The sequence below is a fragment of the Carya illinoinensis genome, chromosome 9, assembly GCF_018687715.1.
Source record: "Carya illinoinensis cultivar Pawnee chromosome 9, C.illinoinensisPawnee_v1, whole genome shotgun sequence".
Classification (NCBI taxonomy): Eukaryota; Viridiplantae; Streptophyta; class Magnoliopsida; order Fagales; family Juglandaceae; genus Carya; species Carya illinoinensis.
Window position 1 is genome coordinate 35907433 of NC_056760.1, and position 134489 is coordinate 36041921.

At 35.3% G+C, this 134489-nt stretch overlaps 3 protein-coding genes and 1 long non-coding RNA gene across 5 annotated transcripts; 2 read left to right on the forward strand and 2 right to left on the reverse strand.

The window, feature by feature from the left end:
• Positions 1 to 30209: 30209 nt before the first annotated feature.
• Positions 30210 to 34098, reverse strand: LOC122275515. Its single transcript, XR_006228574.1, has 5 exons — positions 33685 to 34098; positions 31150 to 31231; positions 30902 to 30947; positions 30720 to 30808; positions 30210 to 30598 (listed from the first exon to the last, which is right to left on the reverse strand). It is a non-coding gene; the product is annotated as an uncharacterized LOC122275515 (long non-coding RNA).
• A 24398-nt stretch (positions 34099 to 58496) lies between these two features.
• Positions 58497 to 73588, forward strand: LOC122277395 (pentatricopeptide repeat-containing protein At5g02830, chloroplastic). The gene is made up of 12 exons (XM_043087367.1): positions 58497 to 59218; positions 59721 to 59808; positions 60061 to 60265; positions 68852 to 68959; positions 69371 to 69535; positions 69702 to 70298; positions 70559 to 70624; positions 70784 to 70864; positions 71116 to 71213; positions 72416 to 72626; positions 72856 to 72919; positions 73056 to 73588. Exons 1-12 carry the CDS (start codon positions 58669 to 58671, stop codon positions 73400 to 73402), a joined length of 2580 nt encoding a protein of 859 aa, XP_042943301.1. The 5' UTR covers positions 58497 to 58668; the 3' UTR covers positions 73403 to 73588.
• LOC122277396 (DNA topoisomerase 6 subunit A) lies at positions 73387 to 75524 on the reverse strand. Of its 2 annotated transcripts, none has more exons than XM_043087369.1 (2): positions 74048 to 75524; positions 73387 to 73679 (listed from the first exon to the last, which is right to left on the reverse strand). In XM_043087369.1, the coding sequence occupies exon 1, from the start codon at positions 75351 to 75353 to the stop codon at positions 74085 to 74087; it is 1269 nt and encodes a 422-aa protein (XP_042943303.1). In that variant the 5' UTR covers positions 75354 to 75524; the 3' UTR covers positions 73387 to 73679; positions 74048 to 74084. The 2 variants fall into 2 exon arrangements, with proteins under 2 accessions (XP_042943303.1, XP_042943302.1); XM_043087368.1 differs by having other exon boundaries at positions 73387 to 73768.
• A 37051-nt stretch (positions 75525 to 112575) lies between these two features.
• LOC122277048 (MDIS1-interacting receptor like kinase 2-like) lies at positions 112576 to 118270 on the forward strand. Its single transcript, XM_043086930.1, has 3 exons — positions 112576 to 112635; positions 113164 to 113872; positions 114818 to 118270. The coding sequence occupies exons 1-3, from the start codon at positions 112576 to 112578 to the stop codon at positions 115204 to 115206; spliced, it is 1158 nt and encodes a 385-aa protein (XP_042942864.1). The 3' UTR covers positions 115207 to 118270.
• The last annotated feature ends 16219 nt before the right edge of the window (positions 118271 to 134489 follow it).

Consider the following 134489-nt stretch of genomic DNA (forward strand, 5'->3'; position numbering starts at 1 on the left):
CTATCTAGAAAAATCCAAAGGGTATAGGTTTTCTAGCTATCCTACTCATAGTACGGAAATAGTTAAAACAGACAATGTTAGATTCATGGAGAATGGTGAAATCAATAGAAGTGATCAATCATTAAATAAAACTGTTCAAGAAGTTAGGATGCAAGTCCCACCACCGTTAACTTCCAAAGAAGGTTGTTCCTACAGTTGTAAAATCATCTGACAACATTGAATAGAAGAGTAATGATCAATCAATCAATGACGCAGATATCACCAATGAACCAATTATGGAAGAACCATAAGAAATAGCTTTAAGGAGGTTTAAAAAAAAGTGTAAATTTTCTATTTCTAATGATTATGTGGTTTATTTACAAGAATTTGATTATGAAATAGGGATGAGTAAGGACTCGATTTCATTTTCACAAGCATTGGTAGTAGTAATTCTAATAAATGGATTGATGCTACGAATGGTGAGTTCAAAATCAATGGACTAAAACAGAGTTTGAGAATTAGTTGAGTTGCCTAAAGGACATAAAATAGTTGGCTGTAAGTGGATCTTTAAGACTCTAAAGGAAACATTGAACTACATAAAGCCAGACTCACTGCCAAAAGTTTCACTCAGATATGAGGCATTTATTATAAATAGACCTTTTGTCCTATATCTCAGAAGGACTCATTCAGAATCAATATGGCTTTGGTAGCCCATTTTGATTTGGAATTACTCCAAATGGATGTAAAAATCGATTTTTTGAATGGAAGTTTAGAAGAAAAAATCTATATGGATAAACTTGAAGGCTTCTCCATAAAAGAAAAAGAATACATGGTTTGCAAATTACAGAAGTCAATATACTTAAACAAGTTTCTAGACAATAGTATTTTAAGTTCAATGATACTATTACTTCGTTCAAGTTTATGAAAAACACTATTAATCGGTGTATCTACTTGAAGGTTAGTGGAAGCAAGTTTATAATTTTGATTTTATACATTGACAACATATTGCTTGCCAGTAATGATCTTGGTTTATTGCATGAAACCAAGAAATTTCTCTTTATGAAGTTCGAAATGAAAAATATAGGCGAGACAACTTACGTGATTGGAATATAAAGATTCCAAGATTGATCATGCGGTTTGTTAGGGTTGTCTCAAAAGTGATACATTGAAACAATTTTAGAGAGATTTAGTATGGAAAATTGCTTGGCTGGTGTTCCCAAGTTCATAAAGGGAATAAATTTTGTCTCATGTAATGTCCGCATAATGAATTGGAATGTAAATAGATAGAAATAATTCTTTATGCTTCTGCTATAGAAAGTTTGATGTATACATAAACTTACACTCGGCCAAACATCAGTTTTGCAGTTAGTACGTTAGTCAGATACCAAAGTAATCCTGAATGGATCATTGGAAAGTTCCAAAAAAAGTGATACGATATTTGCAGGGAATAGAGGATTTTATGCTCACTTTTAATATGTCTAATCACTTATAGCTTATTGGTTACTTTGACTCAAACTTCCCTGGATGTGTTGATAGCAGAAAACCAACTTTTAATTACATTTTTATGTTAGCTAGATGAACAATCTCTTGGAAAAGTGCAAAACCGACCATTAGTGTTGTATCCCAAATAGAAGCAGAGTTTGTGACATGCTTTGAGGTCACATTTCATGGTTTATGGTTGCGGAACTTTATCTCTAGACTTGGAGTTATTGATACTATTGCCAAACTGCTGAGAATTTATTGTGATAATTCTGCAGATATATATATATTTTTAATATGACAAATATTTTAATGGTGCTAAACATATGGAGAGAAAAATATTTTTCCGTTAAGGAGAAAGTTAAGAAACAATAAATGTCTATAGAGCATATTAATACAGAGCTCATGGTCACAGATCCATTAACAAAAAGGTCACCACAAAAAACGTTATAGTCTGATATGGAACAACACGCAAAAAACAATTCAATCTTTTCAAAATTTTAAAATAAAAATCATATTAAAAAGTTATAGTCTAAAAATATTTTAATTTTATAATATTTTTATTCAACTTTTTCTCTCTCATTTCTTAAAATCTAATAAAATATTTTAACTCAAATTATTTTATTATTCACTTATTTTTTTTTATCTCATCTCATTTTTCAAACAAAACTTAAAGGTTTACCATGTTCACTAGTTAAGGGTATGGTTTTTATAACCATGCAGGTACAACAGAGCAAAAATGATAAGAAGTCTGATATGGAAGGTAGGGCATGTGCTTCCTCAAGAAATTCAAATGTGCATTCTTATTAGATTATATAAATATAAATATAAAATTTACATAATATGACATGATTTTAGATTTAACTATTCTATCCAAAACTTATTTTTACATTAGATTATTTATCTATTAATTAAAATAATAATAAAATATTATAAATTTAATAATATTTTTTAAAACTTTTTTTTATTAATTTTTTTTTCTAAATTAAGATCTTAAATGAAAATATATTATTATTTTTTATTAAATAATATGGAGAAATAATGTAGAGGAAGAATGAGAATGGGGAGGGAGAATAGAGTGAGAGAGTGTGTATAAAAATATTATTTTTCATTCATTTGGATGTAAAATAATAACAATTAAATTTGATTATAAATCTTAATTTTATTGTAGTTAAAAATTAAAAAATTTTAACATTAGATAATTTAATATAGGGTATTTTTAAATTTTATCAACTAAATTTTTCATTAAATTTATATTTATATAATCCAATGAAGTGCTCACACACAGAGAAAGAGCATTTTAAGAAACAGTACTGCAGCGTTGCAATCATAAATGTCAAGGCTTGACCTTGATTTGACTGTGGTAACATCTCTCTCCTTCTCTAACACGCACACGGGCAAGTACATGTGTCTACTTTTTATATTTTAAGAGCATTTCCATTCGATTTTCTATCCCTCTTCTGTTTCTTTATTATTTGTTAAAATTTTTAGGATTATCTTTAAAATTAGCCCTCCATCCGGTTTCTTAAAATGAAGTTTTAATTTTTGAGGTGTACAGAAAATTTCCATCTTTGGGGACTTACTATATATTCCCAAATCTCATTTCCTTATCCTGTCTCATGTTGTGCGAAGCCTCGACAGTTTGGTTGCCCAGAAAATTACCCCTGATTTTCTGCTTGTATTTTCTTTCACGTGCTGTTTGCCTACCCCGAAAATGCATGCCATATTTTTCCCATGATCCCCGTTTGGTTACTGTGAATTTAGACTACGGTTTGGATTTATTTTTTCTAAAGCAACCCGTTTGGTTATTGTGAAAATGTGGGTTTGTTTGGTTGGTAGGAAAATACTCCATTGATTACCCCCTTGCGTTTTGATGATTATTGCCCCTGTTTGGTTGGTGCGAAATTCAGAAAAACTTTCCTTCTGTGATTTGAAAATCAGTGACTATTTGGGAACCCCAAAAATCATCCATGATAGAAACTGTTAATTTTTCATTCTTCTATTGTTTGGTTGCTGAGAAAAGGTTGATTATTTGGTTGGTTGCCCCTGTTTGTTTGGTTCCTTTCTCTACTGTTTGAGAACCCCGAAAATCATCCATGATATAAGCTGTCAATTTTTTCTTCCTCTATTATTTGGTTGTTGAGAAAAGGTTGATTATTTGGTTGGTTGCCCCTGTTTGTTTGGTTCCTTCCTCTACTGTTTGGGAACCCCGAAAATCATTCATGATAGCTCACATGTATTGGATAGTCAAAATCTCCAAAAAATATTTAGTAGAATTTGATATTTGAAAAAAAAGATAATAAGACAAAATAATTAATAGTTAAGATTGTAAATTGAAGAGAGAGAAAAAAGTAATAAACATTTTTTTAGAGATAAGGATGGAGAATGAGATGTATGAGGTTTTTAGAAGATAAACAAATTTTAGGAAATAATTTGAGAAAATAAGTATTTGAGTTAAATTATAGGAATTGAGATGAGGAACCGAATGGAAATGCTCTAAGGGATATAGATGAATGCTACAGTGATGGAAGTACCTATTTCACCATGTTTCCATTTCTATCTAGTGTACGGCAGGATATGGTGCCACCCAAAGATCCGTACGTCCAGGTGAGAGTCCTCGAAGATGTCGGTGTGGCACTCAGTGATGATAAGACGACCAATTTTGCTCGCCACTCTATGCACTTTCTTAGAACGAACTGATGCTGAGCAATTCATCTCGCGGGTGGGTTCTCCATTAACTTAATTTAGCTAAAATTCTCATAGCAGAATGAATGGCCTTTTGGAATTCTTCTAACCATCTCTTTCAACAGGGTTTAATGGAGGAACTCACAGGCTGATTTAGAGGAAGATTAGACAGTGAATTGAAATAAGATAAGTTAAGATAAAAATTAAAAATTAAATAAAATATTATTTTTTAATATTATTATTATTTTAAAATTTGAAAAAATTAAATTATTTATTATATTTTATGTGAAAATTTAGAAAAATTAAAATTATTAAATTAGATAAATTGAAATGAGTTGAAATACATTTTATTTTCAAATGGTTAGAGTGACAATTTCTACTCGTGTCATGTCAAGTCATAAATATTAATAGGTAATGTGACAATTCGAATTACTTGTTTAATAATTGACTTATATTGGGTTAATTTAGGCACGATTTGTTTAACCTGTTTTGTATAAATAAGTGGAGCTGATCCATATATTTATTTTTTAATCTATTGTATATATAATACAAGGATAACTATATAAACCATTCATAATTATAATTAGATTTATGATAAAATATTTTATCAACAATATTCAAATCAATAAGATATAAGAGAATTAATATTCTCATAAACTAAAATTACATTAAAAAAATTTAATAATTTAAGATCTTAAGTAGTTAAATAATAATATTAATATTACATCCTAACAATAATAAAGACATATAAAACAAAACATTTATATAATTAAAAATTAAATTTATTCATTTTATACATCGGCGGAACCATGTTTTCCTCTAATTTTTTTAAGTTTTCTAAAATCTGTTTATACATAGAAATGTCTCTCTCCAATTTTTTTTATATGTTCCTTTAATTTCTATATATCATCTATTTACTATAATGTGGTTCCTTCAAAATTAATTTCTTTGCACCTAATAATTAATTATTTCAATTTAATAGGTAAATTCTAAAAAGCTTAAAAGTAAAATTAAATGTATGAGATTAAAAAACTATTAATATGGATTCCAAACTTCTTGAGTAAACTATTCTAAGCTTCTTATTATGAAATTCAAAGTGAAATAAACATTTTTTCTCCTTTAGGATTTTATTAAGTAAGAAAAAATTTATTTGAGACCTCAGTTGTAGCATTATGTACTAAATATGGCACCAAAATATCCAAATTTTACATAAATTTGTATAAATTAGCTTCCATATTAGAATGAAAAATGAGTTTATGAAAGATCACCTATTAGTTTTTATTGAGAATAAAATTTTTAAAAATATCTTTACAAAAATGATAATGAATGAATTTTTTGATTTGGAAATGAGAAATTCTACTTATCAAATTTCAAAAATAACTTCGTTGAAAAACTTCGTCAATCCAGTTTTAGTGAGTTCGCTACTTTCACAAAATTCCAAAAAATTAACCTAATATTTTTTTTTCTTGAAGATTTAAGAAAATCTCACGAAAATTGGAAGGTATAACCTATGTGCATACATAATCACAATTGGTAACTTTAAAACTTATTTCATATGTCTATTTCTTTAGTACACTGTACATCAAAAGATTCAAATCCCATTAATGCATTTCCACTCGAATTGATTCAAGATATGAACTACTTTAGAGAATTTTATGTAATTAGTTTCTGAATTTACTTTTATGAAATCTCTTTGTGAGTATCACTTCTTATTATAAATGTCCCCTAAAGCGAAAAACTTACCCTTTAAGACTAATTATATATACTGCCTAAACACAGATGGAGATATATATACTCTACTTTTTCAACCCAAAAACTTTATATATATATATATATGGGGCATTATAACCTTTTTACAGTAACTCGTGCATACCCAACATTTGTACACTTGTAATCCTTCCAGGCTTAGGCTACAACTATTCAGTATTGACCCCACACGTGCAACATCTTTGTTAACATGGGACACAAACCATTTTATGTTCACACGTGAGATTTGGCCCTCAGCTGTGCAAAAGCCATGTTAGCCAAAGTGGGCAACACTCGCATCATCTTCTCGATGATAATGTCTGAGGGCTCTGCTCAAGGGAGTGACAAGAGGAGCCCATCATTCCTTCATAAGTTTGTCAATATATAGGTTTTTTGGTCTATGCGAAGCAAAGGATCATCATCGTTCTTTCCATTCGTTTTATGCTCCTCCCACACGTACGTACAGTACGGTACACCTTAGACTTAGACCCCAATATATATACATATTTATATGGTTGTTATGACCATCCTATTCAGTTTCCACTTCTTATGCTCCCTTTACCAGAGGAAGACACCTGTAAGGCTTGTCTGCTCTTCCCCAATTACAGGGGTTCTTCGGGTCCATTTCATGGGAGACAATCTCAGAAATCCTTTCTTAAGGTGTCGAGTTCATCTGTGTTATAATTATGTGTAGGGGATCGGGATGCATCCAGTTGAGTTCGAGCGATTAGTGAATCTTGATCCAGTTTAAATTTTATTAGAAAACGGTTCGAGTTGGGATATGTTATCGAGTTATATATATATTTTGATACAAAGGGTGGGGGTTTATATTGAGTTATATTTTATGTCTACAAGCAACTAGTTTAATATTCAAAGGAGTTCGAGCTTATTTACAAGTTGTTTTTATTTAAATATAAATAAATTATTTTATAAATTTTGACAAACTAACATTTACTTTGCTAGTATCTTTCTAAAGTTCATATATACATTTATTAATTGTTATATTAATAATGATTTAAGTAACATGTTTAGTATTATGATCACAATTTTCCCTAATCTCTAAAAATATTTTTTTATTATAAATATATAATTATTGTAGAAAGTAATTTATATGAAATTATTCGAGTTTATACGTGTTTATACAAGTAAAGTCTTATCGAGTTTTATATAAGTTGTATCGTTTAACAATCGAACGTAATTTTGTATTCATACATGACTCCTTTAATAAATGAGTTCTAGCCGAATTCGAATTTGATTCAGCTGATCTCGAATAATATTATTCGAGTAATATTATTTATTCACAGCCTTAGTTATGGGAGAAGCTCATTTGTGCTATTATCAAAAAGCTACTTTGAGCAAAATTGTAAGGATGATATACTAAACACTCTAAATAAGTGGGTTCAACTGATGAAATTTTGACTTGTTTGGTTACACAGTTTAGATAAGATGAGATGAGATATTTTGTTAAAAGTTGAATAAAATATTATTATAATATAATTTTTTAATATTAATTTTATTTTGAGATTTGAAAATATTGAATTGTTTATTATATTTTGTGTGAAAATTTAAAAAAATTGTAATAATTAGATGAGATAAGATAATTAATGAGGGTGAAATATATGGGTTTGAACAGACCTCTACTTTGATACTATCACACAATTTTGTTAGATTCGAGATTCCGGGATATAGAACATAAAAAATGGGTTGAAATTCAGAGTCTCTTCAAATTAAAATAGCTAATAGACAGTAAAAACAGAGAATGAGGAGATTGGAGAATGGACTTGGGAATGGCTAAGAAATTCCAAGCTTGGGTAGTCTTTGTAAATCAGCTTTGAGTCACTTAGTTCAGTAGGTCATCACAATAGATTTACCTTGCTGAGAAGCCTGTAAATCAGATTTTATCAGGTTAGAAATGCGAGACGTGTCACCCATGTCAAGGAAAAAGAGAGGCTGTTTCTGTACAAGAAAAATGTTGTCATATGCAGATATGGCGACTGTTTCCTAAAATATCAACCTTGTTCTTGAAATATATCCTTATTTTCATCAGTTTTGTCAGCAACTAAACAGTTACATGACAATTCTGCCTTTTTGCATGTGATCCAAGTAACAAGTATTGATGGATACGCCCCCTCAGCAGTATATAAATATGGGGCAGTGGCACATCATTCTCCCTCCCTCTACGCTCACTTTCTTCTTCACCAAACCAAACTTGTTTTTCTTTCGTCCTATTTTGCTTTCAAATACAGGCTCTTTTGGCTCTTGTTTAGTCATTTCAGAGTTCGGAACTCCTCAACTCAGCAAAAATGGATACAAAAACTGCAACAGCCCGGAACGCTAGGCTTCCTCCAAAGAGAGGTCAGATCAAAGTGAGAATAATTTCCAAGTTCGTGAAGATGGTAGTCGGAGCAGCTTCAAAAGCAGTAAGAGGACTGGGAAGAAAGAAAAGGGTAATAGGGAAACCCAAACTCCACAACGATAAGGCTCCAAGCACATGACTTACAAAAGGGCATTGTGATATCTAAAGCTAAGCTGAGATCATCAAAATAGCATCATTTCTCAAACATTGTTGTCCAGCTCTCTAAATTTGCAGTACTGATCCTATTATTTAGCTGCATTATTATATCAAGAATGTATTACTCGTGTAGGCTTGTGACAATGGCCATAGATTAATCATTATCATACACCTCTCTCTCTCTCTCTCTCTTTCTCTCTCTCTCTCTCTCTCTCCCCATTTGATACTTATGGTTTTTCTTGCATATGTTGAAACATTCCATTCTCTGGTTGTTCAGAAGCAAAGCTTTATGCACGACATAAATATCTAGGTCTGGGTGTTATGACTTCATTATTTTGTTGTGAAGACCAAAAGATATCAATTATATATGAATTCTGTTTGTGGGAAAATGGCCTGATATTTGCATATAGCAGCAGAGCCTGCAGATGAGTAGACTGCTTTCCTTTTTTTTTTTTTTTTTTTTTTATTATTTTTATATGTCCTCCTCATATCCTCTGTTTTTCTACTAATATTTTGTGCACCATATGATTGCTACAATTTGGACAAAAACCCATCGCTCTGACCAAAGCAAAGAACATGTGGACCAATCCCTTATGTTTGGTGTTGGCCATGATAGTCAATAGACCAATTGATGGTGAAGGTGAAACCCAACAATTAATGGCATTTAATCAGGGAATAAATTACCCTGTATTGAAAAGGAAATATAGTTTACTTATTATAGGCTTTCAACAACAACAAAGAATTTTGTGCAGAAATTCTAGCTTTTGATTTGTATTTCATATAGATATATGGTTTTCAGAGTCAACCAACTAGTAATTGGGGCCATTGGGCATTAAGATAAACTTGGATTATGAAATCATACTACCCAAAACAAACAAAAAAGGAAGATGAAGATGAAATTTAAAATTTGATTATGTTTTCCATGATATTGACACTTCTTCCCCCAAGCAAATGAAAAACACGACCTTCTGATAAACACATAAATGCCCACTTCTCTAATCCTAATTACAAGCTATAAGTTAAATCAAAATATAGATGTTTGAGGCTCTCATAATTGAAGAATGTCCATCCAATAACCCATTATACACAAGAGTAGAGCTAGTGTGCTGCTTGTAGCTGACCGCTGCAAATGATAGCTAGTGTAAAACTAGTGTTTTTTTATCTAATTTTTTTTATTATTTTTAAATATTTTTAAAAAATATAAAAAATACATCAATACATTAAAAATCACTTTCTTAATTATTAAATAAAAATAAATAAATAAATTTCACCTGGCAGTCAAATGAAACGATTGGGCGGCCAACTAATTTTTTCCTATACACAATTCTAAGCCATTACTTTTTGCCTCTTGGGAGAGAGAAAAAGTGCTTAATCAACCATGTGATCATCGCAAAACAATTTTTTTTTTTTAACTTAAAAGAAACATTTGGGACCACAAAGCATGAATATGTTTTTCTTCTGCCCTACATTTGTGTCAGTCTTACCTTATCTGATATGGGTCTCACTATTAGCAAGCAAGCATGAAGAAGCACTAATTAAGGAGCCAAAAACAACAATATTATTGTCATTACCCTGTGAAAGTGTTGGTACCGTACCATACTTCTTGTAACCCTTATTAAGGATCGTGCACTGTTGGTAAATTTGTTTCAGGCCATTGGCTTGAGGTGGGGTTTCTGCTCTCCCTCTCTCTCTCTCCGAACATAAGAATGAAACCCCAATTGTACAAAACTAGGAATGATACTAAATAAACAAACAACAAAGGATTCCCTCTCCATTTCACTTTAAATTGACAGTTAGTATCTATTTAGTTTAAAATATGATATATTTTAATTATTGCACTTGTTGATTGATCATCAAAATATTCTCATATTTTATACTAAATAAATACTATTAATAATAAGGGGGATTCTCTAGTGTCATACTAGAACTCATTCAGATGGGGTTGCTCGCTTTGACCTTGTCCTGTATGTAAAATAATCACTTGTCATAAAAGTTTAAACTGATAATATATATATATATATATATAGATTTTTTCATATATTTTATATCCTAATACTCTCTTTTATGTGTGGGTCAGATTTTTCTACAATAAGTGAACCTAACACATAAAATATTTAATTAAATGAGATTGAGTATAGAATCAAGGTTTGAACTCAGGACCTATGCTTTAATACTATTTAAAATTATCACTTGTCTAAAAATTTTAATCTAATAAATAAAGATATATTTTATTATATATTTTATATTTGCATACACATAAGCTTTTGGCTTTTAGCCAACCGACCATAATATCTCATATTTTACATTAAATGAATACTATCAAACAGGGTTCTCTTGTTCTACTAGAAAATATTGAAATAATGAGGTTGAAAAAGGGGCTTTATCCCTGTCCTATAGGCCCATAAGCTTTTCTTAATCCATGTATTAATGACCTAATGTTACTAATGGAGCACTGATGTTTTCCATTGACATCTACAACTCAATCCCATGAGGAAAATACTGCTCTTATTGCAGGGAGCTCTCGTTAGGAGCTCTGGTCATTTTATTTTTATTTTTTGTATTTAGTGATTAAAAAATATTTTTTTAATTATATTATAATTTTTTTTTTTTTTTACTTTTATAAAAGAATATTAAAAATATTAAAAAAATACGTGTGAAAAGAAAAATATTCAAAATACACTAACGGGAGCCTATAGCCGTAGCTGTAGAGCCACCCATCCCATATATCCCATGTATCAAACACGTGAGGTGATTAAGATACTACCATTACACACTTTTACACAACAATCTAATTAAATATTAAATTTTCTTAAAAAGGTCCTTGGATTTTGTTTTGGTTTTGATGGGTTTGAATTAAAATATATTATCTTATTATGAAATTACGAAATAATTATAAATGAGTTGTAACTCTATCGCCTGTAATTAATCAGATCGATAATGCATACATTCAACATCGGGCCTTTTTTGTGCCCTTTCACGTAAGGGTGATGTCCGATGCCCACGTTTGCCTAAGGAATATATATATTATATATATCAACAGGGTTGCTTCTGCTTTCTATTTGCAATCTCAGGTAGTTGGCTTATGCAAAAGAATTTTATTGCATGTTGGGTTAGAAGCAGACATGGCTGTCTCTTCTGGTCCCTGTAATGGTGTGTTTGTCCCCATCACAAGTCATCTTTCATTCTTTGGACTCATATGCATACTTTTATGTTCGTTTTGGGAACCAGGCCACACTCGATGCTCTTTCGAGTTTTTTCAAAGTCTTTTGTCGAAACATTTAACAGCCCTCAAATACATCAGTTTCTGAAACCCATGTGAGTGCGGCTTTCCTTTTCTAGTGGAAGGGTGATTTCCCCTTCAATAATTGTGCGATATAAGTGAGGTTAGGAGTGGGGTCTGTGTGGGTAGGGCGGTTTCAGCTGAGTTTGAGTGATTGTCAGCAGTTCAATTTTAATATTGGTTTTACTTTTATTTGAAGATGAGTTGAGTTCGAGGGTTTTTTTTTTTTTTAACTAATATTACGTACGGTTCTAAGATACGTAAGTTTCAAGTACTTCTTTTAAAAAGAAGTATAATTTATTATTAAAAAAATTATTTTTTTTATGTGAGTATTATATTTACCTACTTTTATCAAAAGGAATACGAAAGATTTGCACACTCTAGAACTGCAAATATCATTTATCTTTTTATTAAGTTTAATTTTGTATTCATGAACAACTCATTTAATAATAAAAATAAATTCTAATTTATTCACGAGCTACTTTTTATTAAGCTAATATTATATTTTCACTAATAAATTTTGATTCTCTGCTAATGTTTATGATGTTCATATATACGTATCAATAATTATATTTGTAAGGATTCAGGTGACACATTTAGTATTAGGAACTTAACTTCTCGGAATCTTTTTAAATATTAAAAGCATTCTCATTATAATTTTATAAATATAGAAATAATACTATAAAATGTAACAATTACAAAATTATTCAAGCAAAGATGGAGGAGAGTAAGACATGTCTGAAATGGCAGTTCATCATCTAGTGATAATGGGCCACAACAAAGGCCATACGCTTCACACAGGCATTTTAGTGTCGGGGGTTAACTTTTAAGTTCTGACAATTCTTGCTCACCTTTACTTTTAACGAGATAATGCACCTGGGGAAGTAGAGACTTTTAGCCCTTTTTCACCTTTTTTGGGCCAAAAGATGCTCTCCCGGATGCAACTCTCTTCCAAGAACACTTTCCTACTTACCAACGACGTGGAGACTTGACAAAACATGCATAGGAATATAGGTAGATGAACAGAAAGCATGAAGATATAAACGAGCCTAGATAGTCTATTAGAAGAAGCATAAACCACAATAATAATAATAGGCTTCTACCCTTTTTATTTTTTATTTTTTGTTTACTTAATAGTTAAGAAAGTAATTATTAGTGATGTATATTTTTTTCATTTTTTCTTAATAATTAAGGATATTAAAAAAATACTTAAAAGAAAATAATAAAAATAAATAAAAATTTCAAATACACTAAAGTAGTAAAAAGGTGATAAAAGGGTAATAAGTGTATCATCATCCTAAACTCAAAGGATAAGTAGTTGTATGCTTCAAGCCTTCGATCAATTCCCTAGAAAACTACTGAGTGATAAATCACTCTCCCAAGTACCTAACCTCTCTTCCTACTCTAGGTAAAGGAAATGGTCCAGGAAACGAAATACAACCTGCAAGAGAGCCCTATCTTTGAGCAAAAACAGTGCAATAGTCCCAAAGCAAACCTGATTTACTCAAAGCTAGCCTATAATCATCATTGTTTTGGTATGTATAAATTTTATAAATAAAAAGGTTGGTATAGTCCAAGTATACAGGATCATGCATACAAGAGGAAGGGTGTATAATCATTTTGATTCTTATTGACTTGATAATAAGGATACTGACAACTTTAACTAACTTCGGTAGCATGGAAACCTCGCCTTTTAACTTACCAGGCCCGTTGAAATTACCATTATGAGGTTGTCAGGACCGGGGGCTTTATTTTGTGGTAGCTGCACAACCTCAAAGATGCACGTCCAGACTAAGTTTGGACTCTCGGGATCAAGTATGATTGCCTGGCTCTTGAATTTGGTGTGATGTCTTTAATAAGCTTGCTTCTAACTTGAAATTCCCAACGTACCCCTGTAAAATTACGAAATTGTCTATCAATTTTTTTGAACAAATAAGTTAGATCTCAATTATCAAGATTATGATACGAATCAAATACTTTAAAATAAATGATCAAACTTGCAAGACACAACGATTGGTTACGAAGGGAAACCTTTTAAAGAACTCTTTAAAGGTAAAACCCTACGGGGCAGCCAAACCCAGGAAAGTCAATCTTATTATTTGAAGAACAATTACAAGCAATAATCAATTACAAAACCTTTGCAATTCGACTCTCTTACTTGCCTAGACAAACGACCCATTTGTCTTCTACCACAGTAGCAGCCAGAACCTCTGGCGATCTTCAAATGTTGACTTCCCTTTTGTAACTCCAGAGGCTGAAATCCAATCGATATTGCTTCACCCTCAAAGCACGATCACACACAAGAAGATATGAAAAATCCCATGAAAATTCTCAAGTGAATTTTCTCTCATAAACGCTCAGAATCTCCTCTCTAAAATTCGTGGCTTAAAGTCCTTGAGAAGATACAAAACCGAATCCCTTTAAATAGAAAGTCTGGAAAGAGTTCTAGTCGCAGTAGGACTCTGCTGACGGTTAGCAACAGACGCGAAAACGCGTCCCGACGGACTGCTAACATTTCGTGATAACTTCTTCTGTTATAGACTAAACTCTGTTCAGATTTCTTCTGGATAAGTGCAAAACTATCAGAACTCGATTTTGACTTCAGGGACTTATCTAAACAACTCCTAAAACTTCTAGATAGACTCAGCATTGTTTAGATATAAATCAATAATTATTTTTACATTCATCCAACAATAATACATAATATGATAAGATAAGCCTTATCATTTACTCATCTAATCCTAGCCAATTTCTGCCTTTACAATCTCCCCCTTTGGCGGATTGATGACGAAACCAGTTTGATGAATGTAAATTCCCTGAAAATATGTTAATTATCAAATCACAAAAAATATAGAAGATTATAAAGAGTTGTGATTTAACAAAACAGAATTGACAGTTATCCTAATCAAAACACATGTCAAATTGTATCTGCATTACAACCACATAAAAAAACTAAACTGGAAAACAGAAAAGTAACACGATAAAGTTTTTTTTTTTTTTTTTTTTTTTTCAGTTGTGTCATTGTCCTCCCCCTTTGATGATGCTGCTCCCCCTTAAACTTTTCTCCCCTTTTTTGTCAACAATCAGCCATGGAGATTTATATTTCACCGTCAGAATCAGCTACACTTGCCATAATATGTTGCACATCCAAAGAAAGTTGAACTAGGCGATCATTTGCTTGCACACAATCAGAGCGAACCGTAGCCAATTGTTGCTCCAACTTGGACTGACTGGCTTCCCACTTAGCTGTGAAGCCATCAATCTTCTGAGATAACAAGGAAATTTGTTCAAGAACTTGAGAGATGGGGATGGAAGGTTCAGGTGGAGAGGATGCTGACTCAGTAGTGAGGGGGCGCTTCTTAGTGATGACAGCCTCTGATTTAACCAATGTTAAGGCTGAAATAGGCCCTGGCAGCTTCATGGTAGGTTCATTTGCTCGAACTGGAACGTTTGCAATCATGGCCAATTTAGTAATTAGACTTCCAAATGGGAGATTTAACTCTTTTTCCACATGTGAATGATAAACAATATCAATGACATGCCGTGAAAAAGCAATAGACACACCAGTAGCAAGAGCATACATAAAATAAGCTCTCTCTAGAGAAACTTCTGTGTGACGACTAATAGGCCAGAGATTGGTCAAGACAATTTTGGCCAGGAGCCGATACTGAGGGAGCATATTGTGAAGAGACAGTCTGTGCGTTTTGGCAGTCCATTTGGGGCCAGTGGGACCAACAAACAGATTTCGCATCGCAGTCTTGGTTGGGGCTCCCATGCCCTTATATGGGTATAGAGGGGATTCCACCTCAGGAATAGTAAATAGATTTCGGAGAATAGCAGGAGATACCTCAATTTGAATCCCTCGAACAGTAGAGATGATGCTATGATCATCTAAATTGAAGTGAGCGATATTGGAATAAAATTCCCGGACAACCTCGACGCAAGGTGTAGGAAGGGCATGAGTGAGCTTCTCCCATCCTCTTTCAATGAATATACGGTGGATAATTTGGAAGTCATATTTATGTTTACCTCCCGTTCACCCAAGACGGGTCTCTTGGAGAAGGTATTCCTATAGGCATTCTCGGCTTCAATGGATGTGAAGCAATCAGGAGGTGCTTCTGTGGGCATAGGCATAGATGGAGATGGAGATGGAGATGGAGGAGGGGCTGAAGTGTCTCCTAACTGCATTGGTTCAAGTGAAGGGACATCCTCACTTGAGGAGTGCTTGGATGGTACAGGAGGGGTAATCTTTTTGCGCTTTGCCCGTTCTTTGAATCTCATCTGAATCAGTACAATAATCAAGTTTAGAAAAAAAAAAATTCAAACTTTTTAGAAGATAAGGATAGATTGAGATGAAACAACCCATATGAAAATTTTTTTAATAACCAATTTTCAAACTTTTTTTTTTTTAATAGAATGGTGAGAACAAACCAAAAACTATATATGCATAAAACCTTACTATGGATAGATAAGAAAAACCGTCCAAACAATTGCCCAAACCAAAACGGAGATGAGTCAGGAAATAACATAAGCACTTGGTGTGCACCCGTGGAGAACAAAAACAGAGAGTCCGTATGCAATGGGGCTTTGTCCTCAATACATGTATATAGTGGATAGAATCAATACAACCAACCCATTTACGAGTAGTGCAGCTCAACCAAACAACCAAGATTTCAAAAAAAATAAAACCCTCCACAAAAACTCTAGATATTAAAAAAAGCGAAACTTGAGAGAAGAAAAGAAGAGAAAAAAAAAAAAAAACAGAGGATTTGAGAATACTTACCTTGAAAATGGATTGAGGAGGAATGAGAGTGAAATGAGCACCGTGTATGGAGGCTTGTGTGGAGGAAACAAGCTGCTGTGAAAATGGGTAAAGGGGAGGCTATGAGGGTCGGGCTGAGTGTAGGAGACAAAAGGCAAGAGGTATGCTAAAAGGTTTTAAAAGAAAACACCCCCCCCCCCCCCCCCGGCCCCCCGTGCACGTGCTGGACTAAAGAGTCCCATTAGGACTTCTACACTTAGACATAAAAGGACCCAATACATGTATTCAACACACTGGGAAACCTTTTTTTTATTTAAATTAAAAAAGGAACAACAGAAGAAAAAAAAAACCGAAAAAAAACTCTATATTTTTTAGTAAATGTTTTTTATCTATAAAAGAAAAATAAGATAACATGCCTATAAACACCTTAGTTTAATCAAGTCAGAATATACAAAAAAAATTCAATAATCCTTAGCACACTCATGTTTGCAACAGTCCCTTTTTGGATGTTCACTCCTCATAGAATCGGTAATGTCAAAGTTCATGTGAGTGTGTGAGTGAGTATACTTATACCATAGCATGTTATGAACTTCCTTTTTTTTTTTTTTTGTTTCTTTCTTTTGTTTTATATTTTTGATACCTTTGTTCAAAGAAAGATATTTGTTTTTTTATAGATGCTCTCAAAAGTTTGTTTCTTGACCTTAAAAGTCAAACTTTATGCTAGGGCCTAGATACATGAGCATCTCCTCCAAACACTAGTTTGTACACCCCCTTTGTTCATGTTGGTTGCTCATCTTTTTCCATAATGATTAGAGCAACGATTGTTTCTGTAAAAACTCAAGGTGGTAGATCCATGTAGGGTATTTGTCTTTTTCCGCAATGAATAGACACTGACTTTTTCTATATGAATCACTCTTTGTGTTTGGCAAGAAGAGAGCTTTTTAAAGATGTACTAGGTTCAACTAGTATTAGTCAATTCAAGGCATGAACTCCCTCTTTGATGAGCATCTAAAAAAAACATATTAATTATAGGATGCTTACATATAGGTTCCTCACAGTGCATTATAAATGAACTTTGCCAAAATGACCTATAGGGTTAGTATACTTAAAGAGAACTGCACAAAGAAGAGCAGTACATAAGATCAGAAAATTTTAAGGCAATTCCATACATGCTCAAACTGTGATGTATCAAACATGTATCTTAAAGAAAACACACAACCCAATTTTTTTTAAAAAAAAAAAACTGAAACATTTATGCTTTAAAGGAAGAAAAACTAGAAGAAAATATCCTAAAACTAGTATGATAGAAAACCTCTCACTTGAGATCACATATACCAATGGTTTTCGTAAAAACTTAAATCTAAGTCCATCCAAAGGTTTAGTAAACAAGTCAGCCAGTTGATGTTCAGTAGACACATGTTCCAAGGATATTATTTTAGACTCAACCAAGTCTCTTATAAAATGATGTCTAATATCAATGTGCTTGGTTCGAGAATGCTGGACAGGATTTTTGGAAATACTTATAGCACTTGAATTATCACAATATATTGTCATAGTATCTTGAGAAAAACCATAATCATCAAACATTTTTTTCATCCATAATAGCTGAGTACAACAACTCCCTGCAGCTATGTATTCAGCTTCAGCAATAGATAAAGAAATAGAATTTTGCTTTTTACTCATCCAAGCTACGAGATTTCTACCTATATAAAAACACCCACCCGTAGTACTCTTCCTATCATCAGCATTCCCAACCCAATCAGCATCCGAATAGCCAACAAGTGTAAGATTAGTGTCGTTTGAGTACATATCTCATAATCAACAGTTGCATTAAGGTATTTTATGATTCTTTTTACTGCAATAAGATGGGATTCTTTAGGATTAGCTTGAAATCTAGCACATACACCAACACTGAAAGCTATATCAGGTTTACCTGCTGTAATATATAATAGACTTCCTATCATGCTTCTATAAAGAGTGGGATCAATATTTTTACCTGTGGAGTCATTGCTGATTTTCACTGAAGTGCTCATGGGAGTGTGAGCATTGCTTTTTCCTTCCATTCCAAATTTTTTTCACAAGATCTCTTGCATATTTAGATTGTGAAATAAATATTCCTTCTTTACATTGTTTTACTTGAATACCCAAGAAGAAATTTAACTCACAAATCATACTCATCTCAAATTCAGATTTCATTTCATTTGCAAAGTTATAAGCAAGAGATTCAAGTGTTGCTCCAAAAACAATATCATCAACATATATTTGAGCAATTAAGAGTTGTTTACCTGATCTTCTTATGAATAAAGTCCTATCAGCTTGTCCTCTAACAAAGTCATGATCAAGTAAGTAGGCAGTTAACCTTTCATACCAAGCTCGAGGTGCTTGTTTCAGTCCATACAGCGCCTTCTTCAACCTGTAGACATATTCAGGGTAGAGATGATTAACAAATCCTTTTGGTTGTTCGACATATACCTCTTCTTGTAACACTCCATTTAGGAAGGCACTCTTGACATCCATTTGATATAATTTGAAGTCTAGATGATAGGCAAGTCCCAGTAGAATGCGAACAGATTCTGGCCGGGCCACAGGAGCAAATGTTTCATCAAAATCAATCCCTTCTACTTATGTGTAACCTTGTGCAACCAGCCTTGCTTTATTTCTCACAATAGTACCATGCTCATCAGATTTGTTCTTAAAGATCCACTTAGTCCCAATGATGTTATAATTTTCTGGTCTAGGAACCAACTCTCATACATCATTTCTAGTGAATTGATGGAGTTCTTCATGCATGGCGTTGACCCAACTTTCATCATTTAGTGCTTCCTCGACTTTCTTGGGTTCAACCTGTGACAAATAACACACAAAAGAAACTTGATTTAGTACTCTCATCTAGCTCACCGAGAATGTTTTCATTAGGATGATTTTGAGTGATTCTTGAAGAAGGTTCTTTGATTTGAGGATTTTGTGATGTCTCTTCTATATGATCTTCCTAATTTTGCACTTGTGAGTCTTCTCCACTGGTCTGCCCCAGTTCCTTCATATTTTCAAGCTCCTTCATGGTAGTTTCAACTGAAATGTCATCCACAACTACGTTAATTGATTCCATAACAGATTGTGTACGTAAGTTGTAAACTCTATAAGCCTTACTATTGGAGGAATAGCCAAGAAACAATCCCTCATCACTTTTGCTTTCAAATTTATGATTGTTTTCTCTGTCTCTCAGAATATAACATTTGCTACCAAAAATTCTGAAATATTTTACCGTAGGCCTTTTATTTTTCCACAAACCGTAAGGTGTTTGATTGGTGCCGGGTCTTAGAACCACTCGATTTAAGATATGATTTGCTGTATTTACAGCTTCTCCTCAGAAATATAAAGCCATCTTCTTGTTGCTTAACATTGTTCGTGCCATTTCTTGAATTGCTCTATTTTTCCTATCCACCACTCCATTTTGTTGTGGAGTGATAGGTGCAGAAAATTCTTGATGTATTCCCTGTTCATCACAAAAAGAAGTAAAATTAGTATTCTCAAATTCTCGACCATGATCACTGCGTATTCTAGAGATAGAAACTTCCTTCTCTATTTGTAGTTTCTTGAATAGCTTTTTGGCAAGATCAAAAGCTTCAGATTTTTCTCTTAAGAGCATTATCCATGTGAACCTTGAAAAGTCATCTACAATCACCATGATATACTTCTTTCCTCCAAGACTCTTAGTTTGTGTTGGACCCATCAAATCCATATGCAATAGCTCAAGAGGCTGAGAGGTAAGAATATGAGAAATCTTCTTGTGTTGAGCTCTAGTTTGCTTTCCTTCTTGCCATGCTCCACACACTATTTTCTTCACCTTTATTACCTTGGGCAGTCCATCAATAATTTTTCTTTTTGAGATTTTTGATAAATTTTTAAAATTAATATGCCCAAGGCGTTGATGCCATAATTCAGCTTCATCAAGTGTGACTCTATGACATTTCTTCAATGATTTTGGAGAAATTCCATAACAATTGTCTGAGGTTCTAATACCTTTTAAGACCCATTCTCCACCTTTATCATATAGGTTGCATGCATCTTTTGAAAACTGCACAGAAAAATTATTGTCACAAAACTGACTAATGCTGAGTAAATTAGCTTTCAAATCATTAACAAATAAAACATCATGCAACACAGGTAGTCCTAGTATTTCAATACTCAATTTCCCTTCTATGACAGCCTTGCTTCCATCTCCAAAGGTCACAGTGCCTCCATGAGATGTTTCAATTTTCTTGAATAAGTTTTTGTCTCCAGACATGTGCCTCGAACAGCCGCTGTCTAGGTACCATAGACAATCTTCCTTTGATCTAAGTGCTGTGTGAGCAACAAGACATACTGCATCTTTCTTTCTCACCCATTTTGTCTTGAGTGTTGACTTGTGTTTTTCTTTGCTTTGAAGGAAAATATCTGCTAGTTCCCCAAGCTTAAGTTTTATTAAATTGATTTGTTGACTCATGTCATCAACTTGAGTCTGTAGGCTCTTCCCTTTTCTTTTTCCTTCAAATTTCTGCACTTGATTCTTGTTAAAACAATGTGGTCTTATATGACCTACTACTCCACACTTATGACATGTAGGGACAAATTTATCATGCAGATTTTTTGAATAAACTGGCTTAAGTTCAACATGATTTTGAAAACTCTTACATTGACTTCCTTTAACAAAAATAATACCTTTGGAGGTTGTAGCAGCGGATGATAAGACCAATTTTTCTTTCCCTTTAGAAGTCGTGTACCCTAGACCAGTTCTGTCACTACTTATTTTTTGAAAACTCAACATTTCTTCTAATTTTTGTGTTGCTGTTTTTTCTTCAACCTTTTCCAATTCCTTTTCTAGTGCAATATTTTGACTTTTTAATCTGGCTATTTCACTCTCAGAAACTTTTAAGGCTTCAGATATGTTGTTTTTCTCACTCTTCATATCAGTGAACTTCTTATACAACTTCTTGTTGAGTTTCTTTAAGTTGATCACTTCTTCACACACATCATTGTAAGCCTCCTGTAAACTCAGTTCTTGATTAGCATCAACAATTGATACATTTGAATCACTGCAATCACAACTACTTTCAGATTTTGTTAGTTAATTTCAGGAAAATCATTCACAATAGTAGAGAAAGCCATAAAAGATTTTTCATCATCAGAAGAAGAGTTTGAACTTTCAGAATCTGAAATATCACTAAGTGTGACATTCAACACTTTCCCTTTGTTTTTCTTGAAGTTTGGACATTCAACTCTTATATGACCATACCCAGAACATTCATGATACTGAACTTTTTCCTTTTTCTCAGTTTTTTCTTTTTTCCAATTTTCAGATTCATTTTTTTTAGCAAAAACATTTTTTCCTCGTTTTTGTTTACCATTCTCTTTATTAAACATGAACTTTCTGAATTTTCTAGCAAGTAAAGCAATCTCTTCATCATTCAAACTTTCTTCATCAGAAATATTTTTATAATTTTCTTCTATAGTCTTTAAAGCAATGGACTTACCTTTTCTTGTTTGAGGAAGTGAAGATTCATATGTTTGCAAAGAACCTATCAGTTCTTCTACCTTAATTGCATCCAGATCTTTACTTTCTTCAATTGCAGTAACTTTGGGTCGAAATCTTTCAGGTAAAGATCTTAGAATCTTCCTTACAACTCTTGAATCTTCCACCTTTTCTCCAAGATTAAACCTGGAATTCACAATATCATTCAGTTTAGAATAAAAGTCATCAAAACTTTCTTCTTCCAGCATTTTAATCTCTTCAAATTTAGAAGTTAACAATTGTAATTTTGAGTTCTTCACAATTTTTGTTCCTTCATGTGTAACCTCCAGGATATCCCATGCCTCTTTAACAATCTCACACATGGAGATTCTCTTAAATTCTTCTGGAGATACAGCCATGAATATAGCATTCAGCCCCTTGCTATTCCAATTACAGTTAGTGATTTCTTCTTTCGTCCAATCATCAATATTTCTTTCTGGTCTGATCCATCCTCGTACAATCGAGTTCCACACTCGCTCATCCAATGATTTGAGAAAGGCTCGCATGCGTACTTTCCAATATGCATAATTTTCACCATTGAAGTGCGGTGGGGCAGTCAATGATGACATATTGTAGGGGCACGGATCACACTCGAAAGAGTGAACCACGCTCTGATGCCAATTGAAATTCCCAACGTACCCCTGTAAAACCACGAAATTGTCTACCAATTTCTTTGAAAAAATAAGTTAGATCTCAATTATCAAGATTATGAAATGAATCAAATACTTTAAAATAAATGATCAAACTTGCAAGACACAACGATTGGTTACGAAGGGAAATCCTTTAAAGAACTCTTTAAAGGTAAAACCCTACGGGGCAGCCAAATTCAGGAAAGTCAATCTTATTATTTGAAGAACAATTACAAGCAATAATCAATTACAAAACCTTTGCAATTCGACTCTCTTACTTGCCTAGACAAACGACCCGTTTGTCTTCTACCACAGTAGCAGCCAGAACCTCTGGCGATCTTCAAATGTTGACTTCCCTTCTGGAACTCCAGAGGCTGAAATCCAATCGATGTTGCTTCACTCTCAAAGCATGATCACACATAAGAAGATATGAAAAATCCCATAAAAATTCTCAAGTGAATTTTCTCTCATAAACGCTCAGAATCTCCTCTCTAAAATTCGTGGCTTAAAGTCCTTGAGAAGATACAAAACCGAATCCCTTTAAATAGAAAGTATGGAAAGAGTTCTAGTCCCAGTAGGACTCTGCTGACGGTTAGCAACAGACGCGAAAATGCGTCCCGACGGACTGCTAACATTTCGTGGTAACTTCTTCTGTTATAGACTAAACTCTGTTCAGATTTTTTCTGGATAAATGCAAAACTATCAGAACTCGATTTTGACTTCAGGGACTTATCTAAACAACTCCTAAAACTTCTAGATAGACTCAGCATTGTTTAGATACAAATCAATAATTATTTTTACATTCATCCAACACTAATACATAATATGATAAGATAAGCCTTATCATTTACTCATTTAATTCTAGCCAATTTTTGCCTTTACACAACTCATTTAATTCATTCATGTCCAGTCCATCATCTTCGTCTTCTGTAGCATTATCACTGGCTTTCGTGGAGCTGCTTGTTCCCTCTCCAGCAAGATGATCATTAACCTGATGTTGAATGCAATTAAAACATGGGCATGAGATTGCAAAGATCATGTACGCGTAGTCCACTTAATTTATATATATACCAGTCCCATATTTTACATCCCAAACAAAGCAAAATTACTGGGAAAATATCAATCAATGCCCCAATTCACTGGCTGAAACAAGATCAAATCATATACTTTATACTTCGGCAGGAACGTGAACAAAACAATTGGGCAACTAGTTTTTCCCAAGGCCAAAAAGGGAAACAGTCATCCCACCTGAACTACATCAGATGATGCACTTTAGAAGATTGTGACCTCAATAAATACCAACGTTTATCGTTGCTTGATTTAAATTTAGGGAAAAGGCCATGGAGAAATAATACATTATTTAATGAAGATATTTTGAACAGTCAACCATTATTTCAAGTGCCAAGATCATTTTAAAGAATCATTAACAGCATTTCCAAAACCAAAATGTGACATGGAAGTTGATGCAATGAGGACATTCTTCTGATATCAGTACATATTAGTCACTATATTCCAAACTTATATTTGGGCCCATTTGCATGTATCGGCAGTTCTTTGCAGAGTGACAATAAGCAAAAACTAATATGCATAGCATCAAAGGATAACATTTTATCCATCAGGGTAGCTAGTGAAGGATGGAATCTAGGGGAAGACGAAGGGCAACAATTCATTGAAAGATTCACCTTTTGCTTAGAAACAACAGATTCTGGCCCTCTTTGGTACTCCTCATACGCCTCAGCATCATCCACAAACAAGCTAGAATCCAACAGTGTTGGGGACCTTGGTTTAGTCCCCAAACATTAAGGTCCATAGGCTCACCTTGTTGTGATGATGACCGATTGTGCCTATCCAACTTGCTTGGCCTTGGGCTTACGTGGCAATGGAGTGTCCCTAGGTTGATGAAGGTTTAGTATTTGAGTGATGGAAGTGATGGTGATGATGATGTAGTAGGGTAATTTAAGTGATGATTTGGTGTGTTTGATACAATGTAGAACGGCTTGAAGGTTGCCCTTGATGTTGGCAACACTTGGATGATGCTTAGGGTTGGTATGGTGAACTAGGGTTTTGGGTGGTGGCTATAGGGGATTACGAAATTGGGAAGTGATGTATTAGGGTTGGAGTCTAGGATGGGTTGCTAGGATTTGGAAGGTGTTTGGAAGAGTCTAGGGTTGCTCCTTGACTTTAGGGATTGGCTAAGATAAGACGAGGAAGGTAGGATTTGGATATGGTAAGAGGATGAAGTTGGATGGTGTTTGAATGAGTCTAATGTTGTTCCTAGAGTGTAGGGATTTGGAGATGGAAGATAGGGTTTGTATGATGGGTAAGGTGGCTAGGGTTTGATCCTAAATGATAAGATCGATGAAAGTTGTTTAGGACTTGGGGTTTGACTAAGGCAATGGATGCATTTCGAATTTGGATGAATTGAAAGATAGAAGATGAGTTCCTAAAAGGTAGGAGATGATTTAGGGATTAGGTTATTTCAGCTAAGGCAAGAATGGAGGGAGTGGTTTAAACTTTAAGTGATTCTAGGGTAGTTCATAGAATGAAGGGATTTGATATGGCAAGTAAGACTAGGATTCCTAAAATGACGGAATGTGGATATGGAAGGAAGGATTTAGGATTTCCTAAAATGTAGGAATTGATTATGGAGAATGGATAGGGTTTCCAAAAGTGTAGGAATTGATTATGAAGGCTTAGGAATTTTGACTAGGGCTTAATGGAGGAAGGAGGCTAGGTCTAATGATTCCTAAGGCAAGATATGTATATGGAATGATGGAGGCAATGGCTTAATTGGTGGAATTGATAAGACAATGATGAATTTCAGCCAAGGCAATTGGTGAAGTGGAAGAAGGCTTGATTATGGTAATCACAAATATGGAGAAGTGTTGGTGACTATGTGGTAGGCGTGTGAGATGTTTGGGAGATGGGAATATGTGAGAAAATATATGAACACAATGAAGAGTTGATGAACACGCAAGAAAGTATATGAACACAAAGGATAACAACTCAACAAGGGAAGACGAAGACTTTCTTTTTGGTATTTGTAGATATTTTGAGAAATCAAGAATAAGAATAATAAGGTTTAGGATATGTTTGATATGCAAGGAAACGTAAGAACAAATAGGAAAATACATGAATAAAGGTATATGGAAGAACAAAGATAGATAAAGAGATTCAACACCTATTCATGAATTGTAATGTGTGAATCCTCTCATTGGGATTCACGAATTGCACTCAAAAGAGCCCAAGTACAAAAGCACCGAAAGTGTTCATAAGAACACTCCAAACCGTTCAACAAAGGAAAATGTCAAATGATCAAAAAGCCAAAAGATGAAAATGAAATGACTAAGGGTCCTATTTATAGAGCTTACAAATTGAAAACCCCCAAAAGGTCCCTAGCAAAATAAATTAAATAAATAAAGTAAATAATATAAGGGATAAATGGCCCTATGGCCCTGGCACGCAAGGCCCATGGTGGGCTAGGATGGTTAATCCTGGTCTGGTCCAATGGCTGGCTGCATGGCTTGGCATGGTGCTGTGCGTGGCCTACTGATGGTGGTCATGCATGGTGCCATGCCTAGGCCTGATGGTGGACACAGGATGGTGCCATGTTGCTGCTGTGGTACCCAGTTAAGTGGCTTGGGCAGTGGTCCTGCATAGCCCAGGCTGGTGGCCTGGGGGATGGGCATGCATGGCCCAAACTGACGGTCTGCACTGGGGCTGCAAGGCATGAACTGGAGCCGTGTGCTAGATGGCATGCCTGGTGGACATGCCACTGGCTTACCTGCAAGGAAGGGGCTAACATAGGCGTGCCATGGCAAGGGCCATGGCATGCTAGCTGGGATGTCCTGGGCATGGCATGCCTACGACATGTTTGTGCTGCTGACATGAGTGTGCCATGGCATGCTAGCAATGTTGTCAAGTGTGTGTCATGGCAGGGGCCATGGCATGTCCATGGAGCTGTCAGGGGCATATTGATGGTGCTGGACATGCTGGTGGTGCATGGGGTTGCTAGGGCATGTCGAGGCATGACCTGTGGGGCTGTCATGGTATGTCAACAGCAGTCTCAATGGGTCGTAAGGGCTTGCCAACAGTAGTATCAATGCGCTGTCAGGGCTGAGCCATGGCCTAGTCAAATGGAAAGATGTGAGCCATCTTCCAATTGACCCATGCCACTCCTACAATCTTTCTAGGGTCTGCACTAGACTTCTAGAGAAGTCTTCCAAGGCTAGGCTCAACCCTATACGTGGCCAAATCGCAGATGTCCATGCATGTCTAGGACCTTATCCTAAGGTGATTTTTATTGGGTCTCGACAGACAGGAACAGCTCACGGTCACTGAAATGTAGGCAAGAAAGTAGATGTTCAGAAAATAACATCAAACATACTGGACACTTGCCTTTTTTCCAAGCAGTATCTATTCTCCTTTAAAAAGGGGAGGTACATGAGAGAGGGAGTGGATATACCTCATAAGGTCATTCTTTGCTCTCTCTACCTCTTATGCAGCCAAGCTTGAATTCGTTCAGCCAGTTTTTTCTTCTTCCATTGCATAAACAACTCTTGTGTCATAGGAGTTGTGGTAGTTAATTTTTCATGCTAGAGTGAAAACCAAATATTTAATTAATTAGGTGACATAATAAAAAATGACTTACATGATAATACCATAAAGACAACAGATGATCTGTAATGTAATCAATCTTTTCCCCCTTTTTAGTAATTTAATAAGACTAGAAATCCCACCACTGTGGGGATTACAAGGTTTGGTCCTGAAAGTTATATAATCACCTGAGTTTGATCTCCTCTTCAATCGTTATCTTCTCAGTCTCTTCCTCTAACTGCGCTTTCATTTGAGATTTCAAAACATATCCTAGAGGAAGAGCATGCCTGTAATGGCAGTCTTTACCCTCGTTTGGGTAGAACCAAAACCAACCATATTGTTTCTTCTCCACTGCTTCCAAAAAGTATTTACAAACCTGTAGGGGTGACCAGAAATAAAAGACTATTCATTTTGACCTCTACAAAAAAATTGTGAGGTGTAAAGAATGTGCCTTCTATAGACAGATCTCATATTAACAATTAGTTATTTCCAAAACAGCAGAATTTATATTGTCAGTCTGCCCCAAATTGTAGCCTTGATTCCAATTAATCATATAGAACACAAGGTTTTGCTTGATACTTGAAGAAAATTAATTTTCTTGCACTTAATTTTTTTCCCCAGTTAATCATAGATCACAAGGTTTGTCGGCAGATTTGGTGTAAAAAAAGCTTAGATCTAGGGGAAAAAGCTTAGACCTACAGGGTTGCTTCACTGGTTTGCTGCTCCAGTGGAATGAGAAAAGATGGCTATTTTCGGTGATGACTGGAGGAAATAGTTATCTGTTTCTTTTAGCAATCACATCATTATGGGCCAACTTTTGCTCTTTTTGGTAGAATCCAAGACTTTCGAATTTTCCTCAGAGAAATGGAGGTCCTCAATAAAAATTGTGGTAAACAATAGAAGGGTTTGGAGGTCTCTAGATAGGGGATGTAGCGGTATTAGGTGGCTGGTGGATATGGTGGAAGCTGTGTTTCAGGCAGAAAGAAAATTGGAATTCATCAAACATATGCGTGAAAGAAATAAAGACGTCATGGCTCAACGATGCTCCAACGTACATGGTAGATTCTTATCTATAACTAAATATGGAGGATGTCATTGGGGGGTTCTAGTCATTCTGGAAGGATATGAAGGCATGGATTGTGAGAAATTTGTTGTCAAGTTGCGCAAATTTCCTGATCTTTTTCCTCGCAATCGTGGAGTGGGGCATCGGAGAAAAGCCAACAGAATTTATCTGCTCATGAGAACAACATTATGGGTTTGAAACAAAAAGACCTGAGCCCAACCACAGTGATGAGGCGATCATATGCAGAAGCTCTGAATACGAGTCCTGTTTCGGAAAATCAGTTTGCTACTAGGGGCAAAAAGGGAAACAGAGAAAGGGGTCTGCACCCTCTACAGATTGTACATGGAAATATTCCAAGTCAGAAGGGGTTCGACTTGGATGGTTTAGGTCTTCCTAATGGCATGCACTGTTTATATTAAGTGAGATGCAAAACCAGCAGTTGCTATGTTATCAGAAAAAATTGAAGGACTAGATGTGATTAGAGGTGGTAATGGTGCTATAAGGTCCAATAAGGGCGAGCTTGGCGTGTTAAGCAATGGGCTGAATGCTAAAAAATTAGAGAAAGGAAAAAAGAAAATTGGGTTTGGCCCTGTTTCAATATCTAGACTTAGGCTAGTGTGGAGGGTCAAAAGGAGAAGCGGGTCATTTACATTTGAAGTGGGTTCTACATCAGGTTTTGGTGTGGAGACGACTAAAATGGATTGCCCCTCACCAAAAGTGACCCAGAAATCGCCGACCAGTTGCGCATCCAATGCTCTTTTCGTCGAATTGATGGCACCACGACAAAACCTGAGGTATTGTCGAGTTTTGGGGGGTTTCCGCTAACCCCAAACTCCAAATGGCAACTTGGGTTCCACCACCCATGTCGGAGTGAACCAATGTACCTATTCAGGTATCTTGCAGGTTGAAATATAACTTTGGCCAAGGTGGTGACAACATCAATAGCGTTGTGGAAGAGACGCGAGTTTTAGGAACTGGTGTGGAGAAAGAGATAGGGTTGTCATTGGGGCCTTACGAGGGGGAATTTTTAGGGCTTGGTCCATGGTTTAGAGCGGAGTCTATAGAAAATGTTGTCTCCCTGATATCTCTCTCATTGATTACCAATATTGCTAATTCATCATCGAATTGGGTTTTGGATAAGATAAATGAGATACAACAGTGTGTGGGGATTACTTGTGAAGGATTCAAGGACCAATTCACAGTACTACTTATTGCAATAGAGGCGATTCATGTACTTGGCACAAAATCAAAAAGAGCAGAGAGCTAAAGCATCTTACTTGGGCAATCAACTATAACGATAAGGGAAGTAGTTTAAGTCAAGGAAGGACCAGAGGGAAGACAGAACCAAATGTATATTCTTGGTAGGACCAGTGTGTTGGGGAATTTACATGGCTTGGTAAATGGGCAAAATATGGTTTGGTGGTATAGGCATTGGTGCACTGGTGGTGGTTTGGGCCAAGTGCATATTTGGGCTTGTGCTAGAGCTTTGTTATGTTCCTTTTCCTAGATAGGTTTGTTGTTGGGCTAGGGCTTTGTTGGGTTCATTGTTCCTTGTATATTTTTTGCACCCCAACTAGGTGTTTTCTCTTGTGTACATCTAGTGTACCTGGCTACGCCTATTGGTATTAATAAATTTTTATTTATAAAAAAAAAAATTCCCCAGTCTGTACGTCACCAAGTTGATGGGAAACAAAGTTTCCAACAACAATCCACACATGCAAATTTGGGATGGGATCCTTTACAATTGGATTTAGAAAGGCCTAGAACAATTCTTTTAAATCTTCCACTTAACTTTGTATCCATGGTTAAGTATTTTCTTTTTATGTTTCAAATATAAATTTTGATAATTTTCCAATTAGATTCCTCTTAGGTTTTCAGATGGATTTTAAATGGCTTATGTTTCAAACATCTATATACAAATTTTAAAGAAAATTACTTTTTGGAACTATTAAAACTATTTGCAGCTTCTCATTGTATAGGCTAACTACTAGACAAGAACTAGAGAATTAAAATGAATGTGTTACACTAACTCAACCCATGCAGCCCACCAAAGAAAATATTAAAACATAGAGAGAATATCAGCTTTTAATTTCTAGAAAAATTCACTCTCAAAGTATTCAATGGCCAAAGTTGTTTTTGTCACTTCCATGCTTTAAAAAGTGATGCTTTCTCATGTCAAAGAGCATTAATCCTTTATTTCTACCAAGTAACAACCATTGCCAGAATTGCTTGTTCACTTTCGTGCTTGATGAATCACAACGGACCTGTTAATGCAAGCTCAGTGGAAGCAACCAGAACATCTCTGGCATGAGATTGAGCCTATAACCGGTAGAAGAGTATGAGATTGAGCATCAAAAATGAAGAGAAAATTATGAAAAACACATCTTCCACAAACAAAATATTTATACACCGTAGAGAGAACATTATAGAGACCACTTACAATATCAGTTGGCTTGTTCTGCTTATACTCAGTTTTCTTTGATTCAACAATCTTCTCCAAAGTCTGTTGATCCCAGTCCTCCATTGTTTCTTCAAAATGAAAGTCATGTGAAACTCACAATGAAGTTAAAGAAATCAAAGTAAAGTAAAAATAGCAACCAAAGATGGTATCCTATTAAATACCTTGGTCACTCTTATCACTGTAAAGATCAATCTTTTCCCCCTTCCTCTGAACATTCAAATCATGTGAAAATTTGCATTAAAGCCTTTAGCACACTAACCCACTTTCTAAAATTCACATAATATAGACTTGGGATCAACACCTGATCACCAACCCAATTAGTAGAAATTGTGCACCGTCCACAAAATGAGTATAACAAAATTATTTACTAACGACATGGGTAAAAGAACCAAAGAAATAAGATGTTTACCAACAGGCACTTTGGGCTGACTGACAGCTATCTTGAACAAATCATCCAATTCCTTATCTTGGGCCTTCCCTTCCTCCTCCTTCTGTTAACCATACAAGTATTCTTAGCAAAATGTCTAAAAAAACATATCTCAGTGTTCTGCCACTGAGAAATTACATTAAACAAGTACTTTAACCAGTTAAAAAGTGAAAACCTACAAATGAAAGCTTCAACCACGTGAACAAAATGTTGTATTGGGCATATCCAAGTAAAAATTATCGATAACTAATGAAAACGTGAAATTCATCGGTTTACTTTATTTTCTTTAGTTAAGTATGTTAGGCCACGACATTCTGTGAGGATGGATGTGAGGTACGTGGAATGTACGTAACAAAAAAAGTTGAACGTGAAAAGCTTGTTGTATGCGACATGCATGCAGAGAAGAGCTTACGGGCACGCGAAGAATGAGAAGGTTACGCTGGGGGGACTGGGTCATTGGCAGTTAGAGTGATTTTTTCTCCATATTTAGTTCGTTTGTTCGTGTACACTATTTTTCTGCATGTTTATTTGGTGTGCTCCATTTTCTATTTTTACATGTGTTTGCATCTAGTTGTTGGTTTCTCATTTTCTTTTGTTTCGATTTACGTTGTATGAGGTTTTTCTTATTTAAGCAGCCTACAGTTGTCAATGAAGAAGAAGAAATCATTTTGTTATTCGACACTTGCGGTACTTTCTCACCCGAAGAAAAACCCATTTACTTATTCTCATATTATCTGGGCTTGGTGAAGGTCAAGATGGGCTAGACCGGATGGAGCTCAGCATGGCTGACAGACTGCGGCATGTGGAAGAAACTCTTAACCGTCTCTTTGATGTACTCCTTGCAAACCAGGAACCTCCAAACCATGGTATCCAATACCGTGAAAGTCACAATGGGGGACGACTTGTTGTATCCTCCAAAACAGTGAAGCTGGAATTTCCTCAATTCTCAGGGGATGACCCGACGAAGTGGTTCAACCATGTGAACCAATTTTTTGAATTTTAGAATACTCCCGAAGCCCAGAAAATGGCGTTGGCCTCCTACCACTTAGAATGAAAGGCCAACCAGTAGTGGTAGTGGATCCGCAGGACTTTCCAAGAAGAAGGACGAGTTCTCTCATGGACAGATTTTGAAGAGGAATTATGGGCGCTTTGGGCCTTTGGATTGCGAAGATTTTGATGAAGCTCTTTCACAAATCAGGTAGACTAGCTCCCTGGATGAATACCAGTGGGAATTTGAACAATTAGGCAATCGGGTCAGAGGTTGGACGCAAAAGGCTCTTGTGGGAACATTCATGGGTGGTTTAAGGAGGGAGATCTCAGATGGGATCCGCATGTTTAAACCACAGACATTAAAAGATGTTATCCGCTTCGCGCAGATGAGAGACGATCAACTCACACGGCAGCGGGAGTTCTTACAACCATCCCCACTTGAAAGAGCTCTTCTAGCTCTTCCACCAGCAGCTTGTGTAGCTCCGTAGCACTTGCTGATCCGATCAAGCGATTATCATGGGAGGAAATGCAAAGGAGGAGAGCACAATGCCTCTGTTTCCATTGCAATGATTGTTTTATAGCCGGGCATAGATGCCAAAGACCCCAATTGTTATTCTTGGAGGGACATGCGGGTAACGTGGTATGTGAGGACATCACTGATCAACAAACATTGGAGGCTGACCAAGGTGGGGGGGAAGTGGAATAAATTTTAGTGTAATGGAAGCATCTTCTAGCCAATGAGGCAATGTGGGATCAAAAAAAAAAAAAAGCTACGGGAGATGTTTTTGAATATGAACCTTGAGGACGATCCACTTGATGGGAGAGGTATTGTTAGGCCATGACATTCTATGAGGATGGACGTGAGGTATGTAGAATGTACGTAACAAAACAAGTTGAACGTGGAAAGCTTGTTGCATGCGACATGCATGCAGAGAAGAGCTTACGGGCACATGAAGAATCAGAAGGTTACGCTGGGTGGACTGGGTCACCTGTAGGACTTGGTCATTGGCAGTTAGAGTGATTTTTTCTACGTATTTAGTTCGTTAGTTTGTGTACTCTATTTTTCTGCATGTTTATTTCGTGTGCTCTGTTTTCTATTTTTACGTGTGTTTGTGTCCAGTTGTTGGTTTCTCATTTCCTTTTGTTTTCAGTTTACGTTGTACGAGGTTTTGCTTATTTAAGCAGCCTACAGTTGTCAATGAAGAAGAAGAAATCATTTTTTATTCAACACTTGCGGTACTTTCTCATCCGAAGAGAAACCCATATACTTATTCTCGTATTATCTGAGTTTGGGACCTATCAAAGTAATTGACAACAACACCTTTAAATTCGCTTCCTGTCCAAAATACTTGAAATGCAAAATGGTAAGAACAATCTCTGTCCTATATTTATAATTGCAATAAAGTCTTGTAGGTTTGCTACACCAAAACATGCAAGAAACAGAATAACAACTAAAATTCACATATCATCCGCAATCTAGCGCAGTAAAATAAAAGTACGGTTATATAAGGGAACAAAATACGGAACCTTGGCAGCCGACTTGGTAGGATCAGGCTTGGGCTGTACCGACTGCTTGAGGCTCTGGACGTACTTCTGGACATTCTTGCTCTTGCTTTTGTTCTTGAGCCCGAAGGACTTTTCCTCTACGATCTTCTGCTTCTTCGTCAAATCGGCCTTCGATTGCTGCTTCGGCTACATCTCTTATCGTCATTAAAGACGATCTTCTTCTTGATTTTTCAGGTTTCAGATACCAAAAATCGTAGCTGTTAGGGTAGTCGATCTGACTCTTAAGGTTTTGTCAGTGAAGGGTCGGAGTAACCTGTCCTGTGAGGGAAGAGACGGTACAGGGCCAGAGGCTACAGCGATGTCTTGTTTTGTCATGGGTTCGAGAAGCTCATCCAAAGCCAAAGGTGAGTTTCCGGCCGTGCCCTTGATGCTCTGTGAACATGGCACATAATTAACCAGGCTGGCAATGAGGAAAAAAAACAGTATAAGGCTAGGTTTGGTTTCAAATATTATTTCAATTTATCTAAAGTAAAATATTACTCTTATCAATGGTTTGTACCGCTGGTATTTACTATTGTGACTTTTTTTATTTTTTTTTATTATTTTTTTACTTAATTATTAAATAAGTATTTTTTAATAATATTGTAAATTCTTTTTAAGAATATTTAAATGTGTTAAAAGATATATGTAAAAAAAAATCTCAAAATGCACTAGCAGGAGCCCCAGCTGGAGCTCCTAGCGGTGGGAGTAGCACCGCCCTTATCTAAATTGATGTTATTCCATTATTATAATTTTTTTAATTTTTTATTAAAAACATAATAAATAATTAATTTATTTTTAAAATTTTAAAATAATAATAATATTAAAAAATAATATTTTATCCAATTTTAAATTTTTATCTAAACTATGACATCTAATCTCACCGTCTAAACCTCACCTAAATAAACCCGAAATGGGTGAACCTATTCGTAGTACATAGTATGGACTTCCCAACAGTCTCCCTGAATTGTGCTCATCCAAAAATCAAAGGGAAAAAGAAAATACTTTTCTTTGTTTGGTTTAATGGTAGGGCAACAGAAATGGGGATAGCTCTTTCCTTCCGTTAAACCTGGATGACGACTCCAACAAAGATTCTAATGTAACTACTATTGTAAACACAAATAAATTCAAAAAATGAAGTCAAATGAATACTTTGATCTCGTGTATTCTTAGCCCATCGAATAAAAAAAGGGAGTCGTTACCAACATGGTTAATTTGACGTTTTAGAATCTTATGAACTACTAGGCTTTGATTGTTGTGCTAGGAAATAAGAAAAGGCCAGCACAACAATCAAAGGTATGGATGAGCTTTTTTTTTTATTTTTCTTTTTCTTTTTTTGAAGAAGAAATGTTCTCTATTGATTAAACATCTCAAATGAGGGAAAGAATACAAGGACAACTTTCCATATCAATAACGTCGTCTGAAACTCCTAGAGCATTTTTAGCGGGTACATCTGCAGCAACATTTTATCCTCTTTTGATATGAGTAGCTTCCCAAAACTCTAGCTATGAAAGAATATATTTTGTTTCCCAAATAAAAGCTCTCGAATTGTGACAAGAATCAACAATCTGATTAAAGTTTCTAATAACATTTAAAGCATCTCCTTCAGGAATAATCTTTTTTATTCCAATCTCCAAAACAAATTTGACTGATTGAAGAGCCCCATAGGATTCAGCCAGGTAAGGATCTTGAACAAAGCTTTCATGCATCCTCTTTGTAGCAATAACCTGCCCTTCATTATCTCTTACTATTATCTCAATGCCCACCTTGCCAATAATCCTACTAAGAGTTGCATCCCAGTTCATTTTGTAGACCCCAATAGGAGGAGGTTCCTAGCTAGTAATGTTGGCATTCAAACCTGCCTCATTGTTGCTCTCCATCTTATTAGCAGCTTGAAAATCGATGGTTTCCTGTTTTGATTGAATCATAACTTCTGTTAGATGAGTAAAAGATCCTTTGAAGAGAAATGTATTTCTTCTTTGCCATATCTTCTTAGCTGTTGTGACAATCTCCTTCACTAGCGGAAGATGCCAAAAGAGTGCTGAACCAATTTGCTATCTGGTCAGCAGTTCATACTAAAAGAGAGGGCAACAAAGCAGCACATGCCCTGGCAAAGAATGCCCTCACCCTTTCTGAAGATTTGTTAGAACTTGAAGTTACTCCAAGATGTGTTTAACAGATTGTAAGAAATGATATGTCTGTAATCTCTTGTTAAGGAAATGAAATGATTTTTCTCAAAAAAAAAAAAAAAAATCTCCTCCACTAGCTCTCAGTCGAACAATTCAAAGATAGTTGCAAGCCACTTCAAAAACCTGACAGCAGAAAAACCTCACTTATGAAGCTTTTTAGCACACATGCACCACACATCCTTTGCAGCAGGGCATTCCCATATTGCATGAGTACCTGTCTCTTCTTCTAGCTGAAAAATGGGAAATAAAGGTGATTCAACAACCTTCCTCTTAAAAATATTTAAGTTTGTTGGTAGAGAATCCAGGCATGCTCTCCATATGAAAACTTTAGTTGCATTAGGAACACTTATTCTAGATTAGAGACCAGACTTGTCTATCAGAATTAGAGTTTGAACATTGCCCTTTCCATCTTTCTATCAATTCCTTCAGTAAATGGTAAGCACATTTAACTATAAAAAGGCCATTCATACTACACCTCCACACTAACTTGTCTAGACAATTTGAAAAACTGACATGCATATGTTGAATTAGCTCCACTTCCCTACTTGAAAAGCAATCTTTGATCAATGGAACATTCCAACATTTTGTGTCTGAGTTAATGAGAGCTACTACCTTTGTATTAGAGTCCAACACAACAGGCATACTTTGGATTTTGAAAGAAGATGGCTAGGAAATCCAACGATGCTTCCAAATCCTTACTTGTTCACCATTACTCATGGAGATCCCTCTTCCACCAGATTCTTTGCTGCAAATAAACTTCTCCAGATAAATGATGGGTTAGCACCCCATTTAGCTTCAAGAAATGAGGTTGTAGGAAAATATTTCAGATTGAAAACTTTACTAGCTAAAGCCTCTGGGTTTTGCATAAACCTTCATGCTTGTTTTGCAAGTAGTGCCAAGTTGAAGCTTTCCAAATCCCTAAAACCCAAGCCTTCTAGTGACTTGGCCTTCTCCATTTGACTCCAAGAAACCCAATGAATCTTTCATTCATTCTATTGTTGGTTCCACCAAAACTACCTCATCACTTGGTTAATTTTATTTAGAAGGGATTTAGGTAGTTTGAACACACCCATGCAACAAGTGGGCAAGGCTTTGGACAGGAGCTTGGTTTTCTAGTTACTGGCCCAGCTTCTTACTCTATCCAATATGCTAGTAAAAGCTTGGTAACAAGATCTGCCAATAAGAGCAAGTAACCCCAAATACTTTTCATAAGATGAAGAGGATCTTAATACTCAGAATGATCCCCCTGACTTCCTTGTATGTGTTTCTACTAAAATTAATAGAGGTCTTGTCTTTATTTATTTATAAACTTCCCTTTCTTTGTCATAGTGTCGATTCATATAAATGACTTGAAAAGATCAAAGATGAAGTAGAATCGATAAACAAAAATTATGTTTAGGAGTTAATAGATCTTCCAAAAGATAGAAAAACTATTGGTTGCAAATGGGTTCTCAGAAGAAAATTTAAAGTTGATAGTAGTTGAGAAAGGTATAAAATAAGATTCGTGGCCAAGTAATATACACAACAACTAGATGTAGACTTTGTGGACACATATTCCTCTGTGGTGAAGTATGTCCATAAGGATTATGATGTCTATTGTTGCCGGGATAAATTTGATATTACTTCAATTAGATGTAAAGAAAGCTTTTTTTAAGGGCGAATTAAAAGATGATAGCTTTATCATTCAGCCAAAATGATTCTAAATTAAAATATATGAAGAAAAAGTCTACAGATTGAAGAAATTACTATATGGACTTAAGCAATCTTCAAGATAGTGGTACTTGAAGTTTCACCAAACCATTTTAGAAATTGAATATAAAATGAGTTCACTAGATCACTAGTAAAAAATATGAAAAAATGATAATAAAGTAACATTATTATCATTATATGTTGATGATATATTATTGATAAATAATTATCCAGATCTAATAAATAAAACAAAAGAACTCTTGAAATCTAAATTTGAAATGAAAGACATGGGTGAAGCCGCCTATGTTCTTGGTATAATAATTTTGAGAGATAAAAATTCAAAGATGTTATATTTAGATAAAGAAAAATATATAGAAAAGTACTTAAAAGATTTGGTATGGAAAACTGTAAATCTTTAAGTATATTTGTTTGCAAATGTCATGCTTTAAATAAAAATATGTGTCCAAAAGATGAGGAGGAAATAAGCGAAATGCTTAAAGTTCCATATGCTCAAGTTGTGGGAAGCCTATGTATGAAATAACAAGTATAAGACCAGACATTAGTCAGTAGGATTGGTAAGCAAATATCAATCCAATCCAGGTAAGGAACATTGAAAAGTAGTGAAACGTATATTAATGTGTTTACAAGGTACCAAAAATATGAAATTGTGTTTTGGGATCAGTGATATAGAATTAATTGGCTATAGTGATGCTGATTTTGGAAGTGATGTAGATGATAGAAAATCAACAAGTGGATATATATTTCTATTTGGTGGAATAATAGTTTCTTGGTTGAGTAAGAAACAAGACTGTGTTGCTAAGTCTAATATGGAAGTAAAATATATTGCTTGTCGTACTACAGTGAGTAATGCAGTGTGGATGAAACGCTTTTTTGAAAACTTAAATTTGGGTACATCCAAAGAACCAATCAATCATGTGTCTTTTGATAATTAGTCTGCTGACTCATTAATAAAAAGTCAAACACAAGTTCTAAGGGAAAACACATTTATATGCATTGTCACTATATTTTAGATATAGATGCGAAGTCAATGTTAATTTTATTTCCTCAACCAAGATGGTAGTAGAACTGATGACCAAGGGATTTTCTTTGGAGAAATTGTGAGAACATGTGGCTCGAATGGGGTTGAGAGATACCTAGGTAAAATAACCTCATGGTTGACATGCATAACTCAAGAAATTCTAGGGACAACTAGAAAAATAGAGTTATGGTGATTTACCCGAATAAAAATTTTGGCCATTTGTAAAGTCACTAATAAAGTGATTAAAAAAAATATCATAAATGACCTTAGGGTGAGTACTTGATAAAATTTGAGCGCAAGTTAGTTAACCAAAAAATTGGTTGATTATTTGTAAAGTCACTAATAAAGTGATTAGGAAATTTAGCCTTTAAAGGAAGTACTTAATGAAAATTTAGTGCAGGTCGATACATGTGTTATGTATTCAGTTGAAGTCATCAATTGTGACAGGGATATTGATTATTGATCCAATCACAGAAAAATTGATGCCGTTCACTAAGATTTCTTTTAGTGAAATGAAGTCACCTTTTATATGTGGTGATCAGTGAGAGCACCAATGGTGGAGGGTGCAGTCAAATGAGGTAATGATAAAAGCGTGTGCACGTACAGGCTTGTCATACTCTGATGCCGATTTGCAGGGGTATGTAGATGAGAGTTGAGTAGTGGAAAGCTTATATTGATATCAAGGTAAAATATTCTATTGTATCATCATCGTTATATGTGATCAAGTGAGAGATGTAATTCTAAGGGGTGTGATCACTAAACCGTGTACCCCTTAAAATGACACACTCTCCATGGTGATGGTTCCTGTGAGAGTGATGGTTGAGGAAATGTGAAGAGACAACCTTTTGATTTAGTCAAAATGTTGTGTCACTAACTAATGATTGTGTTCCTTACCAACCAGTACCTCGTGGTCTATAAACAGGGATCATTTGTGCACAATGAACACACTTAAATTCCCATTTGTCCATTACTAACTTGTGGGACAAATACCTTCACGGGATTATCACTATATTGTCAAAACTCTGCCCAATTTTCTTTCATATTTATTCTATAAAATTCTACATAGACAGCTTGTGAAAGACTTGAAACAAGGCATCATGAAGCAATATCCAAAGTGGTTATTCAGTTTCACTCCTAGGAAAGGGAATAATATATATATAGAGTAGATCTTAAAACCGATTGAGCTATTCCACTCCAAACAGCAGCCCTTCAACGGGCGACCTCCATGTAGGCCTAACACTATCTATCAGGACAAATGAAAAACTTGAAATAGAGATCTGAGAAATTGTCTATGAAATTAAAACTGGGATAATCCATCAATCAATTAAAATAGAGAACCTGAAAAACGAGACTGGCGAGAAGGTATTTCTAGTTCTCTAAAAGAAGGTTGATCTCTGTCGGCGTCTCTTCGCAAACTCTTTTCCATAGCTTCGCATCCCCGAGCAGTAAGGAATCAAATCGATAAAAAAAATTCAAAAAATTGCATAATTTCACAAAAACACTACCAAGCAAATGGAGGGTAAGTGGGTAACCATTAACCAACCTTGCAAGCCTCACAACCAATGTAAAGCGTCAACGTGAGTTTTCTTTGAAGGGATGGTGCTTTCCTTTGAAAGGATGGATCTCGTGAGTTTTTTATTAAGCCTTGGGTTGGATTCTATTTTCGTTGCATTGTAGGGTTTGGTTAGTTCTCTAGCAAGAACAGGGGAAAATGGGAAAATGGATGAAACAATCTAGGAAGTGGTTCCTAAAGATTACCAGACAGGGAGGTAACAACTATTTTATTTGTTGGGCTAATTATTATGGGCATTACGAGAGTTAACAAAAAAAAAATAGTGATATTCAAAGGATCAAACAACGATATGGAGATTGCAATCCGATTAGGAAAAATAAAATGATGAAGTAAAAAAAAGGGCTTTGAGACTTCAAATTGGTGGCTTTACACCCAGCATTATTCGATTGAATACAAAATCGAAGAAAGATAAAAGAAAAAGGGACCCTCTCTGATTCTCTCTCTGGCTGACTACTCGGGCTTAGAGGTGATGCAGATAATAATCCAGTGTGATGTAATTTTTTTACTTAATGTGATATAATCCAGGTGTCAAAATATAATTAGTGTCTGCTATTTGCTGAAAAATAGCCCAATATATATATATATATATATATCAGAGCCGCTTTGGAGCGGTCCGGCCATTTTTATGAGAAAAACAGCCCTCTTATCATGAGGGGCTACATAAGATATCACACCAAATAACCATTACATAGACCCATCCACACCGAATCACAAACGTAGGTCACTCAATCCCTCCCTCCCTTTTGTCTCACTTTCTCATTCTTGACACTATCCTCACCATCGAAGCATGAGGCAGACCTCACCATCAACAAAATCGAAGCTCATCTCTTCCATCTCTTTGCTTCGCCAGCCAATAGTTATCCTCGTTCCACGGCAACCGTCGGGCATCGAAAAATTGTGCGATTCTCTCATGGCAAATCGCGTGGATGGAACTTGGGAAGATGATTATGTAAGTACTTCTTCTCTATTTTTCTCTAATTTTTTTGGTTTGAATGGATTTTAGAAATTAAGTGGATTGAAATTTATTCCAACTATTTGATAGAATAAGTTGAAATTTCTGAAATTATTTCGATTGGATTTTAAAAGAGCTCAAATCCATATTCTCCCCTCTAAGTCTATCTACCCAAACATATCTTGAGATTATTTCGAAATAACCTATAAATCACAAATCTTAGATCAAGTAAAAAGATTTTGTGAATCTTGAGCCAATGGTATGTCCATTTCATTCATTCAAAATTGACTATCACACAAGGGATGGTTAATCCAAAACATGGAACAAGAAGGTTTGATTTTGGAGAAAAACCATCGACCTAAAAATATTGGAAGTACAAAAAATATTACGAGAACGCATTGAGATAGGTATGCTACAAGTGCTTATTTGCTCAGACTGTTCATCACTATTTGCAACAGATCGTGCTCTATAAAGACTGAGTACATAGATCACTGTACTCACCGATATAAAGTAGAAAAAAATAAGTAGCATACTAAATAAAAGTAGTGAAAAGTATTTAAAAATCTAAAATGGCAATCTAGAGTGGGTAAAAATGAATCAAGATAAAATATGTATGCGGTATGCCATGATAAGAACGAATTGGCTTTAAATAGAGTGCATTATATTCTTTAGGATAGTGTTTGATGAAAGATGCCCTTTAAACACATTCAATATTTGTTTGAAGCATCTAGATATTGCATTAACTCGATTGAGATTTTGAATAACTAATGATTTTATAACATTGTGTTGTTGTATGGAAGGAATGAATTTCTTGTTATGATAGTGAAGAACTTGAAGTTGAAAGTGTAGACATTCAATGTGATGTGAATGTGGAAGACAGAGTGGATGTTGAGGATGAGGTGAATGTTAAAGATGGATTGAATGTGGACGGAGGAGTCAATTCGAGTAGTCATCCTTCGGAGCCATACATTGATATATTATTTGACGATGTGGAAGGCGCCCAAGCATTTTACAAGGCATATGCAAGACGAGTAGGTTTTGTAATTCGGACAAATCATACTCGGTTGTTGAAAGGTGATAAAAGACTATGTGCAGTAGACTATGTTTGCACAAGGGAAGAATTTTGGCAGGTAAGTCGAAAAGAAAAAGAACGAACAATTCCTGAACCTGCTGAGACAAAGATTGGATATAAAGCCTTGATGGGTATAAAAAAATATGGTGAAAAGTAGATAGTCAACAAGTTTGTGGTTGGGCATAACCATGTTTTACTTACACCAAGAAGTACTAGTTTCTTATGTGGAAGGGAGTCACTAAAGTCCAAAAAAAAACTTATAATGACTTTGAATAAGTCTGGGGTACCGACAAGGAAGATTATGTCGGTGTTGAGTAAAGAATTAGGTAGTGACTTCAATGTTGACTGTATTGGCAAGGATGTAGAAAATTTCTTAGGAACCAAAAGGAGAAAAGTATTTGAAGAGGGTGATGCATAACGACTATATTCCTACTTTTGTAATCGCCAATTTAAAGAACCTGGGTTTGTGTATTCCATGCAAGTTGATAAGGATATGTGTATGGGAAGTTGCTTTTGGGCTGATGCTTGATTAAGATCGGCATACCAATATTTTGGGGATGTTGTCACATTTGAAGCCATGTACCTGACCAACATTTATAAGATTCCATTTGTGCCGTTTTCAGGAATTAACCATCATCATCAGACCATCATGTTTGGTTGTGTTTTGTTAGTTAATGAGACGGCCGAATCATATACATGGTTATTAAGAACATGGCAAGAGGCAATGCTCGGGTGTGCCCTTTCAACTATAATTACCGATGATGATAAGGCAATGGTGAAGGCCATTGTAGAGGTACTATTGAATATAACTCATATGTTGTGCTTGTGGCACATTTTCCAAAAGTTTCTTGAACACTTGGCCCATGTATATAACAAGTTTCCGGACTTTCAAAGCGATTTTTATCATTGCATCTATGAGACAATTACAACTGATGAGTTCGAAGAAGAATGGGTTTCGATATTGGTGAAGTATGATCTAGGAGAAAATACTTGGCTGCAAAATCTTTACATTCGACGAGAAAAGTGGGTTCCAGCTTACTTGCGTTCAACATTCTGTGCTGGGATATCAACAACTCAACGGAGTGAAAGTATGAACAAATTTTTTAAAGACTATGTTCGTTCAAGTACTATGGTTAGTGACTTTGTTCATTAGTATGAGGTGGCTATAGATGCACGTTACTTTAAAGAGAAAGAGAAGGATGTGCGGACGAAATTTACTCGTGCAATATTGAAGACACCTTTTAAAATTGAAGAGGAGGCGACACTGATTTATATAAGAAAGATTTTTATGATCTTCCATGATGAGCTGTTTGATAGTCTGATAGTCTACGGTACATATCAAGAAAATTGTCCAAAGAAGGTGAAAGCAAGACATATGGAGTGACACCCTATGGTAAAGAAACACCTGTTACCATATCACATTGGAGAGTGGTGAAGGTGTTGCGACATGTACATGCCATATGTGGGAGTTTATGGGGATTTTTTGTAAACATATCTGGTGTGTTTTTTGCAAGAAAGCTAAGTTAGATAATTATGTTCTAGAAAGATGAACTATTAATGCTAAGAGTTGACCAATTCCTGACATACCAAGTCCTGAAGGGCAAGTTCGACTAGGATTAGATGATCCTACGATGAGAAAAAGTAAGTCCATGATACAACTTTATGACATTGTTGAACTTGGGTTGCAGTCACAAGAAAAACACAATCACCTCACCCGTGCATTAGAGAAGGTTCACGAAGAATTACTTGCAATGTAAGATCATGTAGATACTCAGGAAACACATTATTCAGATAAAGGAGAGACTTGCAATGATGATCAAATATTAAGAAGTCAAGTTGTTTCGAACTTTTACAAACGGTCCAAGACCCTCCACGGGTGCCAACAAAAGGCCAACCAAAATCTTTGAGATCGAAAAATCCAAAAGAAACGCAAACAACAAAGAAAAGACGTTGTATCATTTTCAAAAATGAGGGACATGCTAAAAAAAATTGTCCTTTAGTAAGGTATAGTAGCTTTTGAATTATTTGTGGTTCATTGGTTTTTAATTGAAGAAGTTAGTAAAATTTGTGTTTTGTTGTTTTTTATGTAGGGATTTTGGGCCAACAACTGACAACATATCACAACCATTGGATTCATAGTGCAAATTATCTTATATTATGCATGTGATTTATTTTTCTTCTGTTACGTTTAATTTAGCTTATATTTATCTGAACGTTAATTTAATGTCTTTTATTTTGATGTGATAGGGAGTAATGTGGAAGTCTATGAGTTTTATTGCGAGTTTTGAAGAGCGGAATCTAATTTGTATTACCAATGGTGTTGTAGTATTTCGTGTGTTCTAGAATGGATCAGACTAGACTATGAAGATGGATGTTATGTCCTAAACTGTCATAACTAGTTTTTTTCGTCTATTAATTTTAATGTAGTTACTTGATTGTTAAATGTTATTGACTTTGGAACTTTACATCAGTTTAATGTATTGATTGTTAAATGTATCTGTACCATATAAATGCTGAGATTACAATTTCCCTGATTCCCATATTGATCGGTTTATATTTTCTAGCATGCCATGGGAATGAATGTTTTACTCCCATTATAGTGGATCGAAACAGATAGCAAAACAAAGTTTGATTTCGAAAGTATTAAGTAGCCACACATCCCTGAAACTCTTCAAGAGGCTCCTGTGGTTAGAAAGTCCTAAAACTATTACTAGAGATATAGTTCGAAAATCACACATCATGGATCAAGTCTTCACACTGAGACTTTTCTTAATTACCAAAAAAGCACATAACCAATCTGGTCAAACACATACAATTTCTCACTACATCACAGGATGCCCATTATAGCTTTCAAACCCAAAAATGATGGAATGAAATATTCCTAGAAGCTATACAACAAGCTAAAGGCTGAAAGAGAACTTCAGCATAGTTGTAACAACTGGAGGGCTGTATAAGCCTTCACATTCAAAACATGTCCAAAAGTTACAATGGGTTACAGTTGGGTAGCATTGGCGGAGACACATTGTAGTTTTTTGGAGACTTTAAAATTACAACACAAAATAAGAAAAAAAATGACCATGATAAGATCAATGCTTTTCAATATTCCCTTGTACTTCTTCTCCATTGCTTGGAATTTGGATTATTCGATGCCGAGACGTTCATGAAGTACCCTCTCATTCCTTCACTCAGTTAACTCCAACATTATCTTACAGCAATTGTTCTGGTAACTTTGAAGATCAATCCATTCAAAAAATGAACATTGTGCTTTGTTTTTATAATTTGGATAGTTGTAAAATTTTCTACCAAAACTTTTAGACTTCCCAGAAATCCGTAGTTTCGCTTGAATGCCACAATAGCAAGATTATCTCTCTAGTGGAACTATGTCTTCTTCTCATGCAGTCCATGAACTTGAACCGGAATGAGAACCCAAACTTTTCATTCTCTGTCATAATATCAAAGAAAGTAATCACTACTCTAAAAGCATAAACTATCATAACCCATAATTATTGAAAACATTTAAAGTTCAACAAGCTTACATATAAGAACCATGAGAAATAGCAAAGTAACCATAAGTAGCCCTATAACTTAAAGCATATTGAGTCTTCAAACCGAGTCTTCAAGATACTATACCACCGCAAGAGTATATTCATTTGGTAAAGGTATATAAATTCATGTTCATGGTCCATGGTTCATATTAAGCAGTCACAAAATTGATGTCAAATTAGAAGCAATTGATAACAACTCAAGTAGTACAATATTAATCTACAAAGTGAATCTGTCTAAGATTCTGAATCCACAATATTAATCCACGATATTAATCCACAATATTTTGAAGACAAAGGAACAAAAAAATCTAAGATTATGAATCCACAAATCTAACAGAAAATAAAGAACCCACGAAGTGAATCTGTCTACTATCAATGAGTAGTTTATTAATCCACAAAGTAGTAGAACCTAGCCAAGATTTTGAAAAGAAATGAATGGAAAATTCTAAGTTTCTGAATCTACAAAGCAAAATCCAAAAATCTAAGAGAAAACAAAGAACCCACAAAGTGAATACGAGTATAACCTAGCCAAGATTTTGAAGAGAAACGAACTGAAAAAAAAAAAAAAAAATTGAAGAGAAAAGAAAGAACCCAAGTTGTCGCTAGGGTTTCTGAATATGTTGCAATTTTGAATCTGTCCATCTCCTTGCCACGGTCACGGGATGGGTAGGGTTTCTGAATATGTCGCAATTTTGAATCTGTCTGTCTCCTTGCCACAGTCACGGGATGGGCTGCCGTCACGATTCGAACCATTGCAGCAAGAAGGGTCTGAAGCCATCTCGATTCGAACCACCATAGTGAGAAGGGTCCGAGGAGTCGAGGAGGGGATGGGACCTGGAATGGAATACTGGGTTGCGGTTTAGGAGTGAAAGACGATTTTGGGAGTGAAAGACTACGGATTGGGTGAATCGTGGTTTAGAAATGGAGACCACGAGACGCATACATGGCGGCCAATTACTGAAGGGCTGTTATTTGAGGGTTAAAAGCCCAACCGGTGCCCAGGTATTCTCTCTCTCTATATATATATTACTTGGAGCTCGAGACTTGTTGATGTCGACAAAGACGTACTATGGTGGTGGTAACATTAAGTTATAGACAGATGATATGCAACTACAACGTTTATATTATAATTGTTTCTTAAATGATTAATTCTGTTATACCCTTAAGCTTGCCCTACACCGATCAACTAATGAGTATGACCTGGCATTATTTTTAAAGATTTAAAAATAAAATATAAAATAAGACCTCATTTGAATAGTAAGAGAGATGAGATGATTTGTGAATAATAGTAAAATAGTTTGAATTAAGATATTTTATGAATTTTTGGAAAATGAGAGAAAAAAGTTGAATAAAATTATTATAAAATTAAAATATTGTTATGATAGAATTTGTTAATAATATTTCTTTTTTTTTTTTTTTTAGATTTGAAAAAGTTGAATTGTTTTTTTGTATTTAGAAAATGTTAGGGTGCACACCAAATATACATACCAGTGCAAATGATTTTTTTCCTTTTTAAGCATTTTTTAAACATTTGGGGTTTAAAAAAAATGTAAATCAGTTGAATTGGACTAGACTGAACCGAATCGGTGGGTTAGGTTCGATTTGTAAGCGATCTGATGTGGTACCGGTTCTTAAGAATAAAAACCTATAATGCCTAGTGTCCAGATGGGCGAGAGAGTTACACATCCTATCGCCTAAAATCATATTTCACAATACAATTAGACATTTCAAAAGACTCCATAAACATAACCTCATCCATTCTCCAAGACTTCATAAATATAAGTTCATCTAATTCCACCAAATATACATATGTATCCCTTTACAAGTCATTAAAATAATAATCTAACAAATAAATCGACAACTCCTTAAGACTTAAAAAGTTGTCAACATCCCAATAAACCAAAGCATTAGAACAAATCAACCTACTGAATAATAGTCTTCAGTAAATTCAGTATTTATTCCCTATACTCAACAATCTTGTACCCACTTCCTATTATTGATTCTCAGCTGAATTGTTCACTTCATCTGAAAAATATTGTGGAGATAAGGTGTGAGTTATGAAAAACTCAATAAGCAGATAACATATACTAATATGTAAACATGAGCATTTACAGAGTTCATAATGTATAACAAAAACCTTTAGTTTCATAATGTAGAAACAAAACATGTTATAAAAAAATATCCAAACGAACAATTTAAAAACATTCATATTCAAAAGTTTCCTTAGGCATAGCATAACTGAGCATCATCATCACGCCATATCATATAAGAGCATCATGTCATATCATATTAGAGCATCATGTCAGGGTGGCGTGAAGGCCTGGCAGAGGCAGTCTCTATGACATGATGGTGTAGAGAAGCGGATGAGGGTACATGAGAGAGTTTAATTGAGATTTAGAGAGAGAGAACGTGAGGAAGAGAGTGGGTGGATCTGAAAAGAAAGCAAAAAAAAAAATAGAGAGAGACTAAGAGGAAGAAACAAAGAAGAGAGAGAGTTGGGCATGGTGAGATAGAGAGGGAGTTAGGGTGTAGCAGTTACAGAGAGAAAGGGAACGTATAGAGTTGCTTCGTGGGGGAAGAGGTGGCTCTGAGTGGAGGTTGCATGAAATAGGGGAACGGAGTTATTGGGGCTAAGGGAAAGATAATAGTGAAGAAAAGAAAGAAGGAAAAAAAAATCCATGGGCCTAGGCCTAGGCTAGGGTTTGGGTCTAATTGGCTTGAGTATTACATCCTTCCCCTTTGTAAAGATTTCGTCCTTGAAATTTGGTAAAACCTCAAGCAAAACCTACACACTTATCCATCACATCCATCCATTCCACACCTATTTTAATCCTCTCTCTCTCTCTCTCTCTCTCTCTCTCTCTCTCTCTCTCTCTCTCTCTCGGTTGAACCTAATGTTTCATGTTTATAAGCCCCTGATATGTAAGCATGATGCCTCAAATACCTCCTAATCCTCTAGGCCTACAAGTTTGCACACATAGTATCAATCGTGATACACTCCAAGGTCTAGTTAACATTTAGAAATGTAACCCTCAACAATGGATCGATTAAAAGTCTAATAATAACTTTACCAAGGTCTGAACTTAACTTCATATCAAATAGTAAACAAGAGACTTCACATTATATAATCCCTCATATGCAAAGCAAAATCACAAGTCTCCAAAGTCTTGGATATCTAATCTCACACTCGGTTCATGAAGGTGTCCAAATTGTGGTCCCTAAGAATCCATTATTCCTAATAATCCTAAAAATTTGAAAATCCATAGGCGAGATTTAAGTCCTAAGTGATCTCAAGTCAACTAGTTTTCAAATCTTTACAAAGTTTACTCCTAAGCTATCATGCCAATCTCCCATTGTGAACTCTAATAATTCTACCCAAATGCATTAGGTTAAAATCTCATAAATAAATCACTGTTGTAACTAATCCACTTTCACACCTACCACGACAACTCTTACCAAAACTTTATGGGAACAAAGATCAGATACTCATTCCTAACTATAATGCCCCAAAGTTAAATAACACTATATAATTTTTTGTTAGAGAAGGATTAGAGTACTTGTACTGTGTTAAACTTAGGCCGACACTTTATTGTGTTGATTCTTGCCTCGTGCTGCTGAATCAGTCCTTTAAGGCGGGTTAGGGTTCATACCCCCATCTGATTGCCATGGAAAATCTTTGACAAGGTGGCTATGCTTACCACATTGAAAACAACATCTGCTTTCCCTTCTGCATTCCCCAAAATGTACTACGTTGCATAACTTGCAAGGGTTATTTTGTAGATTGTCTCGCACCTATTTCTGGCTCGAGTTGCTCACTTCATTCATCCTCTTTCGTAATCCTTGATTCTTGCTTGAGGGAAAACCCAATGGTGTCAACCTCTTCCTTTGCTCTTGAAGTTCAGCACTTCTCTTGAACTTTGCTCGAGTATTGTGGCCTTATCTACTAACTTTGTGAAATTCTAGACTTGAATGGCCACCAGTCGCTCATATATCCAGTTATTCAGTCCCTCCTCAAACTTTCAAGTCTTTTTCTCCTCATTGGGTATCAAATAAGAGGCTAAGCGTGACAGTTCAACAAATCTGGCCGTGTACTGGTGCATCATCATAGTCTAGTCCCCTGCACTAAGTCGACAAACACCTTAGCCCTAGTGTCCCTGATTGTTCTTAGAAAGAAACGGTCAAAGAAAATCTGTTTGAAGTGAGGCCAGCTAACCATTCCCATCCCTTCAGTTTCCCTAATGGTTCTCTCTGATATCCACCATCTTTTAGCCTCTTTGGTCAACCTGAAGGTGGAGTATAGTACCTTCTACTTATCAGTGCAATTAAGGACGTGAGGGATTTTTTCAATGTCCTAAATCCAATCCTCTGCTAGGGTCAGGTCACCTCTTCAATCAAAAATGGGTGGGTGCATCTGATTAAACTGCTCTACAATGCATCTGCCCTCCTCACTAGTTGCGTTCGGGTCTACAAGATTTCGAACACGACGACAAGCTACCATCCTGGAAGACTTATACTTGGTTAAACGTTTCAGCGATGATATAAAAAATAATAATTTAAATATAAATGTAACTACTAAATAATATATGTATGCAACAAATCAAAACTTTCTTACCTTACCCATTCTTCCTCATATACTAAACTAGATTTAAGTAAACATGCTCATCAATAGTTTGTTAAAAAAATAAACCTTACCATTTTTTTTGGGGGCCTACACTCTAGAATTCACATATGATAATCTTTACTTGCCATCAAGACAAACTTACATTCTTGATTAGAATCTAAACCCGTTATTCAGTCAATTCTTACCTTAAAGTCTACCAACTCTGAAGCCTAGTTTTCATTCCAGCCTATGTATAGCTCTACAATCTAAATCACAAATTTCCATCTAAAGCCTCAAATGTCACAAAACCAGTTCTCAAAATCCACAAAATCTAGCACATCAAATTTCATAAAATATATTCTCAAAACCTGCAGATTCTGAAAACCTTAAATATAAGCAAAAATATTTCCTAAAGCCAGCAGAATTCTAAACATCAATTCTGAAAATTATTTCCTAAAGTTTGTATAAATCCAAGACCTCATATATTAGGCTCTACAGCACCTTGAACTTGGCTCTGATATTAACTATAACGCCCCGTGTCTGGATGAGTGGGAGAGTTACTTCCTGTTGCCTAAAATCATCTTTCACAATACAATTAGATATTCCAAAAGACTCCATAAACATAACCTCATCTATTCTCAAAGACTCCATAAATAAAAGTTCATCTAATTCCACAAAATATACATATGTATCCCTTTACAAGTCATTAAAATAATAATCTAACAAACAAATCGATAACTCCTTAAGACTTAATAAAGGTGTCAACATCCCAATAAACCATATCAATAGAATGAATCAACATATTGAAAAATAGTCTTTAGTAATCTCCGTTTTTATTCCATACACTCAACAATCTTGTCCCCGCTTTCTATTCTCGATTCTCAGCTGAAACGTTTGCTTCATCTGAAAAATATTGTAGAGATAAGATGTGAATTATCAATAACTTAGCAAGAAGAGAACGTATACTAGTATTTAAATATGAGCATTTATAGAGTTCATAATACAAAACAAAACCTTTAGTTTCAGAATACAAAAACAAAACATGTTATTAAAAATATCTGAGCGAACAATTCAAAAACATTCATATTCAAAAGTTTCCTTTGGCATAGCATAATTGAGCATCATCATCATGTCATATCATATCAAAGCATCTTGTAATATCATATCAGAGGCCATATTTAACCCCCGTGGTACGGTTGTGCATGTCTATGGTTAACTAAGCAAAACCTATCACTGTTCGTTACCCAAAGTAATGCACTTAGAAGAGAGACCACTATTATATCAAGCAGTGTGGCCAAAGGCCACTATTGTATCCCTTGGCAGGGCTAGAGGTTACTATTATCTTCCATGACAAGGCCAAATATCACTATTACATTCCGTAACAAGGCCAGAAGTCACTATTATATCCCCTAAAAGAACCAGAGGTCACTGTAATATCATGTGACAGTGCTAGAGGTCACTATTATATCTTGTGATAGGGCCATATATCATAGCAGAAAAGAACCATTGATACCATCACAATCACAGAATTAGAATCATCGAAGCAGAACCAAAAACAAAATTAGATACAGAATCAGAAAGTTATGCCAAAAGTTTTCAGATGCCCAATCATATCAAAATAGAGTACTGAATAGATTCAAATCATATCGAAACAAATTGAGAACATCTTCCACATAACATATACAAATTTTCAGATTTCATATTCGCTTTATTTTAACACAGTTCAAAAACAACATATTAAAAATAGCTCATGTATACACTAGTTATGACAGAAAATATTTTCACTTATTCAGATTCCTTGAGTGATACATATAAAATGACCGAGGTTGCTTTCAAGTTTTATTTTCATAACAAAACATACATATTTTTCATAGAATCAATTTTAGTCCATTCATTTTATACAAAATTTAGCATAGGAACCTGCTTACTTAACCCTTTAACTTTTTTGAAAAATCCTCTGAACCGTGTTAAGCAAGATGTGTTCGTTAACTAGACATAAAAAATATATACTAAACCAATAAAAAGTACAAAAAAGTTTAATAAAAGGAAAAAATAAATTGTTTGTTATAAATGTGTAAAAGTTGGACATTATTTATCAAATTGTAAGGTTAAAAAAGAAATTAACGAATTAGATGTACCTGAAACAGTAAAAGAAAAATTACTAAATATTTTTATACAATCAAGTGAGGAAGATGAAAGCTTTTCAGAAGAAGAGGAAATTTATCAATTAAAATAATCAAGTTTTTCAGAACAATCTTCTAATAGTGAGTCAGAAGAAGATGAGATACATGTTTGTAATTGCTTAGATAAAAATAATTGTATTTGTAACAAAGCTATTAATGTATTATCAACACATGAAAATATTATATTGGAATTAATAGATAAGATTAGTAATCCATAAGAAATAAAAGAATATTTAGAAAAATTAAAGAATACTTTTACTAATCAAATCACTTTTGTACCTACCTCAACTTCCTCATCATATAACTTTCTAGAGATAGTAAATAGATTCAAAACAGAAAAACAAAATATTACTTTAAAAAACTTACAACAAGAAATTAATGAAATAAAGAAAGGAATTAGATACTTGAAAGCTTCTAATATTAAACTTGAAGTTTCTACTGAACAATTATTACAAGAAATTATATTATTAAAAATAGATAAAAATATTGATACTCCTAAAAAAGAGCAAGAAGAAAGCTCAGCAATAATTATCAAAAACAAAATCCAATAATTTTATTAATATACTTAATAAAATAAATTTTTAAAAATAGTATACTGAAGTAACTATCTCTATTAATGAAGAATTTTTTTTTAGCAATCGCTTTATTAGATACAGATGCAGATTTAAAACTGTATACAAGAAGGAATAATACCTTCTAAGTATTTTGAAAAAATAAAAGAGATATTATCTCAAGCTAATGGAGCAAAATTAAATACAAATTATAAATTATCAAATGCACATATTTGCAATAATAGAATTTGCTTTAAAACAACATTTATTTTAGTAAAAAATATCAACACTAGGTAATATTAGGAAATCAATTCCTTACTTTACTTTACCATTTCTTAGTAACAGAGGAATGAATTTCTACTAAATTATTAAGAAAAAAAATTTATTTTAAATTTTTATTTTCTTTGGTCTCAAAAGAAATTAATTCCTTAAAAAAAGCTTCATTAACCAAAAAAATTAATTTTTTAACAAAAAATAAGATTAAAAGAAAAGAAAAACAAATAAAGTTCTTAAAACAAAAATTAAAATATAAAAGGATTGAAGAACAATTAAAAGATTCGTTATTAATTTCAAAAATATAATTGAAAAATAAGTATGTTCCAATTTACCTAATGCCTTTTGGAGTAAAAAATAACATATAGTTGAATTACCTTATGAAAAAGAATTTTCTGAAAAGAATATTCCTACTAAAGCCAGACCAATCCAAATGAATAATGAATTATTAGAATTTTGTAAAAAAGAAATTAATGATTTATTATCTAAAAGACTTATTAGAAAAAGTAAATCACCATGGAGTTATACTGCTTTTTATGTAAAAAAAAAAAAAGACAGAATTAAAAAGAAGTGTTTCTTAATTAGTCATGAATGAAATATTTACGCATTTCATTCATATTTCTATAGTTTATATAGATGATGTATTAATATTCTCTTCATCTATTGAACAACATTGGAAGCATTTAAATACTTTTGTTCAAATTATTAAACAAAATGAATTAGTAGTTTCATTATCTAAAGTTAAATTATTTCAAAGTAAGATTAGATTCATTGGACATGACATTTATCAAGGAACTATTACACCAATAAGTAGGGATATAAAATTTGCTAATAAATTTCATGATGAAATAAAAGATAACCAACAACTACAAAGAATTTTAGGAAGTCTAAATTATGTTGCTGATTTTTATCAAACACTTAGACCATTATGTAAACCATTATTCAAAAGATTAAAAAAGAATCCACTTCCATAGACAAAGGAACATACAAATATTATAAAATAAATAAAGACTCATGTTAAGAAATTACCACGCTTAGGACTCTCATCTCCTAATGCTTTTAAGATTGTTGAAACAAATGCATCTGATATTGGTTAAGGATGAATTATGAAACAAAAATTATCAAATGAAACGGAACAGATTATTTGATTTCATTCTGGATGTTGGAATCCTACACAAAATAATTATAGTACTATTAAAAAAGAAATTTTGGCTATTGTATTATGTATTTCTAAGTTTCAAGATGATTTGTTAAATCAAAAGTTTTTTTATTGTAAATCAGCCAAGGAAGTTTTGATTAAAGATGTTAAAAACTTGGCTACTAAGCAAATATTTGCTAGATAGCAAGCTATATTAAGTAATTTTTATTTTGATATTGAACATATTAAAGGAAATTCTAATTCTTTTCTTGATTTTCTATCACGAGAATTCTTACAAGAAAAATCATGTCTTCCTCGAAATCTAGAGTAAAGTCTAAATCCTCTTATACAAGACCATCGTCTCATTCTTATTCTTCACATTGTCCTTTCGCCACACCAAAACCCTATACGGTATTAGGAACATTATCACAAAACATTAGGTCATCCTATAATCCATTTTCACCATTATTTTCTCCAAAATTACCAACATATTCAAAAGTTGTTACTTCTTCTGCATCTACTCCTTCCCAAATTATCAATCTTTTATCATTATTTCAGCCTTCTACAACTCCTATTATCCTCAAAATCCATTGGCACTCAGTCTTTTCTATTTAATCTGAATTGCAGCACCTATCTAATCCTAAAAAATTACTTGATGCTTTTTTATTACCAGATTGGTATTATGTTCTACAAAACATTACGAAGACCCAGAATTTTTATGAATTTATTTTATTATATACAGACTCTATTATTATTTATGAAATCCATTGTTCTCTCAAATCTCAACCTTCTCCACCTGCAGCTCTGATTATTGCATTTCACAAAGTCACTATTAAACAAGTTCTTACCTTAGAACAATGGGGAAAAAACACTTATCTGACGAGAAGATTTTCTTAGCCATATGATCTCCTTATATTGATTATTATGATTATCAGCAAGCATGGACAAAAATGTTTTTAAGACAGAACAAGAATTTGCGTCCTTCCTGGTTTCTTCATTTTGACAAATTACAAGAAATTAAAACAATCATACAATGGTTCCTAACATGGTGGGATTCATTTGGACCAGAATCTCTCATTTTTCCTATTCCTCTCCAGGAAAATCTCCATGCTTTTACATTACAACATGATTATCCACCTTGATTATCACATTGTCCACCACTTCTTTTTTTCTTCTTTAAAACCAAATTAAACTAGATTATGAAGTGAGAATATGTCATTAAACCTCATACTTCTCTAAAAAACATTATGTTCTTAGCCTGCCAAGATTCTATAAAATGGTAGAAAAAGTACAATTATGATCATGTTGTAAACATGTTTTCAAAGATTACCAAGACCCCTGAAGTTCTAGTTCAGAGAAGCAGATTTCAGACTCAATTAGCATTTATTACCAGTAAAAAGGACTTGAGAAAATTAGTTGAGGCAATGTCACAAGTCTCAGACAGTGATGAAGAAGAAGACTATCAAGTCAGATCATCTCCTGCACAGCAAGCAACATCATCACCATTACAACAAGCATCTCCCTCTCAACAGGCCTCTCATTCTCAAGACAACTCGCCATATTATCCGTCACAGATGATAGATTCTTAAGATCCGTTTGAATTAAAACTTGCAAATTATGGCCCTCAAATTATGTAATTTTAGAAGATTATTGTCATTTTTGTCTATTATCAGATGCTTGTTCAAGATACTCATCAAAATATGTCAGAAGCATTATCTCTTTTAGATTATTGTTCAAGATGCCCATCAGAATATGTTAGAAGTATTATCTCTTTGAAAAAAAGTCAGTCATCCAGCTGTCCATTTACTGTTTAGCCGTCCACACCTATTTAATGTTTAATTGTGTAAGAGTTATTGGAGTTACTATTTATGTCAGACATATCATTATAAATTATTGTTTGTTACTGTTGTGGTGTCTATAAATAGATTGATTGTAAGCATAAAAGGGCATTCAAAATTTCTCATTTGAAGCCATTCCCATTCATTCTCTCGTCACTTTTAATCTCCAAAATACTCTCTCTTGTAAACTCATTTTCATGTCTCTTGCTCTTCAATCATTTGAGAATTAATCTCCTTATAAGTATTATGTTTTCAATTAAGTTAATTTCATCATATGCTGTCCTTTACTTTTATTCATGCATCAAGGACTGTTGTACCACCTGTCCTTATATTTTGCACTTCATGCATTTAATTATTATTATATATTAATTATATATCTTGATACACAGCTGGTATAAGAGCCATTTGTTATTATATTGGTATATTATATCTTATTTTTATTTTATTTTATTGTTGGTTTATTCTGTTTATGTTTAATTTCATGAAGAACTATTACGCTCATGATATTGGTTTTTGTGATCGTTATGAATTAAATTGTTTAAAATATAATACAAGACTTGAATTAAATAATTTAATGGAAAGGATAAAGTATCTTAAAGAAAAACAATTATGAATGAGATTAGATTATGACTCAATGATGGAAAGATATCATGTATATCAAAGTAGACAAGCTGCAATATAAGAATTAGAAGATCATTGCGACTTCTTAATATCAAAAATTAAAAGTGTAAGAAATCATCTAAGTATTCTTGCTTTATTAAAAAAAAAGAATAAAAATTAGATTATAATATAAATAGACTAATAATTTCGTATTTGTAAACATTATATTATTACTAACATAGATAATCTGTAAAATCAAAAAAATGGACCAAACCAGACCAAAACTGAAAAAATAAAAAATTTCAGTTTCAATATTGAAACGGTCTAGTACTGATTCTTAAATTTTTAAAATCAGTGCATATCGATTTAGTACTAAAAAATGTACAAAATCGGATCGACCGGACTGATTAAGAAGTTTGGAAAATTCGTAATAATTAGATGAAAAATTTAAAAATTTGAAATTAAAAAGTATTTATGTTATGGTGGTTGAATATTAAGATAAGATTGAATGAAATGAGACGTGAGACTCTTGTTATCTAAACAAAGCCTAAGTCTTATTAAAAAACTAAAAACAAATTAAAAAATAAAAAAGCTAACAAAGAGGGCCACTCAAGGCCACCATCTGCCACCTATTTGGACAGCCCTTGGTGGCCACCCACGAGGGCCACCTCTTGAGTCCTGTTTGTGGCTCTTTTATTTTTTATTTATTTTTTCTGTTTTTATTTTATTTTTAATCTTAAATTCTATCTTTATATTATTTTTAACTATTTTTTAAATCTTAAAAGTTCGGTTTTTATAAAAGAAAGAAATTCGGATATTTTTCGAAATGTAAATATATACTTTTAGCTCCGAGTTTGAGTTTTTCAAGATATTTAGAATCAAATCTATATTGGAAGTTAATATTATTTTTATAAAACGTATGTATAAGATTTGTATATTTTAAAATTGTATCTAACATTATTATTTCTCAAATCTTACATCTATTTATTTCTATTTTGAATTTCTTATAAACTATTATTCTTTAATGAGATAAATATAAAAATATATTTTAAGAATTTTTATAGTCACTTTTACATATTTCACTTCATTAATATGATTGATCAAAATAATTATTTTATATTAAAAAAATGATGCAGTCAATCACATCAGTATAGTACATAAAAAATATGTAAAAGTGACTATATATAGAATTTTTGATATTTTTTTAATATAAAATTATAAACAATTTAAGAGAAATGATACTTACAGTTGTAAGTGTGCAAGTGTTACACAATCACTTTAAAAAAATAAATAAATATGAAACTCATATAAAAAAAATTAATTTTTTAATAATAAAATTTATATTTTAAATAATTATATAATATTTATATATTTCACGACGTATAATTATTAAAAATTTAACTCACTCTTTAAAATAAATAGATTTAATAAATTACGTATATTCTTGTTTATTTACGTCCTTCTATTTTTGATAAAGGAGGATGGGGTTTTTAACACAGATTTTCGATTTACGTGGTGGTCGTGTGGTCTGGCATTTTAGCCATTGACGTTCTTTGATCGACTGATCTCTTATCTCTTGGGTGTGATCTCTGTAGGCCGGGTTAAAATCTAACTAACTAAAGCGAAGTCATGCCTTCCAAAAGCAATCAAAACGCCATGCGTACACTGTAGTGTACAAAGCGCCTATAGTACCCCACTTTCATCCCCAAAACGGTTGGCCAAGGATGAAAGAGTTCGTCATCCTTGGCTCCTCCTCCTCCATTGCCACTCCTTTCCTCCACCTCCACCTCCACCACTCCCCCAAACCCTACAAGTCCTCCCTTCCCAACCCCACAAAGCTATCTTCTTCTAAATCACCACCATCGCCATCTTTCTCTCCGCTAGTCCCCATCCTCCATTCTCCTTCTCCTCTCCGCTCCGCCCGCCAGGGCGTCCTCCTAAAGTATTATGCCGACCTTGCATCGAAGCTCGCAGGGAGCGGGAGGCTCGAAGACTTCTCAATGATTGTGGAAAGCGTTATTGTTTCGGGGGCAAACACTTCCAAGTTTCTCGCAGCGTTGAGTTCTGAGCTCTTGGTCCAGGGGATTTTGACGTGTCTTCGATGGGGGAAGGTTCGGACTGTAATTGATGTTTTAAGGAAAGTGGAGAAGCTTCGGGTTAGTCCATTGAAGTTGGCTAACCGGTCTGCTACGGAGTTGCTGGGCATAGAGTGCCGCCGCCTTATGAAATGCGGGGAAGTGGAAGAAGTTGTTGAGTTAATGGCGGTTCTTGCAGGTAATTATTATGATTACTTTGTCGTTTTGTGTTTTTTTGGTTTATCTCCTTTCTGCAGCTTATTGTATGATTGAATTCTTCTAGCACAAGAACTTTTTCAATTTGTTATATTGATGGGGAAATTTGTTTATATTTTGTATTACTTTAGTGCAGCTACATTGTTATATCTAGCCTTTTTGGCTGCAGGGCTCTTGGTTTTATATTTGGTCTAAGAGAGTATTACCTCTAGAAAGTTTTGTGTTGGTTTCAAGTTCAAGGTAGGCTCTAATTTCCTATTCATGAAAAAAGGAAAAAGAAATATTAGTAGTTATTTTTAAAGTACTTAAATTTGAGGTGTTGTGATGTGATTGTTCTTGATTAAACTGAAGGGGCTTGTCTAGAAAGGAGTAGAGAATAAATTAAAAGTTTCTTATATGTATATTTTGGTGGGAATTTATGGTCTCTGTTAACTTTGTCACAATTGGCTGTTGCGCATTGGATAACAGATGATTCCTTAATTCAGGTTTCCGTTTCTCAATCAAAGAATTACTGAAGCCTTCTGAGATTATTAGAGTTTGTGTTGACAAACGTAACCCAAAACTGGCTATAAGGTATCATTCACTTTTCTGTTATTCATATGTCTTTGTCAGGTTCAAGTTCTCTCTCTCTCTCAATAGGCATTAGAGAGACATCTTTGCCAGATAAGTTTTTGTTTAAATCTGTTATATTTTCTATAATGTAAGTTTTGCTTTGTAAATGGCTCAATTTTCATGAGTCTAGCTTTGGGGCCCATTTAATGTATTAATGTATGCCATTTGTTCTTATGTAACTTACCACTTATGCATAACTATCATATTTTGCAGGTATGCTTGTATTCTTCCACATGCGCAGATATTATTCTGTACTATTATACATGAATTTGGAAAGAAAGGGGACCTGGTGTCTGCTTTGAGAGCATATGAGGCATCCAAGCAAACCATCAGTGGTCCTAATATGTATGTCTACCGCACAATGATTGATGTTTGTGGCCTTTGTGGAGATTACATGAAATCGAGGTACATTTATGAGGTACTTTCTTTGACTAAGTCATATTAATTTAATTGTATAACTTGTTTGTGACTGTTTGTTTGGTAGGGATCTTTTTAAGATGACACTAATGCACCCTTTTTTTTTTTAATTTATTTTTTATTTTTTATTTTTTTTATGATTTAGTTCTCATGTTACCAATCTTTTTTTTCCCTCTCTTTTTACCTTTTTTCCCATGAATTGAGTTCTTTGGCATGGTGTGTAACTCCCTTTATGCATATGGAGCTCAACATGTAGGGATGATTTGAAGAAATTAATAGAAAACAGTAGTGACAAAGGCTTTAAAACAATTTGACTTTAGAAAAAGATCACGTAAGATATAAAGGTAATTGCTTATAAAAAAAGATATAAAGGTAATTGCATAAATGCAGTATTTTAAGAGAGGAGGAGGAGAGAGAGAGGGGGGGGGGGGGGGGGGGAGGGATGGGAGCAGGTGATGATGAGATCTGTGAGATCTGTAAAAACCTGATGTTTAGATATAACTTTCCTCTATAAAGAGAATAAATAAAATATTCCAAATGTGGTTAATATGGTGAGCATTATCATGACCAGGTTAAAAGTTTTGGAATTCAATGGCTCAAGGTCCCTCATTCTATGAGCGCTTTAAGCATCACATTAAGCTTCAGTGGATTTTATTGATAATAAAGTATAGGCGAAACCCAGGTACATGGGAAGATTACAGAGAAGACACCTAGTTAAGAGGTAGAAGTAGATACAAGGAAATCATGGAAGCTTAGTCCATTGAAATTTGTAGCTAGTGCCCAAAGGGGCAAACTGTTTTGAAAGAGGCATATAAGTTCATCCATTGTTCTTTCTCAATCTTTGAAATTCTGACCATTCCTGTTTTTTCAAGTGCACCATAGAAGACATATAGGGTTCATATTCCACACCACTGCAATGTGGATTGCGTATAAACCTTTCAAACTTGCAAAGAGCTCTACCACCCTTCTCAGCATTACCCATGCTAATTCCATTATGCCAAAGAAGCCATTACATAGTGCTTTGGCTACCTCGCAGTGAAGAGGCAAGTGATCAATTAATTCCCTTTTCTTCTTGCACATGCAACACCACTCTATAATTATGACTTGGCGTCTCCTTAGGTTGTCTTGTCAGATTTGGCTGAATAATCCATTTGAGGTGCTTCCTTCTCATTATATAGAAATAATTACAAAGATAAGACTGAGAATTCAAATTTGAATCTCAACAAACTACATCTTTATCTCTATCCAATCTCAACAAACTAAATCTTTATCTCTATCTAAACTAATCTGATTTTATCCTATCTAAATATGTACAAGTTGAATTTAAATACAAGATAACTATTAGAAAACATATCCTATTAGGAGACTGCCACATCTTAAGAAAAGAAAACCCTAGTTTCCTTTGATACCCTCCCTCAAATTGATGCTAGTGAGTCAACTAGCAGTAATTTGCTAACTAGATATTGATGTCGTTGTCGAGTTAAAGCTTTGGTGAAGATATCAGCTACTTGGTGTTCAGTTGGCACATGAGGGAGAATGATAGCTTTAGACTCATAGGCATCTCGGATATAGTGACAATCAACCTCAATGTGCTTTGTACGTTCATGAAAAACTGGATTGGCTACAATTTGAATGGCACTTGTATTATCACCATGAAGAGGTGTGGGATGTGTTTGTGCAAACCCGAGTTCTGAAAGAATACCACGCAACCACATGATTTCTGAACATGCGGCAGACATTGCCCTATATTCAACTTCTGTAGATGACTTAGATACACAATCTTGCTTCTTACACTTCCAAGAGATAAGCGAATCCCCAAGGAAGACACACCATCCAGTAGTAGAACGTCGAGAGTCTGGACAGCCAGCCCAATCTGCATCACTATAGACAGTCAAGTGAAGAGAAGAACCCTTAGGAAAGAACAGTCCACGATTAGGAGTCCCAAGTAGATAACGAATAATCCGACGAACAGCTACCAAATGGAGATGTCGAGGTGAATCCATGAACTTACTAACAGTGTGGACAGCATAAGAGATATCAGGGCGCGTGATGGTGAGATAAATCAAGCTACCAACTAACTTACGATATAAGGTAGGATCTGGGAGTAGTTCGCCTTCATCTTTTCTATACTTAACATTCACCTCCAGAGGAGTATCAACTGGAGTAGTATCTTCCAATCTCCCTAACTGAATTAAGTCTTGAATATACTTGTGTTGATTGAGAAATAAACCATGTGGCTGAGACCGAACTTCCAACCCTAGAAAGTAGGTAAGATCCCCAAGATCCTTAATGTGAAACACATTATGAAGATGTTGCTGAAGTTTTTGAATCAATGGTCCATCCGAGCCAGAGATGATAATATCATCTACATAAACCAACAAAAATACTACTCCAACATTGCCCTTGTGCAAAAATAAGGAAGCATCGTACTTACTTTGCTTAAAAGAAAACCCTAGCAAAGTATTACGAAATTTCTCAAACCAAGCTCGAGGAGCTTGTTTGAGACCATACAATGACTTCTTCAATTTACATACAGCTGTAGGGAAGGAAATAGGCATACTAGATGGGAGCTTCATGTAGATATCTTCCTTTAGATCGCCATGCAAGAAAGCATTCTTGACATCCATCTGATGTAATTGCCAAGATTTAGAAGCAGCAACGGCATGTAACAAGCGAACAGTAGTCATCTTGGCAACCAGAGCAAAGGTCTCATCATAATCTATGCCATACTCTTGGCGATTCCCCAAAGCAACCAATCTAGCTTTGTATCGTTCCAGTGAGCCATCGGAAAGAAGCTTGACTGAGTATACCCATTTACTACCAATGGGTTTGATCGAAGGAGGACATTGTACCACATCCCAAGTTTGATTATCCTCAAGTGCATCAAGTTCTGTTTGCATGGCTTGCTTCCAACACTCATGTTCCATAGCCTGTTTGTAAGAAGAAGGGATAGCAATGGAAGATAATGTAGCAGTCATAGAAGTAGGGGAAGAAAAACCATACCGATCTGGTGGGCGAGAGACACGGATAGATTTCCTAAGAACTGGAGCAATAGGAGCTATGGTGGGTGTCGGATCAGGTGCCGGAGGAGGAGAATCTTGAGAAGTCATAGAAGACTCGGCCAAAGGAGTGCGATGACGTCGAGTGTAGACAAAACCAGGTTTAAAACGAGTCACTGGAGCAAACAAAGTATCTGGATTTGCCATGGGGAAGGGAATGGGCTCATCATGAAGAATTGAAAAACTAGGTGAGATAGGATCAACATGAGAGAGAAAAAATTGTTGATGTTCAAACAACACAACATTCCTGGAAATTCGAATTCTTCGTGCATTAGGATCGTAGCAAAGAAATCCTTTTTGAGTTGAACTATATCCAAGAAAAGCACACCGAACTGATTGAGCAGTCAATTTATGTCTTTCATGTGGTGGGAGATGAACAAAGCACACACAACCAAAGATATGCAAATCAGAATAGTTAGGTGTGTGACCAAATAGTATGAAATAGGGAGAAACATTACGTAAAACTGGTGTGGGCAATCGATTAATTAAATGGACAGCAGTAGCTAATGCTTCACACCAAAAACGAGATGGAACAGATGAATCAATAAGAAGAGCCCGAACCATGTCAAGTAAATGTCGATTCTTACGTTCAGCTACCCCATTTTGTTGTGGTGTAGATGCGCAAGAACGTTGGGAAAGAATACCTTTTTCTTGAAGAAAATTCTGAAATTCATGAGACATATATTCACCACCAGAATTAGATCGTAAGACCTTGATAGAGGAAGCAAATTGTGTCTGAATGAGTGCAAAAAAGGCCTTGAAAACAGAAAAAAGTTCACTTTTATTACGAAGAAAATATATCCAAGTGAATCTACTGCAATCGTCAATAAAAGTAACAAAATACTTGTAGTGAGCATGTGATATAACCAGAGATATACCCCAAACATCGCTATGAATTCTATCAAACACCCGAGAGGCATGAGAACCAGATTGTGGAAACGGTAACACTTTACTTTTGGCAAGTTTGCAAGAGTTACAATCAAAAGAACTCATTTCCATTGAAACTGAATTTTTATTGTCAATAGCACCAGATTTAAACAAAGTTTGGAGTACATTAGGATTGGGATGGCCTAAACGACGATGCCAATCTTTAGTACTTGTTTTGACAGCATGACAAGAAATAAAAGAACTAGACTCAAGAAAAGCTGTACTAGGATTTATTGGAAATAGCCGACCCTCCTTAGGACCCCTCGCGATCATCCTCCCGGACACTCGATCCTGTACAACACAACCAGAAGATGAAAAAGAGACATTACAATCATTTTCAACAAGCTGTCCAACTGAAAGTAAACTGGAGGAAAGGTTAGGAGAAACCAAAACATTTCGAATGATAGTAGACACATCACCCACGGCAGAAATTGGTAGTGAACTACCACTTGCCGTGTGTATTTTGAGAGGACCATTATAGGACCGAAGATTATGTAAGGAAGTGGAAGTATTAGTCATATGATTTGAGGCACCAGAATCTATAAGCCATGAATTAGGGGATGATTTTGTTTTACCTGAGAGGCCTAAAGCGGAAAAGGCAGAAATAATCATTTGTTGTACCATATCAGGAGTAAGAGTTGTAGAACTGGAACCAGCAGGCACTGAAACATGAGTGGCAGCAGTAGGAGCTGTAGAAGAGGATGCACCTGATGAATCAACCAAAGTGGAGTAGGCACGTTCTTGCTTTCGAGGTGGTTGGATTGGACAATCCTTGATAATATGTCCAGATTTTTTGCAATAATTGCAAAATTTCTTCGGACAATGGGTGGCAATGTGACCAAAACCCTTGCAACTATAGCATTGTGTAGTGCTATAGTCTCGGCCCTTTGATTTCCCTTGTGCTGTAAATGCCACTTGAGCTGGAGGAGCCAGCTGCTGGTCCATTGTACTCCGAGTAAATAACCGTTGCTCCTCCCGAAGTAAATCAGCCAAACAATCATTGAGAGAAGGAACTGGATCTCTATTCATTAATTGAGAATGAACAAATTCAAAATCTGGACGTAGTTTCATAAGAAACTGATCCCTCCTACTGGTTTCATGCACTCTTTGCACATGAGGGAGACCAGCAATAGTGACAGAGGAATACACAATGTCAGTGTATTCAGCCCACAGATTTGAAAAACCAGAATAGAATTCCTCTATAGATAAGGCACCTTGAGAAAAATTAGCCATCTCAAATTCTAGCTGAAACCGTCTAGCAGAATTATTTTGAGTATAGATTCTCTTCAAATACTCCCACATAGCCTTGGAGTTTTGTAGGGTCGAAGATTGAGAATGATGTGAGGCTCCATAGAGCTTAGGATCCAAGACATGATCTTGGCATCCTTACTTTCCCATTTAGACTTTTCCGTAGCACTTTCTGGGGCTGGAATATTGCCATCAATATGACCCCAAAGTTCTTTCCCTTGACAAGAAGTTGAAAATGAAATGCCCATGCAGAATAACTTTTACCATTGAAACGAATGCACAAGGAATCAGATTTTTCAAATGCCATGAGAACAAACCTGTCAAATTTCGAGAGTAAAAAAATGGCCAGAACTGGGAAATCCCCACCAAACAGAGTCTCGAGAGCCAGAAACTGAGACAGAGAGTGTCAAAAAATTCCCTGGTGGTCTGGACCGAGAGCACAAAAGTCACTAAACAGCCGAGTGCCAGAACAAGGCAACCCAGTTGCCGAAAACAGTATAAATCAGCACAAAAAATGCCGACAGACTAAGAGAACCCTGGCTGTCTATGATAAGCACGAAGGCACAGAAGTGCCGAGAATACACAGACCAAGAATACAATCCCAGGAAAAAAAAAAATTTGTAGAAGGTATGGCAATTAGGAACCTGCTCTAGATACCATGTCAGATTTGGCTGAATAATCCATTTGAGGTGCTTCCTTCTCATTATATAGAAATAATTACAAAGATAAGATTGAGAATTCAAATTTGAATCTCAACAAACTACATCTTTATCTCTATCTAATCTCAACAAACTAAATCTTTATCTCTATCTGAACTAATCTGATTTTATCCTATCTAAATATGTACAAGTTGAATTTAAATACAAGATAACTATTAGAAAACATATCCTATTAGGAGACTGCCACATCTTAAGAAAAGAAAACCCTAGTTTCCTTTGATATGTCTATGGTTAGGATCTTCTCTAAGGAAGCTGAACAGGCAAAGAAAACTACTTTGAGTGGCACTGTACTCCTCTGGGTACTTCTCCAAGGTAAGAGGAAACTCTCCTGCGAAAATAGGTCCTTGTGGAATGAGCTTACACTGAATTTTCCTTTCTTGGATAGACTCCGAAGCATCTTCTCTGTGCCTCCAGCTCCAGGTCCAATAGAGAATAGTTAGTTGAAGAGTTCTGTGAGTGCACCTATCTCCCAGTCCTGAATCGCTCTAAGGAAACTTACATTCCACCATGTGGAGCCACCAAAGACTTCCAATAAGTTACCCATTGACACCTCATGCTCACAAGCAATTCTATGTACCGTTGGCAGACCATCATCAAGGGCCCTATCTCCACACCATATATTGTGCCAAAATTTGATCTTGGAACTATCACCCACCTCAAGTCTTGCGTCTAGAGAAGAGCCCACACCTTTTCTGATATATTTCCATAGACCCCCCATATGGTCCATGGACCTCAGTCAAGCACCACCCCTCCAAGCACTACCAAACTTGGAATCAATAACAACTTTCCACAGAACCTACCTCTCCAGCTAGTAATGCTAGAGCTCAATTGAACATGAATAAGTTGCGAACTCCCAACCCTTCCCTGGATATTGGAGAGCGTACCTTTTTTGTTTTCTAGTGTATAGTAGGTATTTCCTTTGTATACGTCTTGTGTACTTGGGCTTTGCCTATTCTTGGTAATAAAATTTCTTATTAACTATATATATATATATATAAAATAGATATTGGAAAGCATACCAAATCCCAATTAATAAGGTGATATTTAAACGTTTCTCTATTCCAACCCATAAGAAATCATGTTGGAGCTTTTGGAACAATTTGCCACATAGGAGGGCAAAGGGAAGAATGACAAGGAGTGGGCAAACTAGAAAAAGTGCTCTTAATTAAGGTGATCCTTACTGCCACCTTTTGACGTATACATCCTATTCTAATTTGCCAACTTATGCCCCATCTTTTCAATGGCACCTTCCCAAATGGATTTCTCCTTAAAGGAGGCTCCCAAAGGAAGATCGATGTATTTCATGAGCAAAGATGATATATTGCAACCCAGTATGCTAGCTAGAACCACCCAACCTTAGGGGCATTTCCCATTGGAACCAACTCTAACTTGGCTGAGTTCACATAACTATAAATAGTTTCAAAGCATACAAGAAGAGCCCTCAAAGAATGGAGGTGATTTTGGTTCACCCCATAACATATCATGTGTTATTTGCAAACAACAAATGAGAAATGTTGAGTACAACACAATTACTGCGCCCCACCAAAAATCCAGAACAAAGCCACCCTCCACCGTTGCTGCTAACATTCTATAAAATGCTTCCATGATGATCATGAAAAGGAATGGGGACAGTGGGTTGCCCTGCCTCAACCCGTAGGAGCTCTTGAAGAGGCAACTTGGAGAACCATTCGCCAACATGGAGAAACGAACTGTAGATATACAATGCCTAATCAAAAAGTGCCATTCACCTAAAAACCGCACCTTCCAAGCAAATAAAACAGAAATTTCCAGTTGGCATGATCATCTGCCTTCACCATATCTAGCTCACAACGCATTTTTGGTTCTTTTCCCTTTTTGCTGAATACAAATCATTTTTGGTTCAGTAGAATTAGTTTGCTATCCAGGCATTCATTGGCAATAAGCATCGAATCTAGAATTTGTTGCGCCTATAACAAATGCATTTTAGTGCTCCATTATAATCTTCTCTATTACTATGCTTAGCCATTTAGCAAGAACTCTAGAAATTATCTTATACACCCCATTCACAAGACTGATTAGGTGATAATCTTTAACCTCCATTGCTCTAGCAGTTTTAGGGATTATGGCCATAAAAGTGTCTATAAGACTTTTTTCAAACTTAGCATAGGAATAAAACTCTTGGAATAGCTTTATGATATCATCTTTTATTACATCCCATCCCATCAAGCTTGAAAGAACTCTATAATGAACCCATATGGACTTGGTGCCTTGTCACTAGTCATACTTCTGACCACTCGACAAACCTCAACCTCTTCGAAAGGCCTCTTAAGCCACATTACTTGCTATTGATCAATGGTCTCAAGTACTAATTTGTCCAGGCTTGGCCTCCATGTGATCTGCTCATGATAATGCACAACATGATCCTTAATCTCAGAGTGCTCTGGGGAAATAAGATAATGTGCATCTAAATAGTGTTGTTTCTCCTATGCGAATTGGCCACACGGTGAGAAAAAATTTTACTCTTTCTTTTTTTTTTTTCTTCGAGGTTCATAACGATTGTGTTTTTGTAATCCTTGTTTGCTTTGTTTTGGGACAATTATAGATGTTATGCTGCCATTGAGTGTTGGGCTTTCTTTCACATGAGTTTTTTTGTAGGACTTGCTCAACCAAAAGATCACCCCGAATATTTATGTTTTCAACAGTCTCATGAACGTGAACGCTCATGATTTGAGCTACATATTGGATGTATACAAGAATATGCAGGTATTGCACTCTCTCTCTCTCTCTCTACAAAACATGAAGATTTCTCCTTTGGTGGGTTCTAGTTACCTTGTATACTTTGGATTTTCTATGACTCATCGTCTGACCAATTGGAGTGAATGATCCCAAGTCAATTCCAAAAACCTCCAGGCTTTTAACATTTTCTGCTGCCATGTTTTGATTAAAGATACACGATAGTGGAACTCTTAATGGTTAGCATGCTTACCATGCTGCATCCTTTATACTTTTCCTTCAATCTTCATTTTTATTAATTTAATTGATAATTTTAAGTTTCAAGCTTGTATCATTGCTATTTCTTTTTCAGGGTAAAAACATGAAGAAAATATGCATTAATTAGCAAGCCAGTATATCTCCTTTGTTACTTAATACTACCTCTGTTTTTTATGCATTCAGAATCTTGGTGTCAGGGCAGATATGGCATCTTATAATATCCTTTTGAAGGCATGCTGTCTTGCTGGCAGAGTTGATTTGGCCCAAGACATTTATAAGGAGGTGCAGCATTTGGAATCAACAGGAGCACTAAAGTTGGATGTTTTCACTTACAGCACTATTGTAAAGGTAACTCAATGTATATGAACCTTAATTTTAATGTCTTCACCATCTTGTTGTTTTGGGCGGTTCATAGATCTTCTTTTCCCTTTTTCTTGCGGAAGTGTAGACTGGTTATTTGAGACTCTTGGGCTACTTTTTTTCATATCTTCATGGCCTGTGCATCACTTTGCAGGTCTTTGCGGATGCAAAATTGTGGCATATGGCACTAAACATCAAAGATGATATGTTGTCAGCTGGTGTGGCTCCTAACACTGTTGCATGGTCATCATTGATCAGCGCCTGTGCCAATGCAGGTCTTGTAGAGCAGGCAATTCAATTGTTTGAAGAGATGCTGCTGGCTGGCTGCGAACCCAACACACAGTGTTGCAACATTCTTTTACATGCTTGTGTTGAGGCTTGCCAATATGACAGGGCCTTCCGTCTTTTCCAGTCTTGGAAGGGAAGTAGAGTCATAGAGACTACTAGTGGAGATTACAAGAGCAATACTACATCTAGCAATTTAAGTACAGAGCATGCGGAAGAAAATTGTAGTAGTACTGTTGCAAATTGCATATCTAATTCACATCACTTAAACTTTTCTAAGAAGTTTCCCTTTACACCCACTACTGCAACTTACAATATTCTCATGAAGGCTTGTGGTACTGATTACTACCGTGCAAATGCCTTGATGGATGAGATGATAGTAGTAGGTCTCTCCCCGAATCATATTAGCTGGTCAATTTTGATTGATATATGTGGAGGCTTGGGCAATGTAGAAGGTGCTATACAGGTAATGTTCAAGTTAATATTGATCTACTTCATCTTTGCTCTTCCTTTTTGCATAACTTTTCTGAATATGTTTAGCTGAATATCTTACACTAGAATTAGCTGAATACTTACCCTAGAATTATTCTTGATGTTGGTGAGAACTGTATCTAAAACTCATTTACAGAAACAACATTATCCTTTCCTTTTTGCTACTCTGGTCTTTATTTACATTCTTTCATCAAGATCTTAGTTCTCGTATAACTACTTTTTCTTCCAGTGCAGATTTTGAGACACATGCTTGGTGCTGGAATTCAGCCAGATGTTGTTGCATATACAACAGCCATCAAGGTTAAATCTTTCTTCTGACACTACTTCGGTTGTAAAATAGTTGTCTTGTCTGGGATAAGTCAAGACTTTGTCCTGGACACCGGACACCAATAAAAAAGGAAAGATGTCTTGTCATGACCACTAATTAAGATGTTTATGCCTTGTGCCCTTGGTTTATAGGTTTGCGTGGAAAATAAAAATTTGAAGCTAGCGTTTTCATTATTTGAGGAAATGAAAAACTATCAGATACGTCCAAATTTGGTACGTGCTTAGAGTTAATCTGCTTGCATTCTTTATGCGTCAGTGTGAATTTTATGGTATAATATTGGAAGTTGAGGGAAGATATTGTAAATGAAAATGATTCTGCATGGTATTTGTAGATGGCAGTTTCGCACTGCATTCTGAGTACAATTTTATGTATGCTCGCTGTGAAAGGCATTCTGAAAACTGTGACAGGGAGGGGAAAAAAGTTCTTTCACTTTATATAACTCGTTCAAGATATTTATTTTCAGGTGACTTATAATACACTTCTAAGGGCCCGCACCAGATATGGTTCCTTACATGAAGTACAACAATGCCTGTCCATATATCAAGATATGCGGAAGGCAGGGTATGTTAGTGTAAAGGGATTTTACCGATATTTCATAAATTGTCCAAGTAACTGTGAATATTGCTTTTATCATTTATCTATCAATTAATTGCATTGCATCATTAGTACTGTCAAGTGTTGAGCAATATCGATTCTCTGGGTGGGTCCTCACTGGCAGCGAAGCTTATCTAACTGATCACTAATATTCATGAATGCCACTTTATGCCATTCATCAGGGATATTATCTTAAGACTATGTTTGATTTATAGAAGTCGGGAAGGTTTTGATGAATAATGAAGAAACAGAGTTGAGATGAAAGTTTTCCTGGATTTTCTGTTAAGTGTCAACCCCACCTTAAAAATGTGTAATGAATTTGTGTAATATTAAATATTTATTTTATCTATATTAAAAAAAAAAAAAAAGGTGGGGCTGGTCTGCTGCTGCTTGTGGGTGGCCAGCCACCTGATCTGGGCCACCCAGGGGTGAACGATTTTAAAGAAATATTTATTTGTAATAAAATAATATATTTTAGTGAAGAGATAAAATAAATTGAGATTAGAGTTTTTTATGTTTGGAAATAAATAATTTTTTACTGTAGATGGAATACTACATTACTGCAGATGAATTTCTCACCTAAATATGGGTTAGTCTAATCATTTTTCTCTTGCCATGACCATTGTCCCGGTACCATCTTTGCATATTCTGACTGTCCGATGAGGCCCAAGTTTTATTGAAAACTGAAATAAGCTCCATGGCAAACCACCTATTATCTAGGTAAAATTGGGCCAATTTTTCATTTCCAATTAGCGAGGATTGAATATTGCATTTGATTATGTTTTGTAAGAACTGATGTATCAGACTCCTGGTGTGCCAATCTTGTTTTAACTTTGCCTTGTTTATTGTGATGTAATTGGATGTACAAACCATTCGCATACTGTTGAAGATTGCTCTTGGGGTGCTCTTATGAGCTAGCGTGCTTTTGTTATTACTTGGTTAGTGAAGATATTCACAAGGCCGAAGATTTTGCAGCCAAAAACTGCTCATTTAGTTTTCAATCAGATTATATTCTATATTTTTCCATTGATTGCGTCTGTGCTGAACATTTTTCAGTTCATATATACATGCTCTGCCATATACAAGTAATGGGCTTACTTATACGTGACAGATAATTAGATATTAGTTGAATACACTCTTTTTGCTATCCATACTCTGTGCTTATGTAGGTACAAATCCAATGATTATTATCTGGAGGCGCTCATAGAGGAGTGGTGTGAAGGAGTTCTACAAGATGCGAATCAAAGCCATGGAGAGTTCAGTTCCTGCAACAAGGCCAACTTTGGGAGACCTCAAAGTATACTTCTTGAAAAAGTTGCTACGCACTTGCAAAAGAGTGAAGCTGAGAGTCTAGCTATTGACCTTCAGGGGCTAACAAAGGTATGGGTAACGTCAAAGCGGTCATATTTTTTGGTAGAGTTACGATTGATATTGGTTCCAAGCATGGATCAAAGTCACAACTGTGTTTTACCGGATTCAAGGAGTGGACGCTAACTCGATAGATTGTAGTTTAGATTGATTGCTATCTCGCTTGTTTGTAGTCTTTCAGAATTATATCATATGTTTTCTCATGATTTTTCTCAAACGGTTTTTCAATATGTAACAACAGCTTGAAGCTCGGATTGTCGTTCTTGCTGTCCTGCGAATGTTCAAAGAGAACTACCATACTCATGGTATGAATGAATCTCGTCCATGTACATCTGCATTGATCCAGAGTCACATATACGTCCCGCACTGAGCAAATGGATCGAAAACCCAAATTCGATATGTACAACTTCATTTTGATGACTTAATGGTTTATCATTGCAGGACATTCAGTAAAAGATGACATCTTGATCATCTTAGGAGTCAGTAAAGAAGATACAAGTGCAGAAAGGCACAATTTAGAGGTGAAAAATGCGATGATTAAACTTCTGAGGGATGAATTGGGGCTTAAGGTTCTTTCTGCAGGACCTAGAAATGCACTTCATGAGAAGGCGTATTTGGAATGCACTCTTGAATCAGATTTAAACCTAGAAGAATTGATAGGAAGAAATAGTTTACCTGCAAAGTTGGAATGTTCCACTAGGAGACCTGCAATTGTACAGAGGTTAAAGATCACAAGGAAGTCATTGCATTATTGGTTACAAAGAAGAGTAGGTGGCGTTAGAAAATGATTATTTTTGTATGTGAAATCAGTTCAAAGAGTTTGTACATGTATAAAATATGCTATATTCTTTACATTTTGCTTTCAAAGCGGAATAAGTAGCTACATGTAAAAACCCCGTATGGCCTCAATGTAAGTAGCAGAACAATTGAATGCAATTTTGAAAAATTGTTAAATAAAAACAGCCCTTCTCATCTGCTCCTTTTGCCTCTTGATATGTTTCCATGTATCTTACCGGTCATAATCTTGTTGACCTTTTTCCTCCAAAGTGGATAGGATCCACACATCTGCAAATGGTCAGATTTTATCGATGTTGTCTAACTTATTTCGCAACGAAGGAACTTGCAGAGACATCATCACAGAAGGAACATTTTGGCTGCGCAGATAATCACAAAATCGACATTATAGAGGAAGACCCATTTTTTGTCCTTCAGCACCGCCCATCAATGAAAGAAACAAACATTTGATTTTTCGCTGTTGATTTTGGATTTTACAAGGGCCATTAATCCCAATATAGACGTGTTATCTCAACAAACAGACATTACTATTATTGATCAGCTGAAGGCATACAAGGGAAGTTTCAGCATAACTAAAGAGAAATTCCCATTTTTCATCCCCAATGCAAATTAAACAAAGAGATACACAAAGGAATTACCATTACACAAATCCTCTGCCGGCTCAAACTACGCCTCTCATAGCCAGTCCCTCTGCTGCAGCTTGAGTGGCAAATAGACCTCAGACAAGTACTGAAAACCAAACGTGCTTAAAGCCTGAATTTCCGCTTTCTGCTTCGTCTTCACCATCAAAGTCAGCTCCTCAACCCATCCGGGATTCTTCTTCACAAAATCTTCCTCCAACAGATCCTTTCCGGTCTTAATATCCTGCTCCGTCATTGGCAACCTACACTGCTCTGGTATCTTATACTTATCCAAATCACTCGGCCTAATCCCCAACCACTTTATATCAGGGGTCGTCAAATTAGCACTATCGTACGACATGTTCTTGGAGCCGCATCCGTAAACGGACAAAATCTTCAACCCGTAAGGATCGCTATCCACCAGTGCAAGCACGGGGAGCTTCAATTCCATCTTCATCTTCCTCAAGAACAACCGAGTAGCAACGTCCGGCTGCCCCTTTGCCGTCACAATTATACATGGAAACCGGTTATAGAACCGATCCTCGGCCAATCGAATATATGCCGCATCCTTCTCAACCAGGAGTATAAACAATGCATCGCTCTGCATATCCCCAACTCTGTCAATGTTGGGGGGAATGGCCTTTCCGCCCATTCCCATTTTCGTGCAATCGATCATGTCGCCATTATCGCTGAAAATCAGCCGACCCACAACAACCCCTTTCTCAGCTGCGATGACATTGAGGCTGGAGCGAGTGCAGCCGAGCATACAAGAGACGTCGTCCAGAACGGAATCGGAGTGGGTCTGGTCCTGAAAGAGCTTGACGTCGGTGTAGAAGAGGTCACGCTTGGTAACGTGGATGTTCTTGGAGCAGAGCTGGTGTATGAGCTGGAGGATACGGGTAGTGATGGTGGACTTGCGGACGGTGGAGATGTTAGCGTAGGGGCGGAGGGAAGTTTTGTCTTTCAGGACAATGCGGTCGAGCTCCGGGACGTAGAGCTGATTGGCGGCGGAGCGGGAGGGCACGTCGAAGGAGAAGCCGTGGCCGGAGAGGATGGAGTGGGCGATCTTCAAGATTTGGGACTCGATAGCGGATTGGACGGAGGGGAGGGAGAGGTCGGTTACCTCGCGACATGTGGAGGCCAGGGAGAGTTCGGTTAGGGTTAGGGTTTTAGAGTTAGAGGATGAAGCGGAGTGAGTTCTGAGGAGGTCTTGGAGGGATTCGAGGATAATCGAGTCGGGTTTGAGGCGGTTCTTGAATGGGAGTCTGGTTTCGTCGTCGGAGCTCGGTTCCGGTCGGCGACGTTTCCTTTTCTTGTCGTCCATTGATACTGTGAGAGAGAGGAGCTACCAAATTGTGGATGGCTTAAAGAACGGAAAGGCGGGAAATAAGTCTTTGAGGGCATCCAACTTTAGGAAAATTGTTGGGAAAAATTAACTTTGTTATAAACCATCTTGTATGATCACATTTAACTAGCTGTCAAATGCATAGTGCTAGTCGTCAAAAGCATAATTAGCTAGCCGTCAAATACATAGTACTAGTTGTCAAAAGCATAGTCTCTTTTATAACCCTATATATATGAGTATATTGATGTTATATGATATACAGATCAATAAGAGAATCTCCTCTCTCGTTCTCTCTCAATCTCTTGAAACTCTCTTTTTTTTCATTGAGTTCATAACACGTTATCAGCATGATTCTCGTTACAATCCATGATCACCGATCTGAAATCTGTCGCTACCAATCATACTCTCGTTTCTGCCTTTCCTCTGAAATTCATCACTCGCTCGCACGAACTCAATCTGTCTCTGAAGGAGACATCAACTGGTGTGAGCTTGTCCGGAGTATTGAACTTCATGGACAGGTCCGTGGGAGAGTAATCATTCGGTGATGGGAAGTTGGATCCAAAAGCCAAGGCGCGACTGCAAGAGATGGACGGTGACAGAGGTTCCCTGGAGTTACCATTTTCCGAAAACATAACCTGAATATTATACTGGTCCGTATGAAAACAGAGGCAAGTTCACCGATCAAAGATTTCCAGCAGAGTCTTTCCGATTCTTCATCTGGGTTCGTGGTTGGGAGCCACGTACCTTGATTTCCCAGTTTCGGACGGACGTAACAGCGTACAAGGCTATGGACCTACACTCCTTGTACTGGGTCATTTTTACATCATCAACAAGCAGATCCAGCAGAACTCACCGTTGGTACCGTGGGTCGACCTCACGTTCAAACTCGGTGCATCTAAGACCTCATTTCTCGGCCTGAAACTTGGCACTGCAGGACGAGTACGGTGCTCCATGTGTAGGGTATACCGGACGCCTCCATCCTTAGGTCGTTGGTTCGGACGTTGCAGCTTCCAGATGGATTCGCCGATGCTGAACTCAACGACACCTTATCTGCAACTTCTTCTTCAGTGCTTGTAATGGAGTTGCTGATGATAGAAACTCAACCACACGATGGGATTAGTCTTGAGCACCGGCACCCAACTGAGGCCTCTGTACCTGCTAACCACATCCTCTGCCTTTCTAAAAGAAGATTCAGTACCACATGGAGTTTTATATTGTGTTGCAGGTGGTGCAATGAGCGTGGATATAGACACAATGGGGCCCAACCATGTTAAAAGCTGAACGTCTCCTTATTGCTAATTTCTTTTTTCAATAATCAATTAGAATGATTGAGTTAGCCACCACGAATTCGCCGCAATACCACGCGAGAATCGCGTCATCGACGAATTCTTCCTTACTTGATTGCCAAATTAAGATGTTATGTTGCTAACAGCTGAGACGTTCGGATCTTTTGCAGGTGATTTCATTAATGGCAACCAGATCGTAGTCCCTAGCTATAATTCTCATAGACATAAAGACGTGTTTTGTTGGACGGTGGTATTTGACGTAAGAAGGCAGAGACTTTGAGTCATGTCAAACAGTTGATCATCCGTGAAGGAGATAAAGAAAATAAATGGGCGAGAAGAAGACAGACTTGGTGAGGATGAGTGGAGGATTTGGTAAGATACTGTCGGGGAAAAGAATCCAAAATAAAGGAAAGATTTACGGAAAGGCACGGCGTAGATAAGGAATCAAATGAGAAAAGTCATAAACAAGGACAAGGTGGTGAAAAATAAAATAAAAAGGTTTTGGAGCCTTTTCAAAGTCAAATATGACTGCTTACCAAGCTACAGTCAAAAAATGGTTGTTTACCATCCACATTAGTCTTATTTAGTCAAAAATAGTTGTCCACTACTCCTAACTATTTGGCATAATCGGGGTTTAACGTAGATAGTATATATTACCAAATCTGATGGCAAGAAAAGTCTTTCTTTTCTTTTTCTTTTTGGTACAGGTTTACTTTGTGACGCGATGATGATGATGGTGAATTAATTCTTCTTCTCATTAGTAATTTTTCTACTTATATGATGCTGGATATTAAGTAAGTTTTTAATATATTATTGCTGAGGTGAATATTTATGATTATATTCATTATTATTACTTGATAAATTCTATGTTTATTTATATAGTTTAGATACAAGTTTTATTTATTGATGATATGATTTATTGATGATATGATTTATCTGAAAATGAAAATGGAGCATCCCTGAAGGATCGCCCTAAATCAATAATAGTTTTTGAGTATCTCATAGTTTAAATGATTGATACTTGTACCAAAAGCTCATTATGATTTATGCACCTGAAGTTGCATAATTGAAATTGTGGAAAGAATATATATTTGAATGACCGTCTCGAATGTGCTCCTGAAGTAGCAATATCAAGTATGCTCCTGAAGTAGCAATATGAAATGCAAACGTTCACAATATATTCTAAATTTATATCTGGTCTTTCAGTGACTGAGCAAAATAATGAGTTTTTGATAAGAATCATTAGTCACGTCTTACTAGATCTACATCATTCCCTGAAGTGAATGATAATGAATTTATATCATTCTATTCCCTGAAGTGAAAAGAATGATGCGTTTTATTCAAAGAAACTAAGAGATTAGACGTGATATGATTTCGGGCCAGAAGCTTGTATTGAAAAAGCTATAAACTTTTTCTTTGAGATGATATTATACAAATTATTGAATCAAATATTATGATGCATCAAAAAGGGCATCCAAAATCAATTATGATAAGTCGAATGATTTTCATATGGACGTCCATAAAAGAACCAGAAGATTCTTTTACTATAAAGTCTTACCACCAGAAGTGGAAAGAAAAATTTGCCAGAAGCAAATAAGATGAAATAATTCGACGTTATCTTGATGCGAACCAGAAGTTCAGATGATAATTAAATTTTGGATGCAATAAGATAAAAATGTCTCACATTCTAGCTGCTAAAATTCCAGCGAGGATTGAAGTCCCTGTAGGACAATTAAGAAATTCAGCAGTCTAAAGACATGTCTAAAGGCATGTGAGACATATTGATACAAAAGATAGAGCATCTCAAAAGAGAAAAGCACAAATAATTTGGTGCTCCTGAAGAGGCCATACACACAGAACAAACAATAAAGTCCATCCAAATTTTCTGTATAAAATTCTCCTATATAAATCTCCTGAAGAGTGTCTCCTGAAGAGATTTTTCATGAAAATGTCTTCCCTTGAAGAGAGACAGGTACCTGAAAATAACGAGATCTCGTTACATTTCATGAATATTAGAGAAATTATGGATAGAAATAAAATCGTTGTCGACAACGTATTTCCATATGAGATGGCAATTGACATTACCAGAAGTAATGATGAAAGTGAATCAAGAACCGTCGAAAAATACCGACGTAAAATATTGGCCAAATTTGAAAGAAACAATTCTTGCAGAATTGATTCACTAGTAAAATATGATGCATCGGGACTTATAGTCCAAACACCTAAAGAGGTGATGCTTGTTGAATGTCAGTGGGTATTTATAAAAAGGAAATAAAAATGTGATATATAAATCACGAGTTAGTTTCTCAATTCCTGCAGAATTGATATCACTAAGTAAAATGTGATAAATATGAACTTGAAGTCCAAACACCCAAATAGATGATTTTTGTTAAATATCAGTGGATATTTATATACATGATATAAAAAGCCTGAAACTTTTAATATGAAAATGTGATATAGAAATCACAAGTTAGTTTCTCGAAGAAACAATATTGATATGATTTTAAAGTGGTTGAAATCATATTGAGATTTTTAGCTTGAAAGTTACCGAGAGTTTGGATATGCATGATTAACTGCATATTTATATGGATCATTGGATCATGATATATATATGAAAATCCCTGAAGGATAGAAAATGTCTGAAGTTTCTAATATGAATACATCTGGAAATATGTATTCTATCAAGTTTCAAAAATCTTTATATGATCTAAAGCAATCCAAACGCAAATGGAAACAAGCTATTATTGCAGTTTATATATATGATTTAAATGTCATTGAAGTTCCAGAAGAGCTCATGAAACTGCACATATTTGAAATATAAATCTGAAACCCTTGCGGCTTCAAGGGGAAGATGGATGATGTTATTAGTCATGAAATACCATCTTTTAAATACAATTAGTATTTCAGATTCATATTATGGGTTTGATAAGAAGTGTGCATTATTAAAGAAGAAATAAAATGAAGCACACAGAACATCTACCAGAAGATAGAAACACAAATATGAATATTTGTGAAATATTATTTTATTATCTTGAAGAAAAAATTACAGAAATTTGAGGCACTTTGCCTCATTCTTCAAATGCTCTTGTTCTTCAAGAATCTGCATGACATCCATATCTAAAGGGATGAGCAATCGAAAAGAAGATTTAAGTAAGGATTTTAAATTCCTATTCTCTTGCTTTATTGATTCTATCTTCATGTTGGACTCCAGAAGAAGTCGCTGAAGTATAGCAATATTCTCGTGCAGATTGTCAACTCCACAAGTTCTGGATTGCAGTCGCTGAGAAAATGCGACAATGGATGATGAGTATCGGGTACCGAGACTCACAAGCTCATAGATAGCTTCATTATCTGACCTATGAGTCAGATCATTATATTGCATGATAGCACCTGTGGTAGAAGTAGGAACAGCTGATGAACGAGGTGCAGAGTACCTCATATATTGGCCATGAGAAGATCGCTAAGTCATTGTAAGATAAGAATGTAGAAAGAGATTGCAGAGTAAAAATGCAGTACGATTACAGAAAAGTGAAGAAGATGAGATGCGAATGAAGATGAGCTGAATATCTCTTTTATAGAGAAAATTATGATACAACATCTCTCGTGAAACAAGAGAAAAGAGATGAAATATAGCTTCATAGCTCTGCGGCGCCTGACAGCACGCCTGAAACCTACAGAAGAGTTGAAAATTCGCGGTGCTTGTCTGATCTAAAAAGGCTGGCCACCGTTTTTATTAAAAAAGGAGGTTAGCGGTTTAATGTTGATGAATTCTTCACTAACTGTGTTATTTACAAAAACTCCAGAAGAGTAGTGATGAGCAGAAAGATCCAATTGTGATTATTTTATCAACATGGATCAAGTCCACAGTTAGTTGGATGTACAGATGCAAGTTATCTTTCAGATACACACAAGAAAATCATTGCAATTCATGAGAAGAAAGTTGAAATTGATATCAAGAAGGTACGGTCAAGTAAAAATCTGGCAGATTTATTCACTAAAGCATTACCAATTGCAACATTTAAGAAGATTATGCAGAACATTGGAATGCTGAGGTTTGAAGACCTGTTATCATGCACTTTTCAGGAAAAGTAATGTCTTGAAGATTTGTGCTGATTGTACTCTTTTTCCTTCGCTAAGGTTTTATCCCACTGGGTTTTTCTTTGCAAGGTTTTAATGAGGCAATCCTAAAACACTCGACGATACACATGAATACTGTACTCTTTTTCCTTCGCCATTGGTTTTTTCCCACTGGGTTTTTCCTTGGCAAGGTTTTAACGAGGCATATTCTTTAAATATGGTCATTCAAAGGGGAAGTGTTATAAACCATCTTGAATTGTATGACCACATTTAACTAGCCGTTAAACATATAGTGCTAGTCGTCAAAAGCATAGTTAGCTAGCCGTCAAATGCATAGTGCTAGTTGTCAAAAGCATAGTCTCTTTTGTAACCCTATATATATGGGTATATTGATGTTATATGATATACAGATTAATAAGAGAATCTCTTCTCTCGTTCTCTGTCAATCTCTTGAAACTCTCTTCTTTTTCATTGAGTTCATAACACTTTGCATCATTAACTTTTAAAATAAGGTCTGTATTTTCCATTTCAAAATTCAAACAACCAATTCACGTATTTAATATTTAAATAATATTAGGAAAAGGGACGGTGTAACAATTAGTCTCCTCTCTATTTTTCTCCAAGGAGAATAGAGTTGGAGTTTCGAGAAAACATTTCAGCCTCCCCACGAAAGAAGAGTGCCTAAAGTCACTGCTGATGACGAGTGGTTATTGTGGAGGAGATGGAGGGATTGGAGGTACCATGGGGTCAATTGAGGTTAGGGTTGCAAACAACCAAATCGAGTTCAATTCGAATAGGGGGTCAAGAGCTCGTTTAGTATATATATATATATGCTCAAACTTGACTCGAGCTCGAAATATATTGGAAATTTCTGATTGAGTTCAACTCGTCTAATGTAAATTATGATCGAACTCGACTCGAGCTCGAGTACAAAAAATAATCGAGTTGATACGAGCTTGAGTAGCTTGATTTGAACTCAGCTTAAATCTGATCCACAATTTTTTTTATTGGCTGAAGCACAAATGAGATTATCTTTTCTTTTTTTTTGATAAATAAATAAGATTATTTCTCTTAATCAATTTTTACTAGAATTATGATAATCTATATTAAATTGAGCTCTTAATGTTTATTAGACATAAATCAATGATTCATCACTTGTCACAATATAATTACAACTTACAAATAGGTAAAATAATAACTTCAACGTCTAAGATATTACAATAAATTATAATTTTAAATGGTAGATCACTAATTACAATTACAATTTCCAGCAAACTTTAAAAAATATAAAAATAATAAATTATAATTTCAAATGGTAAATCACTAATTACAATTACAATATTCAGCAAACTTACAAAAAAAATAAACTGAGTAGCTTCAAAAGTTTAGAGCTCATTACAAATATAGCCCAATTCAAACTTACTAATATAACCCAATTCAATGACTTAGTACTTAGTAGCTTCAGAGCTTTTCAATAATAATAAACGAAAAATTATCACAAAAGGCAGTGGTAGATTGATAGAACAACATCAAACATCAAAGCCTCCATGGTGCACATTTAGAAATCTGACTAAAAATTGGACAAATTATCCAAAAATAAGCCCACTTATCCTTGTTTACAAATCTTTATCAAACTTCAAACCTTATCCAGTAAGACCCTTGTCAGTTGTCCATTAAGATCAAATATATACACCACATAATAAGGACAATGGTTGTCCTTATCTTTTTGCAGACCATTTTTAGTCATACTTTTTCCTACTCCCAAGTCAACTCTCATATACTGATATATACCAATAACTATTGCCCAATAAGACCTTTAAACCTGCATTCTTCTTCACTTAAAATAACCAAAAAACAATAAAATACCACTTAGAGTAAAACCCTTAAAATAACTACTTTAAACAACCATGCATACTAGTCCAATAAGACCCTTTATTTAAAATAGTAGGATCAGTCTTGGTAAACCTGTCTGAACATTTAAAGCGATGAAGAAAACATATTTGAACATTTATCGCTGGTCCAGTAAGTGGTTATTTTAAAGCGATATAATAAATATGCATTCTGGTAAACAGCACAAATAAGACTGATCCTAAAGTGATAAAAATATCATTTAAAATACACCTGGACTAGTATGAATGGTACTCATTCTACCTTTCATTTTCTTAAAAGAATCTAAAACGATAAAATTTGATGATCATATATAATCCAAATAACCTCCATAGAGTAAACAGCACAAGTAAATAGTAAATATCATTTCTTTTAGCACCAAGTACAAAAAGAAATAATAAAAAAAAATCTCCTTATAATTATCCATATTTTTCCATTTAGCACAAGGGGCAATGCTAGGGATCCCATTGGGGGATCCCGTTCAAGCATCCCGCTCAATTTTTTTTTTTTTTTGAAATGTTTTTTAACAGAAAGATTAAGAAAATTATGTTTAATTATATTGTGAATTTTATTCATTTTTTTAAATATTTAAAAGTGTTAAAAATGATATGAAAAAAAAAACACTTTTAAATATTTTTTTCAAATCATTTTTTTAACACTTTTAAATATTTTGAAAAATTGAATAAAATTCACAATATAATTAAACAACATTTTCTTAATCTTTCTGTTAAAAGAAATTTCAAAAAAAAAAAAAAAAGTTGAGTGGGACAAATGAATGGGATCCTCCAGCAGGATCCCTATCATTTCCCTTAAGCACAATTATACTTTTACAAAAAACTAGGGTAGCAATTCAAGTAAGTCAGATATTCAAGTAATGAAATTACCTAAATCCAAGGTTTCAAAAAATCCCAAATTCTCAACCTTTTCTAGCTGGACAGCTCCAAGCCTCCAACCTCCAATGAGTCAATAAGTTTGGTCCACAAAAATAATTACAACTTTTATCTTAAACAACATGTCCTATCATTGTTCATTGTAGTATTTATAGTAGATCAATTCACAAAAAAAAAAAAAAAGGAAAAAAGAAAAAAAAAAAAAAAGAGAGATTAAAAACCAGCTAGATGTCAATCACCATCAACCTATAATGCAAAACACACACGATATAATTATCAACATGATATAACAAAATAGCAATTCAAAAATAAATAGTATTACACCAAAAGGCAAAAATATACAACTTGCCACTTGATTCCTGTCAAGATAGTAAAATCTCCTCATAAGTTGATTCTTCTCTCTAGAAAATGAAAGAGAAAAATTAGTTAAGACAAGTTCTCAATAAGTTAAGACTAGTTCTAGATGGCAATGAAAAATCACTAAATAAAATTATACTTACATTCAATGATTTTTTAAAACCCGAACCTAATAAGCTCCACATAATAACATTTCTATTATTTCAACAGACATTGATGTACGATAAAGATCAATCGCTCTACCACTAGCACTAAATGTAGATTCTAAAGCCACAGTAGTAATTGTAATTGACAAAATAGCACGTGCCATCTTAGATAAAATGCAGTATTTAGATTATTGACCTTCCACCACTCCAAGGCATCAAAATGTGAATCTGAATTCTCACTACAAATATAGACACATTCCTCTAAGTAAATATCCAAATTAGATTTCATTGGACGAATGGTATCATTCCTTCTAACGAATGATTCAAACATAGACTTGCCACTCATCACATTCTTTCCCACAATATTAATAGAACCACTACAAGAAGAACCTATGTCTCGAGCATTTTCATGTCCACTTGACTTCACATTAGTTAAATTATAATCTTCACAATACTCATCATACAGCTTATGTAAGATTCTCAAGATGGTGTCTATGTTTCTAGTGGCTTCAGGTTCTGAATAAATTACTGGAAAACTGAATTGAACAAGCATCATCTTGAACCTTGGATCCAAAACAGCAGCCACTGCCATAAGCAAGTTACATTCCCCCTAATATTTATCAAATTTTGTATTCATCTTCACAACCGTTGCTCATATGTAATCATTTTGGTCAAGAGACTTCTTGTTCAACACCTCTTTTATTCTCCATACCACAAGAAGGAATAAGTTAGCAATAGGATACTCGGTTCTTGAGACAATGTTTGTCACCTCATCAAAAACTGCTAAAATTTGACAGACATTTTCTACAGAGGAAAAAATAAGGGCCCCAAGCCAGTAACTAATGAGAGTTACTAAAGAGCAACTTTCATTTTCATTATAGCTATATCATCTTAAAACAGAGCACCAAAACAAAATCCAAACATATGCTTGATCTTACGACTTACCTCTTACCGATCCATGTGAGGAAACTATCGAAGAAACAAAGCACCAAAGCAATAGGGCTTCCCTCTTTTGAAATTTAGGGTTTTCAAAAATTAAAATAACCCCTGGTAAGCTCGTTGTTCCTTTGAGAACTAGGGTTTCTCCACTAGTTTGGGTTCCTTCGAGAGAGTCCGATTCTTCCTCATCTCTCCACTGTTTGCCATTTGTGTGCTTGATATTTGCTCCTTCGAAAACTAGACTCTCCCGGTTCGTGCCTTTCTTGATGAGCTGAGGAACTGGAAATCTGGAACAGGTTAGAGTCCAAAAGACTCGAATGCGTCACTGCGTGTATGGAACAGACTGGAACACGCCTAGTTTGAGTATGTCTTGAGTATCGGGCATGCTTCGTCACTTTGAATTCTGATTTCTGAGAAGGCCGACGACTATACCTCTTCTCAAGCTGAAAACGTCCCCCCAAGGGACTAGTGGGTGTCGTGCAAATAACTAGAAGAAAGGAAATAAACAAACTAAACAGCCTAAAAGGAAAGGAAAAAAATTATAACATATTTGAGATTGTACTATTTTATTATTCTATGGAGTCATAAATTATAAACTATAATGTAATTGAGATTTTTATTTTTTCCTAGTATTTTTTTATTATTTTTAATTACTAAGAAAAAATTAAAATATATATTTTCACTATTAGTCACTACTAATAGTGAAATAAATAAATAAATTTAAAGGAGTAACAAAAAGAATCGAGATAGAAGGAGCCAGGAAGTAGTAACTTTTTTTTTTTTTTTTAAGAAGAGTGAGCAATCACATGTCCAATAGTGATGCCCGACCAAGTTTATTAATAAAACCATCATTTATGGCGGAGGAAAATCGTGATAACAAAAAAACACTTTCAAACAAAACAAGAAAGAAACATTAACCGGAAAAAAGAAACTACGAACCTTAACTACAACGTATAGAATGAATCCCTAATAAATCTAACCGAATCAAGCCTCGGAGAACCCGAGGCATGGAAGACGTATGAGAATAATCTGAAGAAGCACCAGCCGCGCCAGCTTTAGCCAACCAATCCGCTACTTTGTTACCTTCCCGTAGGACATGCTGGAATTTACAATTCATGGAATGGGCTAAAACGACAATTTCATCCCAATAATCCTCCAAATACCAAACCCCACAACGACCTCTATGCCACCACGAAATAATCACCATTGAGTCAACCTCTACAATTATATTAGAAAGATGGAGAGAAATACACACCCGCAGGCCATATAAAAGAGCAAGGAGTTCTGCTTTATTATTAGAACCCATACCACTAGGAGAGGCAAAGGCTTTCACTAGCTGTCCAGTAGCATTGCGAATAACACCACCCGTACCACAAGAACTCGGGTTCCCAAGACTACTTCCATCTGTGTTCAATTTAAACCATCCTGATGGAGGTTTATGCCACTGCACCACTTTACAAGCCCTTTCTTTTAAAGGAATTGGTCTAATGCGTAAAGCCTCCAGGATCATGCTATCAAAACGAGATAAAATATGATACTTATCACCCATAAGACCAATCGATCGAACCCAAAAAGATATTGACTTAAATACCATATCAAAGGATTCTAAAGAACCCTCCATTCTTGCTAGACATCTTTGCCTCCAAAGTCTCCAGGTAATAATGACAGGCATGAGGCCCACAATAACTCCCACCTGAGAAGATGATTTAGCACGCCGGAACCAAGAGGAAACATGTTGTTCCCAATTTCTACCCATTGGTAACCCAAAACGATTAGAGAACGTTTGCCAAATTTTTCTTGGAAAATTGCCCTCAAAGAGAACATGATTTATGTCTTCATAGTGACCAACACAGCAACAATCACATTTGGAGACAATAGGAATACCAACACGACGCAGCCTATCATCCACACTCAAAGCCCTGTGCCAAGCCTTCCAGAAAAGAATAGACATTTTCAATGGAAGACTATTATGCCAAATCCAAGAATGCCATTCAAACGAATTGCCTCTGACTCTAATACACTGCCATGCAGACTGAACTAAAAACAACCCTTCCTCTGAGTGGGTCCAGACAAGAACATCCTTACCCGAATTAGGACCAGATAATGAGACAAGGATATCATCAACATTCTCTAATCCTACTAAATTTTCAAGCAAGTTCACATCCCATCCATCAGACAAACGGCATTCTTTGATTTTCATCAAAGGTTGACCCATAAGAGGCAATTCATTTATCAAAGGACCATTATCCCGCCATTTATCATACCAAAAATAAATATCTCCTTCTTTAACTCTCCATTTAGAACTATTCAAAACCAAAGGAATACAGCGAGCAGTCATTCTCCAGAATCTTGAACCTTTAGCATCATCAATTAATAACCAAGGTTTCGATCCTACATGTTTAGTTTTGAAGAAATTGGCCCATAGAGAATTACCTCGTAGAAGATTCCAGGTAAACCTCATGTGCAAAGCTGTCTGAACCTCATGGAGAAGCCTCACCCCAATACCGCCTTCTGCCACAGGCATCCCCATATGTTTCCAGGCTACCCATTTCTTCTTATCCTTCCCACAACTCGCCCCAAAAGAACGAACTCATCATTTGATGAATCTTATTTATGACGACTTGAGGAATCTGCAAAACAGTAAAAAGATGAAAGAGCCATGCTAGAAATAACATGACGTAATAAAATCAGTTTCCCTCCAAAAGAAAGAAGGCGCATTTTCCAGCCACTTAGTTTCTTCCTTATTTTATTCAACATATCTTCAAAATGTACTTGCTTAAGACGACCAAGTATAATGGGCACTCCAAGATATTTGAGAGGAAAATGGCCCTCTACAAAACCAGTGGTGCGAAGAAGATGTCTCTTCCGTGAATGGAAAATTTTACTAGAACAAAACATAGCAGATTTATGTTTATTGATGGCTTGTCCCGACCATCTCTCATATTGTCCCAGAATACTTAGAAGCTCCCGAATCGATCTTTGGCTCCCATTAGAGAAAATAACCACATCATCAGCATACATCAAATGAGAAATAATAGGCGTACCTCTACCCTGCTGAAATTGCCCAAATCTATGCTCAGCCACGCTACGATGAATCATCCGAGTAAGGATCTCTTGTTGAATAATAAACAGATAAGGAGATAAAGGATCACCTTGTCTTATGCCACGGCCTCCTGGAAAGAAACATTTAGTTGTCCCATTCATCATAACTGAATACCAGGGACTAGATATGCAAAAATACATCAACTCACAAAACTGAGGGAAAAAACCAAACCGTAACATGATCTTTATCAAGAAATTCCAATTCACACGATCATAAGCTTTTGCCATATCTACTTTTAACATAATATTGCCACCATGATTCCTCTTATTAATAGACTGGACCATTTCCTGAGTGAGACTAATGTTCTCAAAAATACTTCTATCTGGAATAAAGGCTCCTTGTTCCATTGAGACCAGATGAGGCAAAAGGCCAGTTAACCGGTTGACAATAATTTTGGAGCAAGGTTTATAAAAGACCAAACAAAGACTGATGGGACGGAATTTATCAAAACATGTTGGAGAGTCCACTTTGGGGATTAGCACCAAAAAAGAAGCAGTAAAAAACTTCGGAAGGGCTTTTGAGTCAAAGAATTCCAACACTGCTTTCCACAAATCATTTTTAACCAACTTCCAGCAACTTTTATAAAAACCAGACCCAAAACCATCAGGACCCGGAGCACTGTTAACCGGAATAGATAATAAGGCAGCATAAACTTCCTCCAATGAAGGAGCACAAAGCAAAGAGGCATTATCCTCATCAGAAATAACCGGATCAATAAGACCATCAAAATTAGGATGTTCAGAAGTTGGCTCACCTTGTAAAAAAGAAGAAAAATAATCAACTGCACCTTGATGGATGCTCTCAGGAGACTCAAACACTGCATCATTCGACCGCATACTAAGAACCCGCTTACTTCTCTTTAAGGCAAGACAAGCATGAAAGAACCTGGTATTCTGATCACCCTCCGTTGCCCACTTTATTTTTGCCATTTGTCTTAAACGGGTTTCTTCTCGACAACGCCACATTGCCAAATCAACATTGGCCATCTGTAAATCATTATCAAGATTAGCATCCCAATTTAATTGAGATTGAAGTTCAAGCTCCTCAATCTGATTTTCAAGAGTAGAAATCCGTTCCAAAGCGTAACCAAACACCCATCTATTCCAAGCCCGTAAAGCCACTTTAGTCTGTTTCAACTTGATAACCAACTTCTGAATAGCCGTTCCATCAACCCGAACGGACCAAGCTTGCCGAACACAATCCAGAAAATTATGATGATCAACCCACATTTGTTGAAACCGAAAAGGGGAAGGACCATAAGAACAAGGGTCTTTCTTCAACTCTATCATCATAGGGGCATGATCCGAAGTAGAACGAGGCAAATAAGAGCATATAGCATTAGAAAATACCGAGAGAAAAGAAGTATTCATCAGAGCACGATCCAACCTTGCCCAAGAGCGAGCAAGACCATATTGGCCATTACACCAGGAAAACATATTCCCCTTCGAGGCCATTTCAATCAACCCCCCCTGTTGAATCCAATTATTAAATCTTCCACAGCTTGAATAGGTCGAGATCTACCTTTTCGACGCTCGGAATCATTCCGGATAATATTGAAGTCACCCACAAAAATACAAGGTTCAGAATCCAGATTCTGAAAACTCAGAGCATCCCATAAACTATGCTGTTCCACCATGGTACATTTAGCATAAATGATCGTAAGCAAAAAGATTTCAGCACCTTCGCCCACTTTAAGAGAGATAAATTGTCTTCCCATTCGAACCAATCTAGCCTCAATAATACTATCCCAAAAAATCCATATTTTACCACCCTCTGCCTCATTTGAAATAAAATTATCAAACCTCAATCCACGACCCAAACACTTAGCAACATCAATATTTTGAAAAGGTTCCAACAAAGCAACAATTTTCGGCCTCCACTTACTAATCAACTTTTTTAGTCTGCCTTTTGAGGTCCCAACACCCCTAATATTCCAAACTAATATTGGATCAATCATTGAGCTGGATTAGAGACTCGAGCAAGAACCCGAGAGGAACTTCGCATTTTAACAAAACTCTTTTTCTTATATTTTCTCCTGCCTTCTTTTTTTGTTTCAAATTCAGTCAAGTATTCTTTCTCTTGAGATAAAACTTCCGGATTCAATTCTGGGTCCGGTTCAGAAATTGTGTCTTCAAGAAAAACATTAGTCTCCTCTGTTCCACCTTCCGGTGCACCCACAACCACCTCCATTTCAGGAGCCACAACAAGGTCAGCTAGCTCACTTTCTTGCACAATCAAAACAGGCACAGTAGAAGCAGAAATCCCATTCCCTGCAAGAGTGAAAGCATTAATAGGGTTAGAAAAAAAAGGAAAAGAATCCACCTGAGAACCAGCCACGCATTCTCCACCACTCTTCACAACCCCAACACCATTCGGAAGAACCCCTAGAGTAGGAAGTTCCTCAGCTGTAGCATCAAACTTCACTCGATTCTCTGTCAAAGGAATGCCCATCTGTTCTACGCTCGGTTCCAACTCCAGCATAACAACCAGCTCCTCATTCCCCCCAGCTGCACCCATTGGATCATTAGTCAACCCAATTGCACCAACTGGGTCTGCATTATTATCAAGGACAGCTTTGGCCGTTATTTCCAAGACCTCCACTGCACCCACTACATTCGGTTCCTGTTCAAGAACTGCAACCGGTTCCTCATGCCCCCCGACTGCACCCACTGCACCGACTGCACCCATCGCTCCAGAATTTTCTTTCATCCCGTGAACATCAACATGATCCTCCTGATTCTTCAAGCCTTTCTGCCCTGGCACCACTACCCGTGCCTTGTTCCTTTGAGAGATTTCTTCAGCCCGACATGTACGTAAATTATGTCCCTGCATGCGGCATTTACAGCAGTAGGCAGGAAGTGTTTCATACACCACTTCTTGCTTCCTACTAGATGATAACCCTAGAGCTCCAATCCAAAGATGGCCAAGCGGTTCCTTGGCAGCATCGACTTCAACACAAAGTCTAGCCCCGTCGGTTCTAGTAGCACACCGCGTCGGATTATCCCAACGAATGAAACTGCCAATCGGGGCCATCAAAATATTTAAGAACGATTCACAATAAAAATTAGGAGGAAGACCTGGGAGAGAAATCCAAACCGAAACTTTCGAAGGCTCCTCATCCTCAGTGAAATCCAGAGTCCACCTGAAAGCATGGTAAGGGATTCCGTTTATCTCACAAACATCTCTAGACAGTGCTTTGAAGAAATCTGCATCATTTGCCATCCGAACAAACACATTCCTCGGCTGTCGCATGGAGGAGACAACGAGAGAGGTTGAGAGACCCCATTGGTTATGGATAAACGAACGTACAACATCAAGGGATGGTTTATGTTTCAAGAACTTCAATATAACCGAGTAACGGAAAGGCTCGGCAGAATGTGAAATTTCCTCACGCGAGAACTGGAAGTAAACTTCTCCGTCCAGCATCTTATGGGTTCTAAACGGAAGAGAGGTCTCCGGAATAGGCTGGGGGACAGCGGCCACCAGGTCAGCAAAGGAGGGCCGACCGATGCCACCATCAGCGGCGGCCATGCAGCCCACCGAAGGGCCAAACGTAAATAGCAAACGGCAACCCTAATTCTCACGTAGAGAGAAAAAAGGGTAAAACTGGAAACTGTGGACAATAATAGGAAGTAGTAACTACTAACAAATAAGTTATTATAAAACATCACAGAATTACCTGGAAAATAGGATTACATGATTACATCATAAGTCTTTATGCTTGATTGGCAGAACTCCAACTTTCCAAAATGGATGTATGGAGTTCGAACCCCCTCTTCCCCAAACTCATCAGAAAAACAAAAACACTAGCCGTATAGATGTAAGTTGTAAGTTGTAACCCTAGCCTTGTTTTATCTATACACGTATGACATGTTTGGTGTTTCACTTGATATGAGCCACATACACATACTAAAATATAAGCCTATCAAACATCAATGTAACATTGATTTATTGTCAATTTCCAATACATATGGCATCAAGAATGCCTAATACATTTAAGTCATTTAAAAAATTACATAATAAAGCTATTAATTTAATATTAAAGTATTCAATTATCCTTGATATAATATTAAATATGGCCAAATAATCAAAATAGGATTAGTTAAGAAATTGTCACAATCAATTAAAGTTGTTTATTTTTATAAACATTTTATATCTGACTCAATAATTCTTTTATGAACTTAATACATTATTATTGAAAAATAATAAAACATGTTACTTATACATAAACTTAAAATAACAACATATATTACTTATACATAGTATCAAAAATAATATATATAGCATATAAAATATATATAATAAAAGAAAATATGTAAGTATCTATGTAAATATATATATATTACGGGTACTATGACGAGGTCAAAACGAGTTGAATCGAGTTTATATGAATATGGTCCACGAGCCTAAACCGAATCAAGTTGAGATTATACGAGTTTTGCTCGTTTAAAATTCGAACCAATATTAGTGTTCACGAATAACTCATTTATTAAATGAACCGTGTCCGAGTCGAATTTATATGAGTCGATCTCGAATTGTTCACGAGCGGCTCTATTCATTTGCAGCCCTTGAGGCTAATAGTAGAGGAAACTTGATAATAGTTTTGAATGGAAACTCGACAATACTACATATGACATTTATCATCACCTTTTTTTTGCAGGCTTCTTCTGCAAGCTTTTGTTTTAATCTTTTTATGTCATGGTGTGGTTTCACTTCTGGTGGTAGGTAAAATTTCATTTTTAAAAACTTTGATTACGCTCTCATTAATTGTAATAGTTTTTTGTACCATGTCCACGGCCACGGTTGGATAAGATTGATGATTTCTCATTAACAGTTCAGTCACTAGTAAACAAGATATTAGTTCAGACATCTCCACTCAGTGCTATATATTTCATTTCAAACATATGTGCATGGGTGGCCTTTTCTCTAATTAATAATCTTACAACTTTGGGTGCATCAACTCATAATGAGCTTGAAAATAATTTGACGAGTCTTTGCTTTTCTATTCTCTCTAGAGAAAGAAAAGTCAGAGGAGAGAGTCTCTCTACTCCCACTAAGTAGAGAAGTTTTTCAATCATCTTCTACTTTTACCGATCAGCAGGATACAGTAGTGAGAGGTTTTTGTTGGGGCAATGGTGTTTATGTACTCTCTCTGAGTAGAGAGGTTTTGTAGTCATTTTCTATTTTTGCTATTCATAATCCGATAGTTAGAGTGTGCCTTGCTGGTTGTGGTGGAGAAAGAATGAAGAGTTAAGGGAGGCTTGGGAACAATTGTCGCTTAATAATGCTAAGAGGGAAGGAATAGAGGTCAGAATCAGGGATGAGAAAGATTCTAGAGGGATGGAAGAAAGGAGCCTGATTGGAAAAATTTGCATGGATAGATGTATTGGTAAAGAGGTTATTTGATCCACTATGATGAAAGTCTGGCATGTTGGAAAGCCTGTAATCTTCAAAGAAATTAATCCGAATATCCTAGTGATCACTTTTGCTAACACCAGGGTTAAGGATCGGGTGCTTGAAGGAAGGCCAGGGCTGTTTGATAATAATTTGCTAGTGCTTAATCAGTTTGATGGAGTTACTCAGTCGAGCAAGCTTACTTTTACTATAGAATTATTCGGGGTTCAATTACACATTTACCAATTTAGTGTATGAATTCTCAGATTGGGAAACAAATTGGTAAGTCTTTGGGGAGGGTATAAGTGTTGGACATACTAGAGGATGATGTTGGCTGGGGCAGCTATTTGCATGTGAAAGTGGAACTTGAGTTGCACCAGTCTCTGCCAAGGGGACGTACAATTACTTTTCATAACTTGGAAATGTGGGTGCCTTTGAAGTATGAGAAGTTTCCAAAAGTTCTGTTAGAGGTGTGGTAAATTGCTAGACGAGGAGGAGAGATGTTTAGCTTTAAACAGATCTAATGGCCGGGGAAAAGGGTAGGAGTTTCAATTTGGATCATGGTTAAAGGTGGACAGTGGAGGTAGGAACAAAGGGATGGCTTCACAGGTTAGTGGAAATGGCCTGAAGGTGGAGGCAAAGGGAGATCAGAGCAGGAATGATCCAGAAACATATTTTGTGTCTGATGAAAAGGATAACGATGAGGTTCAGAGTGAGTGGTGAGGGGATAAGGTGGTTACGGAGGGCGAAATTTTAGGAGATAGATGTGGGTTGAATAATAAACATAAAGAATAGAAGAATTTTAAAGAAGATTTGAGGATAAGAAGTCTGGTGGAGAGAGAGGAGGATTCTCAGGGGTGGGAAGTTTCATCCTCAGTTCAAAAGGTATTAACGAGGGAAGCCGTTGATCAAGAAGGAAATATGGACCTTGATAAGGTGGTGGGCTGTGACAAAAGTGGCCCATTAGAAGATGAAGGCCAACTAAAGACGGTTGATGGAGGGGGAAATACTTACCAGAATAAGGAAAAATAGTGTGATACTAAGGGTGGTGGTGTGGACAGGAAAGAAACATCAACAAGAAAGTCGTAGAAGATGAGGGCACGTCTGCATGGAAATTTAGAAAAGGTACCTTCTCTATCTTTGGATAGAAAAAGAGGATTCATTATGCGAGATGAAATTGATCAGGTCAGGAAGGAAAAGAGAAATAAAACTGAACAAATGGGAGATGAGTTTTATGTGGTTGATTAAATAGTGGTGGTTGATGCTCAACTCGCTGAGAGCCATGATTCTATTAAGTTGGAATTGTCGAGAGCTTGGGAACTCTCGGTCAGTTCACAACAAAAAAACACAAAATTGGTGGTATTTATATGCTCGGCGTTTGTTTATGCACCGGTAGATATATATTTTTGCCAACTTAATGTTTCCACCTGTTATGTATTGAGATTCCCGGTGTTTAAATTGTTACGATGATAATAATATATAGCTTTGGAGGCATTTATAACAATTCCGCCAATATAGCAAATATGCACCGGGAAATTAGTAGTTTCACGACATTTATATTGTTTCGCCGATAATAATATATATTTTTGGTGGCGTTTAAACAAACATCAATAATTTATTAATTTTACGCTGTTATATTAATCGTGGTTGCTGGCATTTATAAATACACCGGCGTATTTCACAAAACGTCGACAATTGATCAATTTTATACCTGTAAAGTATTGAATTTTTTGGCGTTTATATCGTTTAAACAAATGCCGGTTATTGATTAATTTTACGTCGGTAATTTATAAATACACCGGCATATATATTGTTATGCCGGTAATAATATATAACGTCAACGGTGAAGACTATTATAAATTTATTAGTAATAAAATAAATAAAATAAAATAAAAGAACTTATTTAAATGATACGAAAATACCCCCAAAATCTTAGTTAAATTTCTGGGATGCCTCACCTGTAAATGCCATATATCACATTCCAGTTATGGAGGGAGGGAGGATCAATAGAACTATAGAAAAGAGTTCGCGAGTCAAGATCTTAATGCGATGCCATTCAATCTCTTTTCTTCAATATTTAATAGTAATGTACAATATAGTAGCGTAAGTATCGTGCATTCCTTTTAAAAATTGTGCAAGTGTCGTACAATATTCGTTTTGAAAAAAATAGAGTATATTATTAAAAATTTAATCTTTTAATATAGATTTCATATTTATTCTTTATTAAAAAAGAATGTGGTGCTTGCGAAATTTATGACAAAATATGTTAAATATCATACTAAGATTTACAACTTCCAAAAAGAGTAGTAAAACTAATGCATAATCCAGCATTTCTCCTTTTATAATCCATCCTAATTCCAACTTAGCAAAACAAAGCAAACGTCGATATATGATATAACCATAAATATAGTCTCAATTAAGGAAAGTTGCAAATACCATTAAACAGAGCAAACGTCGATATATGGCAAATACCATAAATATAGTCTCAATTATAGTCTCACTTTTAATCCCCTCAATCATCGTCCTCGTCATTCTCTTCCTCTTCTTCATCTTTCTCTTCAGCATTTTCCTCTTCTTCATCTTTTTCTTCTTCTTCATTCTCTTTTTGATTTTTTCCTGAAACCTGAAATTCAAATGAGGGTCCAAAAATTCCAAAATAAGGTTGATTGATATCAACTAAACATATGTGGGGTGCTCACCCGTGCATGCACAAATGTGTTTACTAAGTTCTACAATTTAGTTAATTCATTCCTTATTTTATCAAACTCTTCCTTTGATATATCATCTTCATGGTTTGAAGTTGGTAGTGAATGTTGACAAGTTTGCCTTGTAGGGGTTGGCCTAAACCCCAAACTACGCACACGTCCAGACCGTTTTGGGCCCATAACTTTTAAATAAACATCAGCTGATGCCCAAGTCATCGTTCCTCCAGACCCCATTTCTATAGGATTTGTGTCTTATGTTAAAAGTTCCCCTATCTCAACCTGTACTAGATAATAAAAAATACACATTATTCTTCATCTTTTATAAATCCATTAAAATTAAAAAGTAATAAATTTGAAAAAAAAACATACCACTTTCTTCCTCGTGTCATCATTGTAGCGTGTGCCATCCTTTTTTTATGGGTCTTAACAAACAACTGGGCTCGACTTGGCAATGCCCCAGTTGATTTTTCATGCGTCCAATATTTTAGATTAAACACATATATAAAAGACAAAGAACTAACAAATATTCAACAATAAATAAATATTAATTAAATAAATATCACATCATGGGCATATCTTGCTAAACTTTTTGATCCTCCACTGTGAACAATCACCTGCTTCTTACGACACTTCTTGTTTTTATTACATGTTGACTACAACATCACAAAGATTATGAGAATTAAGAAAATAACTAGTTGGTTGACTTTATAAATCTATAACAGAAATGCGCGCGTTGTTACCATATATTCTAGATCGAACCAAAGATTGGCCAATTCTGCCAGTTGCTTTAAATCCACCATATTGAGACTTGCCCTTGCCACAACTTGTGCTGCAGGAGTGTCTTTTTTATTAAGTAACTTTTTCTTCAATTCATGCTTACAGTCTTTCCATTTCTTCCCCAAGTCCTTTAGTATCCATTTTTTGAATACATCTAATTTGTCATAAGGAATTTTAAACTTGACTTACGATCAAAATAAATTTACACAAGTGAGTGAGTAGCTTTCTAACAAGATTTTCAAAATATACTTATTTAAATAATAATAGTTTTAATATAAAAAAAATCATATATTTATAAGACCCCACACGTCCTCCTTTATAGTTTTAGGCACCGACCTTCAATCTTTGTAAATTATTGGAACCAACTTATTACTTCTTGCTATCAGACCACCAAACCTTACCACCTTTGAGTCTTGCTTTTTGATGGGTTGACCAAGATTATTGAGCTCCATTTCAATTCGCTCCCGTTCTGGAAGATGCCAAATGTCATGAATCGAGTGCAATGGTCTCTTTACTCGACCTCCATTACTATCTACAAAAATGGATTTAGTTACATTGTTAGTATTTTGTAAATCTGCATTTATAATGAAATAAATAATATGAAAGAAAAACAAAAACATACCAATAACGACAACAAAATGATCTCCAATGTCAGAACACGAGTTGACATTTTCTACTTTCGAACTAGGTGCTATTGGTATAGATGTGCATGGCTCGGTCTCTCTGCTTATCTCCGTATGTGTGGATGGTTGGCCTCCCATTTGGCTCGATGTAGAAGGTTGGGTCCCTTGCTATGAAAATAATGATGGTTGGGAATGACAATCTACAGAAGATGATGACTCCGCCATCCTATCAACGGAAAGGGATGGCCCATCGACAGAGAGTAACAAATGGGTAGCCCTAACCGATTGTGTCTCACAATGGACAGCTTGTAGTCTTGTAGATTGTCTTCGCAAGTGTGGTATGGTAGTCTTTGCCTTCTTTTTGGACCCATTGTATCTATACAAAAACAAATTTACATATATGCAAATCAATAGAAATAATAATATTTGGAGCATGATATGAGATAGATTTGTGTGATAAGAGATATCATGTTAAATAGTCTAAATATATATTTCTTACTCAACACTATTGAGGAGTTTCAATCGTCATTCCATCTATGTCATTTCGTGTCCACATAATATCATCAATACCAGGTTCAATAGCTTCATCGTTGAAAGTGTTATTGCAATATTCGTTGACTAAATATTCATCCTTATCGTCGTCAGTCACTTCCTCTTCACCAATGTCATACACATCTCTTGGTTTTGTCTTAACGACAACAATCCAATTTGGACATCTTTCATCTGTCACATAAAATACTTGAGATACTTGGGAAAATAAAACAAACGGATCATCAGTTATCTGACTACCAGTGTGTACTAGATGAGAAAAATTTACAAGAGTAAAGCCAAACTCGTCCTCCTTGAAGCCTCTACCCCGAGTAATGCCTGCCCAATCACATTGAATAACACATATTGAGACCCATCATAATACATAACCTCAATTATGCATGTTAATTGGCTATACCAAGCCGGGCCATCTTGACCAGTACATACACGAACACCACAATTCTAAGTTTTCTTCCCAGTTTTGTGATTTCTAGTATGATATTTTGCGCTATTGATGACAATTTGTTTTAATTCTTTGGCAACTTGCATGGGACCTTTAGAATGCATTACGACTTTATGGCCCAATTCACTTCTTCTATTGTCATCCATTTTCATTACCTAAAAGGTTGGATTATTAGCATTGATTAAAATGTCGAAAACTAGCTACAGAGGCATAATAAATATTGTGATACAATATTGAATGGGGTGTAATCTGCACATAGTCTTGGAACTAATTACAAAATTAGTCTTCGTGCCTCTTTTATAATTCATCATTCGATAAATGATTCCCATCAACTGTATTCCTCATTATTTTCAAGTGCATCCTATATGTGTTCACGACATCACAAATCTCTATTATAATTACATAAATATAAATGAAATGAAATTTGATTCATACATATTAAACATTGCAACTCACATGTAGAATGGAGTGAAATCGTCAGAGTTGAAGAGAATATAGCGATGCGCTTGGTTCCACGACGTAAAATCAAGGCGAATGTCGACAACTTTCCCTTTAGAATTATTCGGATTTCTAGATGGTCTATTGGAAACCGTTTGAGCGGATTCTAAATAACGAGAACAAAACGTCAATAATTCCTCCAGCAAATATCCTTAAGCAATGGAACCTTCTGGTGCAGCTTTGTTATGCACATGAAACTTAAGTTTGTGTAAGTACCTACCACATAAATCATTAAATGACTTTGACTATTTTTTTTTTAAAATATGTTCTTACTTTAATAGATTTTTGTTTTTAATTCAATAACTATAGCATACCTTTTAAAGGGATACATCCATCGATAATGAACAGGTCCTCTAAGCTTACATTCTACAACTAAATGTATAGTTAAGTGCACTATAATCGTGAAAAATGATGGCGGAAATATCATTTCTAATTGGCACAATATGTAAGGTATTCTATATTCCAATCGGTCCAAATTTTCAAGCAGCAACGTTTTGGAACACATTCCCCTAAAGGATCCAGATAGCTCGATTAATGGTTTTATTACCTTCTTAGGTAATGACCCACGTAATGCAATTGGCAGGAGCTGTTGCATCAATATATGGCAATCATGACTCCTCGTGCCCACTATAGTATAGTGTTGAAGCTTGACATAACGTGAAACATTTGAAGAATAACGGTCTGGTACTTTTACATTTTGTATTATCTTCAACAAGTCTTCTTTCTCTTTGTTACTCATTGTGAAAATAGCTAGAGGTAAATATGTCTTATCTGCAGCTATTATAACCAGATGAAGTTGTGGTCTCAAACCCAACTCTTGTAAGTCAAGGCGTGCCTTTGTGCCATCTTTTGATTTTGTATCAATATTTAACAATGTGCCAATAATATTATCTACCACATTTTTTCAATGTGCATCACATCAAGATTATGACGCAATAAATTATCTTTCCAGTACGGCAAACTAAAGAAAATACTACTTTTCTTCCATGAGTGTTCCTTAACATTAGTCGATCCCATAACTCTTTTACTTTTACGATCTATTCTATCATTACAATTTAAGTCATCTAATTATTTCAAAATTTCATCAGGTGTTGGCATAGTAGGTAAAGGATCAATTTCTCGTGTACCATCAAATGTTTTTGCCATCATTCTCCATCTATGATCACTTCACCAGAATCATCAATGCCCCATATAGAAATTTTTTTTTTCCATGTTTTAGCCATCTAGATCGTGTGTTACCCATACAACAAGGACATGCTAAACGACCTTTCGTACTCCATCTAGACAAATCACCATATGCAGGAAAATTATTTATCATCCACATTAAAGTCGCGCGTATTATAAAAATCTCTCTGGAGCAAACATCATACGTTGATGCTCCAACCTCCCATAATTCGTTTAATTGTGATATTAGAGACTCTAAATATACATCTATATTCATTAAAGGTGATGATGGTCCCGATATAATCAGCGATAGCATGAAACTTGATCGTTTCATGCACATCCAAGGAGATAAATTGTAAGCGGCCATGTACTATAGGAAATGCTCTTGTTACCAAAAGGATTAAAGCCATCTGCAGATAAACCAAGCCTAACATTGTGGGTGTCAGAGGCAAAATCATCATGTTGTGAATCAAACGTCTTCCAAGCCATGCCATCTACTGGATGCTTTAGTACCCCATCATTTGTGTTGCCTATAGTATGCCATTTCATTTGTGAAGAAGTCTTTGATGACATAAAAAGCCTTTGCAACCTTGTTTTTAATGGAAACCACAGTAATATTTTTGCTAGACTTCTTTTACCTTTTTTAGACCTATCATCCATAGACTCTTTTTGCTTCCATTATGACGCTTTGCATACCACTCACGTTTCCAGATTCTCATTGTCCTTCCAAAATAACATACAACCATTGGGACGTACTAAGATCTTCTCGTATCCAAGACCTAGCTCATTCATGTACTTCTTGCCTCGTACATATTTTAGGCAATGATGCTCTTGGTGGGAGAAACTCATTCACAAATTCAAGCAGTTTTGTGAATATGCTATTACTCAATCCATCCAAACACTTCATATTCCAGAGCGTACGATAGCACTAAACTTAGTATGTTTTGTGCACCCTTCATATAATGGTTCATCAGCATCTTTCAACATATTGTAAAATTTATTAACTCTTTCGCTAGAACCTTGTCGATTTTCATTTTACACTCCAACTTATCTAGCATCCACACCTATTTCAGGCCCACCCTCAACTATCTCAAGATCAAACATAGGAAAAACGTCATATAACATAATTGTCATCCCACTAGAGCTTTCATTTATTTGCTCATTATTATTTTGAGCATCAGTAAAATGGTAAGATGCCTCCCGTTTTCTCTCCCTATGAGCATGCCAAATGGTGTAACCTTGAGAAATTCTATAGCTAATCAAATGATCATATACCATATTTGATGTGAACTCGCGGAATTGGAATCTCTTGAACCTAAAATCAATTTGAAAACTCACCCAAGAAAGCCAAAATCAAGTCAATGGACCCAAACACTTCATAACCATCAGTGGCTTTTATTCCTATCTCCATATCGTGCGCCAAACAATCGAAAGTCGTTACATCACCCTTGTCAGCCCTTGCAATCCCACCAGGCTTTGCACCAACCGGTAGAGGAGCACATCTGCCACTTCTAAAACTATCACCTTTTTTCCAAGATCGGCCCTCACGAAATTGATCACCATAGTTGGACACCCTTAACCAAACCCCATACGGGGTAGAATCCTCATTATCAGCATGAGAATCAAGCTGCCGCAATCCACAATCCTTATCCCCATGTCCCAAACAACCACAAAAATAACAGAAATTGGGCAATCTCCCGTAAGAGAATCTAACCCAACATGACTCCCCATCACCCATAGAAAAATATAGTGCCCCTTAACAAAGATTTCATGACATCTAGTGCTACTCGTACTCGTAGAAACTCCCCTCACGCCAACTCCTCTTTCTCCAAATCACTTCTACAACACTTCTAATTTCCCGGCCTATACGACCCCCCCCCCCCCCCCCCCCCCCCACAGTTTGATTTTGGGCTCTCAACGGAAGGTCATGAACGCGTACCCATAACATAGCCTCCTGAATCTTAATTCGGTGCACCTTTTTGCTACCATCTACCTCCTGTACCAGCACTAAATGCTTATCAAAGGACCAAGGTCCTTCTCTCAACACCCGTTCCTTATATCGCAAATTGTCAAATTCAACAAAATAGAGATTGGCATTAAGATCCCAAAAACGAACTCCTCGCACTGAACGCCAAGCTCTCTTCATCATCAGTTTAAACGCTTCACGGTTATAATGTTTTTCTGTGAATAGGGACATTACCAAACCCTTGCCGTTGCACAGAGAAATATCTTCTAGTTCACTAACTTCAACAACCACTTCATCCTCTTCCTGTTCAGTCAAGGATAAATGTTTGTACAAACCATCTAGATCCTCCACCATCTACCCATCAATACTCATGAACCAGTGAGAAATGAACAAGGAAACTGCACTCAGGAAGGAAAAAAAACCTCTACTCAGACCTAGCGTCTCAGAGAGGGAACCATAGATCGTTCTAGTAGGAGTACTATATTAAGTCACTATCATACTAACATAGCACATCACTCATTATATCTCATCTATGCCCCAGATTATTTGATCTCACTAGATCAAGTGTCCTTAATCCTTCACAAGTTTATAACTCAAAGCAATTCTTGACCTTATATTATATAATATGTTCATAATTATATCGAGTAAAAAATGACATAATCGCCCAAGCTATGAGACATAAAATAACAAGTAAGAGTCCAAACAATCTTCCTAGACTCTCATGTCAATTCAATTAGACTTGACTGCTTTCCTAGATATGTTCTGCGAGACCGTATCATTCTTGGCCCTAAGAAAACATGCTAAAGTGGCAACATCAAGTTTTCATTTCATGATATAATTCCAAGTTCAAGGGTATATGAATAGATCATTTATTGATCCATTATGGCTCACATAGTGATGGAGTAGGGATCCATCCAATCACTCCCTCAAATGGTCGTTTACAGCACACACAGTATGAAATGTATGTTACGACGAAACTTTCACTTAATTGGGCTTGTCACATTCAAACGCCATAGGAATCTTAGTCTAGTCGACACAAAAACGTTCTAACTTGAGTTTCTTAGCACAGTCACTTATCTAGCGTTTGCCTAAGATCTCATACTCTGCTTTAATCAGACTTTATGAAGTTGTGCAAATGCTTCGTATACGACTCTTGTAAGTCTCATCTTAGCCAAGCTAAGACGATATTCTTCAAATTTATCTTAAATGGTCCAAAAGTATTAAGATATTTACTAGCTCGCTTTCCAAGTGCCACAGTAATCAATTTGTCTCCTCTTGCTCGCAATTCAAGCACCAAGGTAATCATCTATGTGAGTAAACTGATCTTTGCTTGTGTGCTTTTCAATTAGTATCAATTAATTAATAATTTGAGATAAACATAATAATCTCACTGCAATAGATACTAACAGTGTTAAACATACAATAAAGTTGAGGTATCCTCTATACAACATATATCAAATCCGATGAAGTCCCAAACTCCTAACATGAGTTTGGAAAACATTTGTACTAGTAGCCTTAGTAAAAGGATCATCTACCATCTTGCTAGTAGAGATATGTTGTAGGATCACCTCACCTTGCGCAACAACATCTTGAATATAGTGAAACCGAATATCTATGTGTTTGGTTTTGCCATGGTATTTGGAATCCTTGGCATATGCCAAAGCTGGCATACTATCACTGGTTTTGATCTATATGACCTCAATGGCTTCATCTGCAAAAATCGTAACCTCTAAGCGCTAGAAAAATCTCCTCAACCAAACAGCTTCTTGTACAGCTGCTGAAAAAGCAATTTACTTTGACTCCATCGTGGACAAAGCAATGCATGATTCTTTCTTGCTACACCAAGAAAAAGCTCCTCCACTAAGCATAAATGTGTAACTCGTTGTGGATTTTCGCTTATCTTTATCACTATCCCAATTAGCATCGTTATAACCCTTAAGTCTTATGTCTCCACCCTGGTAGCAAAGAACAAGGTTTGCTGTCCCATGAAGGTATCGAAAAATCCTCTTAACTACTTGCCAATGAATAGATCCTAGGTTACTTTGGTAATGACTAATCAATCCAACCATAAAGCAAATGTCAGGTCGTGTACACAACATAGCATACATCAAACTTCCAATTGCACTTGCATAAGGAACTCTAGTCATTTCTTTCTTTTCTTCATCATTCTTAGGGCAATGTTCTAGGCTCAAAGTATAACCCTTCTCAATTAATCGTCTAGAGGTTTGGAGTTAGGCATACAAAATAGTTCTAGAATTTTCTTAATATAAGTCTCTTGAGACAAACCAAGAAGTTCCTAAATCGATCCCTTGAAATTTTAACTCCCAGCATATAATTTGCTTCACCCATATCCTTCATCTCAAAAGTAGAGGACAACCACTTTTTTGTGGTGAAAATTATTTCCATATCATTTCTAGTTAATAAGATGTTGTCCACGTACAAAGATAAAATTAGAAAACTTTTTCCTATATGTTTGACATACACACAATGGTCTTCTTCTAGCATCTCAAAGCCAATTGAAGTAATGGCTTCATGAAATCTGAAATACCATTGTCTAGATGATTGTTTAAGACCATAAATGGAACATTTCAGTTGGCACACTTTGTGCTCTTATCTCTTAGCCTCAAAACCAACAGGTTGATCCATATAGATCTCCTCGTCTAGTTCTCTATTGAGAAATGCAGTTTTCACATCCATTTGAAATAATTCCAAATCTAGATGTGAAACTATAGCTAGAATGAGGCAAATAGAAGCAAATCTCACCACAGGAAGAATGTTTCTTCATAATCTATACCCTTTCTTTGAGTATAGCCCTTCACCATGAGTCGAGCCTTATACTTGTCAATTGATCCATCTACCTGACAATTAATTTTTAAAATCCATTTGTTTCCAATAGATTTGCGCCTAGGTGAAAGATCAACTAACTTTCAAATTTGGTTATTTGCCATAGAACTCATTTCATCTCTCATAGTAGCCAACCATTTACCTTAGTGCTTCCTCATAAGAAGAAGGCTCATCAAAGTCACATGGAGCACACATGAAAGATTCTCTTTCAATCGCAAAATGACGACGAGAGATGCTTCCACTTTCGCTTCTACGTAACTGAGACTCTTGTGAGTTATTTTCTAATGATATACTCCCACTAGGAGGCAAGTTACTCCTACTATCTTTTGCGATTCTAGGATGTGATAATGCTCCACCCTCGCCAAAAGATGGTGTAACTTCCTCAATTTCATGCAACTCTTAAAGTTCAAAATTATTCTTTGCTTCACCAATACTAGGAAAATCACTCTCGATAAATGTAACATCACGAGACTCTATTTCTGTCATCCCTCTGCCAGGATGTTCACCAAACATTACATAACCCTTTGAGCTCTCTGAATATCTTATAAAGATATGCTTGTTTGCTCTAGGGCCAAGTTTCCCATACTTATGGGAAGTGGTGTGAACATAACCTGCACAACCCCAAGGACGCAAATGTTCCAAATTTGGTTTTGCACTATTCCATAATTCATATGGGGTTGAAGGAACTGACTTAGAAGGCACACGGTTTAGAATGTAGGCTATAGCTAGAAGAGCATCCCCCCAAAAAGATATTGGCTAACTAGCTTGCGCCATCATTGATCGAACCATTTTCAATAAGGTACGATTTCTCCTTTCCACAACACCATTTTGTTGTGGTGTGCTAGGAATCGCTAATTGTGTGCATATCCCTTTTTGCTCACATAGTCGTTAAAACGCTTTAGACAAGTGCTCTCGACCCTGATCATTTCGTATAATTTTTAAATTCCTTTCTGATTCTCGACCACAGCTACAAAGTGCTTGAAGCAGTCTAATGCTTCAAAGCGATAGGAGATCAGATAGACATAACTGAACATGAATAGTCGTCTATAAATGTGAGAAAATAAGAGGTGTCATGGTGTGCCTTCACATTCATAGGTCTACAAATATCAGAATGGACTAGCTCTAAAGGATAAGATTTCCTAAGAGCCTTTCTAAAAGGCTTCCTACAAGCCTTACCAGCTAAACAAGACGGACACACAGGTAGGCTTACATTAGCAAAAGACCCCAATAGGCTCTCTCTAGCTAGTCTAGCCATTCTATCTCTTCCTATGTGGCCTAGTCTAGTATGACATTTCAATGAATTAGAAACAACATCATCATCATTTGAAACCATAAAAGAAAATGATGAATTATCTAAATCTAATATAAAGAAACCATTCGAAAGAAAACCATGTCCATATAAAGCTCTATCTAAATAAAAGTCCAGCTAAGGGCCATCAAAATGAAAAGTAAAACCAAGTTCCAACATAAAAATAACTGAAAATAGATTACATTGAACACCAGGTGCATATAGCACATCATGAAGAAGTAATATGCGCCCTAAATGCATCTTGAGTTGGTAGGTGCCAACTCCAAGCACTTCCTCTTGAGTTTCGTTACCCAATATAACATACTGTCTGACAATTGGTATTCTTCTATAATCTATGAACCCAACTCGATTTCGAGCTACATGTTTGGTTACTCCTGTGTCTACAATCCATTCAGAGATTGAGTGACCAACAAAAATATGTGAACAAACATAAGTAATGAGAGAATTGTGTTTAGGGGTACCTTTTTTGCCTCAATGCACTCACGAGCAAAATGTCCCATTTTTCCACAGTTATAGCACTTCAATTTGGACTTTTCCTTGATAGCACATTTGCCTCTGAGGCGCTTTGCTACTTTTCCATCCCTTGGCCCAAGACTTTTTGCTACTCCAGCAAATCTCCCATGTTGCTTGTGCTTAGGCCTGAATGCCTTGCGCTTCCTAGCTTGGACAACAAATAGAATATTACGGTGCACATATATGCACTTCGCCTCTAGCTCCAAATGGCGAGATATATCAGCAAAAGTCTTAATATTCTCCCTGTGTGTCAAAACAAGCTTCATTTACCTCCCAAGTTGACTCGGGCAAAGATCGTATCACAGCGGTAACTTGTTGTTCATCAGTGAGATTATTGCCAACAGCCTTTAGATCACGAATCAAGGCAGACATCGACCTCAAATGATCAGTCATTGTATGTTTAGGGTTCATAACATACTGCTTAAACCTCAAAGTGAGAGCACAAAGCCTTGTAGCTGATGTCCCCCCATAGGTGATTTTTAGCTGGTTCCAAATATTTTGGGTAGTTGGGCAGTTCTCAAACTCCCCAATAAGATCATTGTGCATGTTGCTAAGCATAGTAAAAAGCACACACCGATCTTTCTTTGCCCAAGCCTGATAGGCTTCCATATCATGTCGATGTTGGGAAGTATTCCCTTTCTCAAGTTGTATCATAAGGTGAGATAGATTTTCAAAGACCTCTTGTTCATTAAACAGATATTGGATTTTCCTATGCCATATGTCATAGTTGGTCCAATCTAATTTATCTCCTTTTCTATGGTCAGTAACTACGTTCTTAGTGGCCATTATTACTACATTCATTGAGCGAGATTGACATTAGCACATATTTAATTTTATTCCAAAATCTAACTAAACCATAGAATTCCTTCCTACATAGTGAGATCGAAAATTTTGCGAAAAGCTAGTAATCATCTCCCACTATATGATTCAAAACGCCATATCCAATTAATTTTGAATAAAATTTATAAATGAGTATTTTTTTTAAAATACTCAAAACTCATGCACATATACTCCATTCATAAAAAATGAGAATTCATGATCATGCATAGGCTCCACTCAAAGCCTTATTGGTAATTTGGTACATCATGTTATGGTGACCTTAAAGTATATCGATAGTTGTGAAACACATCCCTTTACATGGCCTTGATAATAAAATTACATTCCCAATATTACATTTCCAAAGAAAATCCTACTACAAATTTTCTAGGAGAACAATAAATAAATAGGAATGTCACGTCATTGATATACTTATAAGGTACACCTTATCCATTCATATTAAAAAAAAATACAGACATTACACATGAACCCATCAAATTATTAATGTCAACTCTATCCATTTTTATAAAAAAATTAATAAACTCAAACATTCAATTATAGTAGTATGCATGATGGTTTAATGGACAGAAAGCGCACATTCTCAACTAATGAGAAGGGTTTAAGAGGTCATCAAATCTAGGGACACATATTCAATGTAGACATACATTTAATAGTAATTCAATACATATATCCACAACTAATCTATATAAATATCACATAACAAAAAAAAAAAAATGGACTTGAGGAAGTATGAGAAAAGGCTCCAATTTTATTTTTAAACATTTAAAAAATATTTTTCGACTCTCTGTTTCAACTAAAAAAAATATAAATCAACTTTAGACACCAACATACGATTACACGTGTAGGAAGAACAAAAAATGGCATCGGAATAATCTGCATGCGCCATCATGCTCTGCCTACGCGTGTGGGATTCATTTTTGCTCTAGAGACTGTTTTGCCTCTATTCCATTTGCCACAGCAGAGAGTGATATCACCTCCTCCACGTACGGTATTTTCAAACTTCTAAACACAAAGTTAAGTCATCTTGATATGTATGTATGTTGGTAAAGTGATGAAAAAAGGGAGCCAAGTGGATGGGTGGACACTCTCTCTTATAGAGAGTGGGACTGGAAAAATAATAGAGTTCATTTGCTTCTTCCCCCATCCAAAATTCTGATTTTTTTTTTTTTATTTCGAGCACCCATGTTCAATCAATCATAACTTACTCATACGAAGTTCAAATTAATCATATGATATATCAAATTAAAACTAACGAACCTAGCTTTCTAACCATATAAAATCTGTTTCCGTAAAATAATATCTTCTAGGTTAAAACTGGACTCAAAGTTATGGTCGCAACATGAACTATAAAAACTAGGTTTCAGATTTCTTCTTCTATATGCAACGAAACTTCACCAAATTTAATAGACATGTTTCTAATATTATAAGGAATATTTTCATGTAAATAATTAATTCTTAAACATGTCATACCGTAGCCTCTAATGAAAAATCTAAAACACAAACAATCATTGCATATTATCAATTACATGCTTTTACACTCATTTCAAAGCATCAAACAATATGTAATCATATTCATATGGGCAAAAATAAGCAGCACAGGCTTTGATACCAATGTTAAATAACGTTAAATTGAATTACCTCATGGAGCGGAATTTCCACAAGGTCGGATTTTTGTTTGTCTAACAGCCCACGTCACTTTGTTGTTTGCACTTCTATATCACTTAGGAGGCTATTAGAGTCTCCTAGAAAATTTCACACTTCAAGATCAAGAGATCTAAATGATTTTTTTAGGAAAATGTAGAGAGAGATGAGAGTTTTTCTTAGACTTTTCCACGCACCAATAATGTACGTAAACCCTTTATTTAAAAGAGTTTTCACATGCCAAAAGCCTGTGGCTTAGATGACATGAGACCCAGCCTTTATAAGAGAGGTCTTGGGTTCGATGCCCATCCCCAAATCTCCCAATATATATATATATATAAAAGAGTTTTCACACCTGGAGGTTAATTAACTTCTCTAAATATGAGGAAGTTAAATAACCTCCCTAGAGTTGTGATAGTGGTGGGGAGTTAACAAATAACTTCCCCATGCATGTGGACATAACTTGGTCATGAGATTTACCCATTACCAATAGTGAGGTTGACTGATTTTAATAATGAGGTTTTACAAACAGATCTGAACATCAGAAGTTGCTTTATGAAGTTTTTTTAGCATCTTAAATGTGCAAAGGAGGGTTTGGCATTTGATTCACTTCAAGAACGACTGGATTTATTTGGGGATAGAACAAACTTGAGGAGAAAAAGGTTAGAAAAAGCAATATTTTTGGTTTTAATCTTTCCTTTCAATTTTTATTTTTCCATTATTTCTTGCTCTATCTCGCTCATTAATTGGTTCTTCTATCTTGTTCTAGGAAAGCAAGCTACTGAACCTATGACCTGAAAAAAAAATTAATTAGCAAATATTTTATTTTCTTAGAACATGCTACTGTCTCTTTATTTCTCATGATAGTTCATTTTTTGCAACATGCAAGCATATACTACCTACTTTGCAATTGATGGGTGTAGTTAGAAGTCAATTTGTTTCAATTTTTTGCTTGTGCAATTGCTTTTTTGAGCAAGAACCTATAATTTGATTTGGATGTGTATTATATTTCTCATGTATTCCGTTTTGGTGCAAATTTGTTTTTTATATTTTTTGAAAAACCTTTTCCTGCAAGTACACTTGGCCGGAAATAAATTTTTTGCCATTTAAGACTATTTCCGACTATTAGTTATTGACAAAAGCGACTAACCATTGGTGACTCAAAATCGCCAAAAATTTGTAATTTCAGCCATATATACTAGTATTTCTAACGAAAAGGGTCGTTGGAAATAGAGGTTTTTCTTGTAGTGAATTAAACCTTTCTTTGAACAAGCTCGTCGATCTAATCCATACCACCCTAGGCCATTTAACTAATTTGGAATCTTTACACTTTAGTTGAAATAAAATCAATGGACCCATTCCTCTTGAAATAGGGATATTGAAAGATTTGACCTATTTAGACCTTTGTTCAAACATGCTCGTCGGTCCAATCCCTACCACTCTGGGTCATTTAACTAATTTGAAATCTTTAGACCTTAGTGTAAACTATTTAACTAGAAGTATTGTCTATAACGACGATAGCTTTTATTCGCGTAGAGATGTTAACCTTAGTCATAACTTTATTAGTGGAGAAATACCCATTGCATTTGGGATTATAGCATGTTTACCGATCTTGGATCTTAGCTACAACAATCTTACGGGCAATATTCACCCTTCTCTTATTTTTATACAAGTAATTGACTTGTCACACAAATCCATGAAGGGCCGAATCCCAAAATGTAAGGTTAACAAATGATTAATGCTTTAGGACGAGGAAAATAATGTTTTATTTTCTTTTTACTCTGACGTAACTGTTTTATGTATGCTTGAAAGTAAGATTTTTCTTAAAGACTAATGATGTTAATTGAAAACCCTTTGTTTATATTATGTTTAGTGTATGATGTGGTTCTTACATAGTATTTGTATATTTTTACACCCTAGGTGACAAAAGGTTTTGAGGATAAGTAGGCGAGAAGGTTGTCCAAGAAGGTGAAATTGATAATTAGACTTGTGACATTGAGAAAGGATTTTGATTTTATCTTTAAGATTCAATGAATTCTTTTTTGGCAACGTGTAGACAATGGCCATTATGTAACTTCAGACAATAAAACATTCATTTCTTTTTAGTCATTTCATTTCCTTTTCATTCTTTTCATTCATCAGTCTATTAAATTTCATAAAACATGATTTCATAACATAAAGAGTACATCATTTCATTTAATGGAACATAAATACAATAAATACTACATATAACATCCATTCATATACATTCAACTATTCTTTGGGTGCATAAATAGGGGCCGTCAAAGATACCATTACATACCTATACTGCTGAACATTAATACTTAGCATACTTTCATAAAACATCATTTCATTGCATAAAAGAATATTTTTCATGAAAGTTTTTCATTTTCATTTCGTATCATATCATTTAGAAAACTCTAAAAATGTATGAACATAATATTTATTTCGCTTCACTGCTTCCTGAATTTTATTTCATATATAGCTTGTTACCTATATGAAGTACTAAATATCACTAACTCTGTCTGAGATAACATGTCTTAATATTCTGCTTGATTAATACATACCATGGAGAATAATTTAATACACACCAAGTTTCATACAAAATTCATTGAATCATAAAACATATTATAATTTAGTAAAATACTTGGGCTATTCTAATAAATTAAGTTATGAAAACTGAAATACTTAAAATAGATTTACTTTCTTGAATTTAACATAATTATCGAAGAAATTTGATAAATATTAATATCACTTAAATATCCTTAACATATTCCTTTATTTTAAATTCACAACTGAATATATAAATATAATAAAATCTATCAAAGTAAATAGCAGAATAACTAAAGCGTTCAAAACCTAACTATATACTTTAGAAAAATAATAATTTATACATAATCCTTTAAATATATTTTCTGTAAATATGAGGTTTCAGAAAAATATCAAACCAATTCTTAACATAAAAACTTAGGCCCAAAACGAGTTAAATCCATGGGCTTTAATGGCAATCTTGTAAATATAGCCAAAAGCATGCATTTTCTGAAACCTGAAAAACCTAAATAGAATCAAAACAACTTTAAATCCATGGGCTCGGTTGTTGAAGGAGAAGACAGTTGGCGTAGGTGAGAAATGAGTGGGAGACTTGATCAAAGAGAAAAGAAAGAGAAAAAGGATACCCGCTGAAAACAAACAAACAAACGTAAGTCACGTACGGCAAAAGAAAAGAAAGAAAAATAAATCAGTGGCTGTGGGTCATGGGGTTACATGGCGACTTCATGGGATCGTATGAAGCAGATAAGAATCTCCTCGACCTTGTTATTTTCTTTTTAATATATCTTAATTACTTTCATTTACTTTATTAACACTACTACTCCTTTTTATCAGACGAAATGCGTGCTTTTAATTTATATTTGTACTATAAACATGGGTTGATATTTGAGAAAAGTCTCCACTTCCATCGAACTCTTTGACGGGTTGGGTTAGTGTGGAATTCTTTTCTTGTCGACAAATGATCGATCAGAACTAAAAAGTAAAGACCAAACAATACGTCGAGGCTTTGTTTCTTGTCCAATCTTTTCATACACACAAGTCAATGAGTCGTCGCATGCATTAATATTCACAAGTCTTGAGGGTCCATTTCTAGGAAATTAATAAATGTATTGGCTTTCAAAAGGAAATTTTCAGGATGATTCATTCAATTATTTCACATGCAGGCCTAGCTTCAGTATCTCTTTTTATATATAAAACTGTACGTCCGGAGTGGTCAAGAACATCTATGGTACTAATCCGTCATTACTCATAAAAAATGGCAGCCTCCCTTTCCATTTCCATACCGATGGTAGCATGGGCTATGTGGATCTTATCCATTTTCCTTGGATTCCTGTTTATTGGGAGGGGGTATTCTCTTGTCCCGTTGTGTGTTTAAGAAAAATCAGATTGAGTCTAGGGCATCAAAGAATGGAAACATATTCTCGATATGGAATTATGACGGACATATTGCATATGAAGACATCATTGAAGCAACCGAGGATTTTGACATCAAATATTGTATTGGAACTGGTGGTTATGGTAGTGTTTACAAAGCTGAATTACCAAGTGGAAATGTAGTTGCCTTAAAGAAACTTCATCAGAGAGAGGCAGAGAATCCAGTTTTTTGTAAGAGTTTTATAAATGAGGTGAGGGTGTTAACAGAGATTCGACATCGAAATATAGTGAAGCTGCATGGGTTCTGTGTACATAAAAAATGCAGATTTTTAATTTATGAGTACATAGAAAGGGGAAGCCTATTTTGTGTCCTAAGAAATGTTGATGAAGCTATGGAACTGGATTGGAGCAAGAGGATAAATATTATCAAAGGCACAGCACACGCCTTATCTTACATGCATCATGAATGCATCCCAACAATTGTTCATAGAGATATATCAACCAACAACATTTTGCTTAACTCTGAATTGCAAGCTATTATCTCTGACTTTGGAACTGCTAAACTCCTTGATCCTGACTCCTCCAATCAAACATTGGTTATTGGCACTTATGGTTACATTGCCCCAGGTAAATTGTTAATTGGTTATTTCTACCATAACAATTTCATTTAAATTACTTAATTAAAAATATTGAATATAATTCTTCCTTTAGTAATGTATCTAAACAATTTTCAAATTTATTTTCTTTCCTACTTTTTTCTTTCTTAAATTTACAATTTATGAATCGTTATCACCAATTAAGCTAAAAGGATATTAAGTTGATAAAACTAAAAAGACACGTAATATAATCTAAAATCTCAATGATATTAAATTATTAATTTAATTAGATATATTTGTTCTTCATTTAAATGTTTAGCATAATCGCATATATTATTTAATAATAATACATTTGGAGAGGGGATAATGAGATTCTATAGGAATAGTTTGCAATTAGCAATAATTTAATAATATGTATTATACGAAAATAAAAGGGCGGGCCTAACTTGAGAAAAAAAAAAAAAAAAAAAAAAACGAGTTAGGAAAAGTAGAAGACTACTATTTCATAATAGAAACTAGATATTTAAATAATATGCCATTTTCATTTAATAATATTACTTCCTAAAAAAATAATAAATTTAATTAGATATATTATTTTCTATTTATAAATCCAATCTATATTTATGCTTTGAAGGTTATATAGAGCATATAGTTTAAATAAAATTAATTATTTAACTGGATATTTTATTAGTCTAACTTGATAACATATAATCTATAAATATATATATATATATATATATATATATATATATATTCGGTTCTTTTCAGTGCCATCTATAAATTCCAAAATTGATACAAGAAGCCATGTTGAACAAATGGCTCAAAAAGTACTACTGACCATTATTATTTGTATAGAATCCTGCACAATTGTAAACACTACTTTTCACAATGCAATTTGTTTGGAATATTTGGTTTAGATAAAAGGCATTGCCTGTATTTAGTCGTTCTCATTGTTTTTTTTTTTTTTCCTCTATAGAGTTTGCCTACACAATGTCAGTTACTGAAAAATGTGATGCATATAGCTTTGGAGTGGTAGCACTAGAAGTATTAATGGGAAGGCATTCGGGAGAACTCTTATCCTCATTATCATCATCATCATCATCTCAAAACATGATGCTAAATGAAATTTTAGACCAACGCCTACCACCTCCAGATCGTCTAATTGGACAAGATATTTTGCTTGTTGCTACAATAGCATTTGCATACCTCCACACTCAGCCAAAGTCTCGGCCTACAATGAAATGTGTGTCACAAGAATTTCTCTCTCGTAAGAAGCCAAATTTCATACCCTTGACTACGGTTTCACTCCTGCAACTGAGGATACAAGCAACATATATGGTTGGATCAGGATTTGCTTATGTTTAGGGTGTTTTGTGTGCAGTCAATGTGTCGTTTACATTTCTCGATCCTTTTTCAAGAAAAATATTATTTGTAAGCATTTCAAATCACCCCATAAACCTGAAAAACCCACTTTTCAAGATTGGAAGCGGCTGAAACAGAATGGGGCTAGTGTGTTTGTATAAGATAAGTGTGCAAATATAAAGTAGAAGTGAATTAAGTAAAATCTCATAGAGAATTTCAGCAGATTCATCATTTCTTCTTCATGAACAACAAGCTTTTAGAATATTTGTGATATCAGGATCATCCCCAGCTTGTTTGTCTTGCTAAAAAAGAAATAAACAAATTTTACATTTAGTTTGAGTAGTACCTAGCATAAGAGCTCAAAACTTTAAAGCCTTGAGTGGAGTCTTTCAATTCTCCTCTCTGATCTTAATTGTATAAGAAATTATATTTAGATAAGGTTACAGAAAGTGTAAAAATATACTTGTTAACTTTTCTATGCGTTAGGAAAAAAAGGAAACCATTGATCAATAACAAATATATGACAATGATCATATTGATGATTAACTGTGTTCTGGGCATGAGGACAAAAGTGAAAGGGGACAGGCTATGATGAGGAACTTATTACCTTGTGAATGTATGAGATGTTAGTTTTACTAGGACCTGCAATTATAATCAAAGTTTTGAATCCCATTCCGGCGGTCGTTCCGTTTGAAGTAATGCAAAGGAATATTTCGGTACCGGTCCGTTTTGATATACCATTTCGGAATTGTTGTTATATAAAAATATATATATATATATAATTTATATTATAAAATAATATCAATACAAGTCTTAACATACTTTACCAACATAATCATATACGGTTCTGGGGGTTGGGCGGTATCCGATAGAGAGAGAAAGTCTTCCTTCTCCCTAGAAAGCTTATCAGAAAACCTTCCCAGAGGGAGGTGGGAGCCTCGGCTCCTCCCTCCCTCCCCTCTTTAGTTTTCATGCTTTTTCCGTTTTCTTCCTTTTTTTTTTTTTTTTGTCGGTTTTTTTGGTTTTCTTGTTTTGGTTTAGTTCCAGTCAGTGCTTGGGGGTTATGGTGGCTTAAGGGTGACAGGTTCTTGCTCTCTAGCTATGGCGCCGCCTTGAGGAGAGGAACATCCGTAGCCAAAGAAGACAAAGGCATGGTGGTCCCGCTGTGTGAGAGGCTGGCTATCCTGTTTTGATGGCGCAAGGTTGACGACGATGGACTAAGGCGAGGCAGGGCTGCTAGTCGATGAGAGGCGTGCTGCTCTGTTTTGAAAGAACGGAGAGTTGGTGGTACGAATAGCGACTCTGGGTCATGTCGGAAAGGCTTCGTGGTGCTCTCCATGCTTCGTGGTGGCGGCACAGTAGCTCATGTACTGCACAACAGTAGAAAAGAAAGGAGGAGGGCTCCGTTGTGCTCCTTCAGCTTTGCTTTAATGTATAATGTTGTGTTTGGAGCCGTGAGCTTGGAGGAGAACTCTGCACTTGGTGGTCTCTGCACTTGCTTGGAGGGAGAACGCGGCACGGAGAGGGAGCAGTTGGAATAAGCGATGAAACCCTAAGTGGCTCTCCCAATGGGCTGAGCTTTTGTTTGGGCTGGGCTGGGCTTCAGCCCATGTATTTTTAGTTTGCTCAGTGTATCACTTGTTTTTGAAGGTTTTTCTTGTATTTTCGGTTATTTAGTTTGTTTTAGGTAGTAGTAGGAAACAGTCTCTAGGACCGAGGGTCCATAGAGTTTTGTACTCCACTCCATGGGAGGGGGAGTTGTGTGGACTGTCTTAGACGGTAGTCTAAGACAGAGTTAAGTCTCTCAGACGATTAGTCTGGAGGTCTGTCTCTCAGACTGTTAGTCTGAAGGCATTGGACAAGACCCTGTCAGCTGCAAAGAAATTTGTGGGCTGGAGAGCGAGAAAATATTAGAATTTGATTTGTATTTTACAGGTCAAAAGTTGTAATTGTCCGCTTCATTAATGAATGGAACAGTGTTTCACCTTTAAAAAAAAAACATAATCATATACGGAATATAAATCACTTAGCACTACTTACTCCTGGAGTAGTAGTTTCAGTCATTCCCAGTCAAGTCTCAATCCAAATGAGTTTATTTTTTACTAAGTTGAAGCCTAACTACAATAGATAGATAAATATTACTTACATTAAAAATCATTGTAATTTGATTAGTATGATCCAAAAAATTAATATACATTGTTGTTTTATGAAAATATATTAACAACACTAGATAGCAAGTTTACAAATTTTCTCAAAAAAGAAAACGAAAAAAAAAAAGAAACCGTTGTCTGAAAAGTAGAGACATTGACCAATCAAATTAAGTTTAGAAAGAGTACAGTGAGCACCTACCTCTCGCCCGCTGTCCCAAACATGATTTATAAATATTTCGGACTGGAATGCTTGTTTCAGCCAAAATGCTAGAATCTGGCTGGAATGGACTGGAAAATACCAAAACAGCCGGAGTTTAGTCCGGAACGGAATAGTCCATTACACTGTACCGATCACTATTCCAGTACGAAAAGTTCCAGCCAGAACGGAACGAAATTAAAAACTTTGATTTTGTGTTGCTGTAAAATAGTCGAGAAAAAAAAAATCATTTGCAGCTGGCTCTATTTGCCGCAATTGATTTTCGCCACAAAAGGTTTGTTTTTGCAGCAGGTCTTGTTGCAGCGACAAAAGGTCCCAGCAAAAAGATTAGTTTGTGGCCTTTCTTCTCTGCTACTGGAAAGAACAACCTGATACGGTAAAAAAACACTTTTAGCTGCTAAATTTCAATCGCCGGAAATGAATTTAGCCGTAAATACTACTTTTTCTTATAGCTGGACTTCGCAATAACACTCATAATATTAATTGTCTTATTACTAATCAAAAACATCAGTTGGCTTATTAGTTTTCATGAGCATATCATAAATGGATGGTTGATTGTATTATATTTTTCATCATATTCTGGTATTTTTGTCACTTTTAGAAGACAGTGTTTCAGGTGAAGGTGCTTGGAAAGGATATTCATCAATCTCAAATATCATCATTTGATTGCTAGCTTTCATCGACTTCAAGTTGTCAAAATAAATTTTAATTTGAAAGACCAACATATATATATATATATATATATATATGTCATCAATAATGTTTGATATTATATACCTTACATGTTTCTCCTTTGCAGCCTTACGGTGATCACCTGCAGCCCTATCTTTGGCCCAAATTTGGGATGTCTAAAACAATGTCATTGAGTCTTGATATTTAGACTTCGAGGAAAGTCATAGTTTAGTGAGCATTGATTCTTGTGGAGGAACAGTCTCACCGTTATCTGTTCTTGTCACTATTTGTCTTGAAAAGTTTAAGTTAAATGTAATTGTGGAGGAACAGTCTCAACGTTATCTGTTCTTGTCACTATTTATCTTGAAAACTTTTAGTTAAATGTAATTGTGCGGCTGCACATAACTGTGTGTATAGGGTTTTATACACTCTGTTTCAAATATAAAAGCGAGGCCAAGAATATGGATGATTCAAATTAACACACTTTTGGAGAGGTTGATACTTCTAATGGTATAAAGATATTGTGTCATTGAGTTTTTTGGGTTTAGTAGTTTTCCCTCCTGGTATAAAAACATTTGCATCATAGCTGTATTTACTTAGCGTAAATTGATCTTAGAAAACAATTTTCTCTATTTTTCTGTGTTGTGCTAAATTTGGAGAATTGACTTGGATTTATGTAAATTTGTGGATTGGATCTGTGGCATGGTGGTTTTAGGAAGTTATTGACTGAGAGTTCAGCTATTTCCAGTTTTGGATTGTTTCAGGAATGGTGGTGGATGAGATGCGATACATTTTAGGAGTCTTTGGCTATTAAATGTAATGATTTCTGATTTTGGGGTATTTTTTCTCGAGTCCTTAAAGTGGATTATTTTCTATGCTTGCCATTCTAGGATTTCAAATGATGGGATTTAGTTATTATTGTAGAAAAAGAGATTATTATTTCCCTCTGGCCTCCACTTTGCAAAGGTAGAGATCATAGTTAGTTTCTTGGATTTGGGTGTGACATTTTGATTATTGTGAGTGCCAATAATTGTTTTGAATTAAGGTTTTGGGCAGGAAAGAGAAAACATCTTTTTGAATTCTTTTTGCAGTTGAATTTTATACAATGCAATGGATTAAGCTCACTAGCAGGATATCAAACCATGTTCATTAACCCATTGGTTCTCAATTCAACCAATTTCTGTATTTACTGTTTAGAAATGTTATTTCCACAATTTTTTTCACAACTAGGAAAACATATCTTGCACGTTACACTACTGCTAGCATGTATGTATATATATATATGGTAACCTTGTAATTGATGCTAGGTATATATGTATAGTAACCTTGTATTGTGATGCTACGCTGCCTTTCTCTTGCTTTCCACTGATATCTATCTATATGGGGACCTTGTATGTCATGATGCCACACTGGAGGATGCAAAGATGTAATGTATGGACTTTCATAATTGTTTACATAATGCTGAGGATTTTCGTGAGTTATGGCAAGTCTTTTTTATAAAGATCCACTACAAGAAAAACGGCCAAAATAATGCCCAAAATTGTCGGAAATGACTTATTTCGGGGATTTCCTGTCACTGGGAGTCTGGGATGTATCCGCTAATGTCAAGTAAAAGATACTTTTGGCGATTTAAGGAATAGCTGTAAAGAATTGTCTAATCTTATCGCCGGAAAACAGGCAAAAATGCAGCAACCAGATGGAATAACATGATTAAGTGTCGACGTTAGATTTTATGTGACTTTTCGTCACGGAAAAAGTATTCCAGCAGTAAAAACTCGCCGCGTGTAATCCAACATGGCTAATGGGGATATTTCCGGCACCTTAAACAAGTCGGACAAGGATATTTGCGGCTATTATTTCTTGCCGGAAATTGCATTATATGGCGAAAGGTTATTTCAGCAATGATTGCTTGCTTGAAAAAGTTTTTCACAATTTTTCTTTTAAATTACACTAAAACAGAATATATAAAAAATATAATTCACATCCCTTGAAACAAACAAGAGATTGAAACAAATTGACATCTAACTACAACCATCAATTACAGATTAGGTGCCATATGCCTGCATGTTACAAAAAATGAACTATTATGAGAATTAAAGAGAATGCACTATATGTTCAAAGAGGATTTCCAAACCACTGGAAAAGTCAAGTTATAATAGAAATCCAAATTGATGCTCATAACTAGTCTACTTTGCATTTCTTTTCAAGCTCATTAGTAGAAAGTCAAGGCTATAAACAAAAGCTCCCAATTTTCAAAACACAACAAAAGAAGAGAAGATCCAAATAATGCACACCATGCGATACCTATAGGTTCTAGCTCAATCAACAAAAATAGGTTCTGCCTACATGCAAGAAAAGGGCAATAAGCAAGAAAGAAAAAGCCAAAATTCAAAAGTTAAAGAAGAAAGAGGACCTTGATGCTCGTATGCGTCAACAAGTTTCTACTGATGCTACCAACTTGTTAGGCTTTGGATCCTGCGATACAAATAGCCTCTTTTAGAAGGATGAATTCAGGAGAACATCAAACCAGAAAATTAAAATAAGTCAGTAAAGAAAATTATATGGTCAGAATCAAAACTGATTGCACCAAAAAGACAAAGTACAAGCAGCCTGCATCCCAATGCCAACAATGGAAAATCTCTTATGGCATTTTCACACATCCCTGCCCGCTTACAGCTAAAAACTTTGGACTTAAAAAATATTGTATTAAACAAGATACATAATTCTGCAACTACAGTTGGTTGAATTTTCTTCAAATCCTGAAATGTACCTGATACAAATTGTCTCAATGCACTATGATCATGGTTATTGACTGGCATCTCAATGGATAGCATTAAATACATTAAAACCCAACCAAGAGAAGCTATGCTTTAAATACAAGCAGGGAAGAGAGGCAAGCTCAAAGACATGCCAGTACTAGTACGAAATTACCCAGAAGAAACTCTGATACGTGGCAGAGTTACAAGGAAATTATGAGACTTTCCTCCATAAAAAAATTATGAAGACACAAAACAATAAACCAAGTATATGTAAATACAACATATTCTCAATTCTCACAAATCCACAGAGTAACATAGCCAACAAAATATTTGAATCAGATGTAACATACATGGCAGCCAACATCTTCCATTTGTAGAGGCAAGCTTGAGTTTCCAGTGGGCAGACTTTATTGTTAGAGATAACTAAGTTTTGCCTGGTGCCTTCCTGTAGTGGAAAAGGCAATTAAGATACAAGCTTCTAAAGGTTCGAGTAAAATACAAACTTTGTTATAAAAAAAAATTAAAAAAAAAAAAAAAAAGGGTATCTTCAAACTACATATATCAGTCCACTAGCAAACTACATATATCAGTCCCTCCTTTTCACTTGGTATAAAAAATCTGTCACCCCTTGAACCGTGTCGTGTCATGTGCTACTTGTATAGTTAAAAAGTTTGAAAGATTTTGCAATAATAGAATAACAGTGACTGAGGACATGCCTCTTATATATCATGAAAATATGACACATGGCTACATGCAAAAAAAAAATATTACTTTTTTTATATGCTAGTCACATACATACAGTGCCCTCTGTAGTAAACAAAATAACAAGGAAGTTTCTATGTTTTGGACGTGTTTCACATGCACAGCTGGATCTCCTTGGACACCTAGGGGATTAGGGCTCCTCTACATTACCCTATTTTCAACCACATTTTATTTACTGTTTAGACATGTTATTTACCAAATTTTGTTTTCACAACTAGGAAAACGTGTCTTGCACGTTGCACTACTGCTAGTATGTGTGTGTGTGTGTGTGTGTGTGTGTGTGTGTGTGTGTGTGTGTGTGTATCTATGGTAACCTTGTATGTGATGCTAGATATATATGCATAGTAACCTTGTATTGTGATGCTAAGCTGCCTTTCTCTTGCTTTCCACTGATATCTATATAGTGACCTTGTATGTCATGATGCTACACTTAAGGATACAAAAAGGTAATGCTCGACCTGAAAAAAATTAAGTGCACAAATCCTAGGATCTTCACTTTGAGATAACTCAACTTGATGATGATGATTCATGTTAACTAATGGCCCACACAACAAAGCTCAACAGACACTCAAAAACAAAATATTAGCAGATATATTGAAGTGATTAAAGAGCAACATCATCTACCATTTTATTCATAAGTGAAAAGTTATAAGAAATTGCAAATAGAGCTTTTGCTATCTGTTTTATTTGTAATACTAGTAAGTTGCCAAATATTTGATGATAGAGCTGTTGATATCTGGATATATGAATCATAAAACCATGTAAAGCAATTGCAACTGAATTCGAGAGTTAATACAGATAGAAAGCCGATGAATGCACACCTCAGTAGAGATCCATAACCACCCCCAACAGAAAATTTTCCACACGGGGAGAGCTGTACCAGTGGTTAAAAAAAGCATGTTACAAGCACATTTATGCATCTATATCGAGAAAAAGATTTCCGAACTATATGCAACAATTACATATCCAACATCAAGAAATTATAAGGAGTTATATAACAGAATTAGTTCAGAAAACCATAAACAAGCATGACAGCCATTCACATGCTTGTCTATGTATTTGTGAGCATGACAACCCATAGATAATATTTACATATGTATTTATAAGCATGACAGCTCATTCACATGTGCACAAATACCTAAGAATAAGACCATTAATGTAGACAAATACCATATTAAAGTAAAACAAAAATGATGCAGTTTGGAACTTAATCATATATGGATAGATCATGCTAGAACTATGGGATGAGAAAACCAAGAAGAGGAACACTGGATTGTTAAAACTAATGGTATAAAGATATATATTGTGTCATTGAGTTTTTTGCATTTAGTAGTTTTCCCTCCGGGTATAAAAAAGCATTTGCATCATAGCTATATTTACTTAGTGCAAAATGATCTTGGAAAACATTTTCTGTATTTTTCTGCGCTGTGCTAAGTTTGGAGAATTGACTTGGATCCATGTAAATGTGTGGATTGGATCTGTGGCATGGTGGTTTTAGGAAGTTATTGGCTGAGAGCTCAGCTATTTCCAGTTTTGGATTGTTTCAGGAATGGCGGTGGACAAGATGTGATACTTTTTAGGAGTCTTTGGCTATTAAATGTAATGATTTCTGATTTTGGGGTATGTGTGTGTATGTATATATATATATATATATATCAATGGTAACCTTGTGTGTGATGCTAGATATATATGTATGGTAACCTTGTATGTGATGGTAAGTTGCCTTTCTCTTGCTTTCCACTGATATCTATCTATATAGTGACCAGCTTGTATGTGATGCTAAACTGGAGGATGCAAAAAGGTAATGCTAGATATGGACTTTCATTTCTTCCCTCTGGCTTTATAGAGATGATGTCTATTAAAATGTGGCCTGCATTATTTTTTAATGTCTTTGTCATTTCGGTATCGGTTGTAATGTCTTAATCCAATTATTATTTGGCAGCACTTCTTTGCATCTTTTCTATCCCGTGACGAAGCTTTCAAGATCATAAATGATGGATGGTTGAATCATGGTAATGGTGTCAAAGGAGCTACAAAACAGCAGGTGTTGAATGATAACTTTATTTACTATGGTGACTAACATGAGTTTTGAATTTTTTTTTTAGCATCAGCTGCTGCCTCATTTCTCCAATCAGGCGTTTTTAAGTTCGGAAGAAATTTCCATTACAAAGGTACTATCAGTCGTTTTTTTATTCTATATTTTGGTTCACTTATTAAATCTAAATCCTTAATTATAACTGATCTTTGCAGTTGCCTTCACAATGGGTAGTGTGCACTGTGAGGTTAACTGATTTTAACAATGAGGTTTTACAAACAGGTCTAGACATCAGAATTAGTTGCTTTATGAAGTTTTTTAGCATCTTAAATGTACAAGGGAGGGTTTGGCATCTGATTCACTTCAAGAGCGACTGGATTTATTTGGGGATACAACAAACTTGAGGAGAAAAAGGTTAGAAAAGCAATATTTTGGTTTTTAATCTTTCCCCTCAATTTTTATTTTTCCATTATTTCTTGCTCTGTCTCCCTCATTGATTGGTTCTTCTACTCTTCTATCCTGCGCTAGGAAAGCAAGCTACTGAACCTATGACCTGAAAAAAATTAATTAGCAAATATTTATATTTCTTAGAACAAGCTTATTATATTTGGCTAATATTATTTTTCTGTTGCATGTGGATCTACATTTCCTCTGGCAGAGATGTAGTGGAACAATTAGAAGGTCTTGCAAACGATCTAGAGTGGCTTAGAGAACAGAGGTTTGTGATTCCTGAACCTAGCAGTAGCAATCTGAGAGTTTCTCATGCCAAGTATTTGAACGAACTTACATAGAAAAGTGTCCTGTTGTTCCTTTGCCATTTCTACAATATATATTTTTCATATATAGCAGGAGGTTAGATGATAGCAAGGCAGGCTTCTAAGAAGCTCCTAGAAGGAAGGGAGCTAGAATTTTACAGATGGGAGGGGGATTTTAACTTAAAAACAATTTCCAAGATGATGTTCTATCTTCTGCCCTTATGGTTGGACTTCTTGTAGCTTCTTCAATATTTGTATCCTTGGCAAGGAGCCACAATCCTTTTAGGCTTATTGAAGTTGGGTTATCTGTTTGGATAGTTGCTGCAGCTGGGTGTGGTAGTTCATTTGACTTTTGGTCCATTGCAATCTGTCGCATGCTGGTTAGTGTTGGAGAGGCTTCTTTCATAAGTCTTGCTACCCCATTTATAGATGACAATGCCCCTGCTGCTCAGAAAATAGCATGATTTGCAACATTTTACGTGTATATACCAACTGGGGATGGTGTAGGCTATGTTTATGGTGGACTTGTCGGAAACCATTTGAATTGGCGTTATGTGTTCTTTAAAAAAGTCATTTTGTATACTTCCATTTGCTATTTTGGGTTTTATGGTGAAGCCCCTGTTGAGCCAAGAAAAGATTTGACAAAACTGAAAGTTGTGGGGCCTGTTGCTGTTTGTGGAGGGATACTTCAGGAAATGATTTCTATGGGAAAGGTGCTGCTGGGGTTGTCGATGTATCTCACTGCTGCATCTGTGTGGTCTTGGGCAACGAAGGTCAACCACTGAAGCCTGGGGCAGGCTTGGGTTGACTCACTAGGGGAGAAGATCGTAATGAACTTTACTCTGAAAACCAAGTTGTGTTGTATTTCCAACCATGTGTTGGGTTTGGAGCTGGTGGCAATGGAGTGAAGCGATATGTATATAATGTTGTTGAGGAACCCAAGATTCTGATGATTGGGAGGTAGAATGGGTCGATGAGTTATCAATTCTATGACCAGGAAGGGGAGCCACATCCTAGCACCAAACTGAAGGAGGCTTGGAGAGTTGCTGGTGCTCACGGAGGTGTGTCTAGTGGGAAAGAGGTGGTTGAACATGCTTGTGGAATGGGAACTCTGCAAATGGGAGAAAATATTTCCAAAGTATCAAATGGAATTGTTTCTTACAACATTAGACAGTCGCTTGGTGTATGTGCTAAGATTTGTTCCTTCAAATTTTCAGCCATAATTCCCCTATAGATGTTCTCAATCGCAGTTACAGGTGGGAGTACCTCTGTACTAAAGCTATCTTAAAAAGAGGCTTCTGTAATTCCTGTAGAGTTGGCAATGGAAGCTGATCTGCCTAATGGTGTCATAAGTATTTTTCATGGCACCAAGTATATTGTTAATGTTAATTGTGATGGTGACGATATGAGAGTGTTATCGTTTCTTGGTTCTAATACACATATATGCAAGAGCATCGGCTAAAGGGAAGCACGTTCAAACTATCATTGAGGCCAAAAATCATGCAATTGACATGCCTGATGCCAACTGCGTGGATGCTATTGTTAGAAGATATTGTTAGAGGATTGGCTTTTGATTTCTCTCAGGTCTCTGTGGCTACATCTCTAATAATGCAGTTTAAAAGAATATTGCCAGGAAGCACTAACAAAATGGGCTATGCAAATAAGGATGCTATGAAGGAGCTTGAAAGCATAAGCTTGTCTCAGCTACAACAGAGAGGATTAAAAGATAACCACAACTTGTGGGGCAAGGTGCTTTGAAGGGAGAGGGTTCGTCACACTTCAACACCTCTAAAAGCGTGGGCCGAAGTCATTATGGGCTTTAGTTTGGGGTAATAAGGATTTAGAGGTTTGGGCTCATGGGCTTTTATGGGCTTTGGATGACTAATGTCTTTTACTTAGTTTATTGTATTTCTCTATAAGACTAGATTTCTGTTAGTAAGCCCAGCCATTTTATCTCTATTTTATGCTTATTTTGCTGTAAGACTTAAAAAACTAATGGCCTTTACTTAGCTCTACGTAGGATTTGTAGGATTTTAATGGGAGTATATATACACTCAGATGCTGGCTTAATGGTAAGGCCATCGAGGCTCTTGCCTAATGCCCCACTCTAAGTAAGGCCCCTAAAATTAAAAATAAGAATTTTTTTTTTTTGAAGAAAAAATAAAAACCATTTCATTAAATAAAATTTTAAATAACTTGTATATTTTTCAATGTGTGCAAAGCCCCATAATACTAAATTTAATATTTAATATAATAAATTATTTATATTTTAAATAATTTTTTAAGATCTTGCTAAATTAAGATACAAAATTTACATTGAGACCTCATTTTCAGTTGTTGTATTAAATATAAATTCAAACAAAATTTATTTAAAGATTTTAAATAAAATCTCATTTTATTAAAAATTTTAAAAATATTCTATATAATAAATTATATTTTATTGTATTATAATTATGAATAATTAATACAAATTGAGGCCTATTTAAATTTCGTCTTAGGCCTCAATTTGTATTAAGCCGCCTCTGGCTTGAGGTTATGGCAATCAGGCTACAAAACTTTGGCTTAAGTACTATGTTAGTAGTGATGGAGTGATTGTAGGGGACCCTACCCCTCTTAATATATCTTACTTTGTTTTTTATTAGACGAAATGCTTGCTTGTTTAGACAAGAAAAAAAAAATGTTGAGGAAAAGGCTGAAAGCAGTTCAAGAAAAAGCAAAAGGAATGATCACTACTAATTGTTCTTGACCTTTTCCAAAACGTAGGGTTGGTTAAGAAATCATCTCCACATCCATTGATGTCTTTGACAGGGTCAATGTGGAAAGTTTTTTCAACTTGCTAGCTTGGAACAAAAGCTTGTCGACAAGTGATCAGAACCAAAAAGTAAAGAGTAAAGACTATGTTACCTTGACATATTAACAAAATAATATTAGTAAGACTTAATCAATTTAATTCAAGTTAAATTTGAAAACTGATTTAGATCAATTCAATGAGCTATATATATATATATATAAAAGAATAAAATTGTTAAGGAGGAAAATGCTAAAAGCAGTTCAAACGAAAAGCGAAAGGGAGAATATAACACTACCACCTGTTCTAGACCTTTCTTTTCTTTCTCTATCATCTTTTTTTCCAGTTTCTATTTAATTGTAGGGTTGGATGAGAAAAGTCTCCATGTCTATCGAATTAGTAATTGATCATCATCAAGTTGGTGTGGAAGTCTTTTCTTCTTTAAATTTAATAGTGTGTTGAAACGATATTAAGAGCAATGGAAAATGTTGGTATGCCGCCCGAGTTTGTCCCTTATTTTGATTGCTCATGTATTTAACTTTTTACTTGATGATTAAGAAAGTAACTTTTAATGTATTGATGTATTTTTTTTAAATATTTAAATATATTAGAAAATATGAAAAGAAATAAAAATAAATAAATTTGTACTAGGTGGCACGCCGGTCATTTCTGGACAACGGCCTAGCATTACTCGAGAAATTCCCCAAATGGGCCATTATGATTGCACCATCATACATATGCATGAGACCTACATATAATTAATTCATGAATATACATATATATATATATATATATATTTATAGTCAACGAGTCATTGATTTCTATGCAGGATCATCCATTCTATGGAAATTTCCAAGATGATTGAATTATTTCTAGGATGGGAATTTTCAATTATTCTTTTGATCCCGAAAGCCCTTTCTTAGTTTTCTTTTGGAGTGCTACCACCGGTTCTTGACCTTTAGTTTCGTTTCTCTCTCTCTTATTTCCCCAGTTTCTATTTAATTGTATGGATAAATTTGGAAAGTTTTGCTATTCATCATCCTTATACATCATACAATATAATTTTTTATTTCTTTTATTTTTTTAAATTTTATTCTTTTTATTATTTTCAAATTCTAAAATAATAATAATATTAAAAAATTATATTCTAATATTATTTTAATTAATTTTTAACTTTTATATCGACTCATTTCATATTAACTCACTATCTAAGACGTGAAAATTTTGATTCCCTAACTTTAGACCAAATAATACATGGAGCAATTGTTTTTCCAATCGCACCCTATTTCTTGCCAAATCTTCACAACTAATTAAATCTTATTATTGGATGTATGAATATATTATTGACACAAAAATATTAACAAAATAATATTAGTACAACTTTGCTTTTTATCAGACGAAATGCTTGCTTGCTTAGACAAAAATAAAAAAATGTTGAGGAAAAGGCTAAAAGTAGTTCAAGAAAAAGCAAAAGGAAGCATCACTACCACTTGTTCTTGACATTTTCCAAAACATAGGATTGGGTGAGAAATCAGAAAAGTCTCCACATCCATCGAAGTCTTTGACGGGTTAGTTCAGAAAGTCTTTTCAACTTGCTAGCTTGGAATAAAAGCTCATTAACAAGTGATCAGAACTAAAAAGTAAAGAGTAAAGACTACGTTACCCTGACACAAAAATATTAACAAAATAATATTAGTACGACTTAATCAATTTAATTGGAGTTAATTTTGAAAACTGATTTAGATCCATCCAACGAGCTATATAAAAAAAAGAATAAAATTGTTAAGGAGGAAAATGCTAAAAGCGATTCAAAAGAAAAGCGAAAGAAAGCATATATGATCACCACCACCTATTCTAGACCTTTCTTTTCTTTCTCTATCATCTTTTTTTCCGGTTTCTATTTAATTGTAGGGTTGGATGAGAAAAAGCTCCATGTCCATCGAATTAGTAATTGATCATCATCGAGTCAGTGTGAAAGTCTTTTCCACTTTAAATTCAGAAGTGTTTTGAAATGATATTAAGAGCAATGGAAAATGCTAATATGCCGCCTGAGTTTGTCCCTCATTTTGATTACTCACGTATTTAATTCTTTTTAATCAATGATTAAGAAAGTAACTTTTAATGTATTGGTATATTTTTTATTTTTAAAAATATTTAAATATGTTAAAAAATATAAAAAGAAATATTAAAAAAATTAAAAATTAAATTTGTGCTAAGCGGCATGCCAATCATTTCTGGACGGCAGCCTAGCATCACTCAAGAGAAATTCCCCAAATGGGCCATTATGATTGCACCATCATACATATGCATGGGACCTATATAATAATTTATTAAAAATTTTAAAAATATTCTATATAATAATTTATATTTTATTGTATTATAATTATGAATAATTAATTTAAATTTTACCTTAAGCATCAATTTGTATTAAGCCACCTCTAACTTGATGTTATGCCAATCAGGCAACAAAACTTTGGCTTAAATACTATGTTAGTAGTGATGGAGTGATTGTAGGGACCCTACCCCTCTTAATATATCTTACTTTGCTTTTTATCAGACGAAATGCTTGCTTTCTTAGACAAGAATAAAAAAAATGTTGAGGAAAAGGCTGAAAGCAATTCAAGAAAAAGCAAAAGGAAGCATCACTACCACCTGTTCTTGACCTTTTCCAAAGCGTAGGGTTGGGTAAGAAATCAGAAAAGTCTTCACATCCATCGAAGTCTTTGACAGGATTAGTGCAGAAAGTCTTTTCAACTTACTAGCTTGGAACACAAGCTCGTCGACAAGTGATCATAACTAAAAAGTAAAGAGTAAAGACTATGTTACCTTGACACAAAAATATTAACAAAATAATATCAGTACAACTTAATCAATTTAATTCCAGTTAAATTTGAAAACTGATTTAGATCCATTCAACGGGTTATATAAAAAAAAAAAAAAAAATTGTTAAGGAGGAAAATGCTAAAAGCAATTCAAAGAAAAAGCGAAAGGAAGCATACATAACTACAACCTGTTCTAGACCTTTCGTTTCTTTCTCTATCATCTTTTTTTTCCAGTTTCTATTTAATTGTAGGGTTGGGTGAGAAAAGTATCCATGTCCATCGAATTAGTAATTGATCATCATCAGGTCAGTGTGGAAGTTTTTTCTACTTTAAATTCAATAGTGTGTTGAAACAATATTAAGAGCAATGCAAAATGCTAGTATGCCGCCTGAGTCTATCCCTCATTTTGATTGCTCATGTATTTAATTTTTTTATTTTTATTTTTTTACTTAATGATTAAGAAAGTAACTTTTAATGTAATTTTTTTTTAAATATTTAAATATGTTATAAAAATATGAAGAGAAATATAAAAATAAAATAAAAAATTAAATTTGTGCTAGGTGTGCTAGGCGGCACACCGGTCATTGCTAGACGGCAACCTAGCATCACTCAAGAGAAAATTTTCAAATGGGCCATTATGATTGCACCATCATACTATGCATGGGACTATATATAATTAATACATGAATATTTATATATATATATATATATATATATATAGTCAATGAGTCGTCGCATGCATATTGCAGGACAAGTCAAGAAAACATATTATTTAAATCTCACAACTTAAAAAAATTATAAAACAATACAATGAGAAACACATTTAATTTAAAATAAAAGAACCACTAATTGTAATAATTTTAAATAATCATTCAATAAAAATATACGTAAATATGGAGTATCACATCTCAACTAATTAAATCTTATTATTGGATGTATGAATATATTATTGACACAAAAATATTAACAAAATAATATTAGTACAAATTAATCAATTTAATTGGAGTTAAATTTGATTAGTTGGAGTTATAAAATCACAAATCTTCCTGACAATAAACTGTTTGAAAAACTAATTTAGACCGGGGTACTCATTCATGATCTATCCTATACCGTCATCCAACGAGCTATATAAAAAAACATTGAAAATCCCCTAATTTATAGGAAAAGGATATAAAATATGAAAAATGTTTATGTTACCAATAATTTTTCCTGAGAGTTTGTACCAATTTAATTTTTTTTAATTAATGGTTAAAGAAGTGTTTTTAATGAATTTGTGATTTTTTTTAAATGTTTAAAGCGATTAAAAATGCTTGAAAAAAAAATACAAAATAAAAAAGTACATTTTGCACTTATGTGTGGGAACTCTCAAGCAAAATTTTGAATTATGGTTTAGTGACCAATCGTGTTGAAGTATTAGAAAGAAATATTTCGGTATCGGTATCTTTTGGAGTACCGTTTCGAGATAGACATTATATAGATAAATTATATATATATATAAGAGTAGTGGTACACCTACCACATGCAAGAGAACTCACCACAATGCTATTTACTTTGTTTTTATCTATTTTTTTAATTCTCTTAAATATTTTTAAAATAATTCACAAGATTATTAAAAATATATATATTTAATCATTAAATATATATGAAAAAAGCCACTATGCCGCCCAATCCTTACCTCTCAATTTGATGGCTTAGTGAAATTTTATTTATTTACTTAATGATTAAATAAGTGATTTTTAATATACTGGTATATTTTTTATTATTTTTAAAAAATTTAAAAATGATAAAAAAATGTGAATATAAAAATTAGATAAAAAAAAAAATTACTTTTATACTAGCGGAAGTGTTAAGCTACAAGTGGCACGCTAGCTTTAGCTTTACTCAATATATATATATATATAAATAAAATAAAATGGTAATGGTAAAAATCCTCGTGCAGCATCCACCGCATTTTCCTATTCTGAAACCCCTTAATATTTTCGAGGACCCAACCGTTATTTTGCACTGAACCTCGCACTTTTACCTGTTTAAAAAGGCTTTTGTCATTCAAAACATACATAATGCCAGGCTAAACTGGTATGCATTTCCAAACACACCAAAAAACTGACATTAATTGTCAACAAAATAAAAGTTCATTTAAATATAAAGAAAAAGACTCCATTTTTCGATATTCAAATGGTTTCTTAAGTTTTGACAAAATAAAAAAGTATATATAAGAACAAATATGAGTTAGTGAAGATAGCGAGTAATGCTAGGTACAAGTTTTAAATAGACAAAATACATATAAGCTATTCGTAAAAAAGTGGATCTCACTAATAATTAATAGTTTTATTTAACACTTTTTTTGAGTGAGGTCCAATTTTTTATAAGGTTTTGTATGGGGATTGTCTATTTGGGGTTATTGAAGCATCACATTCTTCAGAATTACAACAAGGCTATAACCACACCATGCTAACACATCAAGCACCCTCTGGACAGAAATAACAAATTCCCACTCATGGAATATTCTGGAATTACTTGCATAACATAAAGATGATGAGGTGTACAGTGGAGATTTAATCTTGTAATTGGTTGTTATGATTTACGTATGTCCTGTTGGCTATAAATAGCTCGCTTATATGAGCATCATTGTATTGTGGAAGAACAATATATACGAAATACATTTCTGAAAGGTTCATATTCTCCTTGACATTCTGTCGAGCACATTCTGTGCTTCTTCTTTAATTCATTATGGTATCACGAGCCTAGAATAGGACTCACATCCAATATTCCTGACCTGCAATGGCTCCCAATAAAAATACCACTCCCACCACCATCCCAAACCATACTTCAAATTTTGTTACCGTCAAGCTCAATATTGACAATTTTCTTCTTTGGAAAGCTCAGATTCTACCCTTTCTTTGGCTACATTGATGGCACGATTCCCTCCCCTCCACCCACCATGGACGGGCAAACCAACTCAGCTTACACTAAATGGGTTCTTCAGGATCAGCTTGTTCTTTCGACTATAAACTCTTCTTTGACCGACACTGTTCTTGCTCAGGTTCTTGAGTGCAAAACTTTGAGTGAAGTTTGGAATACTCTTTCTTCTCTATTTTCGGCTCAATCTTCAGCACACATTATGCAAACCCAGTTCCAATTGGCTACCTTGAAGAAAGGCTCTGAGTCTATTTCCGAATATTTTCACAAAGCTACAGCACTTTCTTCCTCTCTTAGTGCTTCCTCTCTTAGTGCTGCTTGGCGCCCCCTTTCCCCTTCTGAATTTGTCATCTACCTCTTAGCTGGTCTAGGTTCGGACTATGAATCCATTGTCACCTCCATTACAACTCGTCCTGACCCACTTTCTCCTGCTCAAGTTTTCAGTTACCTCCTCAATCATGAGTCACAGCCGGCCCATCAAACACACTCCCTTCTTTCTGCTAGTCCGATTTCTGCTAATTCCACAGTCACTCATACCTTCTCTGCATCTCCTTCCAATGTTGGCCGTGGTCGTGGTCGGCAAGGCCGTGGTCGGGGTCGTGGTTCTCCCACTCCTCACTCTAATTTTTCCCCCTCTAATTCTCCTCAACGCCCAACATGTCAGGTTTGTCATAAGTCTGGTCACTCTGCCATGTCTTGTTATTATCGGTTTGATCATGCTTATCAAACCCCTCCTCCTCCCACTCTTCAAGCCAACTACACTACTTTTCCCTCAGGTCCACCTTCTGTTTCTGAATGGTTCCCCGATACCGCTGCTACAAATCACTTTACCTCTGACTTTGCCAATTTGAACCTTAACTCTACTCCTTACACTAGATCGGATCAAGTTAGCATTGGTGATGGATCTGTTCTTCCCATTCAAAACACTGGCATGGCTAAGCTTTCTTTCTCTTCTCATCAATTTTTTCTCGAAAATTTATTACATGTGCCTTTAATCACTCGAAATCTGCTCTCTGTTGGACAATTTTGTCATGATAATGCTGTGTTTTTTGAATTTCACTCTTCTAGTTTTTTTGTGAAGGATCTATGTACCAAGCAGGTACTTCTTCAAGGCTATGTTAAGGATGGGCTATATGTTCTTCAAACTGATGCAGAAGCTAAACCACCACCATCTCTACCTCTCAAACACGGCCTCTCCACTTCCTCTCATGCACTCGTAGGAGAACGAACTTCCACTTAGATTTGGCACTACTGTTTGGGTCATCCCAACCCCCGTGTCACCTCACTTACCATTAGAAATTTTCATTTACGTATTTCTACTACTATGTCGTCGTTTGTTTGTCCTACTTGTTTACAAGCCAAGTCTCATGTTCTTCCCCATCCCCCCTCTCCTTCTCGTTCCTCCTT

Coding starts and splice junctions, on each gene's coding strand:
- LOC122277395 (XM_043087367.1), top strand. CDS start 58,669: ATGAAAGAGTTCGTCATCCTTGGCTCCTCCTCCTCCATTGCCACTCCT. Junction 68,960..69,370: donor ATGTATACAAGAATATGCAG/GTATTGCACTCT, acceptor TTATGCATTCAG/AATCTTGGTGTCAGGGCAGA. Junction 72,627..72,855: donor ACCTTCAGGGGCTAACAAAG/GTATGGGTAACG, acceptor ATGTAACAACAG/CTTGAAGCTCGGATTGTCGT.
- LOC122277396 (XM_043087369.1), bottom strand. CDS start 75,353: ATGGACGACAAGAAAAGGAAACGTCGCCGACCGGAACCGAGCTCCGAC.
- LOC122277048 (XM_043086930.1), top strand. CDS start 112,576: ATGGGGTTACATGGCGACTTCATGGGATCGTATGAAGCAGATAAGAAT. Junction 112,636..113,163: donor ATAAGAATCTCCTCGACCTT/GTTATTTTCTTT, acceptor TACCGATGGTAG/CATGGGCTATGTGGATCTTA. Junction 113,873..114,817: donor TTATGGTTACATTGCCCCAG/GTAAATTGTTAA, acceptor TTTCCTCTATAG/AGTTTGCCTACACAATGTCA.